Here is a 106050-nt window from a genome sequence, read left to right as displayed (position 1 = left end):
AATATTAATGGGGTAAATTAAAAAGAGAAAGGAGGGGAGGGTTGCCCAAATTAAATTCAAAGCAAAAACTCCAAGATTCTCTTCCTGGCTTTGGGGGAAAAGAGAACAGGACAGAAATGGGTTATAGGTATGAGGCAGAGATTCAAAGTTCTGTCATCAACCATGCCAAAAATGAGATCTATTTTTTAGAGTAGGGAGTCAACACTGTCTGGAAACAGGGCCCAGTGGGTCGAATCAGGGAAGCAACAAAGTAAAAAGCTTGCCAGCGCCGATTCAGCAGTCTGCTTCATTTTCTGAGGATATCTAGGCCTTTTTCTTGATTTTGCTCCATTGATTTTAATCTGCAATCCACTATCTCCTGAGAATTTGGGCTTTAGGAAAAATCACTGTTGCTGAGGAAGATCTGGGAGAAACATACCAGGCCTCAGCAGGAATTGTCCAACCAGTGCCCTCCAAATATTTATCATCCCAACACACCTGGAGGGCATTAAGTTGGGGAAGCTGCCCAGACTATATGTCAGATTCAATTTCTCTGGGCCCTACCTAGACATCAAATTCTTCCTTGGGATAGTGCGGGAGGGGGAATTAAGGTTGAATCGAGCATAGAGGAGAGAGACAACAGACAAAACATTCTTAATTTGGAAGGGTTGAGCTGGCTTTGTTCAACACATAAAATTACTTGTAGGTGAGATTCAAGAGGAAAGACCAAAAAAAAAATGGCAAAATAATGCAAAGCTCAAATCTAAGTCATAAAAGAAATGAATGCATTAAGCCAGCAAATCTTAAAGTAAGGAGGTTGAATTTACACTAAAACCTTGATAATTGTTAGAGTCATATGATCATTTTGAGTCCTTTACTACTTTCTAATCACACTTTCTCAATTTTTGTAAAGTGTCCATTGGGCTCACAGGTCATTGGAAGAAGGTTGTGATTAAGAGAATTTAAGAAGCTCCGTATATAATCAAATGTATATTTTGTTTTCACAATTGCTTTATGCAAGCAGTTCTGGAGTACAGTTGCATGGAAAGATTAGGTAAGATTAATTGTGACTAGAGCAACTACTTCAGGTAGAAGTTGTTGAAGAGGAGAGAATAGGTATTACTGTTGTGGAGTCCCAATATGGAGTTCCACATGCCATAAGGCAACTTTGCACACTCTAAATTAGCCTTCTACTTTCTGGTCTAATGGAGAATATTGTTCCCTTTTCAGTGTTGATGTCAGATTCTGCCCATGGTTTTTGACTCTAATAGCATGCTGTCTTGAGCCAACTCTGCAGAACAGATTAAATAGGTAAAAGGTGAAAAGGTCACAAACCTATAGAGGTATCCAATTTTGGGGGAAGACAAAGATTTGGAAACTAATATTTAGAAAGTAAATCAGATTATAACACCAGCACTAAGGAAATCCTGTTTTAATAAGATTATGTTACTGAGTTTTCTTTTATATAGTAGAATAGAATAGAATAGAATAGAATAGAATAGAATAGAATAGAATAGAATAGAATAGAATAGAATAGAATAGAATAGAATAGAATAGAATAGAATAGAATAGAACCTTGGAGGTCTTCTAGTCCAGCTCCCTTCTCAAGCAGGAGGACCTGTCCTATACCATCTCAGACAAGTGACTGTTTAGCCTCTTCTTAAAAAATCTCCAGTGATGGAGTGCCCACGATTTTTGGAGGCAAGCTGTTCCACTGGTTAATTGTCCTCACTGTCAGGAAGTTTCTCCTTAATTCCAGGTTGCTTCTCTCTTTGATCAGTTCCCAATCATTGTTTCTTGTCCTGCCCTCTGGTGCTTTGGAGAATAACGTGACCCCCTCTTCTTTGCGGCAGCCTCTCAAATACTGGAATATTATCATGTCACCCCTATTTCTTCTTTTCTTTAGACTAGCCAAACCCAGTCCTGTAGCCATTCTTCGTATGTTTTAGTCTCCAGGCCTTGGATCATCTTAATTGCTCTTCTCTGATTTTTTTCCAAACTCTCAACATCTTTTTTTGTGATATGGTGACCAAAATTGGCTGCAGTATTCCAGGTGTGGTCTTACTAGGGTTTTATAAAGCGGTACTAATTCTTTGCATGATCTTGATTCTATGCCTCTGTTCATACAACCCAGGATTGTATTAGCTTTTTTGGTTGCTGCTGCAGACTGCTGGCTCACAGTCAAGTGATCGTCCACTAGGACTCCAAGGTCCCTCTCACAGTTGCTGTTTTTAAGCCAGGTCTTGCCCAATATGTACTTGTATCTTTGATTTTTTCTTGCCTAAATGTATAACTTTGCTTTTCTCCACACTGAAACTAATTTTGTTGGAAAGGACCCATTGTTCAAGTTTGTCAAGATCTTTTTGGATCCTGAGTTTGTCTTCTGGGGTGTTGGATACATCTGCCAGTTTAGTGTCATCTGCAAATTTGATGAGTTTCCCTTCAATTCCCTCATCTAAGTAATTTATGAAGATATTGAAGAGTACTGGACCTAAGACGGAACCTTGTGGTACCCCACTGCTTACTTCTCTCCATGTGGATGTAGTATCTTGAGGAGTACTTGTTGAATACTAGTTATAACTTTGTTTGCTTCTAGTTGTTTGCAGATCTGTTTTTTATTATCTTTTCTAGGATCTTCCCAAGTAGTTTCCTGGGTCCATTTTTCCCCCTTTCTTGAAGATGGGAACCACATCAGCCCTTTTCCAATCCTCAGGTTTTTCCCAGTGCTCCAAGATTTTTGAAAGATATGGTGCAATGGTTCTGAGATAACATCTGCCAGCTCCTGCAGAACTCTGGGATGTAATCTGTTGGGCCCCGGTGATTTATATTCATCAAGATTGGATAGGTGTTCTCTTATCATTTTCCTGATTATTTTAATTTTTGTTTCTAGTTTGTCTTTTGCACTGGTTTTTTTGGTATGTTGGGCTATAGTTAGTTTATTGTTTAATTTAAAATACTTCTCCCTTACCTTTTCAAAGGACAAATTCTTTTTTTGGATAATTTTATAAAAGATTTTTTTCAAAAGATTAAAACTAGTACAAACCAATGTAAAGTGAGAATAAAAAGAAAAGAAGAAAAAGTCAAACAGAAAGCTAAATGTGTAAGAAAGGCAAAAAAAGAAAGAAAGAAAGAAAGAAAGAAAGAAAGAAAGAAAGAAAGAAAGAAAGAAAGAAAGAAAGAGAAAGAAAGAAAGAAAGAGAAAGAAAGAAAGAAAAAAGGTACAAACATGGGTTCTAATCTTTGTCTCAGCAGTACAATCATAGATTTACCTCTTAATCTATGGTTACAACATAACCATATCTATAATCTGTTCTATCCGATCATCAAAACCATAAATCACACTTTTCTTCTGGTTCACATAAAAAGTCTATAAGGGCTGTTGATTCAGCAATAAATGCAGATATTATCTTTTGTCTCATCAGAGAAGTCAATTTTGTCACTTCAGCAAGTTCCATCATCTTCAGCAACCATTCTGCATTAGTGCCAAATCTTTCCATCTTTGTGCATACAACAATCTTGCTATAGTTATCAAATATTCTTGGTTTTCAGCTGTTTATCCATCAATCCCAAAAGAAAGCAAGATCTCTGGTTTCAGTTGTATATTAATGTTTAAAATCAGTGTAGGAATTTGAATCCAAAGGTGGTTTTTTTAGCTTTTTTTACACATTCATGAAACCTGATAAAATGTCCTTTCTTGTTGCTCACATTTCCAACATAAATTTGAAGTGCTTATATATATTCCAGACAATTTCTCTAGTAACACACATAAAAAATTCTATAAAAATAATCTTTATGATTGTAAAATAATGTAAATTTCAATCCTACCAGCCACATATTTTTTCATTGTTCCATCTGTGCATTGTAACCAAAATTTTCAGGCCACTCTATCATACAATATTTCGGCTGTTGTTTTGTTTCAAATTTCAATAAAGTTTATACAACTAAGCAATAATATATTCATCATTTGTACACAATTCTGTTTCGTAGTCAGTCTTACAATGTTCAAAACCAAACATACTTTGGTCTCCTTCAAAGGAAGGCTACTCAAAGTGGCTAAACAGTTTGGTACTAAGAACACAGGGAACAATAAAGTTTTGCAGCAACACAGTAAAACCTCAGCTCAAATACCAGGATGACTATTAAACAGTACATTAAACAGCTCACCAACAACAGCTTAAGTGAAGAAAAGATCTGACACTTCAGAGGTAAAAGGGGAAACGCTACACAATGTCTCAAGAGAAAGTGTTCCATAATCAAGGTACTTGTTAAATAGCGGGTTCTTTGGTGCAGGAATGAAGACGAGGTAACTGAATACAGGGGAACTCATATTTTATTTCGTGCAGAATCTGTACTGGCAAATGGCTGCAACTAGCCGCAATATATAGTCTAGCCCCTAGGCGGCAGCCAATAGGTTTGAAGCAACCATTGCCGCCTAGGGATAGCCAATTATAGCGCTGGAGACTTGTAGTCTGGGTTGCTGGAGAGCCATTAGCTGCTCCAGCAACCCACGTGGTATTACTAATGAGCCCAGTACATAACACCCCTCCCCTCTTAGACCAGACAATATTAGCCTCGATGCAATTATCAAGACTCATTATCAAAACACACTAAAATAAAGTAATAGAAAAAAACCAACCCATATAGGTTACAACGTTATTAACGTCTGAATGAATAGGCTTCAAGGATAGCACATTTAGACAGTTAAAACATAGCACTAGTTTCTGTAGTATAGTGGTAAACAGCAATACAACAATATTATAGCTCTTTATTTTACAACGTAATCAGTGAGATATGAAGGCGGCTTGTGTGCCCTAGTGGAATGTCTTGGAGTTCCAATCACTTTGTGGTCTACCAGCTTACCCAGTGGGCTGGGTAGACTTGTGTCCCTTTGTGCTCCTGAGTCAAGGGGATTAGATGCTTTCTGGCTGGCCTCTCCAGGTTAGCCCACCCCAGTCAGACTGATCAGCAGAGTAGACACAGCGGTTGCTGAAGTTCGGATAGCTTGCTCCTTCAGGGGATCCATGTTGCATTCCAGGACTCCCCACTTCTCCCTCTGGTTCCACCTCAGTTATGAAGGAAAGGTCCAGAGAGTCCATGTGAGGGCTGGCTTGACTGCAAGTTTGAGGACCTTGGGAGGGACTTATGACACAGTCCTCACTTAGTGGCCGTTCTGAAAACCATTTTCTGAGCTGATCAATGTGTCGTCTGACAACTCGCCCTCCCTCCAACCCTTCATAAGATAGGGGTACGGATGCCTTGGTAATTTGACCAGGAACCCACAGATTCCCATGACCATAGTTCCTGGCCCAAACCCAATCGCCCATGTACAGCCCCGGTTGGGGGTTTTGGTCGAGAGGCTTCTGCTGCCACTCTATCTGGATGCAACCTGTCCAGTTTAGTGATCAATCACCTCCCCCAACGTAGTTCTACAGGACTTTTGCCTGTAGCAGTGCAGGGCGTAGAATGCTGGCAGAGTAGAAAATCTGCCAATCTGTGATGCCAGTCACCTGTGACAATGCGCTTGAGTGATTCCTTTGTTGTCCTCACCATGCGTTCAACTTGACCATTGGAAGACAGATGAAAAGGCGCAGACATTGCATGTCTGATGAGATTAGCTCTAAGGAAGGCCTGAAATTCAGCAGCAGTGAATTGGGCCCCATTGTCTGAAACTAAGACATCTGGCAACCCATGTGTGGCAAAGAGTTTTCTCAGCACCTGGATGGTCCTAACAGTTGTCATGTTCAGAACTGGAATTACTTCTAGCCATTTGGAGTGGCTATCCACTACTATAAGGAAGAGCTGTCCCTGAAAGGACCCAGCGTAGTCTATGTGAATCCTAGACCAGAGAGTGTGCGTTTCCTCCCACCTGTGAATTGGAGCCTGTGACATTTCAGGCCTAGATTGCTGGCATGTATAACAACCATGGACTTGTGCTTCAATGTCCTTATCAAGGCCAGGCCACCAAAGGTAGCTTCTAGCTAAAGCTTTCATTCTGACAATGCCTGGATGGCCTTCATGTAATGACTGTAAAACCCTGTCTCTTAGAGAAGTGGGAATTATGACTCTGTTTCCCCATAAAATGCACCCCTTGTGGGCAGATAACTCATGCCTTCTGACAAAATAGTTTTGAAATTCAGAACCTGGGCTTTTATCCAACCAGCCCGTGTATACCCATGATAATACTCTACTAAGTATTTTATCTGTGGCAGTTTCAGCAGCAATGTCCCCCGCATGGAGGGGAAATTCAGGTATGTTCTGTATGGACAGTATTCTAACAGCCGGAGCCAGATCTGGTTCCATTAGTGGCAGTGGTAGTCTGCTGAGGCCATCAGCATGGCCCATTTCTTTGCCCGGTTTGTGAATTAATTTAAAAGTGTATGCAGATAGAAAAATAGACCATCTCAGCATTCTTGGAGAAAGTATGTGGGGGGTTTGTTTGTCTGTTGTGAAAAGTCCCAACAGAGGTTTGTGGTCTGTAAAGACTGTGAAGTCCCTGCCATATAAATAGTCATGGAATTTTTTTATTCCAGCAACGATGGCTAGGGCCTCTTTGTCAATCTGAGCATAATTGCGCTCGGCAGAGGACAATGTCCTTGAGTAGAATGCTATAGGAACCTGTGCCCCATTTTTTTCTACGTGGCTTAAAACTGCCCCCACCCCATATGGAGATGCATCACATGCAAGACATACTGGTTTAGACTCTTTGTAGTGAGTTACAGTGGACTTTTCTGACAATAGTGCTTTTAAGTCCTGGAAACTTTTTTCATGTAAGTTAGTCCATTTCCATGGAGCGTTCTTATCTAGAAGCCTGTGGAGGGGCTCTGCTAGTGCGGCCTTATGAGGTAGAAATGTGTGGTAGAAGTTTAGGAGGCCCAAGAATGCTTGTAGCTCTCCTTTGGATTTGGGCCTAGGAGCCATTTTAATGGCCTTCACTTTAGAATCAACAGGGTGAATGCCGTTAGCATCAATTCGGAAACCCAGGAATTCTTTTGAAGGAACCCCCAATACTACACTTGCTTTTTTTTAATTTAAGGCCTGCTTCGTGAAGCCTTTGCAAAACAGCCTTGAGCCTACTGGCTAACACTTCTGGGGATTCCCCTGCAATAAGAACATCATCAAAATAAGGGCAGATGCCCTGAAAACCCTTAAGTGTACACTCCATGATTTCCTGGAAAATGCCCGGTGCAACACTGACTCCAAACTGTAAGTGTTTGACTTTGAAAGCCCCCCTGTGAGTCATGATCATCTGAGCTGCAGCTGTGGCCTCATCAACCAGCAATTGCTGATAGGCCTGTGCTAAATCAAGTTTAGCAAAAATAGTACCCCCTTGCAAGGAGGCTAAAATGTGGTTGACCGCTGGGATCAGGTAAGCGTGTTGCTTGAGGGCTTTATTTAGTGTGCATTTATAGCGAATTTCCCCATTGGCTTTAAGTGGAGTGACTATAGGAGTTTCCCACTCCCCACCATCAACAGGCTGTAACACGCCCTGTTCTACAAGCTTATCGATTTCTGAATCAATTTTATGTTTTAAGGCAAAGGGGACCCTGTGAGGCTTAACACTGATTGGAACTACGTTGGGATCTAGCTTAAATGAGATAGGCAGGCCTGTGTATGTTCCTAGGGCTGAATCAAAAACATCTGCATAGTCCTCACATACTGACGCGAGGTTTGCAGTTTGTGTACAGTTTATGCCAGTAATCTGAATACCTAAGGCATCAAACCAATCGAGTCCAATGAGACTCATTCTCTGGCCCCCAACTACAATGACATCCAGGTGCCCAAAAAACCCTTAAATTTTACCGTCAAAGTGGCTTCTCCCTTAACTTTAACTTGAGCATTTTGAAAGTCAGTTAGGATTATATCTGAGGGCCTTAGTTTGGCCCAAATGTTACTGCGCCTACACACGAAGTTAAAAGTGTCTTGAGAAATAATTGAGACTGCAGAGCCAGAGTCTAATTCCATCTTACATGGAACTCCTTGTAGCTCTACCAAGTGCCTGAGTTTAAGTTTGAGGGGGCATCACACCCCGGTGCGGCACACGCTTCTACAGCTTCTGAAAAACCCCACACTAACTGGACCCTGGGCCCCAGTACCTCTCCTAGTCGGTTCTTCTGACAGGTGTTTGGGTTGCCGGTCTCTCTCGCAGGCTCTGCAAACCACTGCGATGTGGCCTGTCCTTCTGCAAGCTCTGCATGTGGCTGATCGGAAACTGCAATTGGCGTGAAAATGGTTGCCGCCGCACCCCTTACATCTAGGTAAGAGAACTGCCTTGTAAGTGTTCTCTCGCTGCAGGCTGTTGCGGTGTTGCGTGTTGGGTTGCTTTTGGATTCTGTTGATTTCAGGCTCTTCCTCGGAAGATTCCACGGTGCGTTTGGCGTCCTCAAGGTGGACCGTTTCTTCAAACTTTGTCGTTTTGGTGGGCTGTACTGTTTGAACTGTGCCCGCGGCGGCTTCGGCGGCCATTACTTCATCTTGTGCTTCAGAAAATGTTAAGTTTGGTCTAGCAAAGAGTCTCTGCTGAAGCGTTCTGTCCCGTAGGCCGCAGACGAGCCAGTCTTGTAGTCGCTCTTCAAAATTTGAAAATTTGCAAAGGCCTCAGGCCTCAGGCCCACTATGAACTCTGAAGCTGATTCCCCGGGTTGCTGCACTCTTTGGTCGAACTTGAACTGCCAAGCCATTTCAGACATCTTGGGCTGGAAATGTCCGGTTAGCTTCTTTTTGAGGTCTGCATAGGAGACCGCTTCAATCAGTGTTGGTGCGAAAAGGTTCTCAGCCAAGTCAAAGGTTGCTGGGCCGCACACACAGAGTAGCGTTGCGGCCTTCAGTCCTTCTTCCGCGATCTGATTTGCCCTGAGGTAGTTCTCTACCTGGGACAAATAGGATGACCATTCCTCCGGGTGCTTCACGTCGAATTCTCGAAGTTTCCCGACCTTCGGCATTCTTTCTTTGCTGGTCCCTGCATTTCCTTCTGAATCCTGCTTCCAGGCTCAGGGAATGAGTCCACTGAGCACGAGGTCGCTAGCGTAGCTTGCTAGCCGACCTTGAGAGAGGGGGGGGAAATGCCTTTTCCCTCCGGCGTGCACTGCCTTCCCCTCGTAGACTTCAAATCTTTTTTTTAGTGAAGCAGGATCCCACCTTCGTCGCCAATGTTAAATAGCGGGTTCTTTGGCGCAGGAATGAAGACGAGGTAACTGAGTACAGGGGAACTCATATTTTATTTCATGCAGAATCTGTACTGGCAAATGGCTGCAACTAGCCACAATATATAGCCTAGCCCCTAGGCGGCAGCCAATAGGTTTGAAGCAACCATTGCCGCCTAGGGATAGCCAATTATAGCGCTGGAGACTTGTAGTCTGGGTTGCTGGAGAGCCATTAGCTGCTCCAGCAACCCATGTGGTATTACTAATGAGCCCAGTACATAACAGTACTGCTTCAGAAAAGAGGCAGTGTCTTATATCTCTCTCACACACACTTTGGATGGGGACATACGCAGAGCAGAACCTCGCTTCAGGTTCACCTGAAGAAGGATGGCTAACTTGCTTCCAGTTACTTTGAACTGTGTAGGTTTAAAGACCAAGATTTGTACCTCTGTGCTGTACCTAGAAAGAACGAAAGAGAAAATGCCTTCCCTCTCCAAAAACAATCTGGCTTGAAAGGAAGCATCTACAACCTTTCCATGTATGGCAACCCAGTCACTAGGATTTCTTCTTGTCAGAAAGTAGAGTACGAATTGTAGGACACTTCCTTCTCCAGATTCCTGTCTTAGTGCCTATCCTATTCTGTATACATGATAGTGTCACACTTCACAGAATAAGGAGAAGCTGACTAGTTATTAGCTTAACTTTAACATTGATGACAGGATGCCTTCTTCTCCAAAGAATTAGCTCAGAGGGTTGCATACAGAGCTGACATTGCTGCTTCCCACAGTCTGGGAACTGGTTTTGCTTTTACCAGCATTGTTAATGCTGACCACTTCCAAATCAATCCTTCCACAGTAACTATGTATTTGGGTGGGACCTCCAGTTCAGCTGCCTCTTCATCTAGTTCTGTTGATACTCTAAATGATGGCAGAATCTCTAGAGTTACCTATCTAAGTAAGTGTTGAGAAAAGGATAACACATATTATGTGTTTTTTTCCTTCAGTTCTTGCCCCATAATCTCCCTCCTAGTGTATGCAGTTTCATGCAGGATTCCACACGGCAAAGCCAGTCTCCATAGCAGCAAGAGGGAATGGTGGGATGTGCCAAGCAGTTGGCACAAAAACCATTCCCTGAAGAGGCCAGAATCCTGATCTGAACCTGGCCTGTATTTCCTTTCCTCCTTGCTCACCTCTTAGTCTGTCAAGCACGTAATGCACACACATTGGGGATTGTGTACTATTAATAGCCACTAGGGGATGTTATCCGCTTAGGAGTAGAGTAAATGTAGCTCAGCCTATGAAACCCTGAAGAGCAAGAACTGGGTTCTCTCTGCAGCTTCAGGGGGCGGGGGGGGGGGCGGGGGGCAAGAGATTAGGGGCAACAAGGAATAAAAGAACCACAGTTTTGTTACTCTTTAAAATAGCAGCAGGGAGTTTTAGGTACAAATACAAACAGTATTTCTGGAGTCTTGAGGACAAAAGTACAACTAACATGGCATTACTAAAATAGTTTCTGAGAACTGGAATGTCAGAATTATGAGGCACAGCACCTAAGGAAGGAATCTCAATGTGAAACTTCTGGAAAGCAAATCTAGTCTCCCAACTTAGAATGAAAGCTTGCTTTTCTGGAATTACACAACAGCAAAATGTTCCTAGAGCTAGCAAAGCTTCTGTGTCCTGTAGTGAGTTTTGATGGGTGGAAGCAGAATCCTACACCCCATTCCTAGAAAGCAAGGTTTTGCTGATTTTAAGTTGGTCCGAAAAGGGCCTTATGGATAGCAACTAGTTAACTCTGGGCTGAGAATTCTCCCCCTCCCCGAGTTTTCCGCCCAATCAGGCTCTAAGCCACAACTTTCACTCACTGCCAAGTTGGAGAAAGGTCAGCAAGACAGAGAGGCTAGCTAGCGGGAAGGGAGGGGTGGTGGTGCTGGGGCACCAGGCCAGGAGAGCTGGGCCCAAGTTTGAATCCAGGATGACCTGAGGAGGCTGTGGCCATACAGTGGAAGCCAACATTGCAATGAAAAGACACTAATGAGACACAAAGCCTGAGTCCACACAACACATTAAACATATCAACAAAGCACAGTTGCTGGGTTCAGATAGCATGCTGTGTCCAAAAACATAAATCATATTATGGCCTAATGTAATGGCCCGGTTGTACAATTTATGAAGTCAATGGCTGGGTTGCCTTGATGGACTGAGCCACAGAACTACCTCAACTCCAATTTTAGCTAAGGGTAACGTAGTGTGGGAACCCATCCAAAGAGATGTATCCAAAGACTACAGTGGACTATATTTATTGGAACCCAGCAAATTGCAGTTTTTCATTGCTCTAGCCATAGATGAAGCAGAAAAATAACAAAAACAAATTTAAAAAATCAAATATAATCACAGGAATTTATGTGGCCAGTGTTTGTTTTTTTAAAAAAAATAAAAATAAAAATGGGGAACTTTACAGATAATTCACGGAACTATTTAAAATCCAACTACTTACTGCATCAGTATGTGTCAGATACATATGCCCACCCCCAGGGTCCCTGCCCTAAAATAGTTCCCTCTTACTCTTAGCAAGAGCGGCACCCAGTGGCTATTCTGCCTTATCACCACAACCCTTTTCACCTTCTTCAAGCTTCTACTCCATCTTCACAGATGCCCTCTGTGAAATTAAAAGTAATTTCTAAAAATGTGTGAACACAAACCATTACTAAGAAACAATTCCCTCCAAGTCAGAAGTCCAGCCAACATTTCAATATCCAATATTTTACTGTCCTTTTTTACCGTGCCCATGCCTGCAAGCGCCAGTACCCGTACTTTCTTTCATCCTGACTTTATGAACACAGAACATAAAGCAAAGAGCAGTAGCTTCTGTGCAGCTTTTAAACTTTTTCTCAACATGTGTGCTAGGCAGGCATATTATAGTGATAATCAGTTGACATTTCAGAGTATATCTCTAACAATCCTCATATGCCTGGAACTCTCTCTGTATCATGACACCCCAACATCTCCCTTTCTTCACAATCTTTCTATAAAGTGTTTGTTTGCATTTGATTATAACCTGTCTCACCTGCCCTTCCCCTTCACAAAATCATGGGAGAGTTGGAAGAGACCATTCAAACTTAACCAAACACAAACTCTCATTCAGTGCAAGAATCAAAATGAAAGCATAGGAGTTAGCTTTACAACTTCTGCTTGCGTATACTATAAGAAAAAGGGGAACACACCATATCTTTCAGTAATTGGTTCATTGTTGTTCTACTCTTCTGTTAGGAAAGTTTTCTTAACCTTTAAACAGAATTTGCTTTCTTATAATTTCCTCCATTATTCCTCTCAGCTAGGATGATTAACAATTTTAGCCTTCAAACTGCAAGTTCCTCAGGGCTGAGAACTATCCTGAAAGGGGATAAGAATACCTAACTCAATTAGAATAACTTCTTAGTATTTAACATGTAACTAGATTAACATTTTTAATTGCACCAGACCTCTGAGAAACCTTTGTATGTGTACCAAGAGAGAAGGAACTAGTCATTCCTCCTTTTCCTTAAAAAGACCACAAGTGCTTGCGATAGTTCCTACTAGATTATATCTGAATTTAGTATCGTATTTGGTCAAGCCCAAGGGGGGAAAAATTGAGACCTGGAGGAAAATGGTCTCTAATAGAGTTAAAGTTTTCTAGATGAGTTCACCTATTGCCCCAGTTAGATGATAGGATATCCAGCCCAATACATGTTGAGAACAAGTAAGAAGAGGTGAGTGGCATAGAAATTCAGTTAAGGTTCAATAAAGCTATAAAGACCTATCAAGCTCTCAATGGCTTGGGTCCGGATTATCTAAGGCAGACATGTCAAACACAAGGCTCAGGGGCCAGATCCGGCCTGCGAAGTGGTTTCATGTGGCCCGCGAAGCCATCCTGGAAACAGTGAGGGAACGGCCCCCACTGCCTTGGCCCTGGCCCAGAGACCCTCCTCCTGCCAGAGACCCTCAGATCTGTCCCACTCCTGCCCAGGCCCCCATAGGCACCCTTGATGCGAACCATTTAGAGCTGGCCACGCCCACCCAGTAGGCCATACGCACTCCAGCCACGCCCACCCAGTAGGCCACGCCCACCCTGGCCATACCCACCCGGCCCCCTGAGGGCAACCGCAATGTTGATGCGGCCCTCAATGAAATTGAGTTTGACACCCCTGATCTAAGGGAACACCTGCTGCCGGCATCAACTTCCCATCGTCCCGTGCGCTCCCACAGGGAGGGCCTTCTTAGGGTACCACCGGTCAAGGAATGCCGGCGGGTTATCCCCAGGGGAAGGGCGTTCTCTGTGGGCGCACCGGCCCTTTGGAACCATCTTCCCACGGAGCTTAGGACTGCCCCCGACCTTCGCTCATTTCGCAGGGATTTGAAAACTTGGCTTTTTGAGCTGTCTGGCCCAGACTGAGGGGTTTTAATTATTTATTAATGGGGTTTTAGTTTAAATTCAGGGACTTAATTTAATTTTAGTTTTAATCGATTTTAACTTTGTATGTATGTATTTTTAATTTTTCCCTGTAAACCGCCCTGAGTCCTACAGAAATAGGGCGGTATACAAGTTTAAATAATAAATAAATAAATAAATAAATAAATAAATAAATAAATAAATAAATAAATACAATATGCAAAAGGAAAATTCCATTTTCTCTCTAATTCAGAGAGAAAGCCAAAGAGTCTCTGGAAGTCTCAGTTTTCTTTTTTTGGCATTCAGAATATCTTTATAATCATGAGACAAGGGAATAATTTTCCAGTTAAGAGGGGGGAAAACATTAAGGAGAGCCTAACTAATGAAATTGGGAAAAACTCAAGACATGGATTTGCGGCTTTGTAGTGCATCTTCCTTTTTAGATACACAGACATGGACACAGACACTAGAAGCTGAGAAGTCTTCCAGGGAACAAAAATGGGCTTGCACCATCTAGAAAAACGGAGGTTGAGCCACAGATTGTTGAGGGCCACAATAACTTAGGTTGAGCCACAGATGGCATTCAAGACAGAGTACCCTACTGTTTACTGAAGAAAAAAATAGACAATTTTTTCCTCAGTAAACACAAAGAAATTAAGGTTTCACTACAGCTGCTCGGTTCCTTACATTAACATGGAACTCTTTCCACACTGAAACTGTTTCTTAGTAATATATTTCCACAAACCTTCACAACTGAATGTCAGAAGGCACTTATCTAACAAAACATCATCATTTATATTTCCAAAAGTTGTTGAAATACATTGCATTCTGCTAGCCAACATGGCCTGTTATCAGAGATGAGATATAGCAATAGCACTTAAGATGTATATTTACAGCACTCTCTGGGCAGTTTACAACATCAGCATATTGCCCCCAACAATCTGGATCCTCGTTTTATCAACCTCAGAAGGATGGAAGGCTGAGTCAACCTTGAGTTCTGTCAAGATCAAACTCCAGGCTGTGAACAGAGTTTGCCTGCAATACTGCATCATCTGAGGACCCTCAGTTGGAAAAGCCTAGCACTGAAGTCAACTTTTTCCAGTCTGATGACTTTTTAGGTGGACCAGATGTCTTGTATAAATCCTTGAGTGAGAATTATACGAACTAAAATACAAACCACCTGGAGGGCACCAGTTGGAGAAGAGTATTCTAGACTGTCTCTAGCATTTTTGCAGTTTATAATCAAGTGGACAGCAAGTGATCAATCTGTACTCCATGTATTTCTCATTTTTCCAGATGGCCTCTTCCACCCCTCCCTGCTGCCAATTTCTGTCCTTAAAAGCCAACAAAGTGTTTTTCAGCTGCCAGATCTAATTAATTCACACACAAGGATTCAGTTGGTCAACTGAAACTACAGAGACCCAGAAGCAGTGAGGAGGAGAATGGACAAGCCATCCATTCCCACCCCCTCCTCCTTCCTCCTCCTCCTCCTCCACCACCACCACTTGTTCTCCCAAAGTGCTTAAGAGTTTTGACCTTCCATGGAATGGAAATGCTAGTGCCCAGGGGAAATTCCATGTTCTGCTCAGTACTGGTAGGAAGAACTCAGATGATGATGATGATAACTTTATTGTCACTTTGAATGTACACCAATCGGCATACATCAAAATGAAATTTCGTTGCATACAGCTCTCAAAGGGTCACCACCTCCGATATATACTTCTTGTTCGGGGCCTGCTCAAATTTCACATTGTCCATTTTAGTCTCTAGGGAGTGAACGATGGCAAACAGGACAGATGGAAATGGGGCTTCATGTGGATTAGTCCTCAAGTTAGCTTGTATTCTGACAACCTCGCCTTCTTTCCTTTTTCTGATCCTGACTCTTCCTTTTCCTTTAAGAGGCCTTGCTTCTTTTCACCCCTGGAGCACGCTGCTGCCGCCGCCACCAACTCCTCCAAAAGCCTCTCTCTCTCTTCCTCTGGGCCTGCCGACAGCCTCATCCAGTTCCTTCGCTCCATAAGCTCCAGGTCCTCTCCTCTGCCTCCTCTGGAAACAGCCCTGATTTACAATAGAATCCATCACTGGGCCAGCAGTCAGATCCTGCTGCTGGTAGAACAAATTCAAACAGCGCCAACGACTTTTAACAGTCTCACCAACAGTTCTAAAACAACTAGAAACTCGCCAGGCCAGCAAAGATTGTCGGTCGTATGTCGTATGTTACCCCAGTTCCACCATGTTGCTCAAACACATCAAAATCTTCCTGATCATGTGGCCTATAGCCCTTACTATCCCTCCCAAAACTATTCGCCTTCAAGAGCCAATGCAGCCGCAGCCATTCCAGGTGCCGCCATCTTAGAACTCAATGCAGATGCCTGCAAAAGAGCAGCCAAGCTTTTTAAAGTCTGTTTTTTTTAAGAAAAACAAACCTTTTTATAACCTTCCTCTGCTCAAGATGAACAATTTAAATTGTTTTTTGTAATTAATTTATTCATTTATAACATAAAATGTGAAAATACAAAAGCAAATAGTAGGAGCAACAGTAAAAAAAAAGGGAAAACAAAGGTGTGAAGAAGGAGAGAGAAAGAAACCCGAAGGCACTGACTTTCGACTTTCTGTTGCAGTAAAACCAGATGTTAAAATCAAATCTCAACTTTTTTACATTTCTATAGTAGTATGCACTAGCCATTTCTGTACCGGCAAATCAGTCTAATCAGTAAAACCCAAAATCATGATATCATTTTTTTCCACCTCAACAATTTAAATTGTTAATGAGATACAAGAAATTTATTAAACACGTGACTAGAAAGCAACCATAATCAGAGTTAATTTAGTTGCAATATAAAGTTGCTACTGCCCAGAAAAAAATTGCATAACTCTGCTACAGGACATTGCTAGATCTGCAAAAGAAGTTCTGAAGAACTTAAATGCTTGCACACTAATTTATGTCATTTTAATACACATACATATTCATACATCTCTCCCCCAACTGATAACAGAAGATGGAAGACATTTGCTCATTGAAAGGAAAGCTTATTTATAATTAGCTATGTCCTGAACTTAGAACCATCTTTGAGATAAATTTCAGCATATCACTTAATACTGGCAGAGTCAGTGACCTAATATAGGAATGAGTCACCATACACATCATACAGCTTTGAACACAATGCTTTTCACACCTTTTGGTATGAAGGCAGTCAGTTTTTTCTGCCTCAAAATACATGAAGTAAGTAGGAAAATCATAGGAAGCACAAAGTACATTTCTCAAACCATTGTAAGCTTTTCTTTCCCCTCCCCCTATCACAGTTGCTATACAACTAGGAAGGGTTTCAAAACAGAGGGCTTATTTTCCTGCACATCTATAACATCTGTCCTACTATCAAACAGAAATCTTTACTCTCCAGCTGTAACTGTGTAAGTTACATTTAGCACATTTACAGTTAACACATTTGCATTGTGCTGCATTGAATTGTAAATTAACAAGATGATATTGATAAAAAGGACAAGTATAGAAAGTGGAAAGAGGGGCACACAACTAAGTCAGAATATCAGCAAATAGCCCGAGCCTGCAAAGATGAAGTGAGAAACGCTAAGGCTCAAAATGAACTAAGGCTTGCAACCAAAGTCAAAAATAACAAAAAAAGCTTCTTTCAACATGTGAAAAATAAGAAAAAAGTGAAAGAAATGATTGGTCCATTAGTGGGTGAAAGTGGCAAGAAGGTGACAAGCAACAGGGAGAAAGCAGAATTAATTAACTCGTTTTTTGCATCTGTCTTTACACAAAGAAAAAAAAACAGACCAACCTATCAAAAATAGTGCCATAAAAAACAGAATAGAAACACAAGTTAAGGTAGGCAAGAAAATGGTAAGTGAGCACCTATCCAACCTAGATGAGTTCAAATCATCAGGACCAGATGGATTACACCCCAAGGTTCTCAAGGAACTGGCAGACGTGATCTCAGAACCACTGAACTATATTTTTCAAAGATCCTGGAGTACTGGGGAACTACCAGAGGACTGGAAAAGAGCTGATATAGTTCCCATCTTCAAAAAAGGAAAAAAAATGGATCCAGGAAATTACAGACCTGTCAGCCTGACCTCAATACCTGGGAAGATTTTGGAAAAGATAATCAAACAATGAATCAGCGAGCACCTAGAGGCAAACAAAGTCATTACTGAAAGCCAACATGGGTTTGTCAAAAACAGATCATGCCAGACAAATCTTATTGCATTCTTTGACCAAGTGACAAAATTAGTGGATCAGAGGAATGCTGTGGATATAATTTACTTGGACTTCAGTAAGGCATTTGATAAAGTAAATCACAACCTACTACTTGACAAGATAGAAAAATGTGGGTTAGACAGCATCACCACCAGATGGATTTGTAGCTGGCTGACTGGCCGTACTCAGCATGTAGTCCTCAATGGAACCACATCTTCATGGAGGGAAGTGTGTAGTGGGGTGCCCCAGGGCTCTGTTCTGGGCCCAGTGCTCTTCAACATCTTCATCAACAATTTGGATGAGGGGATAGATGGGGAACTCATCAAATTTGCAGACGACACCAAGCTGGCAAGAATAGCCAACAATCCAGATGACAGGCTTAAGATACAGGAGGATCTGGAGAGACTTGAACACTGGGCGCTATCTAACAAAATGAAATTCAATAGTGAAAAAGTAAGGTTCTACATTTAGGCAAGAAAAACCAAATGTACAGGTATAGTATAGGGGGTACCTTGCTCAGTAGTAGTAACTGTGAGAGGGATCTCAGAGTCCTAGTGGACAATCACTTAAATATGAGCCAGCAGTGTGCTGCAGCTGCCAAAAAAGCCAACACAGTGCTAGACTGCATTAACAGAGGGATAGAATCAAGATCACATGAAGTAATAATACCACCTTACAATGCCTTGGTAAGACCACACTTGGAATATTGCATCCAGTTTTGGTCATCACGATGTAAAAAAGATGTTGAGACTCTGGAAAGGGTACAGAGAAAAGCAACAAAAATGATTAGAGGTCTGGAGGCTAAAACATATAAGGAACGGTTGTTGAAATTGGTTATGTCTAGACTCTAGTTTAATGAAGAGAAGGACTAGGGGTGACATGATAGCAGTGTTCCAGTATCTCAGGGGCTGCCACAAAGAAGAGGGAGTCAAGCTATTCTCCAAAGCGCCCAAAGGCAGGACAAGAAGCAATGGATGGAAACTAATCAAGGAGAGAAGCAACCTAGAACTAAGGAGAAACTTCTTAGAACAATTACCCAGTGGAACAACCTGCCTCCAGAAGCTGTGAATGGTCCAACACTGGAAGTTTTTAAGAAGAGACTGGACAGCCATTTGTCTGAAATGGTATAGGGTTTCCTGCCTGAGCAGGGGGTTGAACCAAATGATCTCCAAGGTCCCTTCCAACTTTACTATTATGAAATTATGATTCATATGATACATTAAACCCAAAATACTTGACCAGGATGAGAGATATCCAAGCTTAGCACATTATGCAGATAAAATCATTAAATCTTTAACTGATGTAGCAAACTGTGCTAAGCATATCCATTCTTAGTGTGCCATTTACACTTTTTTTAAAAAAACGACATTCAAGACAACCAAAAATATAGTTTCAATACAACATCTATATTCCATTAAAACAGATTCCATGGAAACATCATTCCATATTAAAAAGAATAACTTTTTTAACTAACTCAAAAACATCTAGGCATGCAACAATCCCACAAATTGATGGATTGAAGAAGTTCATCTCAAGCCTTGAGAAGAAACCAAGGTTTGAAGCAATCGGGTGCATCATAGGCCTCCAAGTTGATCTCATTCTACCTGGTGCAATATTTAAGCTCAAGCTTTAACAGTTAAAAGCTTTGATCAACAGAGCCACTTTTCACTCAATCTCAGCTTCTTCAGCAAATTTAATAGCTCAGTTTCCACCTGACAAGGATGTACTACTTTCAGTCTGGCAGCCAGCCATCCTTGATTGCTTATTCCTTGCCCTGAGAGGTAGATAGTTAAGGCAACCTTGCAACAGTGTTAAAACCTCAGATGTCCTCTTTTTCCACACTAGAAAGGTTGAAGGAAGACAGACTGTCCAGCTGGCTCAATAGAGGTGCCATATGTGCAGATATTAACCTAAATGATGCTACTAGCAAGTGCAGGTAGGTCCATATAGAAGAGAAGAGGTTGACAAAGCCCAAAGGTTTTCAAGTTAGCTACGGTAACTGTGCCCTATGGGAACAGATATTAATGTAAATAAGGAACTCTTTCTTAAATAACCTGATATCACCACACGTTTATGTTTCTCTTCCACTGACATAAAAAAAATCAAACACTTTTTTCAACTCTGCTAAGTTTCAGCTCCCTTTGCAAAACCATTAGTTTTGCCAAATAGTTGTGAAGCAATAATGCCACAAAATTCAGAAAAATAACCTTTCTACATTGAAATAAATGATTTAGTTCAACAAATAACTCACTGACTACCAATACGCTCTAGTTTTCCTCTACTTAACCTCTAGCAAAGCAAAACAATTGGTAAGAAATTGGAACAAGTAATGATTTTCTTCTAGACAGGAATAGCAGAAAATATTGCAGTCAGTTAGCATGTTATCCTTGAGATGCAGAGCTAACTTCCCATCATCTTCAGCCAAAATAGCTCTTCCAAATTGTTCTGCATATAATCATGGTATAATTTAGGCAAAGTTCTTCCCAGCTGTTATTTTCCAAATCTCACATCCTCTAAGATCAGAACCTAATTTTAAAAGACTACTGAGGCTATTGGTCTGACGTTTTTCATTAATTCCATTTAAACATTTCAAAAATCTCAAAGTCCTTCCTTCTCTTAATAGACTTCATCAAATGTATTTTAAGGCAGTTAATTATTCATATTAATTTGGGAGGATGGAATCCTATACTTTCCATTTCCATCCTGATAGCCACCAATACGGTTAGATTATGACTACCATCATCTTGAATGAGCATGGCCCATTCAAGCCTATAGCATAAAAAAAACCTAGTTGGAAGAGGCTGACCCGAGCACCAAATTTTGGAGAAAACAAACAAAATTTGTCCAATGAAGCAATGTTGAAGACACATCTGTTTTCCCCACAAAACAAGCAAGGAAAAACTATATTTCCATTGAGTCTTATATTGATTTCTCACCCATCAATGGAAAAAAAATCTACTTTTATTCCTGTTAGGAACCAATAGAACTCTTTGAGGTTGTCTAGGAACAGCATTCCTAGGAAGTAGATGATGCCAATTTTGGAAGCACCTTCTTAGAGATTTGAAGGAAGTAACCTGAGAATTGAGTGAAATATAGCTCCCACTTCCTACATATATCATTCATCCAACCATTTTCCTCAAAAAACTAACCACTATCTGGATAAATTTTATTGCATAATTTGTTCAGGATCGTTTAGACATTTGTGCTGTCTTGCAAAAGACCTATAAAGAATGATGGCAAGTAAGTAAAATAGCACCAACAACCTTTTTTAAAAAAACTGAACTTTCAATCCAAAGTCTTGACCCAGAAATGTTTCCTGCCTTCCATGGGCCTAAAAAAACTCAGCCACATGCAACCTACTCCATATGTTGCCTTGACTTGAATTACTGCATCCATAAAATGGAACTAATCACTTTAAGTTATTTAAAAAACAAATGTGAAGCCTGCTGTTCCTCAAAGAATATAGAAGAGACATTTATACAATTATCCCATTACAGTACTGAGATTCAGCTTAGAGTTGCTGGTCCCAAGTTGTTCTCGATTAAACTCTGACCTCTGCTGCCTGAAACCATTAGGTTCAGCCATGCTAACCTATCCCCAGCATTTATTTATTTATTTTTTGCTTTCCGCATCAGCTACTACTGGAAGAAATCGAGAGAGGGGGGAAACGAACACAAGTAAAGTTGATCCTACGGTATGTCAAGCCCGCCCCAACTTTGCAAGCCACTTCTGGGCTGACATTCCCTGATAAATGGGGAGGGCTAAGAATCTTATAGCTGACTTACGAGTTTACAGAAGCCGTGGAACCCCAAACCCAACTATCCTCTTCCCAAGCACAACTTTCTGGTGGGCAGCGGCGCTTACGTCGGCAGAACCATTTGCTAGTTGGAAATCCCTTAATGGAGAGGAAGCGAAAATCAGACGGGGGGGGGAGGGTCTTATTAAAGGAAAAACGACAAGGCATTCTCTTTCTACCCAGTGTAAATGCTTGTATTTAAGTATGGTTTACGGTAAGGAGAGGGAGAGATCTTAGGCTGCTTACCGTGTAAAGGTTGGGGCTGCCGGGACTCTTCAGATCCTCGGGAAATCCCTTCTTGGTGGAAAACAGGATTCCCCCTCTGTCTCGCTCAGGGTATGGACTGTCTGCTAAGCGGCAAGCGCAATCCCGCTCCCACTGGGTCCTAATACCCTTCTACCCCAGTTTTGGCTTCCCACAGCGGCCTCAAAGCAGGTAATGACCCTGCTCTGGGTTTGTTTTGGAACTTTCTTTCCATAGCAAAGGTCACTTGGGAGAAAAGAGGGATGCGGCGGGAGGAGAGTACAAAGTTTGCTGCCACAGATTGGCGTTGGAAATCAATAAGGAAAGCTGATGAAAACCCTTCTGCAACCCATTTCCCAAGCAAGCAGGACGCGCGGTTTTTGCTTGGAAAGGGTCTTGCCCATCACTGAAACGCTCCTGCAGGTTAATCACACACTTTATAGGTCACGTTGAGGTGTTATATATTACTTCCATCAGAAAAGAAAAACTATATTAGTGTAAACATAGGACCTCTTGGATTTCAGCCATGTCGAAGGTGACCCTTAGGATGGATTTAAAGCAAAAACTGGGTCCAAAATTGTCATCCATTACATAATTACATTACTGTACTCAACAACTCCTTTGCCTGTGAGCAAAGTAGTTTTGAAAATTTTATATTCTCTGTGTGGGATGCAGTGTTCATGCCAGCAGCTTTTCCCTTTATCCTCATGTTGCAGAATCAAGACTCAGACCCCAGAATCAAAAGTAGTTTTTTATTTTGCGCAAAAGGTTCAGAGCAAAAAGCAGTATCAATGTCTGAACACATTTTCATGGAAAAGCAACTACATATCCAAAAGTAGCAAAACACGGAAATGTAACTTATGAGCTCTGATTGGTCACATGAGTTCTAGGCCCCTTCTAGCTCATCCCTAGCCCCCCTTAGCAATGCTAAATTATAGCTAAATGTCTTGCAACCTTTTCTCTGGCAAAGGTCACAGGTGTCTTTTGCTGAGTGTTTAAATTTCCGGCACCATGTTTGTGGTTAGCTACAAGCGAGACATATGTGGTTAGTTGTAACTGAACTCTGTGCTGGCCTAGGAGGTGTGACCAACAGTTGAACTTGTGGTCTGGCATCTTCCATTTCCTTGTTCTTCTTCCAACTAATACACACATTTTCTTTATGCCTCACTTTTATGTCCTACCTCACTTTTATGTCATGCAGCATTTTTATGTATTCTTTGTATCTTTCTTTATGGCCTGCCTCACTCACGTATGTTAAAGTAGGGCATAAGACCCAGATTTGGAAAATACTTGTATAATTTATTTGTAAATCATACCATACAATTAATGGAATATACTTTTATAACATATACCATTTTGTCAAAGAATTTCGGCTGGTTTAGTTCACCGTGTAATTAAAACATTGTTCCATCCCAATATTTTGTTGCTCATTATGCAAGCAGTGTTAAGAATTACTGTTACAATAATTTACCAACATCTTCCATACTTACCAAATCACCATGGAGGGAATGGCTTAGCTCAATGTTTGAACCATATGTTCCTGAAAAGATTAGTGGCTCTGGCAAAAAGTATTTTCCACTGGTATTTCAGGAAATATATTTCTCTGATACGCAAAGAATCTTCTGCATCTCACAAGAGATCCAACAGCAGGAAAGTTTCCAAGAGAAAATGTGAGTCTCGCACTCATACCTAGCCTGTTGTACAGATCTCACAGTGAATTTGAAGACTGATACAGATTAAGGAACAATGAATTTTAACAAAGAAGAGCCAACAGGTATTTTGCTTAAAGGTGAAGATAAGTTCAAAATAATTGTGAGATTTCTTATGTAAGAAATGGGGACTCATCCGTTGTTGTTTATTCCTTAATTTCAGTAATGTTGGGGAATCAGTGTGCAACCTTAATAACCCTCTGTGCCCGGTTAGGACCTAGTATGCACGTCTGTGGCCCCCTTCCAAATTCCAGCAGACTGAAACTCAACTCAGATACAGATTCCCCCGCCCCATTTTTGCTTCTCTTTATTTACCACCTTTGCTGATGACATGTCAGCAAACTCAGAAGCCTGTATTCTACAGTACACTGTTTTCAGACAATTAGCCTCATCAAAGTAAAAGACAGAGGCTTACAACAAATTGAAGTATGCAAATGTGCAGTTCAGGACCACATAGGATCTCATATTCCCTTTATGACCTTCAGAGCAAATGCAATGCAGGATTCAATATTTGGGGGGTGGGGCTGTGTTTTTGAGTTGGGTATTAATGGGGAAAAATGGGTTTTTAAGACTTGCAAGATATCAAGGCTCTCCAAAACCATTATTCTACTAATTTTTGGAGCAGGTCTCTCAACCTGCCAAAATCTTAACCACTGGTTCAGACCGACTCTTTAGCACAGTGGTTCCCAAACTTTTCTAGACCCCGCACCCCTAGAACGCTCCTAATATATTCTTGCACCCCTTACAAAAGTTCAAAATGGCAACAAATTATGCTTATACATTATAATTTTGAAAACCCAAGTTTTCATACCCCCTGGAATATCGTCTTGCACCCCTGGTTGGGAACCCCTGCTTTAGCAGAATGTGTTTCTTTCAGCAAAAAAGCTTTTGTTTTAAATCATCAGAAAAAGCTGCCTCCACCAGAAGGTTAAAATTAACAATCAGTAGCAAAGTCCATTTGTCTTTTTCTTTCTCAGTAGTTACCAAATTCCCAATCACTTTGAGTTTTTCATTTTTAAATGCAATTCTGTTGCAGAGCTCCCAACAACTCAAATTAAAACAGCCATCAACTTGAGAGCTGATTCTTAAATTAAAAAGCAGACCAAATGAGGATGATTTAAGAACTGCTGTCTCCAAACAAATGCACAAATGGATAAAGAGCCTTCCCAATGCACAAAATAATGCTACCAGTGCATAAGACTGGAATACCTACGGTACTGGAAGGAGGTAGAAGTATTTCTTTTTTAAGTATAGACTAACATGTGCATGTATGCAACGAATGAAGAAAATAGGCACACATGTAGTGAGTACTGTATCATTTTCAAGGTCCTAGCAGGAAGAAAAATATGATTTAAAACCCATCTGCCCATCTGCTCCCAATTCTTTCTAAAGTCTGCTTTCTGTTAGCTGTGGCTGCTCTAGGCCATTAACTCTTCGAAAACTGGCTTATATAAGCAATGTGCTTTGATAAACTTAGAAGTCCAAAGATTAATCTTGGTTCTCCAAAACCTGTAGACAATAGTTTGTCAATTAGAACTTGAGAGAGTCTTATAAGTTAACCTTTTATTTTATGTTAGTAGGCTTCAGCATTTTTCTATTGGATATATTGCAATGGTTAACCACTTACAGTTAGTGGCCAGGAGGGACAACCACAAAATCTCCCTTTGTTTTATGGGGCTAAGCTGGTTTCTCTTAACACTGTCATGGATTTTTAACATCTGATGCCACTGTGGTTTACAGGAGTCAGCCATCAGGGATGCAGATGGATCAAGTCATCCCATTCCAATATAACTGAACAAGGAGGCTATAAAATGTAAATGCCAAAAGATGCATGTAATACATCTCTTGCTGTGGCCACTTGAGCAGTTTTATGAAAATTACGGAGTATAAAAATTTAGGGGAGAACACAAATTAAACTGAAAGCCCCTAGCTCTTTAATAATACTACAATCTTGGCTAAAATTTAACCACTATATTAGTTACAGAATTGCATGTCCCAATGTAGTAGGTATTCTTCAAAAGTCCAAGAGAATAGTGATAGATGCTAACATATGCATAATCTGGAACAAGCTAGTATGCATTAGACAAACAAATTCCAAGTATATTTAAAACTGAGCATAAGACAAGCCCACAATTAATGATATATTTATACATCCCCACAAAACCAGAAAGCCATAACACCACTCCAACTCTAATGAAAATAGCTAAACAATGTAAATTTATGATTGAACTAAGCATATATCCTAAACTTCAAAATTGCAAGATTGACTATTTTAATCTATAAATTAAAGCAACAGCAAATAATTGCACCTGTTAAAAACATGTTTGTACATATTTCAATAAATCAGAACAATTCTACGTTAATCAGTGGAGAAAGGCACAGATGTGTAAAAATAAATGGCTTTTCAGTTAAAACAAACCAATCCTGGTTGTTCACATGTATGCGTACAAACAAATGGATTCCAATTCAGAAATCCACACTGTGCTTAGTAAAATTTTTTAGATTAATACAAGATCATTGAGCTATTTAATTAATTCAGCTTTTGAAAAGAAATGGCTCAGAAGTAAAATTGATTCTTTGCTCCAGGTCTAAAACTACTTTTACTGCTAAGATTGTAGCCCCAGTTCAGAAACGTTAAGATCTTCAAGAGCCCTCAGAGGTGTGTGCGCTTCTGTGTGTATGGCTAAGCCCCTTTGCAGCTCTTAGGAGGCTAAGCCTCAGTATGCATGACATTTATTTCATCGAAACAGCCCAACTTCAAAAGAACTCAAACTACATCATTCTTATTTTCTATTGCTACATTAATGGTTGTGTCTGCAAATGGACTCTCTTACTGACATCTTTCATTCCTTTTCATCTCTGCTGTTAATCATGGAGGCAAATATCACACTGGCAGTTCCATATGTGTAGACGGAAGGGACAGCAGAGAAATGGTTGATTGCACTGCAGCTGGGAAAGAGGGGAAAATATTTCTGGTATTCAAGAATAAATCTCCAAATGGGAAAGAAGAGTGATGCATTATGAAAGGGTAAATTTTTTAAAAAAACTCTTGAAAATAGGGCAATTTTTAACACTGACATTGTTTAAAACTAATAAAGCCAATGGTCCAAATATTCCGAAGATTGCACTTCTTTGTATGTCTCAATGAAGTCTGTTCCTAAAGCTAATACATGTATGAGGCAAAGGGTTGTGCAAGTGATCAAAGCAACAGTTTTAAAGTCCCCCAGCCAAAATGCTTCCAACCAAGATTCCATCCTTGAGAGCATGTTCCACATCCTTCTCTTCTATTTTCAGAAAGACCTGGTGGAAGAAAAACAAACATGAATCTGTTACTTGGACATAGCTGCGTATCCATGATTGCCCATGTGTACAATATTAAGATTAAACTATAGGTATTGGTAATTTCTAACTTTCCCTTTAAACTATATAGAAGAAAAAGTTCTGCTATCAAGTTGTCACTGAAGCAGTCCACTTTCCAGCATATGCTGATTTCCAACCACTTTACAAGAACAGAAATATTATAATTGTTACAAGAATCAACAATCTGCCATACAATTTCCACTGCCAAATAACACTGAAAAAAGAGGGACAGAATGAAGAGAAGATTCTACCCAAATGCCTCAAATATCTGCATTCCCTTTTTCTCTAATTGCAAAAAAATTAGATGAGTACAAGCAGAAACAAGAGGTGGGGGGAGATGGATTATTAGCCAGTTTTTTAAGTTGTGTAACTTCTCTATTGTTCAAAATCCACAACATTTCAAATCAGAATTATCTCCCATAGCAGAATTCCAAGCATTAGCATGAATTAATTGACACTTTGACAATTGATTGCACTTTAGCTTCCTCATTATAGAGTATTTAATTTACATTCCAGAAAGTACTAGGCAATGGAAAAATAGACAAATTTCAAGTAAGACAGAGCACAACTATGACAACCAATCAAATACATTGTGATATGTCTGAACTTCAGGCAGTTCTTCCAATATAGGCAAGAATGACTGATGTTACACGGGCAGTTCCAACTGCTCGGGTGAGAAAATATTTGAACTCTTGTTTCCTCTTTATTGTTTCTACAGTTCTGCCAAGAACAGATATGAACAAAAAAAAGTTGTACCCTGAGGATGTCTCACAGAAACATAAGAAAGGAGGGCTGATACACCTATTCTGTCCATATAGCAAAGACATTTAAGATGGCTGCATCTAAAGAAAAAAAAATCCCAGGTGCAGCAGAGACCTTTCAGGCACTAAAGAACTCTAAATAGTATATTTTCCTAGGAAAGCCAAGAGAAGAATCACTGGCCAATTTTTATTGCTCCCTGTTATCATTATTATAATAGGGTAAAAGCCAACCACTCAAAGGGTTTCCTTTAAAAAGCAATAGGGAATAGAAAATTTGTACATTAATCTTAGATCTTTCAGCCAAGGAAGAGCATGTGATTAATCTAAACTACTCTCCCAGGGGACTGGGAGTGGGAGGCACGGTTCTGCGTTGGTTCTCCTCCTTTCTCCAGGGTCGCTCGCAGTCGGTGCTGGCAGGGGGACAGAGGTCGACCCCGAGGCCTCTCGCTTGTGGAGTCCCTCAGGGGTCGGTCCTCTCGCCTCTCCTGTTCAACATCTACATGAAACCGCTGGGCGAGATCATTCGCAGCTTTGGAGTAGGGTACCATCAGTATGCTGATGACACCCAGCTTTTCATCTCAACTCCAAACAACATCAGTGATGCCCTCGACGTAATGTCCCGCTGCCTGAAAGCGGTCCGGGAATGGATGGGGAGGAACAGGCTTCAACTGAACCCGGACAAGACTGAATGGCTGTACGTACCGGCAAGCCAGGATACTCAGAACATCCCATCCCTTAACATCGGGGACAAGTTACTACCCCCTGTTGATAGGGCCCGCAACCTGGGTGTCCTCCTAGACTCGCAGCTCTCCCTGGAAGATCACATAGGAGCTGTGACCAAGGGGGCCTTCTCCCGGGTTCGACTAGTTCGCCAATTACGGCCTTATCTGGACCTGGATGCCTTACGTACAGTCACCCATGCCCTTGTGACCTCTCGCCTAGACTACTGTAACGCTCTCTACATGGGGCTGCCCTTGAGATCGACTCGGAAGCTTCAGCTGGTGCAAAGTGCAGCGGCACGGACACTCTTGGGAGCCTCCCGATACTCCCATATCACACCTCTCCTCCGTGCGCTGCACTGGCTTCCAGTTGCCTTCCGTGTGAAGTTCAAGGTGCTAACAATGACATACAAAGCCCTACATGGCATGGGTCCGGACTACCTACGGGAGCACCTTCTGCCAATGTCAGCACCCCACCGTCCTGTGCGCTCCCACAGAGAGGGCCTCCTCAGGGTGCCACCGCTCAAGGAATGTCGGCTGGTGGCCCCCAGGGGGAGGGCATTCTCAGTGGGTGCGCCAGCCCTCTGGAACAGCTTGCCAACCGAAATCCGGATGGCCCCCGACCTCCGCACCTTCCGGCGCGACTTAAAAACTTACCTGTTCCAGCAGTCCGGCCTGGCCTGATAGCTCTAATTGGGGTCCCAGTTTGTTTTTACTATTGTTTTTTCACTATTGTTCAATCTGTATACCTACCTTATTCTGTACACCGCCCCGAGTCCCTCGGGAGAAGGGCGGTTTATAAAAACAAACAAACAAACAAACAAACAAACAAACAAACAAACAAACAAATAAATAAATAAATATGGAGAAATACCTTAGTCAGCCGTGCTTCTTTAGCCTTTTTGAGTCCTACAATGCCCCTTGATTCCAAAAGAGCCGAGAGTGAGAGGCATTCCGATTGGCCAACAGGTCCTACTTTCTGTTTCTGACAAATTCTGCTGTAAGCTTCATGCAGCTAGAAATAGGGAAGGTTTAATAAGCTCCAATTATTATTATTCAATACAATAACACAGAGAGATTAGTATATACAACAAAACTCACCCTAGCTACATTTTGTTCCATTATTGTAGCTTTTAACTAAAATATGTTCTTCATAATCACAACCCAAAGTGCCCAGCCAAAGCACTTGCTAGCATAGTTCAATATTTGGTATAGTTACTATATTTTTAGTTTTTAAAGAAAAGAGTGGCCACCGAAAGAGATTTAGAAATCTCCAATAAGATATATTGCAAAAAAAATTCAGTTTATGCTAAATCCCACTTAAGTATAATTTTACTGGAAACAGTGAACAAATAATTGCCCCAATTACAGTTTCAGCATTTGTTCCTATGGAATATACAGTAAGAAGCACCTATAATTTTGGAAGAATTTGGAATACAGGCAACTATATTCTTCTGCTACAAAAATTAGGAACTATTGTACAGAACAAACATTTTCAAATGCCATGAGAAGATAATAGAATGGGAATAGTAGTTGGTTTATATATAACTCATGTACTGTAGAGGTAGTGCTTAACTTGCAATCATTTGTTCAGTTACATTGGCAATGACTTACAATTGGCCCTCACACTTAGAACTATTACAGCATATGCAATGTCATGTGATCAAAATCCAGGTGCTTGGCAACTGGCATGTGTTTATAACAGTTGCAGCACCCTGAAATCATGATTGTGATTTGCAACATTCCCAGCCAGCCTCCAACAAGCAAAATCAATGAGAGAAAACGGATTTGCTTAATGACTGCATGATTTACTTAACAATTGCAGTGATTTGCTTAACAATCATGGCAAAAAAGATTGTAAAATCAGGCTTGATTCAACAACTGCCCTGCTTAGCAACATAAATTCTGGTCCTAATTGCACACAGTCCTATATTTCATGCAATTATCTTTCATTCAGACCAGGGAAGATTGGAGACATTATTTCCTAAGTAAACAGAGAATTATTATTTATTCACAATATCTTTTTTTAAAAAAAAATAAAATAAAATAAGGTACAGGATACGAAGAGGCAGAGAGCAGCAATCTTTTGATATCACTTTATTCTAGAACTTTCAGAATGTAAATTTTGCATAAAAATATTACATTAGCCAATATTAAGATTCTTTCACATTCATTCCTCATGAGATCTGGGTGAAGCAGTATGAAGCAGCACTAAATAAAAGTACTATAGGAGAGTAGCAATGAAGGATCAATACACTCACCTTTCCTAGGTTAACTTCTTTGATATTCTGTTGCTTGGCTAAGAGCAACAGAGAACAGACTAAAATCTTTTGTTGTAGTGGGAAGGAAGAAGCATCACCGTAGCTGTTACCAGTTGCCATCCGGTCACCATACACATCAGAGATCACTTGGGAGACATGACGCAGGCCCACTTGTTTGGGCACTGCAGAGTCTGCAGTTGGTTTGGAATGAGATTTGATTGAGGACACAGGACTCGAATCAGCTGGTCAGGAAGTACAAGATGGAAAATCCATTATTCATATGTAAAAACTGCAACTTAACCCATGTAATTCTTGAAATATACAAATGACACATATATGCATTTTGTTTACTTTCTATCTCATTTGAAAAAAATTCAACAAGCCATATTTGGGATTCCCAAACACTGTCTCACTAAAGATCTAGACCTCCTTAATTTTACCAGCATTGTTGCATCGTGTGGTTTCAGATCACGCATTAGTCAAACATGCAGTTTGATTTTGATCAACCATGAAGAACTGTGTTAAACATTCTTCATCCAGTAGTCTATGCCATACTCTGCTTAAATCAGGTGCAATCAAGACGTTCACAATTACTCCCAGCTGTTAGTATTGATGATATGGCATCTTAATTCAAGAGTCAGTAAATAAACAGGCATCAATGGAAAATATTAAGGATCTAATTATCCTTAGATCTATTTGATCTTTTAAAAGTATCTAAAGAGATGTCACATCTAATGGCAGATATTTCTATGATTTAACTCAGGCTGCATTATTATTGGTCCTGAATGTCTCCACATTTTGTTATCTATGAAAAGCCCCAAATATCAGTGCTGTGCTTGAGGAATTGCCAGTCATGATAAATGATTTTATATATCTCTAGCAGGTCTCCCCTTATTCTCTTTCATTCTAAGCTAAACAGCATAAGATGCTGATTTTCTTCATTTGAGAGCAGCTCCAGCAGGTAAACATTTCCAATTGCCCCCTTTTCTAGCTCCAACTTGGCGTTTTTTGAGGTTTAGTGAGATAACTGGTACCACATTATTCCAAGTAAAGTCTCACTAGAGTTCTATATTAAAGCATTAACAATTTTACTTTCAATTATCTTCTTAATGAATCCTAACATAGAACTTGCCTTTTTCCACAGTAGCTACATATCAAACTGCCAATTGCAAGATCTCTTTCCTGCTCAATCAAGTTGTATATCCAAATGGTTACAGCAGATGTTTTGGCAGGATCCCTCAGCAACACTAAGATCTGTGGATTTTGCATGCTGGCTAGGAAATTCTGGTAGTTAAAATCCATACATTGCAACATTGCTAAGCTTTAAAAGTATTGGTCTAAAGTTCAAGATGGGTCAATTTGTTGTTGTTGTTAGCTGCGAAGTCGTGTCCGACCCATCGCGACCCTATGGACAACATTCCTCCAGGCCTTCCTGGCCTCTACCATCTTCTGGAGTCCATTTAAGCTCACGCCTACTGCTTCAGTGACTCCATCCAGCCACCTCATTCTCTGTCGTCCCTTTCTTCTATTGCCCTCGATCTTTCCCAGCATTAGGCTCTTCTCCAGTGAGTCCTTCCTTCTCATTAGGTGGCCAAAGTATTTGAGTTTTAGCTTCAGGATCTGGCCTTCTAAAGAGCAGTCAGGATTGATCTCCTCTAGGACTGACCAGTTTGATCACCATCACTATTCATAAACCTTAAGATATACCGTATTTATCGGCGTATAACACGCACCTCATTTTAAAAAGGTGCGGTATTTACTATGGGTCATTAACATTATATCGGCGTATAACACGCACACATCATCATTTTCAGGAAGAAAAAGTGCGTGTTATACACCAATAAATACGGTAATTTTTTAGCCTGCAGGTAGCTGTTTGGAAGAAGCATGCATGCAGTACTACTTCATACGTGCTTTTCTAATGTTCCTTACATTTAGGATCAGATATGGAAGAGAGGGAACAAGTTCAGCTTCTTCAACAGGGCCATTTTTGTAGTAGGGGAGGAGAAAATACATTTGTGTCAGCTAACTTTACAATCATTTCCATTCCTCCAGCATAGTTCAAACTTTCTTTCTGGAAGAAATGATGCCAAACTAGATCAGGAAAACACTTAAGAAAACCTAGTACTTTTGCATGATCTGCATAAAGTAGAGAATGAGAAAAATTTACTTACAGGCAGGCATTTGTTTAAGTATAGCTTGGGTCTTCACATCTGACTCCACAATTTCAACGGCCCTCCTAAAGATGAAGATAGTATTTTAGATCATGGTATTAGAACTTTATCCCCAATACAGCAATGTGCCACTCCAGATTCCAACTCCAAAGCCAATTAGCACAAGAAGCTATCCCCCCTTATCTGGAATATTTATTTTAATGAGAAAGTGTAAACTCAATTCCTATTATCTAAAAAAACAGGGATTTTACACAAATGTGCAAATAGCTTATCAAATGCAATACAAAAAGGGAGTCACAGAAGTCCAACAGCAGAATTAAGTAAGTAAGCTCACAACAGAAAAGCTTCCTGCTGATGACATTTCGTACACCAAGTCATTTTATTGTGATGCCTGTGCAGTGTCTATAAATGTTAGGGATTTTCTTTTTCATTTCTTTATAAATCTTGATTGCTTTCTCAAATGGGTATATCTTCTTTAAAGTGCCTTTTCTTGGTGCACCACTTTTAATCAAGTTGCACCAATAGTAGATTAAAGGAAGAGAACAGAACAAGGCAAGCATAGATAAGACTCTCAAAGGGATCCAAGTAAAGATTTTTAAAAGGAACCTTCTAGAAGCTTACCATGTCTGCATCACTTTGGGCAGAAGACTGACCTTCATCTAAAGCAGGGCTTTTCAACCAGTGGTACGGGTACCACCTGTGATACATTGGCACCTGGCAGGTGGTACGCGACCATCCTAGGAAAGTGGTAGCGAGGGAGGGAATGTGCTGAAGCCTGAGCGAGAGATGGCTGGAGCTGCAGGGCTGAGCGGAAGCGCCAGGATCAGCGCTTCTTCGGGGCTGTCAGGGCTGAGCGGAAGCTCCAGGATCAGTGCCAGGCTCCAGCTGGACCTCGGCGTTGATCCTGGTGCTTCTGCTGAGCCCAGAAGCACCGATCAGCTGCAATGTTGACACCTTGCTAGGCGACTTTTGGTACTCGGATGCTGCCATATACTAAAAGTGGTACAATGGGTAAAAAGGTTGAAAAGCCCTGATCTAAAGCAATAGTGATGGCATGCCTCAGGCTTCTAGTTTATGTTTACATTATTTTATTCATTTATTTGCTGCCCATCTCACCTTGAGGTGACTCTAGGTAGCTTACAACATTAAACATTTTAGAATGGAGTACTAAGTGGGTTTTGTTTCCCAGTTTGGGGGATTCCAGGGGTAAAATAAATGCTTTGCATAAGACATCATTTAACTGCTTCAAAAGCATTAGCCCTTATAAAAACAATGGGATATTGGGCTTGCCCACTTTTCAAGGATAGCACTCAAAACAGGTCTGCAAAGTTGGCTTCTGATTCAGTAGAGTAATTCATTTAGTCCACTGATCAAGCAGATGCTACCAAAAAGCTCCAAGGACACAAGGTAATATCCCATCTTTGCTGTTGCCCTATTCATTGACTTTGTAGAAGATACACTTATTATATTTTTAGACATATAAGTAGGCCCCACCATTTGTATAATAAAATTGTTTAATACATTGTATTGTTTTATATATTTTTAAACTGCCCTGTAAAGAGGAGAAAAAGAGATACTTTTCCAATCTACATGTCATTTTTGAACTCTTTAATGTCAATTCTCTTAACAAAAATCTATATGAAGCATGCATTAAGAGACGTCTTTGATTTTCAGTACAGACAATGCTCATCTCCATATTCTATCTGGATTTAGTTTCATGTGGCAGCAACACCTTGTGAACAAAGAGGGTTTGTTACAGGGAGGTTCCACAGGGAAATTTAAAAAGTCAAGATGGTGGCTGCAATTGCACAATGAAAGCCCCACCCCTTTTTATGGAGCATGAAGATGGTCCCAGCCACCATCTTAATTTTCTAACCATCCACACTGCCCACAGATGCCTGAAGTCAATCATTTTTCACTACAGGGAAATAATAGTTTTAACAGATAGTTATTTAAGGTTGAAGAATGATCCCTCTCTGACAACTTTTTTCATTTTAGCTACTCTTGAGTAAACAAATCTATTAAATAAATTGAACTGTCTACTTTTGTGATTATCCCTAACACGAGAGTTTTAACCCAGTATTACCCTTGACATTTTTCAGAAATTGTCCTTAATTCTATTTTAGGTGGGGATAGACTGGGGATACAACCCTCAGTATGTTGCCAAATTCAGCTTTCACTTCAACTTTAGAAACATTCAGAGAAATAGAAATTGTGTGACTGGCACTGAGGTAGTGAGGATTTAAATTTTTACTTTGGTTAAGGGGCAAATATTTCACAGAAAAGTTACATTTTGGAAAGGTATATTTAAGATGAAAGAAATAGCATCATTGTAGGCTTTCTGGGAAGTGAAAACATTGTCAACAATACAAAACAAGTCTTTAACATTCAGATTTCTTTCTTTTTTTTAAAAAAACCATCTGCATAAAAATCTGCTTCCAATTAATTTGTTGTGAAAAGCTAGACAAACATTTGACAAGTGTGATACACATTGAGATCCTCCTTCAAGAGCAGGTGAGTTAAACAAGAATGGTTGATTAGATTGCCTAAAATCCTGTAATTTGAAGAAAATCTTCAACCATTAAAAGGCTATTTAACAGCAAACTATTCAATTCTTCATTTTTTAATTCAATTTAATTCAATTCTTCATTTTTCTCACCTACTCCCTTTCTGTATCTATGTATTTCTACATAATTCCTCTCTTCTTTCCTATTCCTATTTTAAAAAGAATAACAAAATTAAAAGCAACCGAAGAAATATAACAATTATTGCTATGACACAACCCACTTTAGCTAATTCATGAATTGATTTTGGACTTGACCTACCAGCTGAAAGTCTAATAAAAGTGCTATAGCATTTATTATTGGTACAAGAAACCTGTACCAGCCTAGCCTTCTCAGTGAATGTTACTCTTGCTTATATCAGTTCTTGATCTTGCCTTTTCACCTCAGTACTCTAAAGTAGCTCTCAAGTCACAAGGGAGAGACTGTGCAAGTATGCTACGTATAATGAAAGAAGATCTAGTATAGCATGCATGGCCCATTAATGGGAATTCATTACTATCTTGCATGTTAATGAGATAAACGCTCTATTTGTTATATTGGAAGCAGTGCCAGAGGCAGATTTTGACCCTCTGTGCTAACCTATGTCTAATTTGGGCACCACATGGGTGGATGGAATCAGGATTTAATCTGTGTATAAGCTGACATTTACTTGTAGCTAAACCAAAGCTTACATTTCAGATCCAAATGTTTGTTGACAATTTTGGAACAAAAAACTATTTTGAAATGGAATCAGGTATGTTTAAAGGCACAAAATTTTCATTAGTGAATTTGTTTAATAAAATTAAGTATTTTTTCCTAACAATGTACAATCATGCAAACAAAATGGAGGTAATAGAACAAAACCCAAAACCAAAACATAACGCCCCAAAAAAGCAAATTAAGCAAACAACCTATCTTTCCTTCAACTAGAATGAACAAGTAAAGCTTTAGAATGGCATTCTTTAATGTACCAAAATTGGTCGGAAAGCATTTGCTTAACTCAAGTGCATAATGTCAGCTAGATGAGCATCAACTCGTCTTTCACTGAATTGGTTTTACATAAACTTTAATTGTATTTCTGCTTCTTCTAAAGACTGCTTTAGGAGCAATTAACTTTTAATGCTGATTTTGCATTAGTATTAAAGTTATCATTAGCTCCTCTAGTTCCTAAGTATAAATTATTTTATGTTTACTGCTGTAGTTTTTAACTAAGAGAAATAAAATACAATCCAGTTAAAGAAAAACTCCTACAAGAATCTTCTGCATGACAATGATGTATAAAGGTCTTGTACATTAAAATCACTTTTAATGAACCTCCTCAAAGATGATAAAGGTAGATATCTAACAGAGTTCAAAAGGATTTGAATAGCTCAGGGGCTAGCAAAAGAAAAGGGGGCAGGATCAATAGTGAACTATATGAAACAGAAACATATAGTAATATTTATTTGCATATTAATATTTATTAGCATATCCGAACAATTTTTTTCAGGATCAAGACACAAGCTGTACAATTCAGCAAGGTCTCTGTGAACTCCTTAAATGACATCAAATCAAAATATATTATATGGATCATGTGGCTTCACATTTGGACTCTTACTGTTAGAGGTCTCAAGAGGCCATTTTCCCTATAAAGATAAGGGAACAACAGCAGAACATTCCAGCAGCTTGGCTTACTCAAGACAGTCATCTGCAACCTGTTCTCGTGGCCCTCTTGGAATGGCATCATAGCACACATGCTTTGCTTCTGTACTTTTCTCACAGTCTGGATTAAGCTGCATGTGGCTTTTGTTTTCGGTTATTGGGTTAACATATACTGTAATATGCTTTCTGTGCTTTTCAAGTGCTGTAAATATCTAAACCCTAATGCAAAGATCTAGATTAGAATTCTCCCAAAGTGACAGTTACCTTCTTTTCTTTGCTTGTGTGAAAACTCCATTGAGTTTCCCAAAATCCACATTGCTCCTACCCTAATGACATTCAATTATCAGTTATTGAAGACCTGGCTTTTCTCCTAGACCTTCAGATAAGTTGATGGTTGAGCCCGTCTTTAGAACACCTATGATTTTTAAAATTGTAACGTTATTACTTTTTTAACTGTAAGCCACTCAGAATCGTTAGGACCAAATTCTAAATAAACAAGTATATGCATACATACTAAAACAGGTGTATTTGCTCTGCATTTGAGCAAACATAAAAGGGGACACCCAACAAATATCTAACTGAGATCAAGGAAGATGGAAGACAACTCTGATAAAACTCTCTTGTGGGGGAAAAGATAACATTTCCAAGCACCATAAAGATGTCTGCTTGAGAGCTGTTAATGAGAGCCTTTTGCAATCTAAATGTAATTAACCAATCTATAATCGCTGCAGGAGGACCAATTCCTCTCACCCTTCGTAGGTAATGGGCTGTAAACATTTCCAGACATTAGCACAGGCAGGAGGCACCACCCTCCCCTATCACACAAAGACAGGAGGGTTCTGACTCTCCCCCCTCAGGCCGGGGGACCAAACACCACAATAAAGCTTTAAATCACATCCCACATCCAGTAATTAGCTTGGACTTTAGTTCACTATATATTTGTCACCTGCAGATGTCCAGTGCTTTGCGGGCATCCCCAGAGAAGGCAGAGACTTTTCTAGCACAGAACTGGATAGCAGCATTGTCCAACACCTGCTCCCCTGACACCTAAAGGAATAAAGAAGAGAAAACATGGTAGTTAACTAATGGTGTCCTACATTTTTGGAGAGTAAAAAAGTCGTGATCTGGACATGTATAGAAAGCAGTTGTTATACTTAGTTCAAAACCTCTCGTTCTGCTCAAATTAATATCCTTAATCATTTAACTTCCTACCTCACATTTTGCCATTAGGGATTAGCCCAACAAATTAACTAATTTGTTCTCAGCTGCAAAGAAACTGAAGGAGCTCCTAAAGCAGACATGTCAAACTCGTGACGTCACATGATGCCATTGCTGGCGATGGGGTGGGCGTGGCTTCCGTGTGATGCGTCCGGCCCGTGGGCCGGCAGTTTGACACCTGTGTCCTAATGCAAAGCAAAGGATGCTGAGAAATTCAATAAATAGTTCTCCAAGTGACATCAAAGATAAATGCAGCTTATTCCTTCTATAAGTTACTTAGGGCCAATTCAGTAATTTTTGAATCAGGCCGCTGAGATGTTACCTTCTTCAAGCGTTCCTGGAGAATAGAAGCCAGCTGGTCTTTGGTATATGGGGGAAAGTTTAGCAGCTGTGGCCTGCACATAGGTCGGGTCTGCAGGCGAGGTAGGATGCGATCAGTGAGATCCAAAGCATTAGCTATACCTACCAAATAAACAAACAAACCTCATTTATATCCAACAAACAAACATTCCATCCTACCCATAGCTTTTTTAAGAATTGAAAGAATCTTTCTTTTAAAACATTGGAGCAACCATACTTTTACAGTACTTACCTTGTACCTGATATTGTGAGCTATGTACAACTCACCTCTAATGCCATCTTTATTGGTTCTAAGTAAATGTACAAGTAAGTTCAGAAGGAAAGCATTTCCTATTTTCTCAACACCCTACATTGTGCTTTTTATTTTGTACAATGAAAACTTTGTTAAATTTAGGCTTGGATAGATGGTCCTACATGCTGCAGAGAGGACTGGCCTAGTTAGTTCCAATTTCCCTTAGAATGCTATATATCTTTCAGATAAGCAATTAATTAAAGATTCTTCTACTTAGCAGATCAGTGGGAATGCACAATTCTAACAGAGGGAGAGACAGAATATAACCATAGGTCCACAATCCCTGAAAATCTTCTACTCTTTCTGCTTCTAACTTAAGTATACCTTTTTCTTTCCTTTCTAGTAGTTGAGAAGGAAGGTGGCAAAGGCACAGCTAAGCAAGAGTCAACATGGATGAGTAGCAGAAGGCACTGAAATAGGCTTCCCCATATATACATATATATACATACATACATATATATGTACATATACATACATTCGGGAAAGGGCGGTATATAAATCTAATAAAATAAATAAATAAATAAATAAATAAATAAATAAATATACACATACACATATATTCGGGTGTGAGTCGCTCCTCTTGAGATTTGGCCCTGGGGTTCAGTTGGGCTTGTTGCTTGTGTATCTTTCGCCTACCTGTGTAGCAGCCGCTCTGCCCAAGCTCCTTGACACCCTCTCTGGGTTGGCGGTTGAGTTCCCCAGACTTATGGTTCTGGGGGACTTTAACCTGCCATCCTTGGGAGGTTCGTCGGGGTTGGCTCGGGGGTTCATGACCTCCATGACGGCCATGGACCTGACCCAGGTAATTCAGGGCCCAACTCATGAGGGGGGTCACACACTCGATCTTATTTTTATATCTGGACGGTGGCTTGATGATCTGGGAGGGGGATCTCCATTTATTACTCCCCTGTCATGGACCGATCATCACCTCCTGCGGCTGGACTTCCACTTCACCCCCCCGTCGCGGGGTTACGGAACCGACCAGGTGGTTCCGTCCCAGGCGCCTAATGGACCCTGAATGGTTCCAGGAGGCGCTTGGATCTGTGCCTGCCATCTTCGCTCACAGCCCGGTCAATGCCTTAGTGGAAGCCTGGGAAAGGGTGGCCACGGAGGCACTCGACCACGTTGTTCCCATGCGGCCCCTGACCCGGCGCAGATCCCGGCGGGCACCATGGTTCTCCATGGAGCTCCGGGAGATGAAGCGTCGGAGACGGAGCCTAAAGAGCTGTTGGAGGTCCAGCCGGTCTGAGTCTGATCGATTGCGACTAAGAACCTTCACGAGGTCTTATCTCGCAGCGATGGAGGCAGCGAAGTCTAACTACTTCGCTGCCCTCATCGCGTCCGCAGATAATCGCCCGGCTGCCCTGTTTGGGGCGACTCGCTCCCTCCTGAATCAGGAGGTGAGGGAGGAGCCCCTGCAGGGTCATGCCGAGGAATTTAGCCAATATCTGGCAGATAAAATCGCTCAGATTCGGGCCGGCTTGGACTCCAACTGGGCAGAGTCTGATGATGGGGTATCGAGCGGTCTTGGGAATATTACTTGGGAAGAATTCGATCCTGTGACTCCGGAAGAAGTGGACAGGATCATGGGGAAGCTGAGTTCCACCACTTGTTTACTGGACCCGTGCCCCTCCTGGCTGGTTTATGCGGCTCGGGAGGGGACACGAGGCTGGCTCCAGGGAGTAATAACTGCTTCTTTGAGAGAGGGTAGCTTCCCCACCGCCTGGAAGGAGGCGGTGGTGAGGCCCCTCCTCAAGAGGCCTGCTCTGGACCCAGCCATTTTGAATAACTACAGTCCGGTCTCCAACCTTCGCTTTTTAGCGAAGGTTGTTGAGAGTGTGGTGGCTCATCAGCTTCCTCTGTTCCTGGAGGAAGCGGATTATCTGGACCCCTACCAATCGGGCTTTAGGCCCGGGTACAGCACGGAGACGGCATTGGTCGCACTGGTGAATGATCTCTGGCGGGCTCGGGACAGGGGTTGCTCCTCTGTCCTAGTCCTATTAGACCTCTCAGCGGCTTTTGATACCATCGACCATGGTATCTTACTGCGGCGCCTCAGGGGGTTGGGAGTGGGTGGCACTGTTTTACAGTGGTTCTCCTCCTACCTTCTGGGTCGTTCGCAATCGGTGTTGGCAGGAGGGCAGAGGTCGGCCTCGAGGCCTCTCGTTTGCGGAGTTCCTCAGGGGTCGGTCCTCTTGCCTCTCCTGTTCAACATCTATATGAAGCCGTTGGGTGAGATCATTCGTGGTTTTGGGGTGGGGTATCATCAGTACGCTGATGATACCCAGCTTTTTATTTCCACCCCAGATCAACTCAGTGATGCCCTCTCCGTGATGTCCCGTTGCCTGGAGGCAGTGAGGGTCTGGATGGGGAGGAACAGGCTTCGTCTAAATCCCGACAAGACCGAGTGGCTGTGCGTACCGGCATCTCAGGTTGTCCATTCTATTCCATCTTTATCTATAGGGGGTGAGGTGTTACCCCCCGTAGATAGGGCTCGCGTCCTCCTTGATTCACAGCTCAATTTTGAAGATCATATAGGAGCTGTGACCAGGGGGACTTCTGCCCAGGTTCGCCTGGTGCGCCAGTTGCGGCCCTATTTGGACCGGGATGCCCTGCGCACAGTCACTCATGCGCTTGTGACCTCCCGGATAGACTACTGCAACGCTCTCTACATGGGGCTGCCCTTGAGTACCACTTGGAGGCTCCAGCTGGTGCAGAATGCGGCCGCACGAGTTGTGATGGGGGTCTCCCGATACTCCCATGTTACACCTCTGCTCTGCGAGCTGCATTGGCTTCCAGTTGTCTTCCGGGTGAGATTCAAGGTGCTGGTGATGACCTATAAAGCCCTAAATGGCATGGGTCCAGGTTATTTACGGGAGCACCTTTCGCCGGCATTAACTTCCCATCGTCCTGTGCGCTCCCACAGAGAGGGCCTCCTCAGGGTGCCGTCGGTCAGAGAATGTCAACTGGCAGCCCCCAGGGGGAGAGCATTCTCTGTGGGTGCGCCTGCCCTCTGGAATCAGCTTCTGGTTGAGCTTCGGATGGCTCCCGACCTTCGCTCGTTTCACCGCGACCTGAAGACCTGGCTATTTGAACTTGCCGGCCTGGACTGAGGGATTGGGGTTTTAGTTTTAAATTTTTTTAATTTTAAACTGTGTATTGTTTAGGGCTTTGATTTAATTCTGTTTTAATTTTTATACCTTATGTGTTATTTATAGTGTTTTAATTGCCCTGTACACCACCCCGAGTCCCTTCGGAGAGGGGCGGTATATAAATCCAATAAATAATAATAATAATAATAATAATAATAATAATAATAATAATAATAATAATAATAATAATAATAATAATAATAATAAATAATAATACATATATATATATAGAGAGAGAGTGTAACACTCTTCTTCTTAAACTATCAAGCTAAAGCTTTAACATCTCTGATACTCACCAATAAGAACGAGCCGAGAGTTGGGAAGGGAAGGCCACTCAAATATTGTATAGAGAACATCTTGTCCCTTGCTATCCAACTGATCCATCTCATCTAATACAACCAAACTGTAAGGATGAAAAACATCAAGACTGAGTACTACCTTCCCAGAGAAAAGAATATGCAAATATAACAATAAACAAAGAATAAAACATTCAAAAATTTTAACAAAATATCCTTTAACTACAGGTAGTACCTTTAGACAATGAGTGGACTGAAGTACTTGCAAGGTTCCCAACTTCCAGAAGATTGAATAAAATGTTTTTTTTTGTTTAAAAAAACACATAGTTTAGTATATAAGCCCATGGATTCATAAATATCTTAGGAAAATCCACTAGATCAGGGCTTTTCAACCGGTGGTATGCGTACCACTTGTGGTACTTTGCCACATGGCAGGTGGTACGCGATTGCTAGCCAAGTGTAGGAGGGGAGGGGAATCAGCCTAAGCGAGCCAAGCCTGAGGGAGAGGCAGCTGCAGGACTGTCTGGGCTCAGCAGAAGCCCCAAGAGCCAGCAGGGCTCCAGCTGACTGGCGCTGCCAGAAGCAGCTAGGAGCTGGAGGTGAACAGAAGGAAAAGAAGGGAAGGGGGAGAGAAAGGCTATAAAAGAACATGGTTTGGGTGGGGGAAGGAGTAAAGACAACAGGGAAGGTTTGATCCCTTTAAACAAATGCATTTAGTTTTACCCCCTTTAATTGAGTCTGTCTGTGGCTTTTAGAAAGCTTTCTTTGAAGGGAAACTGGCTTCATTTAAAGCTAGTGTAGGAGCCTTTCTGTCTGGAATTGCAACATTGTGACACCCTGAAGCAGCTTAAAGAGGAAAAAAAACACCCAGATTGTGTTTTTTAATTTTCTTGCTTTGCACTTGATTCCTGTGTCTTTAAGGGTACAAGGAAGGGATGGTGGTGGTAGTGGGGTGCATTCTTACTACACTGTGGAAATGCTCAGAAGAGCCAACCAGCTCGCTTAGGAATCTACAAACTTAGAAACGGTAAGACCTGTGGACTTCAACTCCCAGAACTCCTCATCCAGCCACAAGTCTTAAAAGTGCCAAGTTTGAAGACCCCTGAGCTAGCTGATAGTGGTGCATATTAATAAACATGGATAAATTCATCGTACATTTGTCAGTGCAAAGGGAAAGTGATTCAGCAAAGGAACAGCCACTGAAAAAATTAAAACTGGTACTTTTTTCACTTTTTTCCCCTACAGTTTGTAATAGTTTATTAGATTATAGAATAAAATACAAAAATATAAAAGCAAATAGTAGAACACAGTGGGGAGAAAAAAAGGGGGGGGGAAAGTGAGGGGGAGAAGGGAAAAAGAACAGAGTTCGTCTGTTGCAGTAGAAGGAAGCGTTAACATCAAACCTCAATTTTTTTACTTTTCCATAATATTATAAACTAGCCATTTCTATAACAACAAATGAATCTAATCAGTAAAACCCAAAATCACCCCCACCTTTTTTTTAGTCTCAAGTTTTTGATACCTTGCTAAGCACTGGTGGTACTCAAATACTGTCATGTCCTAAAAGTGATACAATCAGCAAAATGGTTGAAAAGCCCTGCACTAGACCAGACATGTCAAACTCGCAACATCATATGACATCACGCAATGTATCAGAACTTTTCCCCATTGTCAGCAATGGGGTGGGCACGGTTTCCTTGTGACGCATCCAGCCCATGAGCCGGCAGTTTGACACCCCTGCACTAGATCATAAAATGTAGCTGCTTAATATCAATTAAAATACGTTATACTCTGAGATTGTATTCTGGATAAAGAAACTGAAGTCATTTGAATAAACTATAGTTATATAAGGGCAAAGGAAATTGGCTTGACTAATTACATTCACTAGGCTTTCAAGGATAACAAAATACAAGATTCAATGGAAAGAAAGATGGAGTTGCACTGGATTATCATAAACCCATTCTTTTATTGAATGCTATCTGGCCAGCAGGTTTAAATATTGGGAACTTTCTGATCCACCAGCTTCTTGCCTGAATTGTTACAGGCTGCTTCAAAAGTCATCACTCTAATTTCCTTGTTTTGGGAAAATTCAAACCAAGGTAATACCATCTGAAATAATTCAAGAGTTCATTGTTTTCAAGCAAAAATTTGTCTGAATTAGTTCATATACAACACAGTGTGTTTTCAGAGTCAAGACTTGATTCAATGTTTAGTTTCAGCCTGCTTAACAGTCTGTGGTGAAAACGATTTTACATGAACATTATTAATAGTGCTTACATTTATTGAAACATAAAACCTCCGCACTGGTTTGGTGAACCATTAATTCAGTCTGTCTTTGGAGATCAATGGCTTTGGAAGAATTTGTGAATGCTCTGGAGAATTTTCTAGTTATTGGTGCTGGCAGTTCTCCTGACTGATATGTGGGTGTGGAGCTGGAGAGCTGCCATGTCTAATCCCAGATATCCTCCTCTGGGAACAGAACTCTACTCTTTGATTTTCCAATAAGCCTGAAGTACTTGGAAAACAATTAGATAGTGGTGTTCTTGCAATTGGCACTGATCCTGAAAGGTCAGACTGTTAGCAATGGTCAGGAATGCCTCTGCCCAGCCCCATTTTCAATTGTTGCACCATCTGTGCTTTCAACTGTGATTTGTGTTTTAATTACCTCTTATTTACATCACTTAACACTGTGACCTTCATAAGTATTCAAAACTGTAACTGGCATATAATATTGCAGTTAAGATTGCTTTCGGGAGTATGTTTTTTATAGTATAAAAAGCTCAAACAACCTACTATTGGAGCAAATTCACTGACTTCAAGTTTTTATGAGTAAAATGCAAGATGGAAGTTTTGCCCTATGAAAGGACAAGATACTTGAAGGACTGCCTCCTTCCATATATACCTGATTGTTATTTTCGTTATTCATTGGGGGTGGGGGGGGGGGGAAAAGATGCAACAAAAAGCTTTTATATCACTCCTTGACATCTCTGGGTAAAGTAGAGGAAAAAATTGGTTTAAAGAATAGCGACTGCATTTAGAAACATTCAGGTTCATCACATTTTTTGAAAGGCATGGAAGAAACCTCTCTCATGTTGGGCTAGACAAACCAACAATCTGGTTAAAAAAGGCATCTTATTTCTATCCTGCATCTAAAAATATATGGTTATAGGTTATATGAAAAAGACCTCTTTAGCAATATGACCCATATTGTGGAAGTCTCTCCTAAAAAAGGTAATATTTTATTTTCTGTTACCCCTTTCAGAATTATGGTAAAGGCAGTTCTTAGATTTTCAATGCTATATAATTCTAGCTATTTAATTGTATAATCTAAATTTAATTGTGTGCTTTTTTTGCTTGTTTCTTAGTTCATAGCAATTTTAATTGATCCCTTTATTTTATGCCATCTCCAGCATTTTAATAAATTCATTTCCAGAGAAGTTATTCTCTCAAACTCATAAATTGAAGATTGTATTATATAGGAAACAATTATTTCTCCAACAGTCTCTCCAAGACTGTTTTAAAAGCTGGTTTTAAAAAATCTGGGTCAGTATGTTTTTCAAAATTAACTAAAAGAGCAATATATATATTTAAAACAAAAGCAAAAATAAAAGTTTCAATTTATCAAGTGCTGCATCCATTCATTTAATGCTAACTAAGGGCAAGCCCTGAATGATTTGAGGCTTAGATATAGTCCTGAAAATAAATTCATAGCACACCTTCAAAACATCTGGTCAAAATACCTAGACTCTGTGAATTGAACAACTCTCCCAAGTACCAATTAACCTACGTCAGTATAATTATAATAATAAAAATCCATTATTAGAGATCCTACTGTTCACCATTTATTTCTACAATGCTTTCCCTGGATACAATTGTTATTACTACAGTAATAATGCTGTAAAATGGCTTAATCTGAGGCGGGGGCGGAAATCCAATTAGTTCAGTTTATTAAATCTTGAACATACTTAAATACCAGGGAGGAATTATAGGGAGAAGAAAATAGGAAAGGTATATAATTCTCCTATAAAGATTGCTCTAACTCCAGAACATTTCATTCAAATTATTATTAGCCAGACTACTCCATCTCCATCTCTGGTGAGAAAATGCCATTTGCTCACTGGAATTTGGCAAGCTACATTTTTCTGTGAAGCAAACAGGGATTCTGTGATGCTCTCATATAGAGTCCCAAAACAACCAAATATGCTGTTTTTCCATACACAGCATAAATTCATGACTAATCCCATCCCTATTTCCAATGGGTAACTAAATTAAAAAAAAACCTTCTCCCATAAAAAATGTTCTACTCACGCCATCGATGCACTTTCTGATGTCAACCGTTTCTCCAGCTTTCTGATGACATCACCTTTGGCTGCTTTGGCAGCTCCAGCCAGGCCCAACTGTTCAGCAATTGCTGGGAAGACAGCTTGGGAGCTCTTTAAGGCCATGCAATTTAAGACTGTGATCTGAATCCCAGTGAGTTCTGTCTGTAACAAAGGTGTGAAAGTTCGATCACTACCTAGACTCTATAAGAGAGTCCAAAAGCAACCTGCAAGGTACTCTGAACACTAGGAGCTCCAAGAAGAACCATGAAGATAGGCTGCCATAAAACAAAAGCAACAGCTCCCTTACTAGTGGGGACAACAACCCAATGTGCAGGATATACAAATATTCTTGTGTATGAACTTTCATTCTAAGCTGAGAAAGAAAGAGACCACACAACTGTTCTCTTTATTTAAACTGCAACATCCTAAATATTTTAGGAAAAGCCTCCTGTTCACAAAGCCTTCCTCTGAGAAAGGAAGATACGACAAGCCATAAAAATACCCAATTACATTAAATAGGCAATACGTGTATTTTATTCCTACTGCTCATGATCAAATCAATAGAATTTATCTGAGAGCCGCAAACAAAAAAAATGAATTTAAAATATTAAGATATTCTATATTCTATATATAATTAAATATAATAGAAAATGAATTTAGAATACAATTTACTGTAGAATATAATTTATTATTTTAGAATATTAATCAATTCAACAGCTTGCCTCCTAGAGTTGTGGGTGCTCCATCGCTGGAATTTTTCAAGAAAAGACTGGAAAACCATTTGTTCAGCGTGGCATAAGGACTCTTGTCTTAGGAGGTGGGTGAACTGGAAGATCTCTAAGGTCCCTTCCAGCCCTATGCTTCTATACAACTACACTACCAAAGCTAACAAGTTACACATGATTTTTGCTCTTTGCATGGCTGGTAAAGTCCAGGGAGCCTTTTTTTCAGCTCCTAGACATTAGATGGGGAGGCAAAGAACAAATAATTGTTTCCCTATTATTAACAGTAAAACACCTTCAAGGCAAGTATAAATTGATGTTGAGGTCATTTTCCTTATTGTTACAACAGCAAAGAACAAGATGTTCATTCTAAGATTATATTCATGAAGGGGGTATTAACTGTCGCCATCAATCCTCCAATTTGAATGGAATGCATGTTGCAGTCCTATAGTTAGTCTTTGACTTATGGCCACAATTGAGCCCAAAATTTCCGATGCTAAGCAAGAGTTTTTAAGTGAACTTTGCTCTACTTTACGACTTTTCTTGCCATAGTTAAATGAATCACTGAAGTTAAGTTAGTAACACGATTGTTAAGTGAATCTGGCTTTCTCATTGATTTTGCTTGTCAGAAGGGCACAAAAGGTGATCACATGACCCCAGGACACTGCAGCTGTCATGCCAATTGCCAAATGTCTGGATTTTGATCATGTGACCTTGGGGATGCTGCAATGGTCATGAAAAATAGTCGTAAATTACTTTTTTCAGTGCCGTTGTAATTTCGAACTGTTACAAGAGTGGTTGTAAGTCAAGGACTACTTGTAATCACACTACTATTAATCTGATCTGTTGACCAAAGACCAATCTCTCTCTCTCTTTTTCTCTATTATCTATCTATCACATCCATCGAGTAGCACACCTAAGTGACTAGGTAGTTTAGAATAAAACATAAAAAGAGGCGTAAAAGCACAAATACAGCAGAGTTAAAACTGAGTTAAGAACAAAATTAAAATAAGATATTACAAATTAAACAAGACAGCACATCCTCACATTACCAGCCACCCCAGGGTCTCATATCATTCTTCAGTCCTCATGTCAATTGGCAAAGCCAGGTCTTAACCACTATATTGAAAGGCCAGAAAAGTAGAGGCTGCTCTTACCTTTGGGATAAATAAGTATAAATTGCTATTTTTTTATTTACGCAAATACAAACACTGCATTCAATCATGTTTTGTGTCAATTAGGACTCAGAATTCACAGCATACAGGTAAACCTTGACTTAGTGACCATTCAAAATTATAAAAATCCCCACAAAAGGTAGTTACAACCAACTGCAGGAATGTTGCAGCAACTCCCCTCCCCCCATCTCTGCCACCCATCCCATCAAGTTTCCCCAGGCCCCAAATGACTATCACAATAACATCACCAGCAACAGAGGAGGCAATAATTGTCCAAGCATTCTCTTTCAAAGAAAGACCTCAAGAACATTTAATACACATGGTCAAATCCAGCAGTTACCTTCAAATCAAGCAAGGCTCTGTTGAGGCAAGCAGTTTTTCCAGTGCCAGGAGCTCCAGATATATAAAGGCTTCCAGGCTTCTTCCAGCAGACATGTTCCAAGAGGAATCGTTGCAGGACACCTGTTTCTTTTTCCCTCCCAAGCAATTGTTCTGGAACAGCTGTATGGAGAAGACTCTTTGCTTGTTGATAACAGGTGCCTGCATTAAAATAAACAGCTACCATAAAACAAAAACGTGTCTTGACACAGTAGATGACAGCATTCTGATTTCTAGAAAAAGAAATTACAATAGGTAAAGTTTTGCTACTAAATTAGTTGTATATACTTTTAACTGAGTTCTTGCTAATGATGAAATATTGTTCAATTACACACTATTATCAGATTAAGCAAAATAAATATTGCATTTTATCTGTTTCATATTATCAGTATATTATCTTGACTTTCTAACACTGCCTGCAGCTGTAAAATCGGTGACATGATTCTATAAATAAATATGATCAATGGAGAAGAGAAATTGGTTGCACGTCCAGCAAATTCATTCTAACTTTTGGTGAAGGGAATTTAGGCCTTGTGGGATACATTATGATTCTGAGGAACTCTTCATAAACACCAAAATATAATAGCTACCATAATGACGTGGGGGGAAAAAATATCACATGCTATTATTACATCATAATGTATTTTTTGGGAAAATGTGTTAAGAGAATAACACATTTATACATTAAATCTTCTTTACCTTATCAAAATGTCCTTTTCCAAACAGAATTTTCCATTTTTCAAATAGGGATACTTTTCATAAATAGGAAGGTTAATAGTAAATTGTTTTCTTCCATATATAAAACCAATATCAATACCAATATGAAGCTCTAAAATTCAATCCACTCAAAACAACTTCTACCATTCTAATAACTCATTTCTTCTCACTTTCACACTCACCAGTCCATGCTCATACATAATTTGTCCGCCATATGCATATCCTTTTCCCCTCCTACAGTTGCTCCTCATTCATTTTCCTAGTTTTAATTTGCTGGCTTCTCAGTTTCCTTCAAGCCACCCATTAAAAAAAATCTTCCTTTTATTCTTTATTCTCCTGTTGTTTTCAACCTTTCAAAGTAGTCTACCTATTTCAACTTGGAAAAGTATTCTATTTGTTACTATTTTCACAGTAGTTCCCTTTATTTCTTATTTTTGGTGAGATAGCTGGAAAGCAGGACTTTCATCCCCCTTTTTTTCTTTTTCTGAGAATGCTCAGGTCCACACAGGAGTCAGAAAAATATTGGCAAAGGAAAAGGAAGATGATGGATTGGTTACAGGTCAAAAAGAAATTATTTTGCAGCCAGCCAAGGAAAAGAATACTTAACAATTCAAACAAAATTTAGAAACATCATTTTGGAAGCACCCAATGCTTTGGCAGATGTTAATGGAATGTCCCTTAGGAACACATTATTGGTGACTAAGGGTAGCAGACTTAATTTCAAGTCTTCTAGCAATCACATCTGAACTACAAATTGGAAGGTTCAAATAAATTCATTCAACTATTGTTTTTAACACAAATTCAAATCTTTTTCACAGTATTATATTAGCTCCTAAATAAAATCACCTTAGAATTTCATTTACTTTGTGATAGAGTCATGCTTTGCCTTCCCATTCTATACAATAACAGAAATAATACGCTAATATTAGTATTGTATTTACTTTTTGTAAAACATTTCCACTGACGCTTGTTGTCTTTTGCTTTTATCATAGTGGTTGATTGCCCATTTTTGTTAGTTTTTTTTTTGCTGCTTTTATATTGTTTTCAGCCACTTCCAGTCGCCTTTTTGAGATAGGCAGCTATATAAATGGAATGACTAAATAAAGAAATAAAATAATATAGAGCTGAAGGAATTTTTTTGATACTGAAGTTACTGGAAAAGACAAATTGAAACAACAGGTCCTAGCTGCCCATCGTTGTTACATACCTTCTGGCTTAAACAGCTGAGTTCGTACTCGCTGTTTTTTAAGAGAGTAACACTGCATAGTAGTAGGTGTTTCTTGGCTCCTTTGTACTGGAGATTGAACCAAACTGCTGCACTTGGTGGGAGTCCTGGAGACCGAATGTTCACTGAAGAGTGAAGTCCGGACTCTGGGAGAAGTTGCTGGAAAGCTGTTTTCTTTTTTATTCTGCTTCGTTGGGGTACAAGGTAACAAGTGGGCAACATTGCAGAGATTGTCATCACCTAGAGGAAACAGAGAGATATCTAGCGTAGAAATTAACAGGTGAAATTCAGACCTCTACACAAAGTGACTTCTTTAAAATGTTGTCCTTTTATTCAAAGTCTCATTTTGAGACACTCAAGTCAATTTTTAAAAATACTATCTCAGAGGTAATGGGTGGAGTTTCAAGGAAAACTTTTGTTGTGGACTTTTTAATGATTCGCTCTTATTAATTCATTAGTTGGTAATCTCTTGCAATAGTAAAGTTTTTAAAACACTTGGATTTGCAATTTTTAAAAGTTGAAATTGAATTCTTTGTAAATAAGTCTATTCACAGAAATGTCATTAGAACTAATTTTCTCCAGTATTGTCCAAGAGATTTGTTAATTCATTTTGCATAAATTAGTTTTCTAATTTTTAGTTGAGTAACGAAGAGTTAGCTAGCAGAGCAAGCCATTCCGTTATAAACATTAGAATACAGGACTAGGATATGGGAGATACAGTTTCAACTTCATACTCAAATACAAAAATTGACTGAGTGTCTTTGGGCCAGTATGCTCCTCTCTGTCTAGCCTACCTAACAGGCTTATTATTGTAGGAGGAAAATGGAGGTGGGAACTATGCATATAGTCTTAAGTTCCAGGAGGAAAAATGGAACATAAATCTAACAAAACTTAATAGTTGTAAACATTAATCAGAAGATAATATTTAGCATTTTTATTTCATATGTGCTTAAATCTATGCACAGTATGAGACCTATTATTCCCCACAAAAATAACTGTGTCATAGCCTGTGCCTTTATAGAATTAGAATGCCAAAGAATCGAATAGGCAAGTTTAATTCAGCGCATAATTTGTCTAATCTCACCATTCAACTTGGCAAAATCATAGTATTTTTAATAGTCAACTCTGAATATTTTGGGTTCATATATTTTAGAAATTTTCCATTTATAAGCAATTACATGTAGTCCTCAACTTACGACCGCAATTGAGCCCAAAATTTATGTTGCTAAGTAAAAAATTTGTTAAGTGAGCTTTGCCCCATTTTACTACTTTTCTTGTCACATTTGTTAAGTGAATCACTGCAGTTGTTAAATTAACAGCAGAGTTATTAAGTGAATCTGGCTTCCCATTGACTTTGCTTGTCAGAAGGTTGCAAAAGGGGATCACATAATTGTTGGGGGCAATAAGCTGACTTTGTAATAATGCCGCTCGGGGGGCCGAAAGCCCTAATAAGCAGTCATATACATAGAATGAAGGCTATTGCTAAGGAAAATTGATTTGTGCTTAGAGTGTAAGCCGCCCTGAGTCTTCGGAGAAGGGCGGGATATAAATGGGATTAAAATAAACATAAAATAACGCCGGGACACTGCAACCATCATAAATATGAACCAGGTGTCACGCATCCAAATGTAAATCACATGACATGCTGCAACAGTCATAAGTCACTTTTTCAGTGCCATTGTAACTTTAAACGGTCACTAAATGAATGGTTGTAAGTCGAGGACTACCTGTAGTTTGTCAACCCTTTCTATTACTTTAATTTTAAAGAAAGTGATCTTTAAGATAATGATTCAACATTATGCTAGGATATTTGGGAGGTATAAGGAAAGACAACTTACCTAGGCGTTTGCGGGGACTGAGAGGCAAGACCTGTTTTGGGGAATATGACAAAGAGACTGGCAATGTTGCTGAATCTAGATGGAAATCCTTCTTTTTCTCCAATGATTTCTGAAGTGTCCTAACTGATTTTCGCTTTGGAAAATCTATAATCTTCTGGCTCTGAGACTGTGACCTGGTATTGGGCATGATGAACATACTAGAAGCAAACATAGAAAAAAAGATAAGTATTCAAAGTAAACAAAGTGTTGTCTACAAATCTCTAATATTCTACAAATAGTCTATAAGTTACCTAGACCATCTCCTGTTGATATTTTTTTTTCCTACATCAGCAAAATCAAAATGGATTAAAGTATAGAATATTTCCCCCCTCCCCAACAGGGACAGCCAAGATCTTCCCAGTCAGGATTAATGTACAGGACTTCCATACCAATTTCTTAACAGTATTCCCTGTTAAGTATTCCATTGTATTGCTCAGTTAAGTGACAGTATTAACCAAACTTGTCTTAATTCAGACAAGTGTCAAACCTGGCTACTTGAAAGAGAGACCAGAATGAAACCTCAAGAGTAAACTGATACATTAAAAAACAATCCTAGAAGACAGTGGCCAACCATTTCCATGCTGTTACCAGTAAAAGTACATTGATACATCGAAGGAATCACCAGGGATTTTGCATGAGTTTTGGGGAATCTTTATTTTTGTCCCACTCTTCCGAGAGTATCTTGATTCTCAAGTTTAATTACAATTATTTTGCACCCAAAGTTTGTTTCTTCATCCCTTGTTTGCTTATCCTTCACTTCCTTTGTAATGATAAAATCCTAAACATTATCAGAAAACATGCACTCATCCTAGCTTTAAATTTTGATTGATGCCAACTTATTAAATCTATCAAACATCACAAAGATGCATAACATGCCCCATTGCTTGTTCAAGCTCTAGTGTTGAAATACTTCCAGATATGGTTTCATATAAATGTATCTGCTAGTAGACAGCATGAGTTAAATGAAAAATAGCAAGAAAAAGTTCTCCCATTTTAATTCTGAGCTTTAAAGCATTGAAGCAGCAGTTTGGTTTCAGAATAGTTCTAGATGCTAACACTTGGACTTTCAAAATAAACTACTAAAACTCTCAATTCTCCAATATATATTTTTACCCAGACATTAAAATCATTAAATGAAGTCTTTTCCCAAAGGAAATGAGATAGGCCTTTATCTTTGGTAGCAATCCATTTATGGAATTTCCTTCCAAGAGTAGTTCAATTGACATCCACAGATATTATTTTTTGCACCAGAAGAAAGGCCTTTTTATTTTCTCAAGCTAATTAATTTTGGTCCCTCTTGCAGCTATATGGTCTGTATTATTTTATTTATTTATTTATTTAGTTACATTTATATACCGCCCTTTCCCTGAGGACTCAGGGCGGTTTACAGGGAATTAAAAAATCCAACATACAAAAGTTAAAACCAAATTAAAAAATATTAAATTGACCCTGTACACAATTAAAACCCCAATTAAAAATTTCTCCTCAGCCAGGGCCCGAGAGCTCAAAGAGCCTATATTTTAAATTTTATTGTTCATGTTTTTATTATTTTAGTGTTTTATTGTAAATCTAGAAAGCTTTGGCTGTTGGGCAGTTCTAAAATTCGTGTTCTCCGGATCACAACCCCTGCCCCCTTTTTATCTATAGCCAACGTGGTCTTTGCCTCGGATGTTGCAACAACATGCCCTGAGGCCATCTAGCTAAGTAAGGCGGACTAACTTTTTCACGGAAGACGTTGCATGTGGGAACGGGCAACCAGCCTCTTCTTACCCCACGATATATATATATTTATTTTGGATCGCCCTCCTCAAATCACTGCCACTTAGACGGAAAGGAAGCGGAGACATGCCAGGCGTTTACCGAGAAAGGTATCGGCTTCAATGGCGCGTGTTTCCTTAGCGCGGCCTTCTCCATCTTATACCCTCTCCATTCTACCACGACTTCTAACTTTTCTGACAGAATTATCCCCAAACCCAGTATTTTTTTAAAAAATGCTATGAAACGGGAACTACCGTCCAATATATCGGGCGCGTGCTCGCTGGCAGCATATTCAGGTTTTAAATCTTGCGCTGGACAGCTGATTCCTTACCGCATATAAAAAGTTCCCCTCCTCAATCTCTATACATCCCTTTCCTGACTGCCCCGGGATCCAGCACCCACCATAAACCGAATCCTTGGGAGCTTGTCGAGTTAGGACACCGGATCACACTCGTCGTTCGCTCGCTCACCCTCAGTCCGATTCACTGGCAGAATTTCTCCTCGCGCGCTCTAGCCGTTCGGTCCTGCCAATTGGTTATTCCGAGCGGTGCTGCTCCTTGCCAACCAATCGCCACTCTTCGCGCCGAACGCATATTTCCATTGGCCCTGCCCCTTCTACGCCATTCTCCCCTTCCTGCCGCTCAACTTATCTTCCCCCCCACACAACTTTTTTCACATTTAAAAAAAAATAGTGCAGTACAGCACTACACCAGTTATCCAGGAGGATCTTCCTTCCCGGATAAGATAGCAGAAGCGAGTAGCCTTTTACTGAATGCAAAACTTGCCATGCTTAACAAACAGAACTACATTTCCCATCGAACCTTGCTGCAAAATGAAAGGGAAGCAGCTAAAAAGAGCGCGCTCAGCGCAATTTTTTTCTAGAGGGGAAGGAGAATGCTCATAACAAGCCACGGGAGCTGAATTTTTGCGGGTTGTGAATTCTGTAAATTACAGTACAAAGGTCTGGAAGGCTGCGAAAACTATCGAGTGTTTCCACTTGAAAATAAAAATGGAAGTTGTAGCAGAGCAGAGACAATGCTGTTCAGACGTTTAGAAGAACTACAATTCCCGTACAATATGTGAGCAAACTGGCTAATTTATTTTTTATGACAGCTGTAGTCCAAAGCATCTGGGATTAACTAAATTGGTGACACTTTTTACAGCCTATATAGTTCTTGCCTAGTATATCTATACATTTCAGCCTTTAGTACCACATAATCTTTCAAATGTAACAGCATATACTGCTATTTTCACCAATTGCCTAATTTGATACATATGAGTTCCTTAGGCTATGTAAATCTATTTTCAGATTAGATCAGATTCAAATTTTAGAGTAGCAAGTGCTAAATGTTTTAATCACGATACCTGTCATTTGACAGGAAACAAATAGGATTTTTAAAAGATACAAGTCCTCTTCCAGATGCGTCATAACACTTCAGAAAATAATTTTAAAATATGGGTTTCATTGGGAAATTCATTGTATAGGCAGTCCTCATGTAACAATCATTAACTGAGACCAATAATCTCATCATTAAGCAGCACTATTGTTAAGTGAATCAATCACACCTATGAATGTCAGTTTCACTGTAATTGTTAAATAAATCACCTGCAATCATTAAGCATAGTATCCCATGTCCACAACTTTCAACTTCCTGCTGGCTTCCCAATTGATTTTGCTGGGCAGAAGCTGACTGGAAATGTTACAAATGGCAATCAGCTGACCATGGGATGCTGTGATAGCTGTAAGCTTGAGGACCTGTTGTAAATCTACCTTTTCAGCACCATTACAAGTTAGAATGGTCACTAAATGAGGCAGTAGTTAATTGAGGTCTCTCTATACCAGGGGTTCCCAACCAGGGGTGTGAGACAATATTCCAGGGGGTGGGAAAACTTGGGTTTTCAAAATTAGTTATATGCATAATTCGTTGCTCTTATTTCAAACTTTTGTAAGGGGTGCGAGAATATATCAGAAGCATTTTAGAGGTGCAGGGTACAGAAAAGGTTGGGAGCCGCTGATCTATACAATAAAGGAAGTTATCACTTCCTTTCGTACAGCAAACTTTCTTCAAAAAAAGGGACAGGGGGAAAAGGGGACTACTATGGCCTACCTGCATTTGACAATTCAGTCAGAAAAATACATGAAAATAAAATAAATCATAGCAAAAATTGTACTCTAGGTTATATTACAAATTGCTCAATGCAAAGAATTATTAGTTTGCTCTTCTTTGTTTCCTCAAGTCTCCAAAAGCAGGTTGTGTGAATTTCTTGTGGACTGATTTGTGAAATCTCAAATAACACTGGGTCAATATAATGGGATATAAATAAAAATCCGACATATTCAATGCTAGATATTAGTGACATGTGCTTAAACAGAGAACAAATTGCAGAAACAATATTTGTATTTGATTAATTTATTAGATCATGGACACAGACTCACTTCTGCATCAGTCAATGCAGCTACAATTTTAATAAGAGACAGCACCACTTCCTGTGGTCAGATACAGTGTCTTATGAAGTAGTGAAATATTAAAAGAGGCAGCATTATCAAACATAGCTACTAGGGAATAAAAGTAGTGTTCTTTTCTCATCCCCCAAAATCAGCCTTTCAATATATGGTATTTTCACAGGCTATTCTCATCTCAACTGTAGGGAACATGATTGATCTGCATGTTGAAATTAAGATGGTTGGTTGATTAATGGTACAGATTGACGAGGGAGAGGGAATGATCTTCCTGATTCAGAGCTATAGAATTATACTGTAGTGGGAGCACTTTGCATTTGCCCAAAGGAGCAATGAGAGTAAGCTGTATAGAGCCATGTCTTCTGTTGATTGATACAGTAATTATTGTGCCCTGCAAGTGGAAACAAAAAACTGAGAAGCAATGGTTCTTGAAAGATCCCACTAGGAGAGAGCAATTTCAAAAAAGGACTGTTTCTATTTTTTAAAAATGTAGGAAAATGATTTGCAGCAGTGTTTCTCAATTTTGGCAATTTGAAGATGTGTGGATTTCAATTCCCAGTCTGCCAGCGGTCTTCTCTGAGTTGAAGTCCACATATCTTTGCCAAGCTTGAGAAACACTGATCTACAGTATGCTTATCATCTGTGGAATTCAGGTGAACATGAAATATTTGACTGTTTAATGTGAAAATTATCAAAATGATTTAAAAATCAAACTCCTCCTAATGTCACATCAAGAGAGTTCTCACAATTATTTAATCAGGACAATAAAAGAAAGAATATTACATGCAAGTCCCATTAAAAAAATTTCTTTAAAACAAGTCCACATTTGTTCTTGCAATGGACTCAAGAATTCTTTCATTGCCAACAACCTAAAGAAATTTACTTGAAACACTTGCAAACTCCAAAGGACATTTTCTGTGAAAGGAAAAGATCAGATCTGAAACAAAAGCAACAGTGCAACCGACTCAAATTCTGGTTCTTGAAACTACAGGAACTATTCTCAGCAGTGTTTCTGCAGCAAATAGAAATGAAACTACTGAGCATAGACAGTGAGAGAGGACAGTGTGTGCATGAAGCTTGCAAGATCCAAATTTCTATGCATGCACACAGATACAAAACTCCATTGGGAGCCATTTAAGGATAAGGCACCATGAATGAAGCTTGAAGCATTTGCTGTTAAATAGCATAAACATTATACCCATTATAAAAGCCTTTTCCTTGGCATACTTGCACCGTTGCAATGGGAGATTTGATATATTTCAACGTGGAGAAGGGCTGCATAAAATCTCCTAATTATGGGGAGAGTTAAAAAGCTACAAAGGCCCTCTCCTAAACCATCAAAAATAAGAGAAAACCTCAATTCTTAAAATTCATGTTCACAACATCTGAAACTTACAGTTACAGGATAGCATGACACACAGTTCTTTGCAATGGTTCCTCTCATTTTGTAATAGTAGACTGTGATTAGCCTTCACAGCATCACTGTGTACCTCTTGTAAATGTAGAGATTTTTGAATCTTCTTTGTGTGTGCATATTTGTTGATAAACAATATAAGACTGTAGAGTTGCCTCAAGAAATCAGACAGATAAAACTTTTAAAAATTCTTGGGTCAGCTAAAGAAACTAGATATTATTGAACTAATATTTCGATCATTTCATACCTTAAGAAAAGGTCAGATACACTTTGAAGAACAAAAATTCATACTTTAACCTATACCATCCTTAAAATTAGAGGTACTGTAGGAAAAGAGTGTAAAACATTTCCTAATATTCTACTTTAAATTGCATTAAAACAATAGCAAGAAGGAAAGAAGACCGGGATGAAGACTCCGTGAGAGGCTACAAATTTAGTTTTCCAGATACAAATAGATTTTCTGAGCAACTAAGACTGTGTAAGTTCAAAATCAACCTAAGGCAGTCTCCCCTAAGATGGACCTCACAGATGATAAGACTATACTTGCCATCAGTTTTAAGCAACATAATTATCTTGGTTAGAATTATTGGATGTTGCAGCCAACACAAATGGGGGCACTAGACTGGTAAAAGTGATTTATAAGAGAATTAAGATTTTTATCTTGGTAATGCTAGTTGCAAATGTATGGTTTCTCTGAATGTTTTCAGAATGTGTATGAAAATGTATGCTAAATTCACCATGTACAAAACTCTTGCTTTAGCAAGGAAAAGCAAATACATCTTGCCCACTCACATAATTAAACCACCAGATAACTTGGCCCAGGGTGGGATGTGGGCAAGAGGCAGCAAGAAGAAATAAAGCAGCACTTTGGACCAGAACGTGCAAGTTTGACTCTATGACTCTTGTATTCAGTTTCCATTTGCCACTTCAAGCTTAAGAACCCCCTTCACAATGCTTCCCATAGGATATACTCACTGGAAGCCAACATCATACAGAACATAATAAAAAAAATTAATACCCCTCCCCAAAATGCACAGTGCATTTAACTTCTCTTCCCAGCAAGTTATGCTGGATAAGATTTAATTTTCTTCCAGAAGAAAAAAAGAAATTCCTCTGACCAAGCATTAGTCCCTCAACATGAGGGACTGCCTAGTCATTAACTTAAAAGCAGACAAATTTCCATCATTTAAAAAAAAGGTGGTAAAGGAATTTTTGTAATGTAGGGCTAGCAAGCTTACAAACTTTTTACAACATACAAAATAGATCAATATTTATCATTATAACACAAATTTCCCAATGCCACATTTTAAGAGTAAATACACATAATAATTATAACAAATCTGGTACCAATCACATTAACAAAATCACTGTATAAGGCAAAACACCAACCAGCAATCTAGGCTTGATGTTACAACCAACTGCAGAACATGAGATAAAATGAGATGAAAAATTTGCTTCTGCTTCAGAGTCTGCTTAGTGGTGTCTAATCCAGAATTGGGCATTTCTACTGCTGGAATCTGCTTTCTAACAAATTTATATGAAGAGAGAGAGAGGGAGAGGGAGATGCATCCCAATACGGAAGTCTTCAGCAGTGTAAACTACTGTGTTGAGAAGCAGATGTGCAATCCATCCTTGGCCTTTTTCTGATACTGGGAAAAGGCCAAATATAAATACCTCTTTTGATCTCAGAGACAAGGCCAGCACTATCAAAATTCCTATGACACCACCAAGAGGCCTAGCTGGAATTAGTGGCATTCTTGCAAAGGACCTAACAAGCATCCTAAAAGTCACAAACATAACTGACAACCCTTCACCTCATAAAATGTCTGTGCAAGAACCACAGAAAACTTTGTCAATTGTTTACAACAGGGGTCTTCAAACTTGACCCTTTTATGACTTGTGGACTTCAACTCCCAAAATTCCTCAGCAAGGCGTGCTGGCTGAGGAATTCTGGGAGTTGAAGTCCACAAGTCATAAAAGGGCCAAGTTTGAAGACCCCTGGTTTACAACCAGCAAAAATAAAATATGAAGGAATTTCACCAGTTTCTATCACTTCCAAAGTTATTTCATTGAAGTAGGTACTAACCACTAAAGATCAGCTTTGAGCTAGAACAAAATGGTATGTCATTTAATATTTTAACTGGAAATTTGCCATTAAAGGTATGTTCCCCATTACTAGACTGGAATGTATGCCAATGGGACCTTCAGACAGTCAGTGACGCTCTGGAATTGATAGTAGCCAGCGCCCATCCACTTCTCAGCAAAAAAACAGAATACTTCTCAGGTGTTTTGCCATCCCTCAGCAATAGATGGTTACATTCTCAAGACTGATTATGTCTGAAAGATATTCATAGGATAAGACAATGAAGCTGGGCATTTCTGTTAATGAGAGCAAGATGGATCTTCTGAAGACACAGGACATTCAAGCATCAGGAATTCTAACAAGTTGGAATATAATATATATTTTGTTCTACACTGGTGTAGCATCTTCAGTGTATTATCTATGGCCAGCACTGTATTGCAACATTTATCCACTAGTTTGCTATAAACTAGTTCTTCATACCCAGTATTTATCAGGACATCATTCTTTTCACTTTCAGGGGCTGCTAGTTCCTCAATAACAGGCATGCCTTTTTTTAAATACAACGCAGGTATCAGTGATAGCTATTAGACTTTACAATCTCTTCATCTCTACCACGGTATCTTTTATTCTGTAGAAACACAATCCCATTTTGAGAAGCTTCATTTAAGATGCCAGCTATCTTTTGGAGAAACTGACAATCAAAGATTAAGGTTCCAGATCTGCAGAACAACTCTGCCAAAACATAGCATAGTAACTGCTGTACTCGCCCCCTTTTTTGAGCACTTCTACAGATACTGCTATTCTTATGCAGCTTTATCAATTTTTTAAACTGTCTTTAAGACATGCCATTTAGTTCATCTTTCTCCTGCTTTAAGTTACAAAGTTTAATAACTGAATTTGTGGTGCCTGCAATGAGAAATGAAGGAGCCATTTCAATTCTTTTCATAGCACAGCTCTTTAAAAAAGAATTAATGTTCCCTAATCCATACAATTTGTGGCCATTTCCTTAAGATAAGCAAGCATCTATAAATAACCACTTCAATTTGGCTCATAGTTTTGTTGTTCTGATTGGTTTTCTTTCCTGAAAAACATTCACTCTTCCCTTGTTCTTGAACTGTAGTGTTTATGAACTGAGGGTTTCCCCCCCTTGTGACAAAGATAGCAGAAAGGGAGGAAATTAGCATTGATCTGCAGGAGTATTCTCACCTGGCTATGCCAACAGATGCCTTTTTATGTCAGAGAGTGAAATGCATAGAGAAAGTTGAGTAATGATAAGTTCATCCAGGTTCTTGCAATTAAAAAAGCAGGAATGTATTTTTCATGCAGATTTCTGAGGAATGCTTTTTGGAGGTGGGGAGAGAATTTAAGAACAAGTTTTGGTGCTAAGCAAAAATGCTCATTTGCTGTTTTTCACCTAAGGACAGGAGGCAGAGGAGGGGCCCCACGAGTAGCTGAAAAGATAAGAGCATTTGTTAATATGAGTATTATATATTAAGGTGCATCCTCCTACAGGAACTATGACCCCAAAACAAAAAGACCATGAAATTTTTATATATATTTTCTCAAAATTTTAAAACATTCCATTGCATTCTTATGAGTTTACTATGATTCCATAGCAATTTTAGAACTATGGGCATAGCATATATAAGGCTGCACAATTGGCATAATTTGGAACAATCAAGAAACACCAACAGTATTTGGGACTGGGAATTACATCACTAAGCAACATGGTCATAAGGGGTAATGTCACGAGACTGTGCCAACTTGTGATGGCTATTCCAGCAGTTCCTAGTTAGCACTGTCAGGCAAATCCCACTTGATCACAGTGTCCTGTGATCACATGATCACCATTTGTGTCCTCTTGACATTTTCCCATGATTTTGCTGAAAAGCCAGCAGTGAAGGTCAAAAATGGTGAACGTTTGACAGTGGGATGCTGTGACAGCCAGAAGTATGAGAATCTGTTATAAGTACCCCCTCATTCAATGCCAACGTAACTTCAAATAGCCACTGAATAAGTGAACTACCTGTAGAAGTAAATTAATGATAAACACAGTATGACTCATACTGTTTGTGGCAGCATTTTTACCCTATGGATTGCTCTCAAATCCCTTATTAAGCCTGCCAGTTTGCAAATTGTGATGCAATGTTGTAGTGTACTAAATCACAGTTTAGTACTTACCTCTGTTAATTTTGCTGGGATAAATTCTCTGGAAATATTTGAACTCTTCTGGAGCTGGGAAATCTTCAACTGGATGAAAAGAGTATTTGGATTCAAAGTCATCTGTAGAGATTGAAAAAACAAAATGGTGGATTTTGGTAGATAAGTCTGAAAGTCACACCCGTCCTGCTCCTGTTATCATTAAGGCTTTGTAAGATTCCTGTGCAAGATGAAAATGGCCAACTAAAATCATGAGACCTCATAGATAGAACATTTGTGGCACAATTCAGCAAGATGTCATCTGGCACCTAAAGAAAAGAAACTACTGCCATTTGGAAATGCAACTTACATAAAATACATATCATATTCTTTGCTTATCCAGATAACTTTTGATCAGAATATCAAAAGCAACATAAAACATAAAATAACTAGTTCTATATGTATCCCACAGAGTATTAGATTACGGATTCTCAACTTTCTAAAACTGCTTTTTTCTTGTAGATACAATATGATCAACTTTTCTATTCTACTGTAATTAAATTTGGTAGGTTCACTAGACTAACAGATTAATTTCAAGCATCCAATGTATATAATTTGATACCAGTATTTAAGGCAAAAATGTTACATTTTATAGCTGGCTCTTAACATTGAGCAGAAGAGTTTGATTTTACCACTACATCCTCAAAAAGAAAAAAATATCTCGTCTTCTGGTTTTGCACAGTAGCACAGGAGGCAATGGATCACGGGGCTCTGCACCCTATGGCTGATTTCTGCCTGCCAGGGGACCCTAAATGGGCCTGAAGTTGCCCCATAGACAGAGACAACATAGAAAGGGGGAAGTCCCGCTGATTGTGGAGAGACAGTGGTTGATCCAATTGGTTTGGGAAAAGCCCTCCAAAAACAGGCTGGAAAAGAAGCTAGCTTAACTTCCAAATCTAGCCCAAGCTACCAGCAACCAAAGCAAAAGTACCACTTCAAGCTGACTGTAAACAACATGTTTGGAACTGGGTAAGCGGTGATTTTCTCTCTTCTACTTGAAAATTGATTTCCTGGAAAAAAGGAAAGAAAAACCCCAAGAAGCAAAAAGCGTCCGAAAGTGAGAAGAAGGGGGATCTTTGCCTTAACCTCCTGCAGATGGATGTGGTGAATTAAACATTTCAGAAGGAACAGAAATATATTGAAATAAAAAGAATTTAAGACTTAATTTGGATAAGTTTGAAATTGGTGGAATCTGTTAAGATTTTCCTTTTATATCATGAAAATAGAAGTAAATAATTGTCTATTACTGAAAAGAACTGAAAGAACTGGTGCTGACATCTAGTGGTAGATGAAAATATACAACAGCTGCTCTATTACAAGGAGTGGCAAAGCCCAGGAAAAGATAAATTTGATTCTGGTGATCTTCAATGTCTTAATAACAGAGAACAGCTGTGACTAAGAAAAAAGAAAACATCTTGGGCTTTCTACAAAGTGAGAATTATAAACTCTAAAAAAAAAGAATTGACCTTTCTAGATTACAAATACTAACTCATCTGTGACTCTAAAGCTGTCTGCAGAGAAAGGAAAACCCTGACTCTTGGCTATCATGCAGAAACCAGAGATCTGCAGAAAGATCTGCAAGAAAAAACAAATACTTTCCAGAAGGAGATCTATGCTATGTTGCAACTAATCCAAGCAACAATAATCCCAAACCACGAGGAAATTAAACATAACCTTAAAAACATAAATGAACACATCTCCAATTTAATGTTACAACATAAAATTTTTCAGAAAATAAAAGTAGAGTATGAGCAGAAAAAAATAGACAACTGAATATGAGACAGAGGAAAGAGATTTTAAGATGGAATTTAACAATACAAAGAAGTATGACTTAACCCAGATGGGGAAAAAATACAAGAAACTCTGGACATGGAAAAGTCAAACTACACTTTAAGGTTACAAAATACCGTATATACTTGAGTTTTTGGGCTGAAAAAATCCACTTCGGCTTATACTCCAGTGAACAAAAAAAAACAACTGTCCCTTCATTCGGGCCAGGCTGCTGAGAGAAGGGAGTGGCAGAGCCTTGCAGAGCTGGTAGAGGTGGCGGCAGTCCAGCGTTGTTTCTCCCCCTCGTGCGTGCGTGTGTGTGTCAGACCCACGGGAATGGCTGGTAGGGAAGCGGCATTCCGGCATTCCCCCCTTTCCTGTGTGTCGAGCCCACGGGGATGTTTTAAGAATGTTTTGAATATTGTGAGGTAAACAAATTTAAATAAGAATGTAAACAGGATTTATGACGAGGCAATTAAGATGATCAATAAAAAGATGATTCATACTGATGTTATTATTTGCAGAAACATGAGAAAAATGTTTATATTTAATTGTCATTTATTTAAATAAGAACTGTATTAATCTAAGTTGGCAAAAGAGAATGTTATTGGAAGAAGAGGAAATTGAATAAAGCTATTATATGGACTATAGAATTAGAGAAATTGTTATTGTTTTTTAAACACTAACCCAGACAACATACCGTATATACTTGAGTATAAGCCGAATTTTTCAGCCCACTTTTTGGGCTGAAAAATTCCACTTCGGCTTATACTCCAGTCAACAAAAAAACTTACCGAGGACTTGTGCGCGGCCGAGGCTTTGGTGCTTCCGGGATCGCGCGCACCTCTCCCAAGCCACCGCCGTCCGAGACCTGCAGGTCTCCGTTCCTCCGCGCCCTGCCTGCCTGCTTCTTTCAGCTGTCTGCCCATCAGCTGTCCATAGGGATGCTGCAAAGCTCTCCTTCTCTAGGCCTTGGACTCCCTCCTGGCTGAAGAGTAGATGAACCAAGCCAGCAAGGAGACAAAATGTTTCTGCAGCTGTTTTTCCTCTGAAGGTTTTTTTTTTTTTTTAAAGTAATCTCCGAAGGTTATGCCAGAAAATGGAGGACGCTGGGTCTTTGCAAGCTTTAGCTGTCCGCCTGGCTGCCTGAAGGCCGCCCTTTTCAGGCAGTCTGACAGACAGCTAAAACTTGCAAAGACCCAGCGTCCTCCATTTTCTGGCACAACTTTTAGGGATTTATTATTATTATTCCTACTACTACTATTACTACTACTACTACTTCAGGAGTAAAAAGTTGCAGAAAAAAATTCTCTCCTTACTAGCTTAGTTCCTCTACTCTTCCATCTGGAGCCAAGGTAAGATTTTAAAAAGGGATATTGGTTGGAAGGCAGAGGGAGAGTTTAGTTTTAGCATCTAAAAAAAGGGGGGGGGGAAATCAGCGAGTACATCCCAACCAGCTTTTTATGTTTTTGTTATTGAAGAAATATGGGGGAGGGGGAGGGGTTCTGGGGTGGGTTGGGGAGGGGATAATATTGTAACTTCAATAAAAATTTTCAATAAAAAAAAAGAAATATGGCTTTCTGGGGGAAGGTGGGGAGGGCGTTAAGGAAGGAAAGGGTTTTTGGAAGCTCGTCCTGAAGCTGCCTTTTGTGCAAGGGGCCTTTTCTCAAAGCCTAGAGAGGCAGCTTTGTTGCCTCCCCGTAGACAGCTGATGGGCGAACACCAAAAGCTCCAAAAGGCTAGGGAACTAGTCCCAGAACACCTTGGTAGGAGGAAGGGCAGAGGCAGAATTGGGAAAGAGGTAAGACAGGGTTTTCCTTCCCAGATGTTTCTCTTTGGCAAGACAGCCAGCTGTGCTGAAGCCCAGTATCTGGGGGTGGGGGAGACCTGAGGCAGGCGGGCTGGTGCTTGCATTAGGCCTCCCAGGATCCCAGAGGCTTGCAGAGCGCGGATCCAGCCTCCGAGGCATGCAGAACGGCGGATCGGCTTATACTCGAGTCAACAACTTTTCCCAGTTTTTGGGGGTGAAATTGGGGGTCTCGGCTTATACTCGAGTCGGCTTATACTCAAGTATATACGGTATTTACCAAATATTAAGGTATAATGTTAAAAATTAATAAAACATATTTAAATAAATAAAAATAAAAAATAAAAATTATTCTGGCTAATCTAAATATTTTTATAGTCTTCAGAATTGAACAAAGAAGATTAGTAACAGCCATTCCTTTCTGGGTAGTCTAGAATCTTGAATACTTTCCTATTCATCTTAAATGTCAAAGAAACCTATCAGAACAACAGGCTCTCTTTACTCACCCAAATAAGACCTAACTGTAGAGATAGAGTCCCGATGTCCATTTCTCATTGGTGGGGGAGGAGGGGGTGGTCCAACTGGTGTTCTGGTAGGAGGAGGGGGTGGTTTCCCACGGTTCATGGGATCTGAAGACCCATGTATTCTGTAGGGTGGAGGTGGAGGTGCATCTCTTCCACCATTTCGTATCATGGGTGGAGGTGGTGGTGGAGCTAAACAGAAATTCTCCAGGTCAGCAAAGACATAGACTCCACTGCAAAGTCATAGTTATTTTAGCCATATTTATTGATTAAGCTACAAAGGCCAAGTACAAACGCTAAGATATACTCCATGGTTCATAAACACTAGAGTTTACAACTGAAATTAAACAAGCCACATCATGACTTAATGTGATACACAAACTATTATGCCTATATTTAGCAGATGCAGCCCAATTCTGAAAAGACATCTTTGGTAGCCAAAAATATATGATGTGCACAACTAAACTGGCAATTCGTTTTCCTTTCATATTTTACATCATTCACACTGTATGTATGCAAAGTTCTGATTTGCTCTGTATGTGCTATAGAAGTTTGTATCCACAATACTGGGGCAAGTCATACATTTGATTTTAATCCCAAGAGAGTAACCTTACAGAAGATTTGGTGAGTGCTGTGAAGAGGAAGTACAGCATTTTAGAAATAAATGAGAGAAATGCAGAGCATGAACCACTCTAACATCCTTCATGGCCCCTAGGAAGATTGGGGGCCCCTGCACTAAGAGTTTATGAAATTCTTAGTGTCTCAAATTCACATCAATACTAAAGATGAAAAGCCTGACAGGGAGAGATCTGTGGCTTGTCTAAGTATTTATAATGATTGGATGAAGAATTTCCTAACTTATGGCCCACACTGATGTCATCAAATTTTAGCACTGTAAATAGGATTTTTTCAAAAACACCAAATCAAAAATTTTGAGATCAGCTACAAACCCAAGTTCCCAAACTTGCTGTTAAACATTGTTGTATACAGTTGCAAGAAAAAGTATGTGAACCCTTTGGGATTATGTGGTTTTTTGCATGAATTGGCCATAAAATGCGCTCTAAACGTCATGTAAGTCTGTCCACGTTTGAAGTTCGCAAAAGAGCACCTGGATGTTCCACAGCACTACTGGCAAATATACTGTGGACAGATGAAACCAAAATTGAGTTGTTTGGGAAAAACACACAACACTATGTGTGGAGAAAAAAAGGCACAGCACACCAACATCAAAACCTCATCCCCACTGTAAAACATGGCGGAGGGAGCATCATGGTTTGGGGCTGCTTTGCTGCCTCAGGGCCTGGACGGATTGTTGTCATTGATGGGAAAATGAATTCCAGAGTTTATCAGGACATTTTGCAGGAAAACGTACGACCATCTGTCCGCCAACTGAAGTTCCGCAGAGGATGGGTAATGCAACAGGACAATGACCCAAAGCATACAAGTAATTCAACAAAACAATGGCTTCAACAGAACAGAATACGCCTTCTGGAGTGGCCCAGTCAGAGTCCTGACCTCAACCCGATTGAAATGCTGTGGCATGACCTTAAGAGAGCGATTCACACCAGACATCCCAAGAATATTGCTACACTGAAACAGTTTTGTGCAGAGGAGTGGTCCAAAATTACTCCAGATCCTTGTGCAGGTCTGATCTGCAACTACAGGAAACGTTTGGTTGAGGTTATTGCTGCCAAAGGAGGGTCAACCAGTTATTAAGTCCAAAGGTTCACATACTTTTTCCACCCTGCACTGTGAATGTTTCCATCTTATCTTCAATTAAAACATGACAACAGCTAATGTTTGTGTAGTATTATTTTAAGCAGACTGTGTTTTTCTATTGTTGTGACTTACATGACGTTTAGAGCGCATTTTATGGCCAATTCATGCAAAAAACCACATAATCCCAAAGGGTTCACATACTTTTTCTTGCAACTTTACATTTAAATGTCATCTGCAGATAATTTCTAGTTATAACCCTTATTCCACAACATAAACATTATTTTTCTGCTATAGGGAACTTGTCAGTGGCCTTGTCTGTGAAACCAGGGCAATTTGCATCTTCTGTAAATCTATATACATGCAGATTAGAAGATATACAATAGCTTTGAAGCATTTTTGAGTGCTAACACTTCTGTTTTCAGACACTAAATGTTGAGTATTATCAATTCCACAACCTATTTTTAAGCTGAACGGGGCTGTAAAAATCTCTTACCTGCACCTCGGCTTGGAGGATCACGGGCAGGAGGTGGGGGCCGACTATTCTGTAAGGAAGATGATGCTGAAGGAGGAGGGGGAGGTGCCATACCCCTCACTGGTCCAGGTGTCTTTCTATGTAAGGAATTGTGTCTCTGGGGAAGCTCAGGAGCAGATTCATTAATAGGGCTGGCAGGGCCATTAGGGACACCAGGAGGCTGCCGGTAAGGTGGGGGAGGGGGTACCAAGGATTGGCTCTGACTGCTTGGTCCTGACCGGATATTTACTGGGGAAGGGGGTGGCTTGATGGGAGGAGGAGCTGGTGGTCCATCACGATTTCCTGGAAGCCTTTGTCCTGGAGTTGGTGGCAATGGCTTCTCACGGTTGTAGGAAGGTGCTTTGCTATTATGCATAGAATGTGGAGCAAGAGGAGCATTGGCTCGCCGTCCAGGAGGTGGTGGTGGTGGGGCTGAAGAGCTATGCTTCATACCAGTGCCACTGGCACTGTTTGGCCGTGAAAGATCTGGCAATGAAGGTCTCTGCATGCGTGGAAGCTCTGGGGGAGAAGCTCGGCTATTTTCAGTGTCATCTTGGGGTCGTGTGCTAGTAGCACACACAGGAGGCCGGGGTGCAGCTGATCGAACCCCAGAACTATGATGTAGTACCTTCCCAGAGGAGTTGTCTGGAAAAATTAAAAAATGGTATGTAAAATCAGCTAAATGGATCAAAGCCTATATAGACAGCTCTGCTGTGAAAAAGTTACCTTATTTCTTAAAGGGGTAAGGCTCACTGGTAAAAATGACTGTCCAATTTAATAAAACTTACAGATCTGCTTGAACAGAAATTATACCCAATGCTATATATCAGGGCTTTTCAACTGGTGGTACGCGTACCACTGGTGGTATGTGAGCACCTGGCTGGTGGTACGCGGCATCGCCTTCCTCCGCCACCTCCTCCTCCCCCCACGCTCCGCTCCTTCCCAGCTCACTTGCTGCCGGAAAGCATGCTGCTTGGCAGCAGCCTGCAAGAACCCTACAGAGGGCGCGCGCAGGCACAGAGCGAGGCCCCGCCCTCCCCAGGGACTTGTAGTGCAGCAACCAGACTGACTTCTAATTGGCGCTTCTTCGGGATACACATGGCCGGGAAGGCACGTCAGAGTCCCAGGTACCTACCTGTAAGGTGATCGGCCTGCTCCTCCGCCATCACCCACCAGCCCCGGGAGAGCCCCACGCGAGGGCCTCGCTGGCCGCCAAACCCTGCCTTTTGAGCAGAAGCGGCATTGACCTGCTTGACCTTGGCTGCTTCCGCGGGTGCCACTCTAGCGCAGAGAGGGCGAGGCTGGTCCCCATTCGGCCCACCAGCCCAAGGAGAGCCCCGTGCGAGCGCCTCGCTGGCCACCGAACCCTACCTTTCGAGGAGCTGCTGTCAAACCCCAGGGTCAAAAATCAACCGAGGGGGGGGGTCCATGCAGCAACCCAGCTACCTTGCCTGCCAGCCGCTCATTGCTCCACCGATCAGCTGGTAGGCTGAGACTCTGGATTTGAGCCGCCAACAGAGCGCAGCGCAGGTAAGATGCGCCAAAGCTCGTCCCGGAGCCTCCCGCTGCTGGAAGCCTGCTTGCAAAAAGTGGGGTGGGCAGTGGCAGCTGCTCACAGCACCAGCCAAGGGCAAGCAGGGCAAGGCCCCAGGCTTGACAATCAACTGGGGGGGGGGAATCTGCACAGCTTGACAGCCGCTCCTACTCAAAAGTACCAGCACTCCCAGCTGACTGGTGGCCAGGAGAGAAGGTTGCTGATGCTCCTGGCTGTTTGGCGGCGTTGGGGCTGCCCGCTGGCGTCATCGGATCCGGTGTCCCAGCCTCCCAGCTAATCAGCGGTGTTCTCTTCTGGTCGGTGGCTCAAATCTGGAGTCTCAGCCTCCCAGCTGATCGGCAGAGCAACGAGCGGCTGGCAGGCCAGGTAGCCGGGTTGCTGCACGGATTCCCCCCCCCCAACCCAGTTGATTGTCGAGCCCGGGGCTTGATAGCGGCCTTGCCTGCTTGCCCTTGGCTGGTGCTGTGAGCAGCTGCCGCCACCCGCCCTGCTTTTTGCAAGCCCTATTATGCCACCGCCGCAGGCTTCCAGTAGCGGGAGGCTCTGGGACAAGCTTGGGCGCGTCTTCCCTGCGCTGCACTCTCTCTGCGGGGGCCGCCTTGGGAAAGGTGGAAGCGCAGCTGTGGTCCGGAACGGTCAACCGCTCTGAGCCCTGTCTGGCCGGCTTTGTGCCTCCGTCCCCCAAGAGCAGCTGGTTGTGAGTTGCTGCCGTGCGCTTCCCCAAGTGTGCCTCAGTCCCGGATCTCCCCCCACCCGGGACTCCGGCTGCATCTGCAGAAGGAAGCAGGGCGAAGGGCGCTTTGGTATGTCTTCCATCCCTCCCGTGTGAAAAGCACCTTCCTGCCCCACAGTCCACTGCAGCATTGTTGGTGTGCATGGATCGACTGTGAGCGAATGCGAGGTGTTTCTGTTGCTGGAATAAAGCTTATTAAAGGAGCTGGCAACCTCTGAGTATCGTTGATAGATCTTCCCCAACTTTCCTCAGGTGCTTCATAAAGAGTTAAGTGGGCATCAGGTTTCTTGGTAAAAATGCATTAGGAAGGAAGGGAGGGAGGGAGAGAGGGAGGGACGGACAGACAATGGGAGGGAGGGAAGGAGGAAAGGACAAAGAGGGAGGGAAGGAAGAAAGGAAGGAAAGAGACAATGGGAGAGAGGGAGAGAGAGGGAGAGAGAGAAATAGAGATAGGGAGGGAGAGAGGAGAGAGAAAGAAAGGGAGGGAGAGAGAAAAAGAGAGGGAGAGAAAGAATAGAGGGAGAGAGAGGGAGAGAGAAGGAGAGAAAGAAAGGGAGGGAGAGAGAGATAAAGAGGGAGAGAGAGAAGGAAGAAAGAAAGGGAAGGAGAGAGAGAGAAAGAAAGAGGGAGAGAGAAAGAGAGGGGGAGAGAAAGAGAGGGAGATTAAATTAGTAACATGGTGGTTAAGTGAATCTGGTTTCCCCACAAACTGCTTGTCAGAAGGTTGCAAAAGGCGATCACATGACCCTGGAACAATGTGACCATCATAAATATGAATCGGTTGCCAAGCATCCAAATGTAAATCACATGACCCTGGGGATGCTGCAATGGTCATAAGTGTGAAAAATGGTCATGTCACTTTTTTCAGTGCCATCGTAACTTTGAACAGTCACTAAGTGAATTGTTGTAAGTCAAGGACTACCTGTACTTTATCTTTTTTTCTCTTTTCTTTTTTTTTTGGTCACGTTTTTGACACCTTGCTGGGCGACAGGTGGTACTCGGACATTGCCTTATCCTAAAAGTGGTACAATGGGTGAAAAGTTTGAAAAGCCCTGCTATATATAATATGTATTCCTAATTGCAGATGATTGGATTTTAAATGCCTAAACTTTATTATTTCCAATAGAAAGTAAAAGGAATTCAGATTCAAATATGGACACAGGTATGATACAGCAAGAGAAATGAAATCATGTTTCAAAACTTCTAAAAAAGGTATTTTTAAAAACATCACCTGAACTTTCTTTTACTCCCATGTGTCGTAGTTTGGGAATACCACCTTGGAAAAGGCCCCCTTTTGTTGGAAGAGGAGATGCAGAAGAATTATAGCTGCTGCCACTTTTGGATTCTGAAATAAGTTGAATAATATTATTTAATTTGTCAGACTGTGTAACAAAGTTTATTAATTACAGCTATTGCAAGCAAACCCATAATTGCTAGGCCAACATGCAACTGATGGTATTTGAGACTGCTATTCAAATACCCAAAGTTTAATATATTTTCCCCGAGAATGCTTTAAAAATATGTTCTTATTCTTTAATTTAAAATGCAAAATTCAGAAACATTTGTTTAATGTTTACTATTAATGCGTAATGCTTGAACGTTATATATTAATATTAATCTAAAGATTTCAGGCAGTTTACATTCTTTTCTATTGAGCAGGACTGTACTTTGGAAAATCTAAAATAACTTTTAGCGCACAACAGGTATAGGAAACACAATGGTACTGAGTAGAAATTCCAATGGTTAAACTATAACAGTTCAAACTCCACAAACTCTTTTTCCCTTGCCTTTCTAAAGTAGAAAAATTAAATTCAAAACAATCAATAAGCAAACAATAACAGCAGAATCAATTTGGGCACTATGTAATAAGAACTAACCAGAAGAAAACAAAATCATTCATGGTCAGAAGTAAGGTGAAAGGGCAACAGATTGTATCTAAATTGCTTAAATAATTATTTACTGAACTAAAAACAATCCATGTCACCTAACAAGCCCTCACCTAATTAACTTTATTTAATTTCTGGATGATTCTCTCACACACCTAGAATTCAATTATTTTAAACATTAATTCCCAAATTCTGTTTGCACTGCTGACCTAATTCACACATTATGGGAAATGATGCTCTGTCTAATCATAATTTGTTGAATAAATTCCAATCTCTGGGTTCATAGTAAAAGCAAAGCACTAATAGAAATATATGAACCCATCTTATATGTCTAAAGAGCTATAGGTTATTCCCAAAAGAAAGGGACAACTGGGGGAAAGCAACACCTTACCTTTAATTTAACAAAAAAAAAATCTTCTGACAGTTACTTCATTCACCTACTTACTTTCAAGGATAGGTGCACTGCGATCATTAACTTGAGCCACTTTTTTCAGTTGGGTCCCTTTACAAATGTCTTGTAGCAAAGCATTTCTCCCTCGCTGCTCATCTCTGTTCACTTTTGGTGCTTCTGTATTTGCCTGAAAGGAAATGTTGCACAAAAAAAATGAAAAAGGATTTCTTATCCCTTGGCAGCCTGAAGATCACACAAATCCTTCATTCACACCACCAAAAAAGGCTACATGTAATGAATTGCACAATTCTATAGCCAGAAAGCTAAAAATTTCTTACTAATGGCTTAGAAAAGGCTTTCAAAGAACTATTTTCACCTCATCTGCAACTCCTTTCCATTATTTTTATTTATCAACCTAAAATAAATATTTCATTTTTTTGGTCCATTTATGTATTATACCTGTAATATTCCAATCAAATCACTCTTGGTATATTTAATATATTTAACGTCTTCTTTCAGGATCCCTCAAGCCCTACTTCTTTATAACACATGAACTAGAGTAGTAATGGGTTAAATCCTAAATGATCAATATAAAAGGTACATAAACTATAGTCCTCACACATACACTGTATATGTTGAAACTGCCTTATACTTTTATGTAACTTGGTACTATCTACTTAACATATATAAACTTTAGGAATAGGTTGTTCCTAGTTATGATATCTGGGCATAGTGATGTGTGACAGCAACTGGACCTGACTTTCTTATATCACAGCAACAAGCGAAGCACTCTCCAAATGTATGAATAATGAATGTATGAATTTCCATAGTTCTAAGCCAAAGCCATACTGATTAGGACTAGAGCCAGAAGTCTACATATATGGAATATGCACAAGCTGACATACTCAGTACAAATAATGTGCTGTCACGTCAGAACTATGTAATGCATATCGTGCTGCCACCATGTGGTTGTTTGGGGGAATTACAACATTATGCTAATGTGCTCAGCCAACCCCTCCCATTTTGTGATGTACTTCCTCCTCCTTCTTAACTCCGTACTTTCACCCCTCCCATTCTGGGACGTACTTCCTGCTACTTCTTCCTCCGTGCTTCTCTCCCACCATAACATGCGGACACAGTAGGTCTTTACTGTCTTTTGACCTTGGAAATACCATCCATTTATCAGCTAACACATGTTGTTTTGCTGTAATCTTCTCTGCATGCAAATAAAGGTACTTCTGGATGATAAAAGGTACTTTCATGAGTTCTGCTATCTCGCAAAAGCTGTTAACAGTGATAGTATCCATTTATACAGGTCAAGCACAGGGGTCTTAGCAAGGGGATAAATCATTTAACAACAGTTAGAGTCAGAATAGTCAGAAGACAGTATAATTCCTACAGCCTGCAATCCATATGTGTGTGTTTTATCTGCAAGCAAGCTCAGTGCAGTCCACCATCTTGTGAAAGCACATGGTCGCACAAGCTTAATTGGATATCTCCTGTGCATGCTGAAAATTGTTTCTGTACATTGGACTTTGTTATAAACCCTGTCTAAGCTGAAACTTGCCTTCTTAAAGAGACAGTACCCATTTTTTGCAAAACTTCAAAAAAATTGACTAGACAAGGCTCTGAACACTCTTATCGCTGAATCAAAAGAGATGTATCATGTTTCAGACCACACAGATATACAGGGAGCTGATTGTGCTGATTCTGCTGTAAAACCCAAGCGTACAATAAGACCAACTCAGAAACTCAGAGAAAATTATGAGGCAATTAGAGAGGAATTCTCCAGTAATCTGTCAGACCTATGGGACAGAACTGCACACTGCATGTCAGTTTTGCTGCACTCTATTGATAATCGTGCTGAATTAAGAGACTCTATAGATCGTTTATCTGCAGCTTATGAACGTTACCAGCGGCTGTCTGCGAAATACACAACTTTCTTAAAGGACTCTAATATAGATGACTCCTTAGCACAGGGGTGTCAAACTCAATTTCATTGAGGGCCGCATCAGCATTGCGGTTGCCCTCAAGGGGCCGGGTGAGTATGGCCAGGGTGGGCGTGGCCTACTGGGTGGGCATGGCTAGAGTGCGTATGGCCTACTGGGTGGGCGTGGCCAGCTCTACATCGTTCGCATCAAGGGTGCCTATGGGGGCCTGGGCAGGAGTGAGACAGATCTGAAGGTCTCTGGCAAAAGGAGGGTCTCTGGGCCAGGGCCAAGGGAGTGGGGGCCGTTCCCTCACTGTTTCCAGGATGGCTTTGTGGGCCACATGAAACCACTTTGCGGGCCGCATCCGGCCCCCAGGCCTTGTGTTTGACATGTCTGCCTTAGCAGAACTAACCACAATTGATGCAATAAACCAGCAAAGAGATCTCCTACTGCAGGATGCAAAGGATAAGGTAGAACTCCGTATTGCTGAACTGCAGGAGACCAGATCCCATAGATCCACATCAAGTAAAGTCACAGCACGTTCTTCTAGATCCTCTCGCTCCAGGGCTTCAACATTAAGTGACAAGCTGGTGGAGGCCCGTGCATTTCTAGAAGCAAAGAAAGTGCATGTTTCCTTTGCCAGAAAGGAAGCAGAGATAGAAGCTCAGAGCAAGGCCCACCAAGCAGAGATGGAAGCTCAGAGCAAAGCCCGCCAAGCAGAGTCGGAATGCAAAATAAAGATTCTGCGAATTGAAAGGGAAGAAGCAGCTACCCTTGCAAAGCTGAAGGTCTATGAACAAGCAGTGAAGGAAAGCACCGGTTCAGACTGTTCCATCCCAATAGAAGTGGGAGATCCAATGGAACGCACCAGTAAATATGTGCTAAAGCATAATATTTGCAACGATGCAGAGCCATCTTCTGTACTTCCTACGAACAGCACTGTTCTGACTCTCAACACAGAGACCCCAAGCCTGCGAAGGCCTGCACCTCTTCAACACCACAACACAAGTGTGCCAACTGTACTTCCTACGAACAGCACTGTTCTGACTCTCAACAAAGAGACCCCAAGCCTGTGAATGCCTGCACCTCTTCAACACAACACAAGTGCGCCAACACTTCATACTGCATCACTTCCTGCCAATGCACTTTCTGCCAATGACAAGGTAACTTCCAGCAATAAACAATGGTTTAATCGACAGCCAGCACAAGCCTTAGAGACTAAACCACAGCTGAATCCTCTTGGAATGTCATTCTATCCTGGTACACCTCACCCTTATTCACCAGAGAATTTTCACACCCAAGGGGTCCCACAAGTTTCTTTGGCACCAAGGAGTGAGAGATCAGACCTTCCTGAATACGCCAGATACATGACTCGCCGAGAGCTCATCAACACTAGCCTCTCAAGGTTTGATGACTGTCCAGAGAACTACAGATCCTGGAGATCAACCTTCAAAGCTGTTATTGCTGATCTCAACCTTACCACCAAGGAGGAACTTGATCTGCTCATAAAGTGGCTGGGGCCAGAATCTGCAGATCGTGTTAAAAGGAGGCGGTGGTGAGACCTCTCCTCAAGAAGCCCACCTTGGACCCATCCTCATTGAATAACTTTCGTCCAGTCTCCAATCTTCGCTTCCTTGCGAAGGTTGTTGAGAGCGTGGTGGCGCACCAACTCCCTCAGATCCTGGATGAAGCGGTTTATCTAGACCCGTACCAATCGGGCTTCAGGCCGGGCTACAGCACGGAGACGGCATTGGTCGCTCTGATAAATGATCTCTGGAGAGCCCAGGACAGGGGCCATTCCTCTGTCCTAGTCTTATTAGACCTCTCGGCGGCTTTCGATACCATCGACCATGGTATCTTACTGCGACGCCTCAGGGGACTGGGAGTGGGAGGCACGGTTCTGCGTTGGTTCTCCTCCTTTCTCCAGGGTCGCTCGCAGTCGGTGTTGGCAGGGGGACAGAGGTCGACCCCGAGGCCTCTCGCTTGCGGAGTCCCTCAGGGGTCGGTCCTCTCGCCTCTCCTGTTCAACATCTACATGAAACCGCTGGGCGAGATCATTCGCAGCTTTGGAGTAGGGTACCATCAGTATGCTGATGACACCCAGCTTTTCATCTCAACTCCAAACAACATCAGTGATGCCCTCGACGTGATGTCCCGCTGCCTGAAAGCGGTCCGGGAATGGATGGGGAGGAACAGGCTTCAACTGAACCCGGACAAGACTGAATGGCTGTACGTACCGGCAAGCCAGGATACTCAGAACATCCCATCCCTTAACATCGGAGACAAGTTACTACCCCCTGTTGATAGGGCCCGCAACCTGGGTGTCCTCCTTGACTCGCAGCTCTCCCTGGAAGATCACATAGGAGCTGTGACCAAGGGGGCCTTCTCCCGGGTTCGACTAGTTCGCCAATTACGGCCTTATCTGGACCTGGATGCCTTACGTACAGTCACCCATGCTCTTGTGACCTCTCGCCTAGACTATTGTAACGCTCTCTACATGGGGCTGCCCTTGAGATCCACTCGGAAGCTTCAACTGGTGCAAAGTGCAGCGGCACGGACACTCTTGGGAGCCTCCCGATACTCCCATATCACACCTCTCCTCCGTGCGCTGCACTGGCTTCCAGTTGCCTTCCGTGTGAAGTTCAAGGTGCTAACAATGACATACAAAGCCCTACATGGCATGGGTCCGGACTACCTACGGGAGCACCTTCTGCCAATGTCAGCACCCCACCGTCCTGTGCGCTCCCACAGAGAGGGCCTCCTCAGGGTGCCACCGCTCAAGGAATGTCGGCTGGTGGCCCCCAGGGGGAGGGCATTCTCAGTGGGTGCGCCAGCCCTCTGGAACAGCTTACCAACCGAAATCCGGATGGCCCCCGACCTCCGCACCTTCCGGCGCGAATTAAAAACTTACCTGTTCCAGCAGTCCGGCCTGGCCTGATAGCTCTAATTGGGGTCCCAGTTTGTATTTTACTATTGTTTTTTTCACTATTGTTCATTCTGTATGCCTACCTTATTCTGTACACCGCCCCGAGTCCCTCGGGAGAAGCTTCATATGACCATTTTGCTAAAGACTGTAAAGCCTTTGTCAAGTGCACAGAATGCAATAGCGACAAGCACATTACAGCTATGCATCCTGATCCACTTCCAGGCAATCCACAGCAACCACCTGCATCCAACCCTGCTTCAGATCATGGCGGGGAGCAGCAAAGTCATGCTCCAGTCACAAATGTCTCATCTTCATGTACTGAAGTGTGTGGGAAAGATTTCAGTCACAAATGCTGTGCGAAGATATGTCTAATCAAAATATAACCAGAGGGTCAGCCTGAAAAAGCTACCAGGATGTATGCCATAATAGATGAGTAGAGCAACAGATCCCTGGTTAAACTCAAATTCTTTGATATCTTTAGCATACAGGGACATGCAACACCATTTATGCTCAACACCTGTTCTGGTCGTGTAGACCTCTGGCAGAAGAGCTGATGGGTTCATGATCTCTCATATCAAATCAAAGGAGGGCATACCATTGCCATCATTGGTTGAGTGTGACCAAATACCAGACAACAGGGAAGAGATTCCCACTCCAGAAGCTGCTTAAGACACCTGGCTACTGAGATTCCTCCAATGGACATGGATGCTGACATCTTAGTCTTGCTGGGAAGAGACATTCTCAGAGTTCATAAAGTACGTCAGCATTGCAATGGACCTGATGATGCCCCATATACATAAAGACTTGACCTAGGCTGGGTAATAGTGGGAGATATATGCGGAAATAGAACACGCATACCATCAGAGATCAACTCCTTCGAAACTCACGTGTTGAGGAATGAAAGTGTATCTCACTTCAGACAATACCCTCACCACCATGAAGAAAAGGAGAAGCCTCTTGACATCATCCAGGTATCTGATGTTATTCCCATCACCTGTGATGATAACTTAGGCAGCACAGATACTACACATGATGACAACAAAACAGCCATGTCAGTTGAAGACAGAGAATTCATCAACATAATGGACACTGAATTCTCCAAAGATAAATCTAACAGCTGGATTGCACCATTACCTCTTCATGCCTCAGGAGAAAGCACAGCTGAGGTCTTCACTCTTCAAGATCCTGACCACGACCCAGAGATTTGTCCTGAAGTCAAGACCCTTCTCACCAGATCTGAGCAGAGAGCCATCATGGACTGTCAACACTTTGAACGGTTCTCCAAGTGGACAAGGCTTGTACGCATCATTGCAAGGTTAGTCCACATTGCACAATGCTATCACACCAAGTCTAGTGACACTGAATGTCAAGGCTGGCACTTACTGTATGCCAAAAACCTCTCTCTGCAAAAGACAACTGCTTCTGGAATCATGGAGTATCTTTCTCTTTTGCAAAGACACAGAAAATGGCAACATCAGAACCCCAATTCCCAAGTTAGAGACCTTGTTCTGGTCAGGCACCATAAAGACCTTTACCAGACCTATCACAGAACTTGTCTTGCCTTTTGCCCCTTGGAGACTGAACTCATCGCCTTTCCTTGTTGGATCCTGACTTCAAGAAGAAAAGTGACTTAAGCTTTAATCTAGACTATTTGAGGCCTGAAAATTGCAGTTGTTATTGTTGCATATATGCATGTTTCCCTTTCATGTCTTTCAGGTCTTCAAGACAACAAGCAATCACAAACATTTATTTGTATTTGCATAACTACCATTATATGATTATAGTGGTATTTTCATAAATACCAGACGGGGAGTGTGCTGTCACGTCAGAACTATGTAATGCATATCGTGCTGCCACCATGTGGTTGTTTGGGGGAATTACAACACTATGCTAATATGCTCAGCCAACCCCTCCCATTTTGTGACATATTTCCTCCTCCTTCTTAACTCCGTACTTTCACGCCTCCCATTCTGGGACATACTTCCTGCTCCTTCTTCCTCCGTGCTTCTCTCCCACCATAACATGCGGACACAGTAGATCATTACTGTCTTTTGACCTTGGAAATACCGTCCATTTATTACATCTTGTTTTGCTGTAATCTTCTCTGCATGCAAATAAAGGTACTTCTGGACGATAAAAGATACTTTCATGAGTTCTGCTATCTGGCAAAGGCTGTTAACAGTGATAGTATCCGCTTATACAAGCCAAGCACAGGGGTCTTAGCAAGGGGATAAATCATTAAACAACAGTCAGAGTCAGAATAAATAAAGATTTCTTGTGATTAATCCATACCAGAGATAAAGCAATACACAGAAGCAGGATTACCTGACTGAAAGTTGGAGGTGGAGGAGGTCCAGGTGGAGGGGGTGGTGGTATTGGCATCTTCGCCCCACTCCCTCCTGGCTTAGTGTAAAAAGAATGTTTGATCACTCATAAACCTGCAATGTTGGAAGGAAAAAGAAAGTGATTAGAGGACAGATGCTACAGAAGAGGACTGAAATCTATAGGTAATCCTCGACTTACGACCACTATGAAGCCCAAAATTTCTATTGCTAAGTGAGACTTTTGTTGAGTTTGCCCCATTTTTCAATTTTTTTACCTACACTGATTATATGAATCCGGCTTTCCCATTGACTTTGCTTGTCAAAAGGTTGCAAAAGGTGATCACATGAGCCAGAACATTGCAACTGTCATAAATATGAGCCAGTTGCCAAGCAGCTAAATTTTGGTCACGTTATCATGATGCTGTTGCAACAGTCGTTAAGTATGAAATCAGTCATAAATCACCTTTTTTAGTGTGGTTGTAACTTTGAACAGTTACTAAATGAACTGTTGTAAGTCAAGGACTATTTGTATTGTGCACTGCTTCCATTGGAGCATCCGTGCATTTATTACAGTTCCTAGTTTAGTAACTTCCAAATAGATGATGGGCACTATTGACTGGAAGTCCTGGAAGTTATATTGCTTTCATTTTGAGAGCTGGAAATTAATTTACATATTAACTCATTTTATATTGTTTTTATATTAACTCATTTATATATTTAACAATTATATATAAACTTTATAACAAAATAATGCTATTCAAAATAAAATAACAAAATAAAAGTTGCAAGTAACAAAACGAAATAGGAAAACTGAAATTACTGCAAATACTTGCTGAACTAATAGAATTACTTTCAACATGTTAATTAAGTCATGACAATTGAAAATTCTTGGAGTTATAATTCTAATACATTGGGAAAAGTGTTTAATAAAGAATACAATAGCACAAATAAATAATTTTCAACTTTCAGACTGCCCACCTCTACTCCTCCTTTGTTTTTATACAAAGCTCATAGAACCAGAAGTCTAGTGGAAGAGGTTTGTAATACCACCAGATGACAATAGAACTACGCTTATAGTTCTCAGTGATACAAGCTATTATAAAAATGAGGCAGTTACTCAAATTATCTGCTTTAATATATAAAACTCTCATATAGTTAAAGAAAGGCTTTCTCATAAATATTAATTTTCTTATATTTTTGCTGTACATTTAAGATACCTGAGATTTTTCAATAGCCATGGCTTCCAAGTACTGTAGGTCATTCTCACAACCATACATTTTTCACACTTTTATAACATTCATGCTTTTATAACATTACAATTTCAAACACTTTGAAATAAATTTTGAAAATCAAAATTGTATAGGAGTTGAATATCACTTCAGATATGAAGTCTTACGTGTTGCAAAGAGAAGGGTTTATTTCACCCTCTTGCACCCTCTTCCACCAATTGTATTTTGCATTTTCATCTGCCTTAAAGGTCCAACGCTGTTGGAGCAACATTCTGGGGTTGTTAAGAATATACTATATGCTTTACTTTGATGGGGCTGAAGTTGTGAAGTAGAGGTCTGACCTTCCTTCTCAGACCTAAAACCGAGCAACATGTCCAGATGCTACCCCAAATAACTCTCAAACCTTATCCATCATTTATATAGACTTTAGCTGTTCAGATGGTCTTTTACACACACACACACACACACACACACACACACACACACACACACACACACATGGGGGGGAGGGAGGGAATGAATATATATCCATTATATCTCCCATCCATTCTGCCAGTTTTATGTTGTAGTATTCTAGATGCTAGAAATCTTGTTTTTGCCTACTACTACTTTCCAACCTGATGGGAGTTCCAGTGCTATTTGCTGTTACAGACCACTGACTGACAGATCCTCCTTTTGGAATTTCTATACTAATTCCTTATCTGTTTTCTCTTATTGATCCTGTTTATTTGTGGACCAAATATGCAGAAGAGTATTCCCGATCTTAAAAATAAAAGTTAATGCCATACCTACAGGCCAGAAGGGCTGACGACCAAGATGATTTTAGTTTCGTGCACTTCTGACTATCACACTCTGCACATTCTCTATAGAATTTGTGAAACTGTATGACTCCAGATAGCTGCAGAAACCCAGGAACCAAGCTTCCCAAGCACTAAAATGATTATGGTGTTGAAAGGAAGAGAACAATGAATCCAAGGTTCTGCCATCTTGTAATTGGCAACAAGAATTTTCAAGATCCTGTCTTACATTTCTAGTACAGGAAGTAATTGTGTGCCTGTAATTATAGATACCGTAGCTAGAAAAATAGTCTTAATACAGCAGTACATTAGTTGCCATCCAAACTTGTGCAGAGTTTATATAACCAGAGACAAACAGGTATGATTCTTTATCAGATACCACATCACAGCAGAAATGAAGCAAGAATAGGTGAGTAATGAAGGAAGTGTGACTCATCCATGATACTACGGATACCTGTCAAATCCACAAGTCCAATGAAACTATTTCAAGCAAGTCAATGAATATTCTCGGTCTTTCAGGACGTCTAATGGTACAGGAATGTGTTAGGTTTCAACACGTGCCCATTAAAACAAAGAAAAAAGGTGGCACTTAGGAAACTGTATCAATCTACCTAGAAATTTAAGATTTTAAGGCAAACTCTTGCTTTATAGAGTCTAAAAAAAATTGTTATGTAGATGAAAGAAATGTACACCTTTGATATTAAAGAATGGGTTCAAAAATAAGTGTACTTGTCAGTTTTTGAAATGTTTTTATATTCTAAAGATGGGAAGATAGAGGAATATGTTTCTCTATGGTCTAGATTTAGCAATATTTTAAAGGATTGAACTAGCTGTACATGAATAAGAATTATTCTTTTCCCCCTTTTTTCTTTTCCTTTTTATCACAGTATTTTTATAATTGTATTAACACTGCTATAAACAGATTCAGTGTCCACAAAACTCGTAAAATTCCGTCTTCCTTCAAATATATTTTGCAACAGCTTTGTCAGACCTCCTTGTAATATCTCCTAAACTTCAAGAGGAACACCAAATCCCCCTAAAAGCTTCTCAACGAACAGTGGTGGACATTTCCTAACAAGAAATATTTGTGTTGTTCTTTCCATGAACAAAAACCAAAAGAGGAATTTAGAGGACAAAAATGATCTGTAAAGAAAAGAAAATCTATACAACATTCTTGCCCAATTAAGTATCCTCCAGACATGCTGAAATTATAGCTTCCAACGTTCATAGTCATTATATATGAGAATTACAAGAATTACAATCCCAAAATATGTTGAAAGACTATAACTCAGCATACTACCTTTTTTCAAATGCCCAAGTTTGAAAAATTTAAAATTAGTTTTAATTCTTCCTTAAACAGAACTTACAAATAAATTCTTACAAATTACTAGAGAAATCTGCTTACATATATATTTAGTTATTTATGGTTTAAAGCAGAGGTCCCCAACCTTTTGGGGACCAGGGATTAGTGCCATGGAGAAATATTTATCCATGTACCAGAGAGGGTGTGGTTTTGAATACTGCCTGCATCCTGAGGATGGAGCTTTGCTTGTTTGTACGGCCCACTTGCTGGCATGCTGCGGACTGTTGCTGGTCCATGGACCGGGGGTTGGGGACCCCTGGTTTAAAGGATATAAAAGCTTCTTAAAAATAGGCAATCAGTTTGCTCTAAAAGACTGGTGTGCTATCATTTATAGGTGGAAATTGGGCACCTGACCCTTGACTGGCATTCAGATGATCACTTTCCCAAAAGCAAATTGAGGCCAAACAAATAGTTAATAAATCTGCTTGTATTTACTGTCTCTTTCTTACATCTGGGGTGCTTAATCTTTTAGTGCCATGGGTCCCTTCCAGAGTTTGGTGAAACTTAGGGGCCTCTTTCCAGAAATTAGTGAAGACAATTTTTTCCCCATCCAAATTTATGGACCCTCTGAAATGTATCTGTGGATTCAAGGTTAAGGATCCCTGTGTTATATTAAAGTTATAATTCAGTGATTTGAACCCCACATAACCCTCAAACCATAGGCTGAGTAGCTTTACACTCAGCATTAAAGTCACTGATTAAAGTTACGATTTTTCTGGAGCCCAGAATAATAAGGCATAAGAAAACATAACCAACCATCGCTGAGCAAAGAACCTTTTAGAGATGCTTTAGCTATGAGTTCCAAGAAATATTCATGCTATTTAAAAGACAGAGAGACTGTCTTAATATTAGTGAAATACTTTGCTAGGAAAATATTATTTCTATAATATTCTCTGAAACGTCCTTCTACCAAACTAAATTAGGTTGGTGGACTTGGCCTCCCTTTCCAATTATTATGAGTAGACAACTTTTGGCCCAATTTTTTTGTGTGTGTTCCTCACAGATGCTGAAGCAAGGTGATGTAGTTTCCTGACATTCTGAAATAGGAAAGAATATTTAAATTTAACCAAGCCAAGATATAATTCATTAAAAAAAGGTAAATAGCTCCTGGAAAATCCTAGCATGAGGACTTTACACTATAATATTGCCCCCACTATAATATTGCTAAGTACAAGATCAGCAAAAATCTATCTATCTGATTCATGAGAACACATACCCTTCTATCCCGTTCTGTTTATTTTACCCCCCCTCTTAAGAACTAAGTAGATATTGGGGTTGCGATTGAATTAAGAGAATACTGATTGTTTGATTTTTCAAAAATTAATCATGTATATGCCTGGTAGAAGGTTCTTTGCCTCCAACCATTTATCATGAAATAATTAAATATTACCAATGAATCAATAGTTCCTTTCCTTTCATGTGGTGAACATCACATATTTTCAGTGGTGAAATGGACTGTTCCCATCAGCTCCCAAACTGATAGAAAAGTTCCTTTCTCTCCATGGAATATCTCTTTTTATTCTAATGCTCAATATAGAAATAAAACACATTGTATATTCAAAGTGAAAGCAGTAGAAACAGTAGGACTATTTCCACCTATAGCTATTTTTTTTAGCACTCAGGCAAAATATTTTTTTTGTTGTCTCAGACAGCATATAATTCTAAATGGGAATCCAACTTTATCAAGAAAAAGATATCTTGCCAATATCTCATGTACACAGTACTACACAACAGCAACATGATCCTCACAGTAGCTTAAAAGAGAAATAAATTTAAAAAGTAGAAACATACCTATCTAGTTGGGAGTTTCTAAGTCAGAAGCAACAGAACAAGCTCCGTAAGTTTCATCTACAAGAGCCTGAAGTTAAGCACTACCTCCTTCTCCCATTTCCTTTCCTGTTCCTCCTTTCATTACAAAGTCACACCCTTGATTTATGAGCACAAAAGAACATGTGGCCTTGAAGTAACTCAAGCTATGAAGGAAGCATCATAGTATGATCACCTGAGGAGGGCCGGAAATGGCTACTTTAGTGATAAGCAAACAGTCAATCAAGCAGCTTTAGGTAAAGTACCTCTGTAAGATGCAAACTTTTCAAGTAGTAAGAATCTCTTGATTCATTGGAGATATCCCTATTTAGAATATAGCCACACTGGCCATTAGTTCACTTGCTCCAGTATACACAAGCAGACTTTTCTCTTAAGCACTAATTAAATCAGGTAAACATAGGTTTACTTGCTCATTTCTTCTCTTCCATTTTAACATCTCAGGATTGAAACATAAAATCTGTTTAATTAAGAATGAATGGTATTAAGAAAGAGATAGGAACTTGTCCTGTAGGACAGGGGTCCCCAACCTGTATTAAATTTTACTGTTATAATCAAAAAAATAATAAAATTATATAAAAAAGAGAGATCAAGACATCAATAACCAGTAACTGATAATTTCAAAATTATGTAAATAAACACTGTAATGAAACATGGGGATGGTAAACAGCACCAGCAAGGAGCAATCAAGCAAGCAAGTCTTTCACTTGGTGAGATAATGAGCAACTGCAGCTGAAAGCACCCGCTTCACAAGATCATTGTTAAGTTAGTAAAAATGTATATTTCCCAAGAATGAAAAACAACAAGAAAAAAAGTAGACAACTTTAGTTTAATCCTGAGGTGGTATACTCCATAAAGAGCTTAAGGTAAAGGTAAAGTTTCCCCCGCACATGCGTGCTAGTCGTTTCCGACTCTAGGGGCCGGTGCTCATCTCCGTTTCAAAGCCGAAGAGCCAGCGCTTGTCCGAGGACGTCTCCGTGGTCATGTGGCCGGCATGACTAGACGCCAAAGGCGCACGGAACGCTGTTACCTTCCCACCGTAGTGGTCCCTATTTTTCTACTTGCATTTTTACGTGCTTTCGAACTGCTAGGTTGGCAGAAGCTGGGACGAGTAACAGGCGCTCACTCTGTTACGCGGCACTCGGGATTCGACCCGCCAAACTGCCGACCTTCCAATCGACAAGCTCAGCGTCCTAACCCACTGAGCCACCGCGTCCCTGCAATAAAGAGCTTAGCTGTGCTTAATAAATGGTATTAAACAAGCTACCTCAACAAATCTTATATTACAGGTTAATATAAACTTTACTAACGCTTTAGAGGATAATACCATATAGAAACTAATTATGCAACCATTTACAGGCCACAAACACAAAACTGTGGACATTTTTTAAGCAAGAAAAATCTATAACTTCTTAATTTGTAAATTAATACAGGGCTTTACGTGCATTAACAGCCACCTGATATAAACTGGGAATTGAGAATAGCTTGCCAAAGATTACAGTCTAAGTATCACCCACTCATTTTCAAGTGGCATAAAGATTACTTGAGTATAACCACTCTCAAGAACTTTACAGTCTATCTTAATCACCAATATCAATTTCATGTCACACCTCCCGTGGTTGCTATCTCAATCAGGAAGGCAACCTTACAAATAGGACACCGACAGTCAGTCAAACACTATACAATTGGTTTGTGACTTATTTTACTTTGCTTTAAATTTATAACTGGGGCTAACAAGAGTGATTTAATAACAAAAGATCTAGCTCATTAACTTCCCAGAAACACCATGACTAGATATCATATCCATTCAAGCAACTGGAAAGCACAACAACTGTAAAAAAAGTTTGTTCTCGCCTAGTCTTTAGGAGGAACAGAACCACACATATAGTACCTAAAGTTAACTAAGAAGCTGATTCCTTGTATAGCATTACCATTTTAAAATATGATTAGTTTTAGCTAATTTTATTGAATATTTCAAATGCATCATCAGGGTGAATGTGAACCTGAGTTCAGAAAACTGAGACAAATTCAATCTTGGTCAAATTTATCAATTAAGTAATGGTAGCCAATGTATTAAGAAATCCATTCATTCTCCTCCAATATTAAAATAAACTAAAGCAGTCTCTGAACACCAATAACAACACGCATCACATAGAGAACAATGACTTGTGGCAAAGCATTATTACTCATAGCTATAAATTAATATTTTGGAAAACTGGTCTGGGATAAGGGGCTAGGACAGGAGTTCTCAGACTTTTTCAGAGCAGAGAAGCTGTTAATGAAAAAAAAATCAGAACCTTTGAACAAATACAAAGCTCTAGTAACTGAAAATAATAAGTCATGGGTGTCATAATAAATTCCCAAATCATATTTATATTATGTAGCAAAAGGCTGGTACAAATGCTAACTATGTCCTTTAACATTATCAAGATTCCATCAGGATCAAAGTACTGCTTGAATGGATCTTCTCATTCAGTCCACCATTCCAGCAACGAAAAAAAAGGGTTACTAAAAACCAAAACTTCATCTAAAAATAATGAGTGTTTAATAAATACATTTTGCAGAAAAAAAAGCTTAAGAATGTACATTACTATATCTGACATTATCTCAATCAACATAAGCAGTGAAAGAATTAGATTTAGATTTTATTACCGTATATACTTGAGTATAAGCCGAATTTTTCAGCCCACTTTTTGGGCTGAAAAATTCCACTTCGGCTTATACTCCAGTCAACAAAAAAACTTACCGAGGACTTGTGCGCGGCCAAGGCTTTGGTGCTTCCGGGATCGCCCGCACCTCTCCCAAGCCACCGCCGTCCGAGACCTGCCGAAGTTTGGGGAGGTTTGGGGAGGTGCGCGCGCACCTCCCCAAACCTCCCCAAACGTCGGCAGGTCTCCGGAGCTCCGCGCCTTGCCTGCCTGCTTCTTTCCGCAGCGGAAAGAAGCAGGCAGGCAGGGCGCGGAGGAACGGAGACTTGCCGACGTTTGGGGAGGTTTGGGCGCCTCCCCAAACCTCGGCAGGTTTCCGTTCCTCCTGCCGACCTTTGGGGAGGTTTGGGCGCCTCCCCAAACCTCCCCAAACCTCGGCAGGTCTCCGTTCCTCCTGCCGACCTTTGGGGAGGTTTGGGCGCCTCCCCAAACCTCGGCAGGTCTCCGTTCCTCCGCGCAGACCTGCCGACGTTTGGGGAGGTTTGGGCGCCTCCCCAAACCGCCCCAAACCTCGGCAGGTCTCCGTTCCTCCTGCCGACGTTTGGGGAGGTTTGGGCGCCTCCCCAAACCTCGGCAGGTCTCCGTTCCTCCGCGCAGACCTGCCGACGTTTGGGGAGGTTTGGGCGCCTCCCCAAACCTCCCCAAACCTCGGCAGGTCTCCGTTCCTGTTTGGGGAGGTTTGGGCGCCTCCCCAAACCTCCCCAAACCTTGGCAGGTCTCCGTTCCTCCGCGCAGACCTGCCGACGTTTGGGGAGGTTTGGGCGCCTCCCCAAACCTCCCCAAACCTCGGCAGGTCTCCGTTCTTCCTGCCGACCTTTGGGGAGGTTTGGGCGCCTCCCCAAACCTCGGCAGGTCTCCGTTCCTCCGCGCAGACCTGCCAACGTTTGGGGAGGTTTGGGCGCCTCCCCAAACCTCCCCAAACCTCGGCAGGTCTCCGTTCCTGTTTGGGGAGGTTTGGGCGCCTCCCCAAACCTCCCCAAACCTCGGCAGGTCTCCGTTCTTCCTGCCGACCTTTGGGGAGGTTTGGGCGCCTCCCCAAACCTCCCCAAACCTCGGCAGGTCTCCGTTCCTCCTGCCGACCTTTGGGGAGGTTTGGGCGCCTCCCCAAACCTCCCCAAACCTCGGCAGGTCTCCGTTCCTCCTGCCGACCTTTGGGGAGGTTTGGGCGCCTCCCCAAACCTCGGCAGGTCTCCGTTCCTCCGCGCAGACCTGCCGACGTTTGGGGAGGTTTGGGCGCCTCCCCAAACCGCCCCAAACCTCGGCAGGTCTCCGTTCCTCCTGCCGACGTTTGGGGAGGTTTGGGCGCCTCCCCAAACCTCGGCAGGTCTCCGTTCCTCCGCGCAGACCTGCCGACGTTTGGGGAGGTTTGGGCGCCTCCCCAAACCTCCCCAAACCTCGGCAGGTCTCCGTTCCTCCTGCCGACCTTTGGGGAGGTTTGGGCGCCTCCCCAAACCTCCCCAAACCTCGGCAGGTCTCCGTTCCTCCTGCCGACCTTTGGGGAGGTTTGGGCGCCTCCCCAAACCTCGGCAGGTCTCCGTTCCTCCGCGCAGACCTGCCGACCTTTGGGGAGGTTTGGGCGCCTCCCCAAACGTCCCCAAACCTCGGCAGGTCTCCGTTCCTGTTTGGGGAGGTTTGGGCGCCTCCCCAAACGTCCCCAAACCTCGGCAGGTCTCCGTTCCTCCGCGCAGACCTGCCGACGTTTGGGGAGGTTTGGGCGCCTCCCCAAACCTCCCCAAACCTCGGCAGGTCTCCGTTCCTGTTTGGGGAGGTTTGGGCGCCTCCCCAAACCTCCGCAAACCTCGGCAGGTCTCCGTTCCTCCGCGCAGACCTGCCGACGTTTGGGGAGGTTTGGGCGCCTCCCCAAACCTCCCCAAACCTCGGCAGGTCTCCGTTCCTGTTTGGGGAGGTTTGGGCGCCTCCCCAAACCTCCCCAAACCTCGGCAGGTCTCCGTTCCTCCGCGCAGACCTGCCGACGTTTGGGGAGGTTTGGGCGCCTCCCCAAACCTCCCCAAACCTCGGCAGGTCTCCGTTCCTGTTTGGGGAGGTTTGGGCGCCTCCCCAAACCTCGGCAGGTCTCCGTTCCTCCGCGCAGACCTGCCGACCTTTGGGGAGGTTTGGGCGCCTCCCCAAACCTCCCCAAACCTCGGCAGGTCTCCGTTCCTGTTTGGGGAGGTTTGGGCGCCTCCCCAAACCTCCGCAAACCTCGGCAGGTCTCCGTTCCTCCGCGCAGACCTGCCGACGTTTGGGGAGGTTTGGGCGCCTCCCCAAACCTCCCCAAACCTCGGCAGGTCTCCGTTCTTCCTGCCGACCTTTGGGGAGGTTTGGGCGCCTCCCCAAACCTCCCCAAACCTCGGCAGGTCTCCGTTCCTCCTGCCGACCTTTGGGGAGGTTTGGGCGCCTCCCCAAACGTCGGCAGGTCTGCGCGGAGGAACGGAGACCTGCCGAGGTTTGGGGAGGCGCCCAAACCTCCCCAAACGTCGGCAGGTCTGCGCGGAGGAACGGAGACCTGCCGAGGTTTGGGGAGGTTTGGGGAGGCGCCCAAACCTCCCCAAACAGGAACGGAGACCTGCCGAGGTTTGGGGAGGCGCCCAAACCTCCCCAAAGGTCGGCAGGTCTGCGCGGAGGAACGGAGACCTGCCGAGGTTTGGGGAGGTTTGGGGAGGCGCCCAAACCTCCCCAAACGTCGGCAGGTCTGCGCGGAGGAACGGAGACCTGCCGAGGTTTGGGGAGGCGCCCAAACCTCCCCAAAGGTCGGCAGGAAGAACGGAGACCTGCCAAGGTTTGGGGAGGTTTGGGGAGGCGCCCAAACCTCCCCAAAGGTCGGCAGGTCTGCGCGGAGGAACGGAGACCTGCCGAGGTTTGGGGAGGCGCCCAAACCTCCCCAAAGGTCGGCAGGAGGAACGGAGACCTGCCGAGGTTTGGGGAGGCGCCCAAACCTCCCCAAAGGTCGGCAGGAGGAACGGAGACCTGCCGAGGTTTGGGGAGGTTTGGGGAGGCGCCCAAACCTCCCCAAAGGTCGGCAGGTCTGCGCGGAGGAACGGAGACCTGCCGAGGTTTGGGGAGGTTTGGGGAGGCGCCCAAACCTCCCCAAAGGTCGGCAGGAGGAACGGAGACCTGCCGAGGTTTGGGGAGGCGCCCAAACCTCCCCAAAGGTCGGCAGGAGGAATGGAGACCTGCCGAGGTTTGGGGAGGCGCCCAAACCTCCCCAAAGGTCGGCAGGAGGAACGGAGACCTGCCGAGGTTTGGGGAGGCGCCCAAACCTCCCCAAAGGTCGGCAGGAGGAACGGAGACCTGCCGAGGTTTGGGGAGGTTTGGGGAGGCGCCCAAACCTCCCCAAAGGTCGGCAGGTCTGCGCGGAGGAACGGAGACCTGCCGAGGTTTGGGGAGGTTTGGGGAGGCGCCCAAACCTCCCCAAAGGTCGGCAGGTCTGCGCGGAGGAACGGAGACCTGCCGAGGTTTGGGGAGGTTTGGGGAGGCGCCCAAACCTCCCCAAAGGTCGGCAGGAGGAACGGAGACCTGCCGAGGTTTGGGGAGGCGCCCAAACCTCCCCAAAGGTCGGCAGGAGGAACGGAGACCTGCCGAGGTTTGGGGAGGTTTGGGGAGGCGCCCAAACCTCCCCAAAGGTCGGCAGGTCTGCGCGGAGGAACGGAGACCTGCAGAGGTTTGGGGAGGTTTGGGGAGGCGCCCAAACCTCCCCAAAGGTCGGCAGGAGGAACGGAGACCTGCCGAGGTTTGGGGAGGTGCCCAAACCTCCCCAAAGGTCGGCAGGAGGAACGGAGACCTGCCGAGGTTTGGGGAGGTTTGGGGAGGCGCCCAAACCTCCCCAAAGGTCGGCAGGAGGAACGGAGACCTGCCGAGGTTTGGGGAGGCGCCCAAACCTCCCCAAAGGTCGGCAGGAGGAACGGAGACCTGCCGAGGTTTGGGGAGGCGCCCAAACCTCCCCAAAGGTCGGCAGGAGGAACGGAGACCTGCCGAGGTTTGGGGAGGTTTGGGGAGGCGCCCAAACCTCCCCAAAGGTCGGCAGGAGGAACGGAGACCTGCCGAGGTTTGGGGAGGCGCCCAAACCTCCCCAAAGGTCGGCAGGTCTGCGCGGAGGAACGGAGACCTGCAGAGGTTTGGGGAGGCGCCCAAACCTCCCCAAAGGTCAGCAGGAGGAACGGAGACCTGCCGAGGTTTGGGGAGGTTTGGGGAGGCGCCCAAACCTCCCCAAAGGTTGGCAGGAGGAACGGAGACCTGCCGAGGTTTGGGGAGGTTTGGGGAGGCGCCCAAACCTCCCCAAAGGTCGGCAGGAGGAACGGAGACCTGCCGAGGTTTGGGGAGGTTTGGGGAGGCGCCCAAACCTCCCCAAAGGTCGGCAGGAGGAACGGAGACCTGCCGAGGTTTGGGGAGGTTTGGGGAGGCGCCCAAACCTCCCCAAAGGTCGGCAGGAGGAACGGAGACCTGCCGACGTTTGGGGAGGTTTGGGGAGGTGCGCGCGATCCTGGAAGCACCGAAACCTCGGCCGCGCGCAAGTCCTCGGTAAGCTCCGGGCGGTCACTTGCTTCGCGTCTCCTGAGGGAAGGGGGGGCGACTGGAGCGGGCGTGTTTCCTCGCCTGCTGGGCGCCGCGATTTGCCCGGGTAACGCGCGGGCCCCGAATGGCAGCGTGGAGCGAGGAAGCGGACAGCCAGGGCTTCCCCGAGAGCCGCGGCCACACAGGGTATTCCTGTGTATTCAGGCTTGCAAAATGGCGGATCGAGCCTCTGCTGGCGGCAGAGGCTTGCAGAACGGCGGATCGGCTTATACTCGAGTCAATAACTTTTTCCAGTTTTTGGGGGTGAAATTGGGGGTCTCGGCTTATACTCGAGTCGGCTTATACTCAAGTATATACGGTAGATTTATATACTGCCCTTTCCCGAAGGACTCAGGGCGGTTTACAGGGCATTTTAAAATCACATCAATATAAAATACAAAGTTAAAAGAGAATTGAAAGATTAAATTATCCCTGAAAATAAAACCCCAGTTAAAATTCCCAGCCTGGGTCAGAGAGCTCAAAGAGCCAAGTCTTCAGGTCCCGGCGGAATGAGCGTAGGTCAGGGGCAGTCCTGAGCTCCACGGGCAGCTGGTTCCAGAGGGCAGGCGCACCCACAGAAAAGGCCTTCTCCCTGGGTGTTATCCACCGGCAATCTTTTACCGCCGGCACCCTGAGAAGACCCTCCCTCTGCGACCGCACTGGACGAAGGGAACTTGATGCTGGCAGCAGGTGTTCCCTCAAATTATAGTACTCAACAGAAGGAACAATGCACTAATTCCCCAATCTGTTTTAGGCATTTAATATCAAGCAATAACATGCAAACCCAAGTCTTTTCTAAACCTGAATACTGAACAGAATAGTAGCTATAGTAACCCTTCCCTGATTTTACATCCTATACTGGTGTTGCACTGAGATACCAAATAGATAAGATTGAGAAGGATTCACAATTTCTGACTCATCTATGTAAATTCCAGTTTTTACATGTGAAGTCAATATTTACATTCAGGATCAAGATGTGGGCAGCAGTAACATTAAGAACTCTGAATTTACCAGTAATTTGACCAGAGTGAGACCATACAGCAATATAGCTAGAAATGTGAAAAAGGGGACCACTTTAGAATGGTTTGTCTGCCTTCCTCCGCATTTCCTCTACTCCAGTGGCTAAAGGTAGACTAGAATCTGTGTCTTGCTCCGATTAAAACCTTAACCATCACACTATACTGGTTTGCACATAGACTGATTAGCAATAACTTTTGTTAGATTTATTTGAGGCACAAAGTTATCTAAAACTTTTTAAAAATCCCCCGTGGCTCAACTAAGTGTAAACACTAGATTTTACAGCACTTTTTGAATTCTGAAATGCTTACTTGAAAGGCTGCTTATACAGGAAGAAATGGGAAGTCATGCGGAAACTGGGCCTTCTAAATTGCAACAGAAACTACCTAGAGAATACAGATGGTAGGAGATAGCTTGATCAGGTGACAAGCTCTCAGGAAAAGTTCTTACTGGTCTGAACATGCCCATTAGGGTGTCACTGGTGTTTGAAATTAAACCAGGTTTTATATAAAGGGATTTTGCTTGATTGGCACCTTTGGTGTGGACTAAAAGAGCTATCACATGAATAATCTGATAATTGAATTAAGTAAATTAATCATGCTCTTGAGTTCTATTTGAAATGAACAAGCAGTGCAGCACTGTCCAAGTCTACCATTAGACATTTCCACCAATCTACTCTTCAGTATTTCAAAGCCTGCAGTCCTGTGAAGTGCATATGGTCCACTTCCAGCCAGTCAACGTAAGAGAACACATAAAAAAAAATTGGGTCACAGGCAATAACTGGCATAGTAGCATTGTTAGCCCAGCAATTTAGGTTACCAGCTCCTCTAGAGTCAAGGTGCAAATTGAAACAGCACTAGATTAATAACAGAATAACAGAATAACAAAAAAATCCAGACAACACATTTCAAAAAAAGTCATACATTGATTTGCATTTTAATGAGTGAAATAAGTATTTGACCCCTTCGCAAAACATAACTTAGTACTTGGTGGCAAAACCTTTGTTGACAATCACAGAGGTCAGGCGTTTCTTGTAGTTAGCCACCAGATTTGCAAACATCTGAGGAGGGATTTTCTTCCACTCCTTTACAGATCCTCTCCAAAGCATTAAAGCAGGCATGTCAAATCCGTGATGTCATGTGATATCCTGCAATGTATCGGGACTTTTTCCCCATTGCCAGCAAAGGGGTGGGCGCGGTTTCAGCATGACACATCTGGCCTGTGGGCCGGCAGTTTAACATGCCTGCATTAAGGTTTCGAGGCTGACATTTGGAAGCTTGAACCTTCAGCTCCCTCCATAGATTTTCTATGGGATTAAGGTCTGGAGATTGGCTAGGCCACTCCAGGACCTTAATGTGCTTCTTCTTAAGCCACTCCTTTGTTGCCTTGGTTGTATGTTTTGGGTCTTTGCCTTGCTGGAATAACCATCCACAACCCATTTTCAATGCCCTGGCTGAGGGAAGGAAGTTCTCATCCAAGATTTGATGGTACATGACTCTGTCCATTGTCCCTTTGATGTGGTGAAGTTGTTCTGTCCCCTTAGCAGAAAAACACTCCCAAAGCATAATGTGTCCACCTCCACGTTTGACGGTGGGGATGGCATTCTTAGGGTCATAGGCAGCATTCCTCCAAACATGGCGAGTTAAGTTGATGCCAAAGAATTCGATTTTGGTCTCATCTGACCACAAGACTTTTTTTTTTAATCCTATTTATATCCCGCCCTTCTCCGAAGACTCAGGGCGGCTTACAAGCTTAGCAGTAGCCTTCATTCTATGTATATGCCTGCTTATTAGGGCTTTCGCCCCCCCCCCAAGCGGCATTATTACAAAGTCAGCTTATTGCCCCCAACAATCTGGGTCCTCATTTTACCTACCTCGGAAGGATGGAAGGCTGAGTCAACCTTGAGCCTGGTGGGATGCGAACCTGCACTAATTGCAGACTTTCACCCAGTTTTCCTCTGAATCATTCAGATGTTCACTGGCAAACTTCAGACGGGCCTGTACATGTGCTTTCTTAAGGAGGGGGATCTTGCGGGAACTGCAGGATTTCAGTCCTCCACGGTGTAGTGTGTTACCCATTGTTTTCTTGGTGACTATGGTCCCAGCTTACGATCACTGAAACTCCACATGGAGCCCCAGACCGAGGGAGATAGACAATTATTTTGTATTTCTTCCATTTGCAAATAATTTCACCAATTGTTGTCACCTTGTCACCAAGCTGCTTGGCAATAGTCTTGTAGCCCATTCCAGCCTTGTGTAAGGTCTACAATCTTCTCCCTGACATCCTTGGACACAACTTTGGTCTTGGCCATGGTGGAAAGTTTGATTGATTGCTTCTGTGAACAGGTGTCTCTCGTACAGGTAACAAGATGATATTAGGAGCACTCCCTTTAAGAGAGTGCTCCTAATCTCAGCTCATTACCTGTATAAAAGACATCTGGGAGCCAGAAATCTGGTTGATTGATAGGGGATCAAATACTTCACTCATTAAAATGCAAATTAATTTACAACTTTTTTGAAATGCCTTTTTCTGGATTTTTTTATTGTTATTGTGTCTCTCAGTGTTAAAATAAACCTACCATTAAAATTATAGACTGATCATTTGTTAGTGGGCAAACGTACAAAATCAGCAGGGGATCAAATAATTTTTCCCCTCACTGTAGACAAACAGGTTACCAACTGGCTTACCCCATTTTTATAGAAAGGTGTGTGTTTCATAAGACTATTGTTCAGTCATTTAAACCTGACCTGATTTCTAAAAAGGAAGTTAGCATTTTTTGTCTGTAAACAATTCGTTTTCTGAAAAAAGTAACTATTACAGCATTCACATTAAATTTTCAATTATTAAAAACATTACATCCATTAAATAAGAATTTATATTCTATTCCCCTTATCAACTTATTTTACATCCTGTGTATTCATGTATTTAAACAACTGTTTTAAATTGTTACTTGGCTTTAGACTGCAGGCAGGTAGCATTAACATGTAATGCTTAAAAACTCCTTATACCCATAAAACTAAAACAACAAAGTATAAACAACTGGGCCAGAAGCACAGTACCATATATGTTGATTTTCTGATTATAGGAAGATGCACTTACATGCAGTGATATATTCACAAGTGGTATCACAGTCTGCAAAACTACTAAATCATTTTACTCTGCTTTATGTGTAGATTCAGTTTCAGAGAACCATAATCCCGCAAGAATGCTTCAAAACACAAATCAAAGGTATTATATGATGAATGTTCCTTCCACAACTCCACTCCAATGGAAAATTCACTTTAAATAAAAACTACACTCTGATCATTAGAGTTGCAACATGACTTTTGATGTTATAACACAAATATAACATATCCACCTACATTTAGAAAAATTGTAGTTTAATTATTCCCCTCTGAATTTAATAAGAATTAGATCAGCTTAGTGGTATTACATTGAAATTTTGACTCAGTTTAACCCATTTATTCTGATTTTATTAGGGATGTAGATTGAAAGTAACAAAAGCTATAAAATAATTAGTTTTAAATAATTAATGTTTGTGCATCAAATCAACTGGCCAAGAAAAAAAATATCACACGTCATGTACCATTATTTTCCTCAATTATCCCCCTGCCCCTTTACAAGATGGACTCAATTTCTAGAATTCCAAGATTAGATGGCATTTAGGAAATTTAGTAGTAATGAAAGAATGCAGCAACTTCGAGGTGCTTGCTTCTGTAAAATAAACTTTGTGATATTATTTTCTAATTTGTACATTAAAAATCAGACAATGAAACACTAGGACCAAGGAAATGTGCCTTCTCTGTTGTGTTTGTCCTCCCTCAGGCTTTGAGCTATAGTAGTATTGAGTCCACTGGAAATTTAGCTGGAATTGTAGTCAATGTAATACTGTTGTCAACCCTGTTGTCAATTTTTGTAGCAGTCTCCTGCAGTCCAGCAACATCCAGACATCAATTCCCGGAAGTCCCAGCCCATATGGCCATGACACTAAGAATTCTGCTAGTTGATGTCTTAGCGATCTTGAAGAAATCATTTAGGACACAGGTCTGCAACCCGCAGCTCCGGAGCCGCATGCGGCTCTTTCAGCCGTCTCCTGCGGCTCCCAGTCCTCTGCCATGTGCAGTCCAAAAAAAAAAAAAACAACCTGGGACTAAAAACCAATCAATTCAAATATGCAGGGTAGGTGCATATCTCACCTTGGCTCCACTCTTCAGTCAAACCCTGTTCTGTGCATGTGCGCATGTATGCACATGCGCACACATTTTTTGTGGCTCCCAGTTTTTCCTTTTGTGAGGGAACCGGTTCTGAGTGGCTCTTTCACTGTTTCAGGTTGCTGACCCCTGATTTAGGAGAAGGTTATGTTGAGCTACCAAGTAATTCAGACACCACTGTTAAACAAACTGTTAAACAAAGAAATGGCAGTCCTAACTTGAAAACTTTACTACATTAGCAAATAAGAAAACTTAAAATATTAGATATTTTGTAATGAATTATTACTCAATATTACTAAAAGAAATCTGAATATAAGTTAATATATTATTGAATATAAATCAATAATTTATTTAGTGATATTAAATAGAACATTAAAAACCATGGTAAAAACGATTTGTATAATGATCATGAGCCAGGTTAAAAAAAAACTCCAGAAGAAAGTAAATCGGTTTCCAGATTTACTGAATCCCAATATCTCCTATAAGCATGGATTACATGATACCACAGCCATCATTTCAGACAAAGAAATGTTTATACTTACTATATATGGATAAATTACACCTATAAATCAACAGAAATGCCAAATACACATCACTGAACAAACTTGTAATGGCTGATGTATAACAACGTTTCCTGAAGAACTCTTTATCTGATTCCATTAATATACTTCTTTTTCTTTCTTTCTTTCATTTGAAAATTTGTAAGGCAGCTCATCTCAACCTAGTGATCTGGACATCTAACAATATAAATGCATAAAATAATATAAACTTGAAAATAAGTTAATATACTTTCTTTAGCTTCACTACAGGGATTTGGATCATACTTGCCTTTCCCAATATGTCCATTATTTATACTGCTTGTTTTTCAGCATGGTCCTCTGGAAATTACGTTATACTGTACAATAGAATCGACAACATATTGTGTTTTTACAGCTAGCTACTCACTTAAGTTATCTAAAATTTGCCCAAATAATATATAATTGCCCATTCTTTTTACCAGATTTTGTCCAATACAGGACAATAAAATGAACATTTTAAAAATATAAAATTCTGAAATTAACAAATTACAGAGGCTTTTATGCAGACTAGTTTATAGTATAACCACAGTAAAAACATATAAAAGAAATGTCAGAACACCTTCAATAATCTGATTTGAGGTCTCCATCAATATTCCAAATGGCAGGCTATTCTGAAGACTAAACCAATTCTCAGAGACAGAGGGAACAGAAATTATCCCAGTGTAAAATAATCTGGTATCGATAATAAGAACATAAGAATAACATAAAGGTGTTAAACAGTTACTTGATTTATGTACCATGCTAAATCCTTCCTTCCTTCCTTCCTTCTCTCCATCAGATTCACTCAATGAAACCAACTGAGTTTCACTGAAACCAATTGAGAGGTAGAAGATGATTTTTCATCAGAATGTTTCCAAGTGGAGACCAGACAATCATTTTTAAGGATGTTTTAATTTGGATTCCTGCACAGGGCAAGGAGTTGGACTTGATCCTCTAGATCAGACATGTCAAACTCGTGATGTCACGTGACGTCGTGAGACATATCGGGACTGTTTTGCCATTGCCGGCAATGGGGTGGGCACAGCTTCTGGATGATGCATCCGGCCCATGGGCTGGCAGTTTGACACCCCTGCTCTAGATCATTATTTCAGCTCTATTATTCTATAAATATATTATTATACCAATTTGGCACCATGATCAAATTAGACAGAAATCAAAGATTATTTTGCAACAGGATGTTAGAAGCATGAAGCTGCAATCAAAATCCAACTAAAATATTTAATGGGGACATTTCTTCTACAATAACTTAGATATAACAAAGTTCATCCCTGACAAGTGTTTGTACAATATAACTCTAGGAAAAATAGCTCAAAGAAATTCTCTAATCTTTACTATTGAACTTTATTTCAGAATAGTAGCTGACTAGAACTGGCATGGAAACAGCATACAATTAAGTACTCAAAACTGAAAATTAATTTGAAAATTATAGGTATAACTAAAATGCAATATGACTATGTTAGAGAAATAAATTATACTAATTTGAAATATGGTACAGCCCAAGAATAAAAGCCTCTATCCAAAGCTTCCCTGTAGTGTATTTTCAAAAACTGGCTTTAGCCCAAATCACAACCCATTATTTTAGCCCTGTAGACTAATTTAGATCCTCAAGGAGCAAGTATTCCAAAGTACATGTAAGCAGAAGACACTCTATGAAGGTCACAAGCTATCATTCTGTTCACTTAGGAAATATTTTTTCAGGAACTGTTTTAAAATGCATCTCCAGTCCCACTTAGGTATTTCTACATGACGTTGTTTCATACCCTTAACACTTAGGTGTGCTGGGAATTTAAAGAACACCATTTAGAGAACAAATACCACAGCCGGCAAGCACTGATAACTTTCAATTTAGCTCCAACTCCACAGGTTTGAATGCCCAATTTCTTAAGGCACCTAATGTTCTGGACTGATCACACACACCTTTGAAAAGGGGCCACACCTACCATACAATATATCTATTGTGTAACAAATGAGGAAGAGGAGCATAAGACCTGGGAAATACCTTGATTGTAAAGAAAGCAAAAATGATTAGATCAGAAATTGATGGTAACTGAATTATGGTTAGTATTGAAGATTCCAAGGATACCTAATATATAGTGAAAAATATATTTGGTATTCAAAAATAACCAAGTACAGATGAAGCTCCACTTTATCTTTTACACACACACCCCATCCATTTAATGTCTGCATGACATCTCCCACCCTTAAAATAAGGGAAGAAAAAGCACAGCTGTGTTACAAATATTTGCAGTTCTTGCCTCAATTTCAACAGATAAGCAAACCACCCCTATGTAAACTTCCCAGAAATCTTCCCTCAAGCATATACTTCAGTTGAAACATTTTGCCAACCTTACACAACCAACCCAACTGGTGATGATCTAGCACACACTGATTGCTTCTTCATTCACCTCTGCCCATCTCCCTCATAAGCACCCAGGCAGGGTTAAGCCTGTTTTGCCCGTCAAGCTTTTCAGATGAGGTGCATTTCTGAACCCAGGGCTCGGAAAACTTCAAACCCCCTAATGAACTACTTCACCATTGGGAGACCTGGAATAACAGATCAAGGACGGATCGTCATGGAGAAAATCTATCTGTAGGGTCGTAAGGCGTCGAAAATAACTTGACGGTATACAATCAAATCAATGACGCACGCATAAGAACTGCAATCATTTTCCGCACCTTTACCTATCTGCCAAATCACTGTTCTTTTTATTAACGCTTTTACTTTTTACCACAAGCAGTTTACAGGAACCTTTTCACCCCCACACCTAGGAAAATGTCTAATTCCAGCCCCCAGAAAACCCTTTGCCCATCTCACCAGACTCAGGGAGACTTCACATTAATATCTGGTGCTTCTCTGGCAAATGTCTACCTGCATCCTTTAAGCAGTACCTCTTGATTACACACGTCCCACTTAACTACGCTGCTCTCTCTCCTGCGTCTTTTTCGCTCTTCTCACGCCACCTTTTTCTAACGCCACCACGCCTCGCCTCCTCCGCAGCCCATGACCCCTGACTTCCAGGTCAAATGTCAAGCCTCCATCAAACATCACCGTTCTCCTTTCTCCCCAGATAAAGTCCCCCTGAAAGGTATCACCTCTCCTGGTCTCCCAGAAGCCCACTTTAGATTTCGGCGACTCCTCGCTTACCCACGACGTGCACTCCCCCTTCTCGGGTCCGGAGCCTCCAATCCGGAAACAGACGTATGTCCGCCCGGCGGCCATACAAAATGGCGATGCGGCGCACGCCTCCGGTCAATGCGCACGCGCTTGATATCCCCACCCTCTTCCGGTTTGGGTTGTGGAAAACGGAAAAACGTCGGGCTAAGCGGTAACCATGATAAGGAGGTCACAGCTGAATGGGAGGGGCTGCGGAAAGAGCTTCGCTAAATCACATTGACGCGTCCAGTGTTATTTATTCTGTGGGTTTTCAATCAATCAGAAAAGAGATGGAAGGGACCTTGGAGGTCTTTTAGTCCAGTCCCCTGCTCAGGCAGGAGTCCCTATATCGGGTTTTTTGTCACTGTGTTTGTATCTCTGTATCACCAGAGGAAAAAGAAACAAGCGTAAAAAGCGTTCCCTAAATTTTGCAGGGTGCTTAATTTATACACCTATCCCTCTAAAATTAAGTAGATGGGTTCATAGAACTCATGCAAAATCACATAAATAAACCAGCGTTTCTCGTGCTGGCTGGGGAATTCTGGGAATCGAAGTCCGCACATCTCAAAGTTGAAGACTTTGCACAGTCGTTCTTTCCGTTAAGTTCAGATAGGTGAGTTGGAGTTATCACGAGTGATAGAATCCTGTGTTAAAATTGGATTGTTGGACTGAGACTTAATGGCAACCTTGCAATTTATCTTTCTAGGTCAAATAAATAAGGCAGGTCTTCCTTTTTCAACAAGCCAATAGTTGAATTCAAAGTGATACTATCAGCTATAGAGCTACAATACTAGCTAGTGTTTCAGGCAACAGTTTAAATATTGTTAAAGCTTTTGTTTGATCTGCCTGGGTTTTATGGCATGTGAATGTTTTTATTTAAGATACCTCTTATTTTCCTGCAAACAGCTCTGAGCTCCTCTGAAAAGGTATGGTACAGAAATGATAAAATTGAACCACAGTGAATATTCTACCATCCATTTGATATATTCATTTTATTTATTTAGTGTATGGACTAGCAATATATATTAACATTTCATCTAGATTAGTAAAACACAATAAAATATAAATGTTAAAAAGTATGGAACACTTTTTAAACTGCAGCAATGACAATTCTATCCATATTACTTTTATCACCTACTGCTAGGAGCTAGCACTCAAGCCATTGAAATATCTTCTGCTCCACGTGCTTCCTTTCACTTTTGGTTTTCTAATTATAAACAGTATCCCAAAACCATGGATGTCAAACTGATGGCCCACAGGCCAGATGCATTATAGCGAAACCACGTCCACCCCATTGCCAGCAATGGCAAAAAAGTCACAATACGTTGTGACACATCACGTGACATTGCGAATTTGACACCCCTCTCCTAAACAGAAACCTAGAATATCTGTATTAGTTAATTCTTACTCATCTTAACGAAAGAAATTTTAATAATCTAGCTGAAGGTTCATAAAATAGAATGCAGACTTTTGAATCATTGGGCAAGGTAGTTAAAAATCCAGAAAAAAGACAAAATAGATGTTTGGACTGTGTTTTCATTGTTCAACAAGGCTGAACAATGCATTTTTGCATTTTACTGAACTACAGGTACTAGAATTTCTTGGGTTTTGTTATATTATATAGATCTCATTTGTGCAATAATGTGTTAGTGTGGCTCACAATTTACAGGATTATTTCTTTTTTTCTATTTACACAAGAGAGGAGATTTAATTGCATACTTTCCTGAAACAATTGCACTTGAAAATATAATAAAAAACATCTGTGAACAACTAGAAACAAATAACTTTATAATTAAAAGCCAGCATGGGTTTGTTAAAAACGGATCATGTCAAACCAATCTTATTTCATTCTTTGACAGTGACTAAACTAGTAGACCAGCGAAATGCTGTGGACATTTAGATTTCAGCAAGGCATTCCAGAAAGAAGACCAAAACCTACTTCTTCGTAGGCTAGAAAAATGTGGAATAGACAGCATCACCACCAGATGGATTTGTAACTGGTTGACAAATCATACTCAACAAGTCATCCTTAAGGGTATACATCTACATGGAGGGAAGTAAGCAGTGGGGTGCCACAGGTTTCTGTTTTAGGCCTAGCACTCTTCAATATCTTCATAAATGACTTAGATGAGGGAGTAGAAGGAGGATTTATCAAATTTCCAAATGACAGTAAGCTGGCAGGAATAGCCAACACCCCAAAAGACAAGATCAGGATCCAAAACGATCTTGACAGGCTTGAACAATCCAACAACATGAAATTTAACGTGGAGAAAAGCAAGGTTGTACACTTAGGCAGGAAAAAAGAACGGTACAAGTACATATTAGGCGAAATCTGGCTCAAAACAGTAACTGTCAATGGGACCTCACTTAAATATGAGCCAGCAGTGTGTGGCAGCAGCCAAAAAAGCTAATACAATCCTTGGTAATATAAACAGAGGCATAGAATAAAAATCATGTGAAGTATTAGTGCAGCTTTATAAAACTTTAGTAAGACCATACCTGGAATGCTGTATCCAGTTTTGATTACCACATTACAAAAAAGATGTTGAGATTTGGGAAGAAGTGCAAAGAAAAGTAACTAAGATGATTAAAGGCCTGGAGACTAAAACATATGAAGAACAGTTGCAGATTTTGGTTTGGCTAGTTTAGAGAAAAGAAGGATTAGGGATGACATGGTAGCAGTATTCTGGTATTTGAGAGGTTGCCACAAAGAAGAGGAGGTCAAACTATTTACCAAAGCACCTGTAGGCAGGACAAGAAACAATGGAAACTAATCAAGGAGAGAAGCAACCTGGAACTAAGAATAAACTTCCTAACACTGAGGACCAGTTAATCAGTGGAACAGCTTGCCATCAGAAGTTGTAGGTGCTGGCTTCCGGTTTGCCAACGCAGCCGCCATTGACATATGGAGGGTAAACTCCGTCTTCCGCGTCCAGTTTCATTTTGCTGGGGGACCCTGGAAAGAGTTGAGTCGCCCTGCAGGGGCAACCAGCAAGGAGGGGATCCCTGCTTGATCGCAGGAGGGCGGTAGCCCTTCCGCTCGATCTGGGGCAGCCCTCCAAACCAGTGGATGAAAGACCGGCCATAGCAATATGGCTCATCAGTAGGCTGCAGACAGCTGATGTCGCACTTACCACCAGGCAATTTTAAAGGACCACAGATGAGGCTGGGTGAGATCTACCTCTCTTAAATCCTAACTATTTTTTTTACTTGCATAAGCTGCTTAAAGTTCTTTCCCCCCTGTGGAGAGGGAAGAGATATTTTATCCCTCCCTCTAGAAACAGTGGCGACTGACTATCCAGGGGAGTTTAAAACGTTGAAAGAATAACTTGATCCTAATTGGAATTTTATTTTTTAAACTTTGTGGACTAAAAGATTCTCTATTCTTGCTGAAAATCTGGGTTTTTACTTATAAAAAAGAAGCAAAACTGAAAAGATTATAAAAACTTTGGATTTAAAAGAAAACTTTAAATGGTAGGGGTGGCATATTGTGGCTAAACCTGATACTTCAACTAGTTATTGCTTAAAAGAGACTTGGTGAGTAGCCCAGACAATAGATAAGATTTGTGTAACCTTGAGATATCAGCTGTGAGAAGCCCAGCTGTGTTCTATATTCAGTGTCAAAAAATTTTTGCATTCTCTGATTGTAAAGCTTTTAGCCTAAATACACTAGTAAGAAAATATGGATGAAGATCAGGAACAGATTCTCTCTATTTTTTTAATTCCATTTATATCCCACCCTTCTCCAAAGACTCAGGGCGGCCCACAAACTCAAATATGACAGTATCGCAAAAGGCCCTTTTAGAAGGATTAACTGGATTTGAGATTGTTAAAAGGGTCAAATAATTGGGGGTGTTTTTGTCACCCTCTAATACAAAGTTATATAAAAATAACTATGAAAAGTTATGGGGGAAAATTCAAAAAG

At 41.4% G+C, this 106050-nt stretch overlaps 2 protein-coding genes across 6 annotated transcripts; both read right to left on the bottom strand.

Moving 5' to 3' along the window:
• Positions 1-25093: 25093 nt before the first annotated feature.
• CDC6 (cell division cycle 6) lies at positions 25094-60597 on the bottom strand. The gene is made up of 12 exons (XM_081343631.1): positions 60540-60597; positions 52666-52862; positions 50810-51067; positions 48848-49047; positions 46597-46772; positions 42289-42395; positions 38511-38650; positions 37917-38017; positions 32787-32851; positions 30613-30854; positions 29226-29366; positions 25094-26811 (listed from the first exon to the last, which is right to left on the bottom strand). The coding sequence occupies exons 2-12, from the start codon at positions 52859-52861 to the stop codon at positions 26725-26727; spliced, it is 1713 nt and encodes a 570-aa protein (XP_081199757.1). The 5' UTR covers position 52862; positions 60540-60597; the 3' UTR covers positions 25094-26724.
• WIPF2 (WAS/WASL interacting protein family member 2) lies at positions 57659-102181 on the bottom strand. 5 transcript variants are annotated; one of them, XR_014028459.1, is made up of 9 exons: positions 102117-102181; positions 80695-80807; positions 73567-73699; positions 72467-72580; positions 68930-69592; positions 66703-66909; positions 62602-62703; positions 61627-61871; positions 57659-60674 (listed from the first exon to the last, which is right to left on the bottom strand). XR_014028459.1 is itself a non-coding variant. In XM_081343632.1 (8 exons), exons 2-8 carry the CDS (start codon positions 80749-80751, stop codon positions 61831-61833), a joined length of 1317 nt encoding a protein of 438 aa, XP_081199758.1. In that variant the 5' UTR covers positions 80752-80807; positions 101861-101940; the 3' UTR covers positions 57659-61830. The 5 variants fall into 5 exon arrangements, 1 of the variants encoding a protein (XP_081199758.1); XR_014028460.1 differs by lacking the exon at positions 102117-102181 and adding an exon at positions 101841-101950; XR_014028461.1 differs by lacking the exon at positions 102117-102181 and adding an exon at positions 101861-101940.
• Positions 102182-106050: the final 3869 nt, after the last annotated feature.

The sequence above is a fragment of the Vipera berus genome, assembly GCF_964194415.1.
Source record: "Vipera berus genome assembly, chromosome: Z".
Taxonomy (NCBI): Eukaryota; Metazoa; Chordata; class Lepidosauria; order Squamata; family Viperidae; genus Vipera; species Vipera berus.
This window is presented reverse-complemented; position numbering and strand designations above follow the sequence as displayed.

Excerpts from the sequence above, each read along its gene's own strand:
- CDC6 (XM_081343631.1), bottom strand. The coding sequence starts at position 52,861 with ATGTTCATCATGCCCAATACCAGGTCACAGTCTCAGAGCCAGAAGATT. Across the intron at positions 49,048-50,809 it reads TCAGCTGTTTAAGCCAGAAG|GCACCTGTTATCAACAAGCA; the intron begins GTATGTAACAAC and ends ATTTTAATGCAG. Across the intron at positions 26,812-29,225 it reads AAGAAGCACGGCTGACTAAG|GTCTTTCTGAAAATAGAAGA; the intron begins GTATTTCTCCAT and ends TTCTTCCACCAG.
- WIPF2 (XM_081343632.1), bottom strand. The coding sequence starts at position 80,751 with ATGCCAATACCACCACCCCCTCCACCTGGACCTCCTCCACCTCCAACT. Across the intron at positions 72,581-73,566 it reads CAGTGCACCTATCCTTGAAA|AATCCAAAAGTGGCAGCAGC; the intron begins GTAAGTAGGTGA and ends AACTTATTTCAG. Across the intron at positions 69,593-72,466 it reads GGGAGTAAAAGAAAGTTCAG|ACAACTCCTCTGGGAAGGTA; the intron begins GTGATGTTTTTA and ends TAATTTTTCCAG.